Source organism: Stegodyphus dumicola, chromosome 12 (genome assembly GCF_044657685.1).
Source record: "Stegodyphus dumicola isolate Sdum_Otavi_A_Nest chromosome 12, ASM4465768v1".
NCBI lineage: Eukaryota > Metazoa > Arthropoda > Arachnida > Araneae > Eresidae > Stegodyphus > Stegodyphus dumicola.
The window spans coordinates 47,666,420-47,794,210 of NC_140779.1; the positions used below are offsets into that span (position 1 = coordinate 47,666,420).

Sequence of the window (127,791 nt, forward strand, 5' to 3'; positions counted from 1 at the left end):
ATTTAGGCCACAATTTGCTTGGCACTCTGATCATGCCTATTCAAAAACATTTACATTTTGGATACTGTTGTGATAGGAAGAGAGTAAACATCTTAATAGGAAGGAAGGTAGAAGCTAAAGTGTGCAATTAAAAAATCCAATATGGATAATTGCACACTTTAGCTTGAGAAGGTTTTGATTTAGGTTAAGAGAAACATTTCAGGATTTTAACCAAGAGAAGGTTTTGGTTTAGGTTGCTTATTAAGAGAAACATTTCAGGTCTTGAAAGTTTGAGTTCAGATTCCGAATTAGCTACATCATCAGCATTACGCAAGTCATGTGACACAGATTAATCTAAATTGATGCAGTCTAGAAAAGTTATTACTATTTTTAGAATACAGAGATAAAATACCCAAATTAAAATTGAGGAATTAAGAGGCTACTGCTAAACTAAATTGTAAAGCTGATTTACATATTTTTTATCTTACATATATGCTTACATCATAATATATATATAATGATGCAAAATAAAATAAAAAAAATATGTTTAAATTTTATCACGCATTCAGATCATAATAAGTCACACACACACCAAAAAAAAAAAAAAAAAAAAAAAAAAAAAAAAACGCATAGGCAGATTTCAAGAAAAAGGTGACAAAATATGCCCCAAACCAAAAATGAAATTTTCTTTTTGGGTTGCTTTGTCACAATAAAAGAAATAAGTAAAATGGCCCATTTCTGAACAGACGATGATGCAAATTAAAGTTTAAAATAATCTTAGGAAAAAAATCATGATCTTAGAAAAAAAATCTCTTAGCTTTATCAGTCCAAATCCTACATGCTAAAGTAAACATAAAAATTAAGCAACAAATTTAAGGTATTTAAAAAGTTTGCAAAAAAATTGATTTTGTTTTTGATGCTATAATTTTCTGTTTTACACTGTTACTTTTAAAAATCATTCATTTTTACCTCTGCAATAAAAGTTTTTCTAATTATTTTTATTGAGTTTTATGTTTTAATTCTTAGTGTATCTCAACACATTTTATGCTTTGCTGCTGTATAGGAGTTTATAAATATATTTTATCATTTCAAAACTTGTGTTGCTTTTGTATTACATATTTTAAGAACATACTCCTATATTTGTTACTTATATAGTAATTTATAATTTCTAGATAAAATCCTAGTATATGGTGTGGCCTTGCAGCGGTTTGGAAAATTGTTGGCAACACCAAAATGGCCTGTTACTGCTCATATTTTTAACCTGGCTTATGTTTTCAAAATTTGTCTTTAGTTTTGTTTTTCCAATTTTGAATGGAAAAATTTGTATATGAGTTAGTTTTTTCAAGTACTGGATTATTATTTTTGCATGTTCTGTTTTTGAACTCAACCTACTCAGTTTTTAAATTCCAAAACTTAGCATAGCTGTGAGTTTTGAATAAGACATATTTGTATGATAAAGCTTCATATCAATAAACAATTAAATATCAATTTTATTGATACATTTTTAATAATCGCTGGGATTTTGATTATGCCGATCACCCTACACGTTTGGCTGTCTACCCCCTTTTAATATTTCATAATCTTCGAGGGGATCGATACTGATCCTGTTGAAAAACCCTAATCTGGACTAATTTAAAATTTTTTTTGATAGCTTATAAATAGTGACTAACTTTCTGTGGGATTTATAGTGTAAACATCCTGAATAATATATTAAATTGTGCTAACCTCCCAAATAAATGGATTTTAGTTCTAAATACAGTACAAAGTCTTTAATCCGGACTTCAGAGATTCCGGATTAGGGGTTTTTCTGGATTATAGATCATCAATTTAAATCTGGTCCTATATTAAATTATGAATTTGAAATTGGTTAACACAATATCATTAAAGAAACACTATTCGGTTTAAAATTCAGATTCCTATCATATTCTCAAGAGTGTGTGTTTGCTGCTTTATAAAAATCCAAATGACATAAAGTTATGACGTAAAGTGCAGATTATTACAGTGATAAGATGGCTTGCAGAAATTATACAATTAAAAAAGTGAAACAGTAATATGAAATAAAGAGCAATTATGATCTAAAGGGTATCAAAATTTACAAAAAAAAAAAAAAAAAGCTTAATATTTATTTGCTTACTTTATTAAACATTTCTTTCAATGCGCGCATGCGTAAAGCATACATTACGTATAGTCGAAATTAGAAAACTGGAACGAGAAAACTATTTGATGTGTATTTGTGATATTTATAATGACGAGGAATTTGATTTAAATTATATCAAAGACGGAGTACACGATGAAATACTACATTTAGTAAGGAATTATAAGCTGAATAAAATAAAAAAAAATCTGCCTTGAAGATGAGGATAGCGCTGACAGATCAACTTCCAATTTATTGTGCGCCGTGACATGCCCCTTCCCCCCACAGAGAAGCGTGAAATTGATGAACAGATTTTGGAATGGTTAGAGAAACAAATCACCTCTCTGTCACTTTCTTCATGCCTTTATCCATTTTTTGTAGCAATTCCACTTTTTGTTTAATGGACATCGAAACATGCTTTCACTTTGTAGATCCTTTGGCAGCTCCAGAATTTGAAACTCTTTTTGACATAAAGTTCAAGCTTACTTTTTATAAAATTGCTCTAACAGTCTGCAAAAAATAATAAGCCGGATCCAATTAGAAGATTAACCCTCCGAGCGTTACAGGTTTAGCCCTGAAATTTCAAAGTTCCTCAAAATGTCATGAATAAGTGGTATTTTCTTGATTTTAATTAAAAAATGACCCTCTTATTTTGTACCTTGATTCCTTTTCTTCCAATATACATCCAAACCGAAATCAGATACATTAAAAACTAGCAGAAATTTTCATGTATAATGAATATAGAAGGCAGCCTTCTATGTGGAATTTTCTGGCCGTAACGCTGAGAGGGTTAAGGAACAACGCAATCTGCAACATTAATTGAAATAGATAATTTTATCCTAGCTTATACTGTCTGTTATACATTAAATGCAGATACGTAAACGTATTATGCGCAAGCATAAACGAGCTTTGAGGTCCGGATTATAGATCATTCCGAATTATGGACATCCAGATTAAAGACTTTATACTGTATTTAGTTGCTGTCAGGTAAACTCATTTTGCTAACTATATTCTTGCAAATGGCAGGAAGCATGTTAATAATAAAAATTTATTTATAATTACAACATGAAAAGGCCTGCAAATCTTGGTATGAAGTTTAAATGTGATGAATCAGATATTTAAAAGAAGTCCCACAAAATTTTGTTTTCAAGTGTAATTTTATTGCTTGATTTCCTCTTCCCATAACCTCTTGTACTATTGGGGGGGAAAATATTTAGCAATTTGCTAAATATTTAGTTTCTAGATTTTCAACTCTATTAGATAATAACGTTTACACCATAAAAAATCCAATAGAGTTTGTAAAAAAAAGTTAAAAGCATTTCTCCTAGAAATTTACTTATGGTTTCTTTTGATGTGAAATCATAATTCATATCAGAAGTGGAGGTTGCGTAAAGATGGAGTGCAGTTCCAGTGGAGGTAGCATTAAGATGTCTAGAAACCAAACTTCGTGAATTTCATTTCTCTTGCATCGAAATTGATGAGCTAATTTCCCTCATTCAACTCTTTTTGAAGCAAACGCATTTTGTTTTCCACAATAAGTATTACAAGCAAACTGAGGGATTATTCATGGGAAGCCCTCTCACATCAGAAGTGGAGGTTGCATAAAGATGGATGGAGTGCAGTTCCAGTGGAGGTAGCATTAAGATGTCTAGAAACCAAACTTCGTGAATTTCATTTCTCTGGCATCGAAATTGATGAGCTAATTTCACTCATTCAACTCTGTTTGAAGCAAACACATTTTGTTTTCCAAAATAAGTATTACAAGCAAACTGAGAGATTATCCATGGGAAGCCCTCTGAGTCCCATCCTGGCTGATATCTACATGCATTATAATGAATCAAAATTATATGAAACTTCAAACTTCTCGGTATGGTTCCGCTATGTAGACAATACTTTTACCCTGTTTGAAGGTAATAAAGATGATGTAAATAAAGTTCTTTCAACAATGAATTCTATTGATTCTGCTATTTAGTTCACTTTTGAACTTGAGACATGCAATTCTCCGTTCCTCAACATTCTGGTGACACATAATTTCAGTACAGTACAAAATCTTTAATTCGGACGTCCATAATCCGGACCTCAAAGCTGCAAACTTTCTGCACATGTGTAGCATTTACGCATGCACATATGTGTTTATGCATGGGCATAATACGTTTACGCATGCGCGTTTAATGTATAACAGACAGTATAAGCTAGGCTAAAATTATCTATTTCAGTTAATGTTGCAGATTGCGTTGTTCCTTAATCTTCGAATTGGATCCGGCTTATTATTTCTTGCAGACTGTTAGAGCAATTTTATAAAAGTAAGCTTGAACTTTCAATTATGTCAAAAAGAATTTCCGATTCTGGAGCTGCCAAAGGATCTACAAAGCGAAAGCATGTTTCGATGGTCATCAAACAAAAAGGGGAGTTGCTGCAAAAAATGGATAAAGGCATGAAGAAAGTGACAGAGAGGTTAGTGAAAATGAAACAATTTCGATTGACAAGTTAGTCGGTATTCTCGGCACAGCAATTACACGACTTAAACAGCGGAACTTTGTAGTAACTGAACATGAAATTATGTCCGTTTATAAAATTAAAGAGAAAGTATTAGCACATAAAACGAAGCAACTTAAACAACTTACATTGAAAGAAATGTTTAATAAAGTAAACAAATAAATATTAAGCTTTTTTTTTGTAAATTTTGATACCCTTAAGATCATAATTGCTCTTTATTTCATAAATTACGGTTTCATATTTTTAATTTTATAATTTCTGCATGCCATCTTACCAGATTTAAATTGATGATCTATAATCCGGAATCGCCGAAGTCCCAACGAGTCCGGATTAAAGACATTGTACTGTACTACGGTTTACCGTAAACCTTCATTGGTTTGCCTTCCACCGCACTTCAAATCATGTCATCCGACTAAACAAAAGTTATCTTCATTTTATTCCTATGTTTCCCGTGCAATTTAAGTTTGCTTCTCCAAACTTTCTTTGATGAGGAACTAAATTATTTAAAAGCAGTTAGCTATTGACAGGGGCTTTTCACCCAACATTATTAATCAAGCAGTTAAAAAAATTCTCATCTCAACACACCCAAAGTTTAACACTCTTGTTTTAGGAGATTATAAGAATTCTGTTGTCATTCCCTTCTTTCCATCAGTTAGCTATAAAATTGCACATATTTTATAGAAATTTAGCTTTCAGGTCGTTTATTCTCCCATCAATAAAATTCCAAGCTCCATACTCAAGGACCCCATTCCGGATATGAATTTCTGGGATATTTACAGGAATCCTTGCCAGTGTGGTTTAATTTACATTGGTCAAACTAAGAGAGCCTTAAAATTTCGCATTAAGGAACGTGAGGCATATGTTAGAAAAAAGGAAACGCAGAAGTCTTCTGTTGGCCAGCATTGTTGGTCCGAAAATCACACTTTCAATTTTTCTGCAGCCAGAATTAATTAAAAAAACATCTTCCATTGGTGAATTAGATTTTCTAGAGGCATTTCACATTCAAAAAAATCTTTTTGTTCTAGTTAATGACCCTAATTCCAATCCACCTTTGCCTTCAGCTTTTAAGAAAAGTATGTTTTAGTTCTCGTTTCACCAACAGATGGCACCAGTAGCTTAACTTCTGTCTATTTATCGTATCTCATTAATTTGCGCTTTTGAAGCTGAGCATGATAGTTCGGTAAAACCGTCGAAACTAGTCCTGTGAAAGATATAACGCTGATTTTTGTTGTTTGACTTCTAAATTAAGCAATAGTTGACTTAAGGCAAATGAATTGGAAGGACAGATCGACATGTTTTTATTTAACAGCTTTAAAAATCCATCATTCAATCACCTAGAATTATAATATCACGAATAACAAATTTAATACAACGAACAGCAGTTTCTTTTTTCAAATCATCACTAATGTGTTTTCACATTCATCATTTTAATTATTAAAATAAGTTCTCCTTTTGGACAATGATAAAATCAGTTTATAAAAAAATTAATTTATCAGAAAGACATTTTGCAATTTAAAATTTTAGTTTTATCCAGATGAATAATGTACTGAGTTTTGTTTAAGAAAATAAATGGCCCTCCTTAATTATACATTTTTATAATAACTGAAACTGAATAAATATAAAAAATAAGCATGCATAATTGTATCTTTTAATTTTTCAATATGCATTTTAGAAAACTTGTAAATATGTAAACCACAAATGCTATCAATAATCCAATTAAATTTTTACTACTTTTACTATGTCTGAACATGTAGTCTGTTATTTGAACTACATGTTCAAATAACAGACTGAAGGGCAACTTATCATTTCTTGTGATAGACATATTTCCAGAATGAAACCGTAAAAAAGTTGCAAATTAAACAGTTCAAAAGCCAAACAATAATTTATAATTTTTCTGTTTTACATTTTATTAAGAAAATTAAGCAGGAGTGAAAATTTGCATATCTGCATATTATTTTAAAACGTAATTGCTGCTAAATTTCTTCAGTTAAAAAAATATATTTCAATAATGGTTTTAGAAAATTTTTTATGATATATATAAATGGCTAATATTTTTCATTAACTGTTATTATTATTATTATTTTTTTTTTACATGAAGATTTATTGAATCTATACCTTTTATTTCTTCTTTTCCCTTTTCTAAGAAAAGGAAGCATTGGAGTACAGAATGAGAGACTTAGTGACTTACTTCACTTTTCTTCTTCTTAAATATTGGAGATATCAACTTTCAGAAAACTGTTCTACAGAATTTTGTACCTTGAAAACTAAATTATCTGATAATTATATTAAAGAATGTTTTACAGTTTATAATTAGATTTTTAAGTTGATTGTATTTCATAATGAGTGTGATACCAGTATACTGTTATGATTAATAGAGATTGGCTTAATAATGTGTTATAAAATATTTGAATTAGCAAATAAAAGATATTTTAATTCGTCAAAAGATTTTAGTTATAACTTTACTTATGTTTTTACACAGAAGCAAAAGTAATTTAAAAATTATTTCGGTAAAATTTGCTGTTGAAAGTTTTTATTACAACTAAATAAAGCTGGCAATTATTTTGACTGTTGGGCTGCATGCACTTTCGTAGAACTGGCTACCAGTATACACTAATTGGAAATATAAGCTTTTCCCTCTTACCAGCAGAAATTTAATAATTCAGCTTGCACAAGAAAATAAATCATTGCATAGAACTTTTTACTGTATAAACAGAATACACATTTATTTTTAATACATTTACATTATACCAAAAATTATAATCTCTAGGTAAAAAGGTTTGCCCTTAGCTGACTGTGTGTGTCTATAATAGAGAATTGTTTCTTGAATTAGAATTTATGATATATTTCTCATAAAGTACTTTGAAGTAATTTTTAAAAAATTTTTATTTGGCACAAGTTAAAAAAGTTGTTCCATACCATAATCTAATAATAAGATTCATAACCTTGAAGTGCTGATATAGTGGTATGTTTAAAGCAATTTTATATTATTCCAATATTGTATATTTATTTAAACACATTTAAAAATAATAAAAATATATAACTGTTAGAAACCAATATTCAGGTGACTTCTGCATCAAAGAGCAATAAGCTTTCACTACCTAAGAATTATATCACAAAGCATAACATGTTGAATGCATTTTACTTGGACTGTAAAATGTAAAAGAGTAAGAGTAGCCAGTGCAGTAATTATAAAATCTTAACTATATATTCTGTTCCTTGAATATTTATGTGCGAATTTTATTATTCAGCCAACATGTAATCATTTTGCAATTTTTTTAAAGATGCCTTTAAAAATTACATAAAATAGCTTACGTTCCACACTATTGATGCAAATATAATCTGCCTGCATACAATTTCATTACCACTTTGCAAGTAGCTGTCAAAGTGCTATTCCCAACAACAACAAAAAAGGCGTTTTCCAGGTTTTATATTATGCTTCAAAGAGGCATTTATTGCCTCTTTTGTGTTTTAACGTTTTGTGTGTTACCTTTATTTATTAAATATCATGTTCTTCACACTTAAACCATAAAATTCAATTCACTAGCAGTATCACAAAATATTTAAAAACAGCATACCTTCAGAATTTCCGATACAGTTTTGTATGCTGGACATAAAAATGCCCCCCCTACAGCATAGCCATTGCTCACTTTGAAATTGTTGAGTTTATTAATCAAAACTTCTTTAAAGTTTTACAAAATCTGAAATAAATAATAAAAAAAATTCCAAATTCAGGCTTCTAGATGCCCATATTTGAGTTGAGGACTATGTTACTCAAAATTTTTTGTCTCTATGCACCATAGTTATTCACAGTGCCAGAAACATGCACACATTTATGCAGATTTTTCATTATTTAATTTCTTTAAATATAATGCAGGGAGATAATATTTGGTGGCAACAATTTGAAAAGTGAAACAGACATTTAACATTTACGACGCAAAATGCCAAATCGAAATTAATAACCCTTCCGGGCTAACGCCCTTTGGTCTAAAAATTCAATTAATTCAGCACCTCTCAAAAATGTTGTAATGTATTCCTTATACTTTTTTTTATTTATTCACATAAACGGAGTACAACCTATGGAAAAAACTTCCTAATAATCAATTGCAAATGCGTAAAAATAGAATGAGAATTGAAGAAATAAAAAAAAAAAAAAAAAAAAAAAAAAAAAAAACAAAGATTTCAGATTTTTAATTACGTCTAAAGGGGCGTTTTTTTAACATTTTATGTGTTACCTTTACTTATTAGATATCATGTTCTTCGCATTTAAATCATAAAATTCAGTTCAAGAGCAACATCGCAAAATAATTTTAAAATGAGCATGTCTTTGGAATTTCCGATGCACAGTTTCGCATGCGTGCTGAAGATAAAAATGTTTTCTCTGTACAATGTTGCCACTGCTCACTTTGATATCCTTGAGAGTTTGTTAATCACAATTCGTTAAAATTTTACGAAGTCAATAATAAAACAAATTCCAAATTTCAAAGTTGGGCTTCCAGATGCCTATATTTGCAGAAGGATTACGTTACTCAAAATTGGATGGCTCTAGGTACCGTTGTTTTATCAAAATGCAAGAAACATACATACATTTATGCAGATTCTTCATTACTTAGTTTAAATACAATATAGGGCAATAATATTTGGTGGCAACAATTTGAAAAGTGATATGCCATTTTATAGTGGACGACACAAAATTAATAGCACTTCTGGGCAAACTGTTCCTTTGGGCTAAAAAGTTTTAACAATGGTTAGTTATTATATATAATTAAAAAATGTATATTATAAACTTCAATAAATGTAAAACTTTTTAATATAAAATGTCACAAATAAAAGTGGAAGAAACTTCATTTGATTTTTTATTAAATTTCCATTTGAATTCTTGAAATATTACTTTCTCAAAGCAAAATTTTAGTGTTAATTCACATATTTTAAAAAGTTATTCTATTACTGATCATAAGAGTAATACTGTCTAAGTTACAGAAGAATTTAAGTTAATTATAATGTGATTTGCAGTTTAAAAAATTGAAAACCTTTAATACCACCACTACAAAGTACTATTACCAGCACCACTCTAGAACAAAGCTCAAATCACATAAATTTACGAGTGTTAGAGAAAAAACTCAATCAGGATGTTAGGGTTTTAATTTTTTTAATTTAATAGTTAAAAAATGTTGCTTCTTTGTGTACCATCGGTTGAGACCCCCTGGATTAGATGATACTTTTTAAATGAAAATTAGTCTTTCAAATTTTATAGCGGATTAGGTTTTTAAAATGTAATAACAGATTCATAGCTTAGCAGTTATAATACCAAAAGTAACACATTGCAACAGTTGATCAGAAATTAAAAATTTTTCTTCCATGAATAATTGCATATGTGAAAAATTCATACAAACAAATGATTTTTGTTTAAAAAATAGTGAAGTGACTATTTTAGGAAGGAAACTGCAGAAATGAAATACGGATAAACTAATTGCAAAGCATTTAATTTAAGCAAGACGATCAGATCTTAATATTTTTGTAGTTGTAATTTTTTAAATGTACATGACAAAACAAAAATTAGCATTTTTAGTTCCATATCAAGAAGCATTCTTTTATGAACTACTAAACAATAATGAATATGGAAATTACCATATACATTTTTTCTATAAATATCTTTTATTGTTTAATGGCTAAATCACTTGCATTAGTAAAAGTAATCCAGTTTTATGAATCCTGTCTTAAATCCAAAGTTAAATATTTTTTCTATTAGGACTTATCACCATGCTTTGTTTTTCAGTGAGCTTGCCATTTTCCCAATTTTGCAGGATGAAAGTACACTGTGCGCATGTTATATTTATAACCTGTGTATTATCATATTCTCTTCCTTTGCCCAAAGCACAATTTGGTATTTCACAGATCTTTTTGGAAGCATAATAATGGTCAAAATTTTTTCCCAATTAAATCAGTATTAACTGCTTCACTGCTTTACATCATTTCACTTTATGAAAGACTTGATAGGAATATTTTTATAATATGGTGAAAACTGTATGTGAAACCATTTAGTTGCGAGACCATATTGTTAATTTAAAAAAATTCATATCGAATTATCTATTTGATACCAATCACAAATACTAGTGGGAAATTTTAATTATGGCTGGAAATAAACCAAGATCAAGAAACACTATTTTTGCGTGCCCAATCTCAGACTGTACAATAATAATAACAAATCAATCATCTCCATACATCAATTTTATTCTTTTAACCAAGCTCTTTAATATCCTTTTTTGTTATACATATAATGTATTTATCATTTCCAAAGCCAATAACTCAAAACACGAAATAGTTTGTTTTTTGATGAAAAGTGTGTAAATGAATAGATGGTTTATAAAAAGGCATTGCAGATGTATCACATGTAGAGTATATAATTTTCATTATATATGCACTGCATTTAATTTGATACACATGAATATTTCGATATTTCCATGTTACTACTGCTACCAGAATGTAACTATACAAATGACTAGATATTTTATTACAAATGTTGTTGTTTCTCTGCATCATCACTTGTCTTAAAACACTATAGCAATTTTTGACCATAAATTCAGCCATATTTTTAGAATGTTAATTTAGATTTAATAAATTTCTTGCTCCTCTATTCTAATAATTCATTACCATTTTTTGGCTGTTTTGAAAAGAAACTATTATTTGTATTCTCATCTTACATTGTTATTCAAAATGAATATTACCATGCTTGTAGTTTTAAATAAATACAGAGAAGATGAAGGCACAGAGAAACAAACTTCACAAATATTCACAAGTATTCAACTGAAATTCATATTCTAGCACTTTTCCTTTAAAAATGCAGGGAGGAGACTTTGCATTCATACAGAACACATATCTCCAAGATATCAGAAAGTGCATGGTCTAAGACACAAAATTTTCATACAGCATTGCAATGACAAAAGACAGCTTAGGAAAAGCAAATACCATTTATCTGAAAATGTAATTTGACTTATAAAATAGGCATTTACAGTGATTAATTAAATTGGTGGGTTCTTCCATAAATGTTTATGAAAAAATGAAAAAATATCCTTTGCTATAAAAGAAAATTTAATTCACATCTAAAAATAATCTATTTAAATATGAATTTAACATAACAGTAACACTTCTAAAACAAAAACACTACAGATTTACATAAATTATTTTATAATCAGGACAGTTGTTTAAATCATGCTAAATACTACCAAAAAGCAGTTCCTAACATGAGACTGTTTTGAACATTTTCTCTTAAATGAAACCATAAACTTTATTTTTCAGTTTAAGTTTGCGAACAGATGATATAACTGCAAAGCACAAAATAAATATTTTTCCATTAATGAGTAATTCCATGAGTAGAAACATATTTCAGATAATTAGGAATTACAATTTTTTAATGTTTTGTTTTTCACAGAAAAACATACAAATCTAAATATTTACAGCTTTATCTTAGAAATACTTATTCTACAAGAAATACAGGAAAATACATAAGAGACCAAAAATACACAACTTACAGTTAGGTTCAAGTTACTGCAAATGTATACATGCACACAAAAAGGATTAGATGATGAAGATTGACCTCATTTTTGTTTTTAACTTGCTCTGTTTTCAAAAATGCATGCTATTGCTTTGGAAAAATACACAAACCAGATCACACAAAAGAAATATGTCTTTTGATCCATCAAACTGTTAATTGGATGCAGTACAGTAACAGAAAAGAATATATTAAATGGAACAATCAGCAGCAACCTCCACCTTGGTTGGCACCTTGTCCACTCATAGGCATATTAGGATTAGTTGGTGAATGCTGAGGTCCAATTTTAATACCATTCGCCTTTTTAGAAAATAGAAAATTTCTTATTAATTTTCAAAATACTTTTTATGAAAGAAAAATCCAGCAAAATATTATATACAATGTTAATATGAAACAAATAACTTTTAATATTTTAATTAATTTATCACTAAAATTATTTCTGTATGTAGCACAAAAACTAAGGTTTATAAAAAATTCATTTGATGCCATTGCTTTCACAATAATTCAAGATACTTACATACGAGGGCTGTAAATTAAGTAATGGCAACATAGGTATAAATCAATTTTTAATGAACTTACAAGTATAATTGCATTACATTCCTTCTATGTAATTACCAGCAAAGCTTATAACCTTTTGCCAAACGTCAGGAAGCCATTACAGACCAGTGGCAAGGTGTTGATTGTTGATGTGAGCGACCGAGCGCCCTCCTGTGTGGAGTAGAGATGAAACATCATGAAATTGGTGACCTCGGAGGGGTTCCTTCAACTCTGGAAACAGTTCGAAGACACAAGGACTCATGTTGGGTGAGTAGGGAGGGTGTTCCAGGATTTCTCACTGCCACAGTCGCAAAAGGAGAGTGACATTGTTTGTGACATGGCAACGAGCATTGTCATGTAATACGATAAGGAGATTGTTGTGCAATAAACATGGATGTTTGCCCCGCATAGTTGGACGGAGATAGTGCTGTAGAAATCGACAACAGTGAATGCGGAGGGAAAATTTGCCAAGGGATTTGGCGACGGAACCTGGTGGCCAGAATTTCCCTCTCCGCGATGTGTACAGGAAATTGACAAACATGTGTTAAGAAGAAACGTTCTTTGACAAAAAGAAAGCTACGAAAATCCGTTTTTTAAATTATTACGAAAAATCCAAGAAGAAACATTTTATCAAAGGACGTTTCTTCTTGGATTTTTCGCAATAATTTTAAAAACGGATTTTCGTAGTTTTTTCCCCCCCCCTGAAAATAACTAATCCATGAATTAATTTACTTGTGCCAAAAAATATTTTCTTTTCCTTTAGAGTTTAACCACTTGCGCTAAGACTACACTTCGCAGTTTCGGTGCTGCGCGCTACAATATAACAAGCGGTAAAGTGTCTTATTTATGCCGCTCCGCATCTGCGAGTGCAATCCAGAGCTGTAACTCGAGAAATAAACAATCTCACTGTTAGGTGACGTGTGCACCACGTTATTTTCATTTTTGCAATAAATGCTTATCGACGTGGTGCTCACGTCGCTCACGGTTTGAGACAAAAGCATCTTGACGTGCGTGGCACGTCTTTTTTGCGCAAGTGGTTAAAGAAATTTTAAACGATATTCATTTTATGAACTCTTGATAACGTGACCTTCGAACTTCAACACCGGTTTCGAGCTTTAGCGACAGATAATCACGCATGCACAGTTGTTTCCCTCTATGATGGAACGGAGCCACGTCTGTTGCAGAGAGGTTTTCCTTCTTTACAATACATATTCTTTGATTCTAACCTCCATGGTACCATATACTAGGATTAAACCCATTTTGTTTTATACGAGAACAGGTACTTTCTTTAATTCATGCACTGCACATGTGATTCTCGAGAATACTGGAAACCAAAAGTTGCGGGAAACTTGCTTTGCCTTTCTAAAAGACAATCAAATTGGAGCTGCGAAAATTGGTTCTATGCCAGCTGCCCGAATGACACTCATGTGATACACAATTCCCCAAAAAAGTTATCTCTTCTGACGTCGGCGCAAAAGTCGCTTTTTTGGCGGGATTGTTGTATGAACTTCCCTGACTTTTCCAGATTTTGACAAAAATACTTAAATTCCCTAACTTTTCCCTGAATTTTTTGGTCAATTTTTGAATTCCCTGACTTCTTCTGGTTCTCCTGGTTTTCCAGTTATCGTGGCAACCCTGTAGGTATATTAAATGAATTAAAAAACGTTGCAATTAGATGTGAACAACAACTCAGTGAATAACATCAAGACGTTGCTGGCTCAACAGTTCGGTAAAGTGCCAATTCCATGTGCTAAACATGATAGTATATGTCTTTAAAAAGTATAAAAATATACAGCTAAATGGCAAAAAAATTTTAAAAATTACTTTGTCCTTCTGAAGAAAGGAAAGAAAATAATTACCTCATTGTTAATATCAAATACTCCTTCTTGAATCTTTTCATAAATTTCTTTTGCTGTGTTGATGAAAGCCTACAGAAATCAACAAAAGGAAAATCAGGCAAAGGAAACAATCAAAACTTTGAATAAAAATCAAATTTTCATTACAAATAACTAAGAACTTATCGGTAACAGGATTCTGAAATACATTTGCCTACAACTTGTTTGGGATTCTTCTCAGCTATATATTAAGTTGATCGAAATTCTACTTTTTATCTAAAAACTGAATTTTATAATTTAAACAATATACCTAAAAAGCATAAACTTAGTTTTAAAATGTAAAATAATTTTGATAAAATGTAAGCATCAAAATCACTTCAACTAAAAAAACAGATGTGATAATCACACTTTAGAACAATATTTCAAATTCATACTTGATAACCACATATGAAAATGTGTAATATTTTTGAAAAAGCAACAAATCTCTACATATTCATCCCTTAATTTGGAAAGTCTGGTTCATTAGATCTATTCAAATTTTTCTTTGAAATAAGCAAATACAGTCAAAAGTCGTTAACCCGGACTCGTCGGGACTTCGGCGATTCCGGGTTAAAGATCATCAGTTTAAATCTCGTAAGATGGCATGCAAAAATTCTAAAATTAAAAATATGAAACCTTAATTTATGAAATAAAGAACAATTACAATCTAAAGGGTATCAAAATTTACAAAAAAAAAAAAAAAAAAAAGAGAGAGAGAGCTTAATATTTATTTGTTTACTTTATTAAACATTTCTTTCAATGTAAGTTGTTTTAAATTGCTTCGTTTTATGTGATAATACTTTCTCTTTAATTCTATAAACAAACACAATTTCTTGTTCAGTTACGAAGTTCCGCTGTTCAAGTCCCGTTAATTGTTGTGCCGAGAATACCGACTAACTTGTCAATCGAAATTTTTTCATTTTCACTAACCTCTCTGTCACATTCTTCATGTCTTTATCCATTTTTTGCAGCAATTCCACTTTTTGTTTGATGGACATCAAAACATACTTTCGTTTTGTACGATCCTTTGGGAGCTCCAGAATCGGAAATTCTATTTGACATAATCGAAAGTTCAAGCTTACTTTTATAAAATTGCTCTAACAGTCTGCAAGAAATAATAAGCCGGATCCAATTCGAAGATTAAGGAACAACGCAATCATCAACATTAACTGAAATAGATAATTAGATAATTTTAGATTATACGGCACACGTAAACGCCTATGCGCATGTGTCAACGTGGCGCATGCGCAGAAAGTTTTTAGCTTTGAGGTCCGGATTATAGATCATTCGGGATTATGGGTGTCCAAATTAACGACTTTTGACTGTATTCAATTACAGCCCCTGTCCTTATCACAGTATTTAATTTTTAAACTATGAAGTAATATTATGAAACACTTATTAAAATAGGTGATACAGTCAAAAGTCTTTAATCCAGACGTCCATAATCCGGATCTCAAAGCTACAAACTTTCTGCGCATGCGTAAATGCATAATGCCTTTACGCATGCGGATATGTGTTTACGTATGCACATAATATGTTTACGCATGCGCATTTAACGTATAACGGATGGTATAAGCTAAGCTAAAATTATCTAATTATCTATTTCAGTTAATATTGCAGATTGCGTTGTTCCTTAATCTTCAAATTGGATCTGGCTTATTATTTTTTGCAGACTGTTAGAGCAATTTTATAAAAGTAAGCTTGAACTTTCAATTATGTCAAAAAGAATTTCCGATTCTGGAGCTGCCAAAGGATCTACAAAGAGAAAGCATGTTTCGATGTCCATCAAGCAAAAAGTGGAATTGCTCCAAAGGCAGCATATCCTTTGTTTCTCTAACCATTCTGAAATCTGTTTATCAATTTCATGCTGCTCTGGGAGGGGGGGGGACGTCACGGCGCACAATGAACTGGAAGTTGATCTGTTAGCACTATCCTCATCTTCAGGGCAGATATTTTTTATTTTATTCGGCTTATAATTCCTTACTAAATGTAGTATTTCATCTCAATGTACTCCATCTTTGATATGATTTAAATCAAATTCCTCTTTATTATAAATATCACGAATACACATCAAATAGTTTTTCGTTCCAATTTTCTAATTTCGACTATGCGTAATGTATGCTTTACGCTTGCACGCGTTGAAAGAAATGTTTAATAAAGTAAACAAATAAATATTAAGCGTTTTTTTTTTTGTAAATTTTGACACTCTTTAGATCATAATTGCTCTTTATTTCATAAATTATGGTTTCATATTTTTAATTTTATAATTTCTACATGCCATCTTACCAGATTTAAATTGATGATCGATAATCCGGAATCACCGAAGTCCCGACGAGTCCGGATTAAAGACTTTTGACTGTATATGTACATTCTTTTATTAACTTTTTGGGCCATATGAATGAAAAATAATGGAAGTCATTTAAAGGTTAACATACTAGGTAAAAAAAGAAATTAGACCACTGCGAGCAAACAACAATAATCTGATATGAAGTAAATGAACAGAAACCATGAATTTAAAACAAAGATTAATAATTAAGCATGCAAATGTTTGTCCTTCATTTACTTTCTAAAATCTGGTGAATGGAGACAAAGTAGCTCTTTAACCATGTTAATATGATATGAGTATTATGTACCTTAGCATTATCTGCATGAAACAGAATTTGTTTTTTGATAAATTGTTTTAAATACTATAAGTAAACCTGCTTTCTTTCTCCCCCCCCAAAAAAAGTGTATTTTTTACACCAATATACAAATATTAAATATATTTTAAGAAAAACCTGATATTATGATTTTGGTGTCCTTGTTTTTTTATGATTTTGGTGCAATAAATAATTCTATATATCATGCATAAAAATTATAACTTTGTTTTTTAACAACGTAAAAAAACAGTATAAATAGTAATCACAAATGTTATAAAAATTAAAATTTTATGCTAAATGCAGATAACATTATGGCAATTCTATCATTCTACATATTTTATAGGGTTGTTACATTTAATCTATAGTTTATATATTACAATTTCTCCTGCGCAGACCTCATGTACAGATGTTACTGAAATTAACTTTGTGCTATTACATTTTTAGCTGCTGCTTTTTTATTTTCAGCACAAAATTATTACTTTCTTTCTTAACACTTAACGTAGTCATACTATATATTCTTATTGTCATTTTATCCATACATTCTTTTGTCCCTAGTTCTTTTATTTCGAAGAAACAGAATTATTTCATACTTATATATTATTTTTAATATCCTCCTGATACACAATTTCTGCGATTTCACTATCGGATTCCAATAATTCTGCCTTTTTGCAAATTAAGGTTAGACATTCTAATAAATGAAGTAAGGACAAATTTTCTATCTTCACCGAAAACAAACATAATTTATGCTCTTCATCTATACTTTTCTTTTTCAGTGAATATTTATAATATTCTATCAACCATTTAACATACAGAATACTTCATTTCGAATTGCAACAGCCACCACAAAAAGTATAAGAAATTCCTAAATACCTCTTCAACATTTGCAGCGGTTTTTGCAGAAGTTTCCATAAAAATTAAACCATGTTCACGAGCAAATGCATCACCTTCTTCTTTTTTCACTTCTCTGCGGGATTCTAAATCACTAGAAAGTATACCTCACAGTAAATTTGGATCAAAGACAAATTTTTAAAGTTAGTAAAATAACTGTATTACATTTGAAGACCAATTAAAACAATTTAAACTTTTATTATAAAAAGATGTCTGTGATGACAAAGAATGATAGAAAACACTGGTAAAACATTAAAAATACAACCATTAATGTCAGTAAAATGTACATGCTAATAATAATAAATCTTCAATGCTCATTAATTTCTTGTAACACACAATTAGAGGGTGCTCCTCCATATATAAAGATTTTTGTTATTATGATGTGATGAACTAAAAATATACATATGCTATTATTGAAAGCAAACACATTATAAGCTTTAGTGTAATTGGCAAATGTAAAACTGATGGCAGTAGGTCTCATAGTTCTGGTTGTAATAAATGGTAAAGAGAACTGTAGTTATTTTATATGAGCCCAAGAATTTTATGTTATTCTTCCTATTTAATATATAAGTACACTATGTTAAAATAAAATTTTAAAGGAAATAATTGCATTTTAAATGGAAAAAAAAAATAATGAAGGCTGAATTTCATACTCAGCCAGTCATTAGGTAGTTTAGAGCACACAAGTCAAAATCATTTGAAAAAACACTAAGAAAATTGTTGTTTCAAAGGCCATTGACCCAATATATGCCTTAAAACTAAAATAATTTTTCTACAAGTTTGTTATCTTGTAGGTTGTGGTGTAATTGTGGGTGGCTACAGAATTATTAGTTATGAGGCCTTTTTTCACTGTCATTGGCATTTGCAGGCAATCCTCATCAAACTTTCTTGACAGCAATCTTCCAGTTTCTTCTTTACTGCATCCTTTTAACAGTAATCTTATACCAGTTACAGGCTGATGCTGTTCTTAAAAAGTACAAATTAATATTAAAAAAAAAATAATAAATAAATAAATAAATGGAAATAAAATGAATGATAAGGTTGGCCTTGCTTATTGAATATAAACAAGAAATGGACTTCAAACACTACAGAATTAACAAGTGCTTTATTTTTCAGGCTGAGTTGCTATGCTTAAACCTTGTAGCAAAATGGATTCAATTTCTTGTACTGCTGTGAGATCAATGTGCATTTTCATACATAGTGATTCTCCTTCTTAGCTACAATTTCAGAAAACTGGATTTTCATAGAAACTTGCTGTTGAAATTCAGGTTATTATTAAAAGACCTCACAAGGCTTTGATATCATCATTCATTTTGCTTATACCTGTGGTTTCTTTGGAAATTTTGGAAAAGAAATGGGATGATGCTCAAGCAAAGCTATCTACAAAACTTCACAGTGATTTAAAACTGTCACTGCAGGCACTTTTATAAGAAAGATGCTATCCGTATTTGGAACAGAAAATATCTGGCCTCACCAAAAGCACAATGGACAGAAAATTAAAAGTGTTTCCCCAAAGCATCCAACTCCAAAAACCTTAATACTATCTAACTTACAGCAGTAAAATTCTAATTGCTGTACTTTTGAGTTTATGCAAATTTACATACATATATATTATAGTTTTTCAAAGTATATGCACAAAAAAAAAAAAAAAAAAAGACAAACATTATATATATTCATCAGAACAAAAAGCAGAAAATTATGTAAAGCGATGAAAAATTACAGAAATTTCTGTACTTGATGAAATCCAGTTTTATACAACACCTAATATCACAAATTTTTTCCAGGTAAAAGTGATGTATGTTGCATAAGTTTTGACAATTTTTTTTAAAGTTGATTTTGCATATTATGGATCTGTTTTCTTTCCCATAAGATTTTTTTTATAAGGATATGGAGCATTCATCAATTGGAACCTTCTTCATTGATAAACAACAAAAATTAAAATTTTGTATTTTTCTAACTGAAAGGAATTGCACTAAAAGTCTTAAAACTTATTTGTCTCATTTCTGAAACCAGAATCATGGGTATATGACCAGTCATTCAAGAGCTATTTAGTTGTACAATAGATTTTTAAACTGCTTAACTCCACCTTAAAATAACACAGAAACAACAAAAAAATTTGGCTTTTCTGGATAATATATTAAATGAATCATGACAGTTAATGGACTGCAAAATATACGTGTGGGTGGCCTGGTTTAATTCACTCACAAGTAGTTGTCTAGTGGTGCTTATTCTTAATGACAAATGTAATTTTGTCAAATACAATATTCATGACCTTAGCGCTGAATAAGTGATTTTTTGGTTCAATGAACCACCCATATATTATGACAATACACAGACAGCAACCACCCCCCAAAATGCTGAACAGAAATGCAACAGCCAGATGATTATAGAATGTTTTCATCATACTATATTTATTTGAATACCCCCTCTTTCCCAGCTAATTTTACCACTTGTAAACAAGAAACAAAATATGCAGTTAATTTCTGATAAAATTGTTTAAATGATAAAAGACTTACTTATACAACATACTTTCCTATTTTTGCATACATTTTACATTGTTACCATAAACCATAAATTTCTAAATCTTATGCTGGAAAGACTGGGGGGGGAATACGCAAGGGGACGAAATATGGAAATAAATATGGTATTAGAGTAAGAAAATAATTCTTCAGTATGGACTATATTCAACACACAAACAGTAAATTAATAGCTTTAAATTAATTCACCCAATCCGTATATATTTTTTAACTAAATATATAGGGAATTTTCTTTCCCTAATATAAAAAAATTTAATGAACAGTTTCTGCTTTTTTTTTTTAACAAACAAAAATTTTATACTTTCCATGTAAATTATTAAAAAAAAATTCCTTAAAAGAAACTTAAGCTTCAAGAATGTGAAATCGGCCATTGTAACATACATACACAGTTAATAGCATATTATAATGCCTTATCGGCTATTATATATACATACAGTTAATGGCATAAATACATTTTTGTTAATAATATTGAAGTTACAACTAAGAACAGTGTTATTAGACATGTACTAGCCCAACTATTATAATTTTACTCAAATTCTGACAAAAAATTATTTATACCTTTTATTTCCAATAAGCATTATCACCATATTTGAATTGGAATGTTGTCGAGCATCTTCCAGCCATGTTGTTAGATGATTAAAAGTATCTCTTCTGCAAATAAAAATTTTTCACTTAACATCATGAACTGAAACATTTACAAATAATTATTAACTGAGAAATACCACTGAACATCGATAGCTAAAACTGAGGGAAATAAAATATATTTGCAATAATCAGAAATTTAATTTTGCAAGTAATCATAATTTGCAATAATCGAAGATTCAGTTTCATATATTACAAATCGTAAAAGTGTGCTTGAAATCAAAACCTAGAAATCTAGCAAGATATGCATTTAAATATATTTAATAAAAAAAAATACATATTATTGCATACATTACATAAAAGAGAAAAATAATTTTATATGTAAGCAGCACTGAACTACACTATTAAAATCAAGACTATCTAGATTTTAATCATATAATTAATTCTATTAACAAAAAGCTGCATACAGTGGCATGAAATTTCAGTTCTGATGCAGAATTAGATACAGATGTCCATTTGGAATCTATAATGTAAGTTAACAGAATATTTTCTTTATGATAACATTTATTTTTCTTTTAACAAAAGTGTTCACCACTGACCAACACTGCCAGTTTGATACAAGTTCAAATTCTAGTAAATAGGCAGGCTGCATAAGAGCTTTCGTTTTTTCTAAAATGTATAACATGGATGAGACAGATTCCCTTGGAAAGTCATCCTCAACAGCATCCTTCCCTTTAACCTTCTTGCATGCACGCTTGGCAATTTTACATAAGCATGCATTTTTTACGACACTTGCTATTTTACAGTTTTTGGCCCAAAAAATGACAGAAATAAGTGAATAATGATAATAGATTTGTTAAGAAATAAATTATTATTACAAAATACAAATGATGTCACATTCAAATGAAAGTAAATTATTCTTAAATGTTTATCTTAGTCAGGTGAAAAGGCAATGATGGGTTTCATTTTAGTAAATTTAAAATTTATCATTTAATAGCTATATTTTAAAATCCAAGCTAGTTTTAATATCAGGGTTGCCACTCAAACAGGAGAATGAAATTCCCTGACTTTTCCAGGTGTGTTTCAAGAAAATTCCAGTCTATCCGCGTAATGTATGTTGGCTGTGCTAAGAAGTAAATTAATTATGGTATTACTTGTATTGTGTAGCAAATTCACTTAATTATTGAATAAATCCCAGAGGACATTTATTCTTAATTATTATTGGTATACTTTGTTTGATCATTTTGTTTAGTTTTCCCCTTAAGAAACTGAATAAAATTTAAGATATATACATTGGATAACAAATGTATGTTTTATTTAATTATTACTCATGATCATCACCAGTTCAACATGAGGCTAATCTGGTCCTTATAAATCACAACGCAATGCTAAATAGTTAGGTTAGATTTTAGGTAAATTTAATTTGCATGAGGTATGTTCTTAAAAGGCACCTTAACACTTGAAAACACAAATATAATTATAATAGTTGTTTTCTCCACTGAAGATTGAGATTAGAATCTTCCCAATCTGGAATAAAATAAGGCTTTTTTTTGCAGACATTCTGCAGCTAAACGAAAGAAAGAAATCTATTTTAATAAATTGAGGTATTTTATATTTATTTCGCAGCATACATAAGGAAAAAATATGTGCATTAAATTTCGTGATGGTATGTCATCATACTGCTATAATTAATTTCAGGATTATGCCAGAGAAAATTTCCTGAAATTTGGAAATATTATTTATTAATAATAAATAAATTTAGAGGGAAGGAGCAACATTAAATTATATGAATAACATAAAAATAATTACTTAAAAATTAAATTAGAATAATCAACGATATTTTAGCGAATATAGTTATATTACATGGCTAGCCTAGATGACTGATTACTATTTTTTTATTTTACTGCAAAATGGCAAAGTATTTATTAAAAAAAAAAAAAAAAAAAAAAGGTTTAAAAAGATTTTGCGGCCACGTTATTTTCATTTTTGCGATCAATGCTTATCGACGTGGTGTTCACGTCGCTAACGGTTTGAGACAAAAGCATCTCGACGTGCGTGGCACGTCTTTTTAGCGCAAGTCGTTAAAGTAATTTTAAACGATATTCATTTTATGAACTCTTGATAACGTGACCTTCGAACTTCGACACCGGTTTCGAGTTTTGGCAACAGATATCTCAGACATGCACAGCTGTTTCCCTCTATGATGGAACGGAGCCACGTCTGTTGCAGAGAGGTTTTCCTTCTTTACAATACATATTTTTTGATTCTAACCTCCATGGTACCGTATACTAGGATTAAACCCATTTTATTTTATACGAGAACAGGTACTTTCTTTAGTTCATGCACTGCACACGCGATTCTCGAGAATACTGGAAAGCGAAAGTTGCGGGAAAGTTGCTTTGCCTTTCTAAAAGACAATCAAATTGGAGCTGCGAAAATTGGCTCTATGCCAGCTACCCGAATGACACTCACGTGATACATAATTCGCCAAAAAAGTTATCTCTTCCGACGTCGGCGCAAAAATCGCTTTTTTTGGCGGGATCGTTGTATGAACTTCCCTGACTTTTCCAGATTTTCACAAAAATACTTAAATTCCCTGACTTTCCCCTGAATATTTTGGTCAATTTTCGAATTCCCTGACTTTTCCCGGTTCTCCCGGTTTTCCAGGTAGCGTGGCAACCCTGTAATATTCATCAAAGGCACGTATAGACAAATAAAAAAGGAAACCTTGGTAGGGAAAAATGCAAGTTTAGCATTACTTACTTCTGCAAGGAAATTTGCTTCTTACTGGTTACAAAAACTAATTTTAAGCTAACTTTAATTTTAATACTTTTTATTTATTTCTAAAAAATAGAAATAACAGAAAACAAAATACAGTAATAATAGAAAAACAGAATTCTAAAGATATTTTTCAATGTTTAGAAAGGCTGCCTGTTGCACTGCTGCTTGCCAAGATTGCGACTCTGTCCTTTCTTTTTTTGTAGCCAGATGCCGATTTTTCTTCCCTGGATAAACCCCTAGATGCCAATCTTTCTTCCTGTTTTTGAAGTAGCATTTGAAAATTCAGACTGGTCCCATCACAATTATAAATTTTATTTCCAGATATACCCTCCTTTTCAATTAGTTCATGGAAATTATCCTTGAATATTGCAGCATTGTCCAAGTTAGCACATAGCTTTTCTGCACAAACATTTAACTTGAGCTAGCCAACATTAGTAGGAAGTAAATCCAGGCTCTCTTTCTTGAAATTCATAATAAGATTTTAAGGCTTTTTCTTGTAAAATTGGTCCTGAAATGGGTGTTCCTTGTTTCCTTTGCTGTCTAAACCACAAATAAAGTGCCTTGCTCACTTTTTTCGTGTTCACCACCTTTCATGCTTTTTCTTTCCTTGAAACTATCCGTACATGCTCTGTTTACACAAGACTCGATTTCAGACCTCTTCTTTTTTCATACTATCAAAGTAGTCCATCCAACACCTAAATTCATGGCAATTTTGTCTACTTTTTCCCCTTTGCCCAGTCTCTTTAAGGCATGTAGTTTCATTTCCATTGTTGGATTAGTTTGTTTTCTTTTCGAGTGACATTTTCACTTCACAGAATATCAAAAGTTCCTAACAATATGTTAACACTTATACGCTTGGATGTGAACTGATGAACGATACACGCAATGAACTTATGCGAGTTCAGTTTACAGTAAGAAGCAGAAACAAAACTTCAGTCAAGTTTCCTAATGCTTCGCAACAATAGAAAGGAATGTGAGATAGCGGCCAGCTGCTACCTGACTTTCTTTAAATCCTTGAAAGTTTGCTAATTATTACAACATATCTTCAAATTTGTTAGGCAGTTCCAAGAATTAAGGTATAATGCGAAAACGGTAGACTGCAAAAAAAAAAAAAAAAAAAAAAAAAAAAAAAAAGAGAACACTCAAATCACTGAACAGAACAGGAGAGATACAGGCATAAATAATAATTATATGTACTGTATATAATATTTGCTCTGTTTGGCCTAGATATACCTAAAAAAAATTCCTAAAACGTTGTTGTGTTATACGGAATGTCAAGATATCAGAAATTGAGTTTGCAGGATTCTACTGTATTCAGAAGACTGAAAAAGATAGCACAAGGGCATCTCCTTGTGATTCTCGAAACCAAATCGGTTGCACACAATTTATTGGTGGTTTCCGCCTTTTGTAGCATTATAATCCATGATTATTTCAGGTTTATTTGAGGTTATATCAATGCTGGCATCATCATGCATAATAGAAAGAAGAATTACAGCTTTGATTCAATGAGAAACATGAGAAACAAGGACTTGACCCGGCTGGAAACCAAATACTTGCTGTTCGCACCATTCATCTCTTAGTTTGCAAAAATTCCTGTGGCATTTCCCCCTCTTTTTTTTTTTTTTTTTTCTTCCCTAATGCTCCAACAAGGGGCAGGTTCTTTTCCAGTAAATAATCTGCAAGTGGGATGTTTGTGTAGTAATTATCTGTTGTAATATTTCTGCATGAGTTTTCAAGTGGAGAGACTAATCTTTTCACTAGGTTGCGCAACAAATTTTGAAGCCAGATGTATAAAATGTTTTTGAATTGCACAAAGCATAAATTTTTATTCCATACTTCGATAGTTTACTAGGTATGTACTGAATCCATTGACAGTGACCTCGAAAGGGATGCAGCATCTCATCAATAGTGACGAATTCACCCAAACTGCAACAATCATTACAATTTTTTAGAAATGATTCAAAGGTATGCTGGATAGCTGCCAGTTTGTCTGTTTTACATCTGTCCTGTCTTGCTCATTTTTCATCGAATCAAAGACAACTTCTCAAAAATAAAAATCTCTTGTAGCCCGTCACAGCTCTTATTATTTCAATTCCAGTGCTATCACTTGAGAATAATTCTTTTACATTTATATGGTTTTCTGTTTTTTTATTCCTATCATAGATAACGATCCAAAGCATGCCATCATTTCCACTATTGAAGTAACAGTGCAGCCTCTGTCTCTTGAGTATTTGCCTTTTAGCATACTTATATATTTATTTGTATATTCCAAAATTTCACGAAGCATATTTATATCAATTATTTTCAAAAATGATCCTATTTCAGTCTATATCCTTGGCATGGTGTTTTAGGCCAGGTTATTCATCTTTTTCGTCTTTGAGCAGTTTGCATACTTCTCTTTTCACCACTTAGAAGATTTATCCTTACCAACATACAACATATCATCATTTCTTTTTTTATATCATCATTATCATCATCAAACAAAATATATTGTTCAGATTCACTGCTATTATTTTTAGCTCTACATTTTCCTCAGTCAAATTGCTATTGCTCTCGCATCCAAAGGTTTCCTTATCTTCTTTTTCTTCATCAGATAATTCTTGAAGAATGTGAGCAAAATCAGCTGACTGCACATATTTTTTCACATGAAAAACCGATATAAAAATTTACAGTTGAATTTATGCAGATTAAAATAATAAACATCAACTAATAACAAATTATAAATTATTTAAGAAAAAAATTTTTTCCAAATTTTTAACCATGACCGTCATAACTTTTGTAAAGAAGCTGCCATGTAGAACAAAAGTCTAGTTAAAAAAAAAAAGTCATATGACTTCCTGTTGGCATATTTCATGATATGGGGAAGGGCTGAAAGGAAGAATACAAATGACCTTCAGATGTCTCAGCTGTGATACATAAAAAATGTGCATTAAAAACCAAATTTGCCATAAACTTTGAGCATGACACGCATGCTGGAAATTTAAGTTGACAGCCCTGATCTGCTATGGCATTTTCTAATAAATTAAATCCAATATTTTCAAGGAAATATTGCAATTGCATTAAAACAATATAACAAAAACGGTATTTTAAAGATGTTAACTTTTAATTCCTTTCAGAAAGTATACTAGATATTATGGAATAAAAATGTGGAATTAAAAAAGTATATATTTTAGAAGTACAATCATTACTTTTAGTGAAATAAAGCCTTTTTTTTTTAATACCACTTTTTTTATTTTGAAACGCCTGATAGAAAGAAAGATAGTCTGTAAGAAATGCCCCTCATCCCAAAACAGGGATTTGTCTGATTCTGGTCTCTTGCATGAAAAATTTTTCGATTTATCGATAAGTTCAATATTTAAAATATTTTTTCACCTATCAGTAAATTTCATTTTTCGATTCTTAAACATCCCATAATAAATATTGAAAATGTTGCTGATATGAAATTCCGGATGTGGGAAAAATCTCCGAAGAGAAATCGGAGGAAGTAGAAGGAGGGGCCATAAACCAAGCAGGGCAAAGCAAAGAGAGATATCCTGAAAAGTCATCGTAAAGTGGTGCCATCTATCAATGCTATATTTAACTAGATCAGTCATGTAAGCAGATAATAGTATTATGTACTCAGCTTTTAAAGTCGCGATGTGCAATTTTTAATATATGTTATACAGTCAAAAGTCCATAATCCGGACCTCAAAGCTACAAACTTTCTGCGCATGCGTAAACACATCGTATATAAGCTAATCAAAAATTATCTAATTATCTATTTCAGTTAATGTTGCAGACTACGTTGTTCCTTAATCTTCTAAATGGATCCAGATTATTATTTTTTGCAGACTGTTAGAGCAATTTTATAAAAGTGAGCTTAAACTTTCGATTATGTCAAAAAGAATTTCCGATTCTGGAGCTGCCAAAGGATCTACAAAGCGAAAGCATGTTTCGATGTCCATCAAACAAAAAGTGGAATTGCTGCCAAAAAATGGATAAAGGCATATCCTTTGTTTCTCTAACCATTCCGAAATCTGTTTATCAATTTCACGCTGGGGGGGGGGGCACGGCGCACAATGAACTGGAAGTTGATCTGTCAGCACTATCCTCATCTTCAGGGCAGATGATTTTTATTTTATTCAGCTTATAAATTCCTTACTAAATGTAGTATTTCATCTCGTACTCCGTCTTTGATATGATTTAAATCAAATTCCTCGTCATTATAAATATCATGAATACACATAAAATAGTTTTCTGGTTGCAATTTTCTAATTTCGACTATGCGTAATGTATGCTTCTCGCATGCGCACGTTGAAAAAAATGTTTAATAAAGTAAACAAATAAATATGAAGCTTTTTTTTTTTTTTTTTTTTGTAAATTTTGATACCATTTAGATCATAATTCCTCTTTATTTCATAAATTACGGTTTCATATTTTTAATTTTATAATTTCTGCATGCCATCTTACCAGATTTAAACTGATGATCTATAATCCAGAAAAACCGATAATCCGGAATCGCCGAAGTCCCGACAAGTCCGGATTAAAAACTTTTGACTAATATTTTTCTTATAAAATGTAACTTTTCTCAATATCTGTTAAAAATGTATAAATTTTCATTAATTTAATTTTTTTATTTTTCTTTCATTCCTTCTCTTTCTCGTTTTTGGTTTAGCTGCATGGTAATGGGAAAATTTTTGGTGCCTATTTTTCTGAATGCATTTATAAAGTTCTAGCTTAAAAATGCAATTTTCATTGAAGAGACTGGTTATAGATTAAGTGAAACAGTCACTCTATTTATGTTAAGCCCAGCGGCTGAGCGGTAAAGTCACTGAACACTGGCAGTTCAGTCCGAATTTCCAAATCCCGTGAATGGACAGGCCGCATGGGTGTTTTCAAGGTTTTCCTCATGTGTAACATGCATACAAGCTAGTTTTCCTTAGAAAGTCCTGCACGAAGGTATCCCTCCCCTTAGGCAGATAGCTCTCTGGCTTTGCCATAATTATATTAACCAAACTTACTTCCGTTAGGTGGCTGCAGGCCACGAGGTAAGAATTCGTGTGCTGGAGCCCTATCCCACATTAATAAATATGTGATGCCTAACATGTAAATAGCATTTTAGACAAAAAAGTAGTTCCAGTGTGGCGAGGAGTAGGGCAAATCACTCTACTTCCTGTCAGAGAGAGCGTATTTCATTAGTGGGAGGAGCGAAACGACTTTATATGGGAACGAATGTAATGTGATGTGTTGAGCAAAGTAGTAAATGAAATGTGAAAATATTAGAAATCTCTGCCCACTTTACTCAGTTTTTCCTCTACCACCTGTTAATAACTGTCAGGTGCCATAACAGCAAATTATCAGGAGCTGGTAACATCGCATTTATACGCGACAATTCGATGATAAATATATGGATTGGATAGAAATCTAAAAGCATTGGGAAGAGCGAGGCTCATTGTAGGCTTAATGTCCTGTTGGCTAACCGTCAGTGTCGGCAAAGTGTCCTTGTCGGCTAAGTGTCCGTGTCAGCAAAATGTCCTGCTGGAGAAGTGTCTGCGACTGGATTATATGTAGGTATGATTTTTACTTTAAATCTCGAATAAAAAAAAAACTACACTGATATATATTTTGTAATGAAATTATTCACATTAACTATTTAAACACTAAATAATGCTAAAGCTGCTATCCTTACTTCTTATAACAACACACACATAAAGAGGGAACTTACCTTGTAATGTCATAAACCAACAGAGCACCAGCTGCACCTCTGTAATATGATCTGGTGATGGATCGGAAAGCTTCTTGTCCAGCCTAAATATATGAGATTGAAAATCTTACCAGAACTGTACAAGTAAAAATAAGCGAAGATTGAAGTATAAGTATAAGATTGAAATGACACATAATAGCGGATTTTGTATACATATTATGATAAGTTATTTCATGTTAAAACATATACATATATCATAGAAGTAAGAAAAATTTGGTCAGGAAATTAATTACTATTATTTAACAAATAAGTGGCTGAAAGTGCAAATTTTCCCTTGATGGCTTAAGACATCTAGGGCCTAATATTACAGTTTTCAGAGGTTATATTACAGTTTCTTAAGACCTAATATTACAGTTTTCAGAGGAGGATTTTAAAAAACATTAACAGATTTTTATTTAAATTTTACTAATAGTTAGTTTTATATTGATTTTTTTATGCCTCATTTCGTACTCACTCAGTCCAGAGTTTTATGCAATATATATAATACAGATTAAGGGAAGGCAATCACTTCTAAAGGTGAGCAGTTAGTTATAAATAATTAAATTATGTAGTTAATCAGTAGATTACATGGTTACAATTACAGTTTTTTATTTCTAAAAAATATTCATTAAAAAATAACTAAGAATATTTTACGACAGTTATAAGTTATGATATTAATTCTAAAATAATATTAGAAAACTAATACATTAAAAGCTATAAAACATTTATGTGTTGTTGTTGCTTATGCTCACTTGTCTGACATAGACAGCCCAAGCCCATGAAATTCCTTGTGGCAAGGAGCGCTAGATTAAAAGCCTATCATTGGCAATAGCCTTGGGCACCTAACAGGTAACAGTGCGATTTGGCTCAGTTTTGTCTCCAATTTTGATGGAGATCACCTCAGGGGGACAGGTCTGAGGGTTTCCCACCCCTCTCCCCTTCCACCAAACCACACGAGAGGACTTTCGGCTTATCGTATATTTAGAGTGCCGCCATGCTGCACCGACACCATACATTTACAAACATCTATGCCTTCTCCGGGATTCGAAACTGGGCATTTAGGCACTGCAATCAGAGAAGCTAACCACTATACCAGTGGAACTGCACAAACAATTCTAAAACTACAAAGGACCATATTTTATGCATTAAAGGAAAATTGCTATTTCTGTAATCTGAGAAATAATTTTTGTGGTTTCACTGTCAAAATTCTCTGAAAAGGTTTGCATGCTTTTCTTTAACATATATTCAAACTAGACATAGAAAACGCTTTATCAATTCCCTTTGTTTTTCAATCGGTAAGCTTTAATTATAGAAGGTGCATAATATTTCAGGAAGATGAAACTTAAAATCTAAAAAGCATGATTTTATAAGAACTTTAAATAACCACAGCTTACATAATTTTGTTAAATCTTAAATCAATTAAAATTCTGACGTCTTATGAATTTGAAAAAAAAAAAAAAAAAAAAAAAAAAAAAAAGCCCAAAATTACTACCTAAACATAAATTTGTATCATTTTTAGAAAAAGCCTTAAAACTGGAGTTTTAAAAAATCGTACCAGCTGCAGAAAACAGCATGATTTCAAAAACTGAATTTCATATAAAATACAAAGCCTATAAAATTGTTCTCACTAAATTACAAATCATAAGCGTTGTGTAAATCCAGTAGTTAGAAACGGATATTTTACAAATTGTTAGAAACGGTTTGCTCTCATTTCCTACGGAACTGACAGCATTTCGTAATTCCCGCCATCAAGACCTATGTGTCTGCAACAAAGCTTCTTCTTAATTCAAGCATAGTAAAGTCTCTATTGTAAGGCTCAGATTTGGAAGAGTTGAAAGCGATGGGATTTATTTCAGAGTGCTGCTTGATAGAAAGAAATGCAGGTGAATAGTTTCTGCTGGAAGAAACGGCAGCAAATGTCTCGCCAGTAGTATTTGCAATTTCTTCTATGGAGCTAATCACTCGGCCATCTTTTTCCAAAAAGGAAAGTGTTTTCGAACTCTTTCCCAAACACGCTTACTAGGCGTAGAGGATGTTATTGACGCTACAATATGAAATCAAAGAATTCCCTTGGCTTTGCCTTCTTAGTTTTTGCTCTTTTAAATGCTATGAGGTTTCTCAGAGTAGGGTATCTACAAAAAATACCCCATGCTTTTTTCTGTTTTTTCAGTGCTTCATGACAGTCATGATTCCACCATGGTTTCGTATATTTTAGTATTTTACTTGATGTTCTAGGAATGAAAAGTATCAGCTGATTCAATAATAGTATTAGTAACAGCTTCAACAGCGTCATCGATGTGCACATCTTTTACCATTTCTTCTGCGAGTTCTGCAACAGAAAAGAGCCCAGTCTGCCCTATCGAGTATGAACCGGGGAGGGGGGGATCTCGTCATGGGATCTGCTCCTCTTCGAGCAAGAAATAAAAAAAATGATATAGTGATCACTGTTGTGAAGATCATTTCCCACACTAAAACTGCAAAATGGCAACAGAGATGGTGAACAGATGGCAAGGTCGAGAGCGTGTAATATCCTTGAAGGCTCATGGAAGTAAGTATCCTGCCCATTATTCAGGAGACAAAAGCTATGATCTTCAATCATTCGCTCAATTTGTCATCCTCGGCAATTTGTATCTTTACTACCCCAGAGCAGACTATGGCCGTTAAAATCTCCTATTATAATAAAGGGCTCAGGCAGCTGCTCTATAAGACCATTTAAATCTTGCTGATCAATGTGCTCATTTGGAGGCAAATACAGAGAAATGACTGAAACAACAACATCAAAATTTGCTTGAGTAGCGACAACTTGGAGGGATGTCATCAAAGAAAGTGCATTTGATGGATGGTCCAGTCAGGTGAGGAGACCTACACCTCCACTGGCATGCTCACCTGCAATGTCATCCTTCTTGACAAAAGAATACCTCCAAAGTTTTGCTTGTTGCTCTGGTTTCAGATTTGTTTCCTGTTGCTAAGCACACGGGATTACAAGCACTGATTATAGCTTTGATGTCGAGCAAATTTCGGTAGAAATTGTGACAGTTCCACGAAACGATGGTGGTCATTATGATTGATGTTTGTTCTTTCGGTTCTGAGTTTTAGTTTTGCGTGGAAGCTGCTTAGGTACTCCCTGTCCCTCCTCCACTTCCTTACTATCTGAATCCGCAGATTCAGAAATCATCCCATCAAAAGAGCTATTGCTAGGGCTTCTATTTTTATTTATTATTTTCATTTTTAGGTTTGCTCTGAATTACTGTTTCTTTTTTTTTTTTTCCCCCCACTATACGGGTTGGGTTTTCTTTTTTCCTGTTGCTTGTGGTTTGTTGAATTTTGTTTGGTGGCGTCTGTGTGCTTATTGATGTTTGGGTGGCAAATGTACGAGATGATTTAACAGCACTGCCGTATGATGTATTTGGCTGAAGCTGTGTGCTCTGGACTAATCTTCTGGCTTCAGCGTATGAGATGTTCCTAAAAACTTTTGCAGTCTGCACTTCTTTTTCTGATTTTCATTTTGGGCACAAGCGAGAAAATGCTGGGTGCTCACACTTGCAATTTATATACAAAGGCGCAGCGGTACAATTATCATAATCGTGGCCAATCTGTGAGCATCGGGCGCATGTTAGGCTGCCACGACATCTTAGAATGGCCAAAACGCTGGCATTGGAAGCATCGCATAGGGTTTAGAATATAAGGTCTTATAGGGCAATTTAAGTATCTGGCCTTAATATTCTTAGGTAGATGAGGCATAATGAAGGTCTACTCATGTCAGGATCACGTGTATCGTATCAATCAACTGGCCTTTCTTTCACATCTTGATCCACCTAGCACCACAGACATTTTGGTCAGCTAACTCAGAGATGAACTCTTCTTCTGATACACACAGAAGGTTGATCTCCGAGATCACACCTCTACAAGAATAAGTGTTTTGTACGCTGACACAGTTATAGATATTTGTCCAAGTTTGGTTTGTCGAGAAAGAGAAGCAGAGTGGGTGGCAGATGCAGTATCAATAAGTAGTCTCCCGATCGGAGATGCTTTACGTTCTTTGGCTCACCCATACATGAATGGATATATTTGCTTACTAGAAAAAGAGACATCTTTTGCAGCTCACCAAAAGGACTAGACACAACAAGGAAGTGCGAATTTTCAGTAGTTTCCTTGGCATTTGCATCTGTACGTATTTTTTTTATTTAGAGATTTATCAATAACTTCAATACTTTGGTCGTTTTCATTTGATTTGAGAAGAAACATAGAGGCCTAAATGATTCGTGTTCGACGACCCCGCCCACCACGGAGCCCAATAAGGGAACACAGAATCCCGCATTAGGGCTAGCCAGACCTATATGCAAACTGAAGCCCCACAGTTGGCTTTCCCGAAAGCAGATACTCCCGAGAGCTTATTCCCAAGCCACTGACACAAGGACTAGTGACCAGCCGATTGACACCCGTGAGGACGACTAAGGTGCCTCCCGTTTAGCTGAAGCAGAGGCCAAAGCAGTGTGTTGGGGACAGTACTTTGCCCCTCAACTACCAAGACCCTCCTTTCCAGCAACACGGGTCTCCACACATGGCAAACACGTGGGCAGTTTTCTCGCCACTTGAAAACTAGAGACAAGGGCTGTTCCAGTTTCTCGTGACGAGCCCCAAGCTCTGAAGAGGGAAACCACAAGGGAGAATGGAAGGGAAAAAGTTCCAGCCAAGAGGAGAAGAGATGGAAAAGAGGATAGATCACTGGGGCTCCAGGATCGTGACAGCCGTCTCACCAAAAAGATGATCCCCTGAAGGGCTAGGGTACCTCGAGATTGCCACAAGAGTGAGCCCCTGAGGGGTTGAAAAAGGAAGTAGACAGATTAGTTTTATAGTTAATACAAGTTTGTATAAACAATAAGTTCATTAAAATCTTTTTCAATCATTTTGAGGCATTCATTAATTAGTGGCTTGAAGACTGGTCTAAATTTAGTTCTAAAATTTGAATTTTTTTTTTAAAGTTAAGGTCTTTAATAATATTCAAATTTCCTATAATAATATGCCCATGATATTTATCAATACATGGAATAAATTCAGGTAGTCTCCAGAAACACATGGCATTAGGATTTAGGATCCAAATTGTGGTGGTTAATGAGCACAGTGCTTAGAATTTTGCTATACTGAAAGCAGAGAACTGCCTTATAATTGAGGGCTGGGAAAAGATGTTGATGAGATCTGAAAATATTGCTGATTTTAATTCTATTCTAAATTCGATGAAGAAAGTTAATAAGTTAATTTTGCAGAAAATTATATACGAGGGTTGGAACTTTAATAGTGGCAACTATTTATTTACAAGGAATACAAAAGTGATTCATATCACCATGTTTTACAGTCCTTCAATATAGTCGCCAGCATTGTGTACAACTCGTTTCCAACGATGTGGAAGTCACAGAATACCTGTAGCAGTGCCAGTTTTGTTGATAGTTTGAATGGACCGGTCTACTGCCGCAAGAATCTCAGGAACAGTTTGGAAGCGAGTGCCACAAAGTGGTTCCTTCATCTTAGGAATTAAGTCATAGTCACAAGAGCTTAGATCTGGGGAGTATAGTGATGAGTCGGTACTACCGAACTGGGTATTTTGTAATGGGTACTTAGTTGTAATGGGTACTGAAAATCGGTACATCCAAGTACCCGTTACTTCAGTACCGAAATCGGTACTTTTCGGTATTCGTTACTTCTGTACCGAAACGGGTACTTCTCGGCATTCGTTACTTCTGCACCGAAACGGGTACTTTTCGGTATTCGTTACTTCTGTACCGAAACGGGTGCTTTTCGGTATTCACTACTTTGTAACGAAAATATGCGTCTCTTCTCGGTATTTCGGTATTCGTTACTGGAGGATCGATGAGGGTTCAGCTCACTTCGGTTTTGGTGCGAGGACAGTAGTATATGGTTGTATTTGCGAAATAGTGATATGCGCTTCTTGTATCCATGAATGGCCTGCTCCTCAGACACTTCTGTAGTTGACATGTTTTCTGATATTCAAAATCTACTCCGTACAGATAAAATCAAACATGTGGTGACGTGGCAGAGTTCCTTCAGTGCGCAAAATCGTTAGCTGCGTATTTCGGTACTCCAAATCGTTACTAGGGTACGTTGGTACTCCAAATCGTTACTAGGGTACTCCGGTACAGCAAACCTCCGGTATTTCGTTACTTCGGTACTTTTCAAAGTAACGGTTATTTGAGTAACGAGTATTTTGTACCGGGTACTTGTCTGTACCCATTACTCTCGTACCAGGTACAAGAAAGTACCGAAGTTGCCCATCACTAGGGGAGTATGGTGGATGGTAAAGCATTTTCCAGCCCCATCGCTTGAACAAATCAGTCACAGCTTGCGCTGCATGCGGCTGAGCATTGTCATGCAAAATGAGAGGAGCGTTCTGCAGAAAGTGTCGCGGTTTTTTTCTCAAAGCTGGTCGGAGATTGTGCTCCAAAAATGAGCAGTAATACTGCGCAGTGACGGTCTGCTGTGGGGGAACGGTATGCGTTAGGATGACACCATGACAGTCGTACACGAGAATCACCATAACTTTCACATTGCTGGGGTTCTGACGAAATTTCGAACATCGTGGTGACCTGTGATGACGCCATTCGTTTGATTGGCGTTTCAGTTCTGGCTGGTACGATCAGGCCCAAGTCTCATCCAGTGCAATGATAGGGCGTAAAAAAGCATCTCCTTCACGCTCATATCGCTCCAGGTGGGTTCGGGCAGCATCGTATCATAGCCATTTCTGCATTTCCGTCAATCGATGTGGAACCCATTGTAAAGCAATTTTTCTCATGGACAGGCATTCCTTCAGAATGTGCAGCACAGTTGTATGCGCTAATCCTGTTTGTCCGGCCAGCCGTCGAATCGTTTGGCGGCGATCACTGTCCATTAATGCGGCAACAGCTTGCACGTCTGCATCGCTGACACTCGGACAACCTGGCCGCAGCATGTCTGCCACATTTTGGCGTCTTTCATTGAATGCTTTCACCCATCTTGCTATGGTTCTGTACGGCAAAGCAGATTCCCCGCAAACCTCTTGAAGCCCTTGATGACACTGTCGTGCCGTACGACCTCTGGCACATTCAATTTTTATACAACATCGTTGTTCTTGTTTTGAAAACATCCTGACAACACTTACTTTAGACCGCGAGCTAATACAAGGATCCGTTCTTCGCGTCACTCCGCATGCTCGTGATGTAGGCAGGATGAGTCTTTTTGCTGAGAGGTAAGGTAGGTATGTAGTTCACGTGTGGTACACGCGATATTCTTTGGTTTTGTTGCGTAGCGTTTTTTCAGCTGTGTAGCCACTATTAAAGTTCCAACCCTCGTACAAAGCACTATAAAAATAGTTTTAACATTATTTTTTTTAATTCTAGTTTCATTTATCAATTAAATTTAACTATAATTACACATGTTGCATATGCTAATAATCTTTCTTACATAGCATTCATTATTATCTGCAATAAGTTTATAAATACATTACTTATGGATAAGAAGCATATACACGTATATTATACATACATATACATATATTTCAAAAGAAGAAAGTGATACTTACAGTGTCCCATATTTGAAGCTTTATTTGTTTGCCATCAATTGTGATCATTCTGGCTCCAAATTCCACACCTTTAAAGGAAAATATGAAAAACAAACCTGATGATTAGTGTTTATTAAACAAATACAAATGCTGGGAAAGGAACAATACTTAGCAACAATCTGATAATAATCTTAGGCTGATAAGATTTGTTTAAATAGTTAAAGTTTAGATTAACCAACTTAAATATTAAGACATTACCAGAAGTACTGGTTTGCTGGCAAGCTAGATGCTAGTTTTCTAGCAGCTTCAAAAACAAACCATGGACGTTTATTTTGCATAAGCTGATTATTATGGCAAGTACGCACTCATTTACATTTCTTATCTTCTGCCGATGACCAAGATTTCAGTTCCTGTTTCTAGAAAACAGCGTGCTTAGAAGTGAAGAACTTATTCCTATAGTCAGGTTTCAAGGATGTCACTCTCCGAAAACTCCCATCCCAGCTCCAATAACTTTTATAGGATCCTTCCATTCACATTCTGTTTAAACTGTCTGGCAAGAATGGAACAGTATCCATGCAGCATAATTGTTTTCAGATAAGTTTTTCAATGACATGCTGTAGTTACTGATAGTACAGTATGGTAATTAAGCTAATGACAAGCAAATGGAGACAGTTTTTTTTTTTTTTTTTTTTTTGTTTTGTTTTGGTTGAAGCCTAAGCAATTTTCTTTTTAAAATTCAAGTTTGGATGTACTTTAATTAACATAAGGGCATCAACCTTCCCTCTGTATGATGGTGAAACTGAGAAAGGTATTAATATGGGAGGAAGAATTATAGAGGTTATTCTTTCTCATTATTATACAGAATTATAGAGGTTATACTTTTTTTCTTTTGACAAAATCTGCTCCTCAAATACAAGCAGATAGCCAACAATAATAGTGTTCTGTGCAACTAAGGTTACTGCAGGCTCATGCAGATATATATAAATCTGCAACCAAACTGCAATCAATATCAATACTGTCATAAAAGCAGAGTGCCAATAATTCGCACTGAATTCTTTCCTCACAATTTCATTAAACTTAGAATAAACATGATTCATTTTAAAAGTAATCAGCTGAATTTGAAACACTGTATGTAAATGGTTTACTCAAAGGTGCATCAGAGCTATTGCTTAAGAATTAAGAATTGCTGAATGTAAATGGATTTTTTTTTTTTTTTTTTTTTTTTTTTTTTTGGAGGAGGAGATATCTGATTCCTTTCCTTATTAATCTCTACAACAGACTTTTTTTTTGATCAATTCTCAAATGGCTAGAATTTTTTAGCAAATTAATAGACAGTGGAACCTTGGGATTCAGCATAGAAATAAAGAATGTAGGAATTAATATATATAGACATTCAGGAGCATATCCTGAGTTTTCATAGACGGCATGCTGCTGAAGACAAAATTTTAAAAATAAGTATTTATGAATGTAATTTAGTATTACATGTATTCAAAAGTTGCCTATAATATTTGCATATTACAAGGGGTGATCAAATGAAAAGGTACGAAACGACACGGTGGGTACAAATGTAGACTTTATTCAAAATATACACCATAGGCCTGTTATGTATTAATCGTTATATATATATATTTTTTAAGCTTAAGTTGTTTTGCTTATTTCAGTTTTGATTTGTAATTGAAGTTCTAATTTTTTTTTTTGTTGTTGTTTAAAGTGGGTTGTAAGTTTAAATTGTAACTTTTGTAAACTTTAAGTTTTTGGTTAGGTTGCTTTTAAAAGTTCTGAGTTGAAGTTGTTTAATTTTAATTTGAGTTTAGGGACTTAAGATTTTTGTTTTTGTTCTAGTTGTTTTGACCCTTAAGGTTGTTTAACTTTTAACTTTAATTTTTATTTTAAAACTTTGCTGTTGCACTTTTGTGTGTTAATTTTTTTCCCCCTTAACTTTGAGTAATTTAATTGGTATCCCTCTTTCTTTTAACGTTAAACGAATACATACTTTCTGACTGGCGGTAGGAGAAAAATGATTTGATTCTATTTGTATTTCTTTTGGATAAATTGTGTCTAGTCTCAATTGGTGGCTGAGGAAACAATTATTACAGTGCTGACATTTTTATTATGTATTATAATGTTGTGTAATTAGTAGCTTCATTTTTTTTTAATTTACCAAAGTCATTTTGTATTAACTTAGTTCAGAGATTTTCACCCCTTGCCCTCTTTCCTTCAGCGGAAATTCTTATCAGCAATTGTACTGCACCCCAAAATTCCTTTCTGCTAAGCGTTCCACCATGTGTGGGGGGCGAAGTGCTTGATAGTTTTACCATGTGGTTTAACGAAAAGAGGACCTTGTTTTGCTGGACCAGGCTAGCAGGGTGATGTTCTACAGCATACTTATGGTGGGGGAAAATATATGTTGAGACAGAAGATCTGCATTATTGACTGGGACCCTGGAGCGAGGCTAGTTTCCTTCCCCCCTGTTTCCGCCTGCAATTGTGATGACACATTGGTGTGGCCTTGGAAGTTGAACGATGGAATGGCAAAAAGCGGCTCCTTTTGGTAGTCGGGAAACCCCTTTCCCATGAAGATCCAGAGTGTGGGTTGCCTTTTTGGCTTCCTGCTAGTCACCATCTACGGCAAGTTTTCAAAAAACGTGCCAGCTACTAAAACGGCTGCGCAGTGTTTTTCGAGAGGCTTCGGGAGACGGAGATGACAGGAGAGAGACATAAAAAAGAAATTTCACGAGAACTTATAAGATGTCAACTTGGACGAGCAGCTCAGAGGTGAGCCTCATCTTAGACGTAGCAACGTAAATTAACCAACACCGAAGAGAGGCTGCAACACCTATATTTCTAAAATCCTAAAATTTACGCTGTCATGATGGCCTGTGGAGGGAAGACCTGTGTCCTGCTGGTTGGAAGCAGTAATAGGAGGGAAGCCTGGCCTCCGAACCAATAGCTTGGTTGAGTCTCGTCAATCTAACCCCTTTTGTTTTCTAATTTCAGATACTATCCCAAGTTTTTCTTGAGAAGTAAGGTTCGCTAACAAAACTCAAATATATGAAGGATCCCTAATATGTTAAAGAAGGGTATGTCATTCTTTTCTGTTGTTTTCACATTAGTTCTTTAATTGATCCAGCCACCACGTTTAATTGTAATGTTTAGTGAGGTCATGACTCTCTTTTTATGCTTTGTAATCATAATATTTTCCTACATTAAATAAACGTAAGTTGATTTTATTCTCCTGTCTGTATTTATTGTAATTATCTTTTACACTGGACCTTAACATAGAACGGGTTACAATATTTTCACAACGCAATTATGGAGTTGTTTATGTATTTTGTTTTTATGTTTCACTATGACTGCTCACAATACTTAGTATGTTGCTGTTACAATATTGATTGATATGTTCAGTTAAGTGACTTATACTCACAGTTACCTACTGCATAACCCAGAATGAACTTTTGCTCTAGTTGTTTCACAGATATGGTGTTCATTTGTAATTATTTATTAAGTATGAATTTATGTTGTTTATATAACAGGCCTGAGTACAAGCACTTCCCTTTCAGGTGTTTCTTCAGTGGACCAAACACATGGAAATCGCAGGGCGACATGACCGACAACATTCGCAATGTGACACGCTGATCACTTCTAAGTCGTTCACCTTGTCGATGAGATCGCTCGTGATGACAGTGTTTGCCTGGCCTGGTCTCGGGTCCACCCACACTCTCACTGCCTGCACGAAAACTGGCACTCCATTTTCTGACAGACCTGTCAAAGGCACATTTCTCCCCATAAAATGTCACCATCCAGCGATGAATAGCTGCCGGTTTCTCACCTTCTGCTGTCAGTAATCGGATAACACCTCGCTGCTCCTCAGTCATCGAATTTTGCAACGAGAACGCCATCCTGTCTTCATACGGACTGCCACATCATTTGGACGCCGCTTTTGATGCGAGCCTCTGCTCTTTCCTGCACATGCAGGCGCCCGCACATGCTCCGATCCCAGTCAGAGACTCTAATCGCATCCCGAGATGTCTCGCTTATGTTCTCCTATGGCGGAATATGCAAATATTTAACTGTTACGTTTTTACGTCGTTTCATACCTTTTCATTTGATCACCCCTTGTAATATACAGTTAAATTTGCACTGCATGTAAAATAACAAAATGCACATAACAAAAATTAAAAACTCCCCAGGTCTGAAATGCTGATATGAAAATTTTTTTCAAATAAATCTTACAAACAGTTTATATCCTAAAGTGAACCACAGACACAGAAAATGATGCACCCTTCTCTAATTCAGAACTAAAAAGCCTACTAAATACAACGAAATGGGGCAGGGCTCTATGTCTAGATAACCTAACAATAAATGCCATAGAAGAGTTCAGACTAGTAAATAGTGGTAACACAGTGACACGTTTCAACACACGCTCAGAACTAGAGTATTTTCCTGAAACATGGAAGGATGCACAGCTGGCTCTCTTCCACAAAGAAGGAAAGAACAAAAAACAGCCAATCATGTAGGCCTATTTGCCTAGATGATTGGCTGGCTCCTCTCAGCTAGGGAAAAGATCTTACATAAAGCCATAACCCAGACACTCATCCACTTTCTAGAGAGTAAAATACTTCTCAGCATTGCCTAATATGGGTTCACCAAAGGAAAGGGTACTGTAGATGCATTAGGCAAAGTCCAAAAAAACATAATTGATAACAGAAGCAAAGGCTTACATATGCACATAATATCTCTTAATGTAGCATCGGCTTTCAACCAACTATGAAGGCCTGCTCTCAAAGCAAGACTGAAAGACTCTAAACTGTCCGAGGAATCTTTTCAACGTCATAGCTACATGCACGAAAGGAAAATAACCTATAAAAGAGATGCACTCCACATAATAAAAGATTACAGTAAAGGTGCCCCACAAAGTTTAATACACGGCCAGTACTCTGGAATGTCATTACTGACGTTGCCCTTAAGACAGATTTCGAGGATGAAGCCGAAATCCAGTCTTATGCCAATGACTTATTAATAATAAATGGTGGTAGCCACACTATTTTAGAACGGAAGGCAGCCAAAGCTGGTAAAACTAATGACATACAGTGACAAATACAAATTAAAAAGTTTACTATAGAAAAAACACAACTTATTATGTTTCCCAAACAGTACAACATCGTAGTGAACCCTCCCTGCAACAAATAGCTGGGAGTCCCTCTCAAGAGACAAACTATGATAATGTACCTCGGCTTCATCTTGGACAAAAAGCTAATGTTAGTTCCCCACTTAGCCAGCATCCAGGAAAGAAACAACAGCATGGTCAATAAGTTAAATAGAATAGTTGACAGTAAATGGCGGCTGAAAAGTAAGTTGTTAAAAGAGCCTGCAAGCTACTGAGCACATGATACTTTATGATTGTCTGGTCTATCCAAAGCATTGCTCTACTCAACAATTTCTATGCCTGCGTTACACATAATTGCAGGTGATCTTCCTCTTAACAGCAAATACCAAACACAGAAAACATAATATCGCATCTTCCACTATGCAAAAGATGCCATGCACAATGGTTACATTCTGATTACACATCTAAGAATCCAAAGACAACACCACAAGGTACTCATACAGAAATTTATTTGGATGGGTCCAAAGCAGACAACTAAGTAGGAGCAGCTTTTGAGATCTATGAAGATAAGAAGGAAATCCACCATGAAACTTACCGCCTCAGCAATCATGCTAATAGTATTTCAGGCCAAGTTGCATGATCTCAAAATGGCAGCCCTATGGGTAGGCACTCACGATACAAATCATACAGCATTTCATAGTGATAGACAGTACAAGTGTTTTGCAAAGATTGAACAATCGAGGCCAACTTGCCCCACACATCAAAGCCCTACATGATGTCCTGGCTACTCTTCTAACAAGCCAGAAAATACAGCTAAATTGGGTAAGCAGTCACACGGGTCTGGAAGGAAATGAGAGAACCAATACCTTAGTAAAAAATGCCGTCACAAAATCAGAAATTAACAAAGAAATCACAGTTTCAGAAAAGGTCTCCAACAGACTAATCAAAGAGGTCTTTATGGCAGATGGCAGGAAAGATGGAGAAGGAGACACCTGGAGATACACGTTTAGTATCTTTCCAGACATCTCCCTCTCACTAATAAAGTACAACCACCTCTTTGCCCAAGCATGCACCAATTACGGTCACTTCCCATCTTACTAAACACATGTCTTGGATCACAACGTCAAATGCGCCTGCAGTGCCACAGGTTCCGATGCAGATGTCATGCATTGAGATCTTGTCCAGAGACAAAGAAGCTTCCGTACTAAACTCTTCCCAGCTAACATCTTGGATGTCACAACCAAACATCTTTTCAGTGACTACTACTGTGCTAAGGGTATCCTGGCTATCATGACACAAGTTAACACAGGACACTTCATCAAAGAAGTGGAAGATTCATTATAACAGGTGAAAGCCTGACCTAGGTCATGTGAGTCAAGTGCTCACATTATGTTCTTATTGTAAATACTGAAACCAAATACTAACAAAAACTTCTACTAACACCTATCTTGATGTATGTTGAAACCATAATTGGTATCTTGTAAATTCTATCAAATAAAGGACTAAAGTCCAAAAAAGAGCAAAAATGATTTAGAATGGCGGTCTAACTGCCAAAATAATTACTAGTACAATGACTGGGATGATATCCCAACCCATCGAGCCTTCCTTAAGAATAGTGGAATGGAATGAGTAATGACTATATATATAAGTTATAACTCAGACTTCTTTTCTAAAATTGAAAATGTAAGGAGGCATAGATAAAACATGCCCCAAAAGTGATGGTACACCGAAATATGTTCATAAAATTTCATAAATAAAAAAATTATCATCTACCACTTTGTTTCACTTTCGCATTTTGATTTGACGTTTAAAAAATTGTTTGGTGTTATTTTGTACTTGCCAGCTTCATCATAAATGTTTAAAAATGGCTCGTAGTCATAAGGAAACAACAAACAGCACTTGAAAACTGATAATTTTTTATCATATGGATGGAAATTCGATTCAAGATATCACTAAATTAGTAAATTTATTGCATTCTACTGCATAGTATGGGATAAAATGCTTTAAAGAAAAAATCAGATCCAAAATAAAGTAAGAAGATGCTGTCTGGCAAAGAGGAATCGATGTGACTCAAAGTGATCAGAGATTTATATTTAGAAAATCTATGAAAGTCCACGTTTGAGTGTTGTAAAGAAAAATCCAAGGGACTTGGATTAATTTGAATGACAATGATTTGCAACTCTTTAAAGTACCTTACACAGTTTCTTAACATTTACAAAATACTAGTGCATTTAAGCACATTGTGCAACCAATAAATATACTTATTAATACATGGCTTATTTAAAAATATGGTTAAAAATATAAAACTTTTATATTTCACCATTAGTGCATAATGGGCAAAACAATTTTTCAAAGATTTATTGAGTGCTTTCTTTGATTTAAAAGTGCGTCAGTAAAATGCACAAGGTATTCGAAATTATGATTTCTCAAACATATCTATTCCCTTAAAAAAATAAAAAATAATTTAAGGCAAAACATATATTTCATAAAACAGAAGATTTTAATAAATTTTACCAATAGTGAGATCATGCACAGGTTGGAACCTTTTATCAGTAAACTGCAACAACAAGCATGATTTTCCAACTCCTAAAAATAACAAACATATAACACATCACACTGAAGTTTAAAACAAAATATGTAAAATGTATAATACTGATTTTTCTTTTAATGCATCAATTAATATAGCTACATTATTTAATTTGACGAATTCAGATGTAAGAAACTATATTATATAAGCTTCTTGCTATTATGCAAAGAATATTAAGTAAATAATACAGTCAAAGGTCATTAATCCGGACTCGTCAGGACTTTGGCGATTCCGGATTATAGATCATCAGTTTAAATCTAGTAAGATGGCATGCAGAAATTATAAAATTAAAAATATGAAACCGTAATTTATGAAATAAAGAACAGTTATGATCTAAAGGGTATCAAAATTTAAAAAAAAAAAAAAAAAAAAAAAAAAGAGCTTAATATTATTTGTTTACTTTATTAAACATTTCTTTCAAAGTAAGTTGTTTAAGTTGCTTCGTTTTATGTGATAATACTTTCTCTTTAATTCTATAAACAGACATAGTTTGTTCAGTTACAAAGTTCCACTGTTCAAGTCTTATAATTGTTGTGTCGAGAATACCGACTAATTTGTCAATCGAAATTTTTTCGCTTTCAATAACCTCTGTGTCACTTTCTTCACTATCGAAAGCGAATTATAATGACGAGGAATTTGATTTCAATCATATCAAAGACTGAGTACACCGAGATGAAATACTACACTTAGTAAGGAATTATAAGCCAAATAAAATAAAAACATCTGCCCTGAAGATAAGGATAGTGCTGACAGATCAAATTCATTGTGCGCCACGGCGTTCCCCCCGCTGCAAAGCATTTAATTCATCATTTTTTTAAATCGATCTATGCAAAGCTAATATTAAGTATTAATCAACAATAATTTTGCTTTTGAAATTACAAATTTGACTTTAAACATAAATTTGAATTGATGAACACTGATAACACAAAAATCTTGAAAATTATATAGACACTGAATTTTAATTTTCATTTAGTAAAATATATGATATTGTGCTGCATTAACACATTTCAATTCGATATGGTTTAACACCCAACCACATGTATATTCCAAAATTAAAATTAAAAAAATCCACACTATTCCAAAAGATTCAGATATTTACATAGGTATTTACGAATGCATATGCATTTGAAAACAAGTTGCAGATACACATAATTCACAAGATTATGCAAGTCACATTCATCTTATTATAAATGTAGCAGTTTAACATCATCAGTTCAAATGAGAGTTTTCTCTCTTACATATTCTTTATCTCACAGTCATACCTTAATCTCTATATTAATAATACATCATATACTAAAATCTGAAAGATAATCCCACATTTTACACTGCTGATGACAAATCCTAAGTAGATTAAAAAGTGCTACTTTTAATCATCATACCAAAAAAAAAAAAAAAAAAAAAAAAACCAGGGGAAAAAGTGTAAAATTAATTTTATAGAGAAAACTGATGCATATTCTGAGACAATTGCATGGGAAAAATGCTTACAATGAAAAAAATTAAAAAGAAGACTTTTAATTACATAGCTAATTTTGCTTATGCTTAGAGCTGTTTCGTAAATTATGCTTTATAGCATTATACCTTGTTTATTTTTCAGATTCAAAATACTGTATAATAAGTTGCCTTAATGAAACTTTATAATACGACAGCAAAAAATAAAAATGCTTTATTTTAATGTTATTTTTTAAATATAATTCCAATATATTACCATTATTTTAATGAAATTTATACTGTATAATAAGTTTCCTTAATGAAACTTTATAATATGATAGCAAAAAAGATTTCAGAATTAAAAATTTTCAATAGAAACTGATCTAAAAATTGCAAAATGTTGACAAGTCGCCAAATTTAGAACCGTTCAATAAAAGAATTCACATCTCCAAAAGCAAAAATTGTTTAAGAGCTCTTTATTACAAAAAATGAATTTCGAAATGCTTATGTTTCGCTTCTTGCTTAGTAACTCAAGTATCCCATGATTTATATTAGAAATAGAAACAAATTATAACCCACATATAAAGAGGATTTATCCGAGATTCTATCTATTATGAATTCAATTGATCCAGCCATCCAATTCACTCTTGAAATTGAATCCAACAATTCCCTCCCCTTCCTCGATATTCTTATAATCTGCAATGAAACCGATTTTAGCACCACTGTGTACCATAAACCCTTTGTAGTTTGTTTACCACCCCATGCCACCCTGTTAAGCAAAAAATGGCTTCTTTTTACTATTATGTTTTCCGCGCGCTAAAAGTTTGTTCCTCTGAATCTTTGCTTACCAATGAACTTAATTATTTGAGAGCAGTTGCGATTGACCGTGGATTTTCTCCCGTGATTATTGATAAAGCCGTCAAAAATTTTCAGATTCCCATCAAAGAAGACATTCCACTGTTAGAAATAATATTAATGACCTTGTCGTGCTTCCATTTTATCCTTCTGTTAGCTATAAAATTGCACGGATTCTCCAGAAATTCAATTTTCAAGTCGGTTTCTCCCCTATTAATAAAATTCACCCTTCGATTCTAAAAGATTGCGTTTCTGTCTTGAATTCTTGGGGAATTTATAGTATATCATGTCAGTGTTGTTTAAGATATATTGGCCAAACAAAAAGAGCGTTGAAGTTTCGTATCAAGGAACATGAATCTTATGTCAAAAAAGGCGAAATTAACAAGTCTTCAATAGCGTATCATAGCTGGACTTTTAATCATAATTTTGATTTTGGGTCTGCAAAAATCATCCAAAAGGCTTCTTCCATAGGCGAATTGGATTTTCTTGAGGCTTTTCACATTCACAAAGATTTAGAAAGTTTAGTTAATGATTTGAAGTCCAATCCAGTCCTTCCTAATGCCTTTAAAATTCTACTATCTTAATTCAATTATTTTTGCCGATAGATGGCGTTACCTCCTCGCGCTTGGTACTACCAGAGGGTATAAAAATCCGTTCAGTGGTTGCTTTCCATTATTTGAAGTTCAGATTTTGAGCGTAAGGTGCATTTGACCCTCGCTCCCTATTTTAACTTCGCTAATATTTCTTTATGCTTGATCAGACAGCCTGGCTCAGTAAAAGTAGGCGGCCAGTGCAACTCTGATTAAAAATCTAGTTATAACCACGTGCAGGGCTGATAAGCACTACGTGTTTCTGTGACTCCTTCTCCTATTTTCTTCTTTCTATGTATTTCTTTCTCCTGATCAGGAGGGACCTTTAGCTGCCCTCGAAATCGATTGAGTGTTTCATTATACCTACGCTAAATATAAGATTGTTTTTTACGATTTTGAACCCACATATATGTCAGTGAATCGCCAAAAATATTCCTCCAAAATGCTAATTCACACTCAAAATGGCAGTCATAAAAACAGACAGAAATTTCAGATGATTAAATTTAAGGACTTTTAAGGACCAAAAATCGATTTCAAAAAATTTAAGGACTCTTAAGGACCGTACGAACCCTGATATTACTATCTAAATTGTTTGTCTACATTTTGAACTTTAAGCCTAAAATGTCTCCAAAAACCACTTTTGAACACACAATTTAAGCTAAAAATCCAAAACAAAAAATTTACATAGCAAAAATGTAAAGTTTCTAACCAAAAATATTTGACAAGAATCCATGTACACAGCGATATGTTTTCAAATAGGAAAAAAAAAAAAAAAACTCTACGAATTGCATAATCTAGACTAGTGCTCCGCAACCTTTTCTCACCTGCGACGCACAAAAAATCTTTCAGAACACATATCGCCATATTTGGAATTTCGTGGCACACCAAAGAGTTCCGAGTTATCAAGGAAGTGCCGAAAAAATTCAAATGCTGACACACTTACAATCACACACACAACCACACAACAGTGAAATATATAAAAACATTTAAAATAGACATTATTAAGGAAAAAAAAATTGTCATTGTGTATTAAATACATGATAAAAAATTGCAAAAAGTCAAATACATGTATTTGATTGTGGCACACCTATATCCTACTCATGGCACACCAGTGTGCCGCAGCACACCGGTTGCGGAGCACTGATCTAGACAATGAATGAATCTACGAACTACGCACACCTTGCTTTAATAAATTAACAAAACAACAATAAATTTCAAAGAATACCATGTACACAGCATCCTGTTTAAACTTTAAAAAAATCTATGAATTGCGCAATCTAGGCATTGCACGCAAATCAACAAAATAGCTAAAAACAGTAAAATAAAATGCACTTATCATAACACATTCATTACTAAAATTTCACCAGTCACACAATGTGTATGAACAAAAGTGCCACAATTTTGCTATATCACATGCCTTTCTGTGATTTAAAATTTTGAAAGTAACGATAAAAACTTCTTCCAAAAGTTAACACAAAAACCACGATCCAAATCTTAAACTCTGCTAACAGCCACATACTTTACCAGCAAGCATTTAACTGGAAATCCACACAAGAACTATCAGAAACGCCCTTCTTCGTCCGATTTCTTATAGCAGCTCCACATTTCGGACTCCGTTTTAAAAGTCTCACAGAAATTCCAAAAATACATTTCGATCCTCTTAAACATACCCGTGAACAAAAGACTCGTTAACAACTCCAACATCATACCTTTTAATACTAAATTTACTTTCCACACAATCTAAAATACGCGATTGAAATCTTGTCACCATGTCTATCATTGCAACATAGGCCATTTCAAAACATACACGACATGAACCAACGAGCAATTAAACCATTCCAGCAAAAGTTTTCAATGTCAAAAGGGTTACCATAAAACACCCAATTGTGCCAAAAGCTAGCACAGAACACATATCGCCATATTTGGTGATTATAGGGCACATATAAGAGTAGAGTCCTAAATTTTAATTACCTTTGTTTTCTTTATTATTTTACTCTCTTTAATACAATTTTAACAATAAGTTAATACAATTTCACCAATTTTCCATTCTTGTACACAGTGAATCGAATCTTTATCATTACCTCCTTCTTATTTATTTATTTAATTTAAACGACAATTAGATTTATAATAAAGAATGTTTTAAGTCATCATTTTGCAGTAGATTACTTACTTGTGCATTTCCTACAAAATTCCTTTCCAATGATTTGCATTACCCTACTAAAATTGTTGGTAAATTATTATATAAAATATGCAGTTAATTTACTTTGATGTTTTTTATGGCAAAATATTTAATATAGGAGTAAACCCACTTTTAGATGATTTGATCAAATTCTGTCAGATATTACAGCAAATAAAATTAAAATTATTAATTAAAATAAAAACAAATAGTATTAAATTATAAAAATATTAAATTGTTTAAATTTCTTTATTTCAAAAAACATTGGACCATTTCACTTAAAGAAATTCCTAACAATGCATTATGCAGAATAAATAATTCAGGGGTGTTTGTGGGACACCAAAAAATCCCCTGAAACTTTTACGGACTTACTACCGACATTTTGGAGTTTCGAGAAGGGAAGGGAGAGAAATGAAAAATTACAATTATGAAGTATTGAATGAGCTAATTATAAAAGTTCAATGGATTACTTTTTTTACAAAATTAATAACCATAAATTTTCAAACATATAAACTACTACATTTTATGTAAATATTTTAAATTACCTGAATTAATTCTTTAAAAAAATTATCTAATTTCTGCTGCTTTTTTTTATTTGCTAATGTTTGTGGGCTTGTCTTTCTTTTGTGGTGAGCTTCATAATTGCAGGAAGGTTGACTTTTATTTTCCTCATTTACAATTGAAGAAATTTCCTCGAAAACTGCACATGCAGAGGTAGAAGCAGTTTGCTTTTCTGCTAATGTAGAAAGTTTTTCAGAGACTTTTATAGGTGATTCATCTGAAATACATGTTTTTAAGTCCTCTTGATATGTTTTCCAACTTCTGTTCATATTCAGTACGAGATCTTTGTGAATTGGATCAGTCATTGGATTTTTTTAGCCATATTTTTCACATGAGGTTTCTTTAGAAGCCATTAAATCATATTTAATAGTCTGCACTGCATCTAGGGAATCAATCTTAAGAGAGGTTCTACAGTCAGTGACAAGTGTATCCATTAAGTTGAATGCACTTTCCATTAATGGGCCATGGAAGCAGCTAAGGCAGGCTTTGACCAATTTAGCCAATGTAGGATTCTTATAATCATTTGTGAAATCATCTTTTAAATTGAAAACTTTATACCAATATTTATCAATTGTACACTTGACTTGATTTCCACTTTCATCAGATGTGTAGAGCATTTCTTTGGTGATATCAATACCACTCTGGTATAACCTTATTTCAGCTTCTACTTTTGACTTTTCATTATCACTAAAAATATAGGACATAAAAGATGATAATTTTTCAAAAGCTAATATTGTACTGGTTTTACCTCTTAGCTCTGGATCTAATGCTGTAAAACTAATTAGATATGAATTTTTAAGGGGTAATTTCTGTTTCATATGCTGTGCTGTATTAGTATAAGCTTTCATCAGAGAAATTTGGAATTATTTTGCTATTGGATGATTTTTTGATAATTTCTTCAGGAGAGTAAAAGCTTCTGCATCAGTAAATATTACTTTGCTAGGTAGATGGAATTCTGGATTTGTGACATCAACCTTTAATAAATCATTATAAGATGTGCACTCTATATTTTCTGGCTTCATAAAAAAAGAGAAAAATTTTGCCATCAATTTATAAATACTGGAATGTATTAAATGAAGCATTGGTTTTTTGTTTCAAATAATTTAATAAATGTGTTGAAATCTGTAATACTGCTGAATATAATGCCATATGCACTATAGTTTTGTTTTGCATAACAAATAACCCATTTAGTATTCTTTTTTTCCGAGCTAAAGCATCCTTTGTGAGTTGTTGGGAATGCAAGCAAGAATACACCCCTTCAACAATTTTTTTCTGAGCTGCAGAAATATTTCTTTTATTGTATACAGTTTCAACATAAGAAAAATAATCCCCTTTATCAGTTTTATCCAAGTAGTGAAAATAAAATGCAATAAGAGCATCCCACAGATCTTTGATTCTTTCTAAAACACATAAAATGTACACCCACCTATGGTCTGGTCTCTTCAAGGGCTTAAGTTTTTTAATGGCAAGGGATTCACAGATTTTGAAAAAATTTTCTCTTTTACTGCAGCTTTTCATATCAAAATAGATGTCATCAAACAAATCTTCTAAGTATCTATCAAAACATGAAGCAAATTTTTTTGCACAGTTATTAGCTGTGTGACATGTGTCACCATCAATATCTAATAAGTGGGGTGCTTTGTTTGATCGTAGTCTGGTTTCAACACCCTTTTTTTTCCACGCATGGTGTTACATGAGTCCATTAATACACTAATTAAGTTTGCCCATGGAATATTATTATCTTCAATAGTATTAACAACTGCTTTAAAAACAGCTTCTGAATTGCAAGATTCCATCTTTAGAGATGCAAAATGAACTTCATTTTGATTGTTGTCATAAAACTGCACCAATACTGCCAGTATACTTTCTTGAGCATTGCTAGTACTTTCATCGAAATTTAGAGAAAATGGAGTCTCCTTTAAAGTTTCAATGATATTTTCCTTAATAGTTTTTGCGAGCCCATATTTCATCTTATAAGATGCAGTAGTCCTGGACATTTCCAACGAGTTTAGTGCCGTCTGATCGCGGCTCAACTGTTTGCAGAGTTCAACTAAATTGGGAGCTACATTGAAAGAAAGAGAATTCTCGGTGATAAACGAAGTTATTAATACCTCTTGGCGTGCTTTTCTTGTCACTATATCCAATGGTCGAGCATCAGTCTCCAGTAAGTCATCAGTATTTTTTGAATTAGCATAATTACTTAAAGTCATTGAATGTCTAATGCACTTTGAATATTTTATGTGCGTCACAGTTTTAGAATGATTTGTGAAAGCCTTGAATCCTTCCCCACCATACTTCAGCAGTGAGTTACAAAAAACACAATATGCTTGTCCAGCAACATTTATTTTCTTGCACCATGTGCCGATCGTATCCCCATTACCATCTCTCCGTTCAATCCAATTCCACCTAAATGCATTCCGGACACCTTCTTCTAATTGTATAATATCACTATTTATATCGAGAAATTTCACAGAGAAATTCTCTTGCGTACATAAATAAAAAAATATTTCAATAAACGAAACGAAAAATTTACACGTGCATCAATAAATGAATTGAAAATTTTACACAGTGGAGAAAAAAAGTTGAGAAGCGATCAATGACAAATAGCTAATACGGCAAAAAATCCCCCTTTCTCTACTTATTGGCGCCACGCCAGGAGAGATAAGACCTTTGAACCCAGAGTCACGTGATCGCACATCTGGTCGAAGGAAGTCTCTCCCTTTTTTTTTCTGCCGCGCCTACTTGCCGAAAAGAATCCAGAAGAGAATGTCTGAGAACCGGGGGAATGAGTCATAACTCGCAATAAGGAAAGAACAAAAAAGAAGTTTTTTCCCCCCTTTCACGCATTATCACTGCCTTTGGAGAAAGAAAGGAAAAGTTTTCACCACACACACTGACCTTGCATTTTCTGCTTTCAAAGCAAACAAAATTACCCAGATCAAAATAAATAATTCATTATTATTCCTACTTCCTTTTGAACGACGATCCCCACAATTTCCGGAATTCCGGGGTTTCCCCGGAGCACAAACACCCCTGATAATTAGTGGTTTTCTTTAAACTATGTACCATCAAAATAATTAAAAGTAAACAATTCACTTTATTAAAAATAAAGTCTAATATCCAACACACTACTTAAATTATATTACAAAGATGATTTATAGAAAATATCTGATTTAACAGTTTAAACTTTTATAATACATGAATATATAGAACAGGATTAGAATTTTTATTTTATTGATAAATTTAAAGTAATCGGTCTTTACTTTAAAATTATGCTTTTCATCAAAAAACATAACATTTGATAACTGAATCATAAACAAGGCAAAAGCAGCAAATATTCTCAGTTTCAATGAATTTTTATGTGCGAAAATACTTTTTGTTCAATGTTCTTATGTACATTAGAACCTATTCATAAAAAAAATTATGGCATTAATGAATTTACCCTATGGCATTTATAAATTTATGCATTAAAAATTTTAATACCCTATGAATTTTATAATAGTAATACTAAATTTAGTTTCTATGTTATATATGTAGTCAAAAGTCATTAATCCGGACTCGTCGGAACTTCGGCTATTCTGGATTATCAATTTTTCCGGATTATAGATCATCAGTTTAAATCTGGTAAGATGGCATGCAGAAATTACAAAATTAAAAATATGAAAACGTAATTTATGAAATAAAGCACAATTATGATCTAAAGAGTATCAAAATTTACAAAAAGAAAAAGCTTAATATTTATTTGTTTACTTTATTTAACATTTCTTTCAATGTAAGTTGCTTCGTTTCATGTGATAATACTTTCTCTTTACTTCTATTAAACAGATATAATTTCTTGTTTAGTTACAAAGTTTCACTGTTCAAGTCCTATAATTGCTGTGTTGAGAATACCGACTAATTTGTCAATCGAAATGTTTTCGTTTTCAATAACCTCTGGGTCACTTTCTTCACTATCAGAAGCGAATTATAGTGACGAGGAACTTGATTTAAATCATATCAAAGTCGGAGTACATCGAGGTGAAATACTACACTTAGTAAGGAATTATAAGCCAAATAAAATAAAAACACCTGCCCTGAAGATAAGGATAGTGCTGACAGATCAACTTCCAGCCCCCCCGTGAAATTAATAAACAGATTTCGGATTTCGAAACATACTTTCGCTTTGTAGATACAAATTACATATTAGTAAATAGATATTGGAAATTCTATTTGACATAATCGAAAGTTCAAGCTTACTTTTATGAAATTGCTCTAACAGTCTGCAAAAAATAATAAGCCGGATCTAATTCGAAGATTAAGGAACAACGCAATCTGCAACATTATACCGCCCGTTACATATCAAACGCGCATGCGCACAAACATATTCGTAGCCGTAAAGGTCTTACGTGCACTCATAAACGCAGAAAGTTTGTAGCTTTGTTGAAGTCCGGATTATAGATCATTCCGGATTATGGGTGTCTGAATTAACAACTTTTGACTGTATATGATCTGTATTATATATATAAGATACATATTCAATAACATGCCATTTTGTAGAATCTAAAAAATAGTTTTTTCCCCCCTTCCGTCTCTCCTCATCCAATTTCATATACCAAAAGCAAAGAAACTGTTTTAACTTCCTTCATAAAGAGAAGCATGTCTGCAAACAGTACTGCTTCCAAGCATAGGCAACATAGCAAGCACAATAAATAATTAAATAAAAGAATATTTTGCAAAATCAGTAAGTAAATAAAAGAATATTTCACTTTGAAATATTAATATGTTTATTTATACAGGGCACCAACTATACTGACTGCCCAAGGTACCAAAACTCGTTGAGTCAGGCCTGTTTGTATACTGCTACAATAAATCCAGACCTCTATTTTGGTTTTTATTTAGCTTACTCATGATGTTTTTTGCTATTGTTCAAAAGTTGGTCATTGATTTCTAAACTAAATCCTGATAAGCTATTGAGTATATATTTTGTATACATATTGTTAGTGGATGATAATATAATGTGGTAAAGTGCTTAATATGAAATTTTTAACATATATTCTGATTTTCTGGCAAATTTTCAAGAACTGCTCAATTTTGTTTTACAATTATTTGGCACTTATGACTTTAAAATTTCAACATCTAAAAATGTATCAGTTAAAAGTTCTCAAATTTTTACAGATGATAAAACAAATTCTTTGACATCTTTTAAATAAAGAATGATGAAAAGATATTTAGACAATTTTCTACAATTTAATTTCCCTTATGTATGCTACAATATGACACAGAAGAGGAAATATCACTTTTTTCTTGGCCATTGCTTACAAACTTTCCAGTTACGTTTACATTATATCATGTTATTTTCCCTGCTTCTGTATAGATTTCTCTGAAATCAACTTTATTAATTTTTTGATTAATCTTACTCCCCTAGTTATGAAGAACTGCAAGCAATTAAATGAAGCTTATTATAGATGTCATTTGCTATTATATAAATGCTATATCTGCCCCCCTTTTTTTAACAATTAAAATTTTGCATTTACATTTTCTTTCATTTTATTAATTTTAAAACAACAGGCTTGATTAGCGTCTAAAATTATTTGCAGTGATATCTACTGAAACATTTTAAAATTTTCCCATTTCTTAATAAATAAATATAAACATTTACATTTTTGATACTATTGCGATAAGAAGAAAGCACAGCGAAATATTGTCTTTACAGGAAGAGGAGAAGAAACTAAAGTGTGTAATTATCCATTATAGAAGCTTATCCTGAGAAGGTTTTGGTTAGAAAGGTTTCAGTTCTCAAAATTTTGACTTAAAGTTTCAAATTAGTTATGTCATCAGCGTTATGCAAGGCATGCAACATGCAGTAATCTAGAAACAGCACAGTACAGAAAAGTTATTAGTACTGTTTGAAAACAGAGAGAAAATACTCAAATTAAAAATAAGGAATTAAGAGGTTATTACTAAATTAAATTATAAAGCTGATTAATCAGTACAGTCAAAAGTCGTTAATCCAGACTCGTCGGGACTTCGACGATTCCGGATTATCGATTTTTCCGGATTATAGATCAGATCATCAGTTTAAATCTGGTAAGATGGCATGCAGAAATTACAAAATTAAAAACATGAAACTGCAATTTATGAAATAAAGAACAATTATGATCTAAAAGGGTATCAAAATTTACACAAAGAAAAAGGCTTAATATTTATTTGTTTACTTTATTAAACATTTCTTTCAATGTAAGTTGTTTAAGTTGCTTCGTTTCATGTGATAATACTTTCTTTTTAATTCTATTAAACAGACATAATTTCTTGTTTAGTTACAAAAGTCCGCTGTTCAAGTCCTATAATTGCCGTGTTGAGAATACCGACTAATTTGTCAATCCAAATTTTTTCGTTTTCAATAACCTTTGGGTCACTTTCTTCACTATCCGAAGCGAATTATAATGACGAGGAACTTGATTTAAATCATATCAAAGACGGAGTACATCGAGATGAAATACTACATTTAGTAAGGAATTATAAGCCGAATAAAATAAAAACATCTGCCTTGAAGATAAGGATAATGCTGACAGATCAACTTCCAATTCATTGCGCGCCACGGTGTGAAATTGATAAACAGATTTCGGATTTCGAAACATACTTTCGCTTTGAAGATCCTTTACATATTAGTAAATATATATCGGAAATTCTATTTCACATAATTGAAAGTTTAAGCTTACTTTTATAAAATTGCTCTAACAGTCTGCAAAAAATAATAAGCCGGATCCAATTCGAAGATTAAGGAACAACGCAATCTGCAACATTAACTGAATTAGATAATTTTAGCTTAGCTTATACCGTCCGTTTTTACTCTTATTTTTCCATCCGTTACACATTAAATGCGCATGTGCACACGCATATTCGCAGCCATAAAGGTCTTACGCGCACTCGTAAACACCTATGCGCATGCGCAGAAAGTTTGTAGCTTTGAGGTCCGGATTATGGGTGTCCGAATTAACGACTTTTGACTGTATATGTTCAAATAGTATAACAAATTTATGTAAATCAGCTTTAATCTAAAACCTAAAATATTTTATAAAATTTAATTGTGGTTGTTAAGTTCACTTTAAATAAATCAAATTTTTTAAAACTGCATAGGATCACCTTAACTTTTGCTTCACTTTTTTAAAAAATTTAATGGGTTTCTTTTAATAAAATTTTAGAATAGAATTTTACTATGACAATTCAATCTACTAAATTATTAATTTAAATCTAGAATGAATACAGACTGTAAATTTAATACATACAATTGTCTTATACTAAATCTTCAATATTCTATCAAATATCCAATTTTTCATACGTTCCATTTAATAGTTTAAATATCTTACCTGATTTTCTTTTAGGTATAAGTTGCATGTCAATTTCAAATATAAAAAAATATTTTTACTGTTAATGAAACACTTCATATCCTCCCAAAATTTAATATCTTCTTCTTTATAGTGTTTTGTAAGTTTTTTAATATGTTAACCTACAAGCTTTCTAAAAAAAATAAAGCTGCTTTTTTTTAAGTTCTCTTAGAAATGGCTGCTCTCTATGAAAGAAAAAGAAGGAATCTAGGTTAGAGTAGAGAGATGGGTACTCCTTGTATTATCGCGAAGTTGTTTGATTTATCATTAAGTTGTTGTTTCATTTATAGTAGCCTGAGTAGTTGAAAGTTATGGAAACCCTATTATGACGTAATTGGGTGCATGATTGCAGTAAATTCGTAAGGGCTTGTGGTGTGTGTTGGTTGGGAAGTATATTGCTTGTTTATGGTTTAGATGGTAAAATGGCTGAATATGGTAAGACTACTTTGAAATTTCTGTATGATTTGCAAAGAAAGGGGAAAAGAGCATTACTTGACTTGTGTGTAAATGAAGGTTTACTTAGTAGCCATTATTACGTGTCCTGCTTGTACGTAGGAAGGAAATGCATATGGTCGAACGTCAGAAGATAACGGCACGAAGCAAAGTATTTTTAACTATTAAATTCAAAAATTAAAACCCCAACATCCGGATTGAGTTTTTTTCCCTAACACACGTAAATTTATGCGATCTGAGCTTTGTTTAATAGTGGTGTTGATAGTAATACTTTGTAGTGGTGGTACTGAAGGTTTTCAATTTTTGTTTAGAATGGTATGCATTAGTCAAAAGGTTGAGAACCACTGCAGGAGAGTAATCCTTTGTTTATTTATTATTTTTTATTCATAATTAACTGCATTTAAAAAATTATGTGCATTTTGTTTACTTGTTAACTGTTTATTTTACAGTAATTATAGCTGTCAATCTAAGAAACATCATTAGGAGAAATGCATAATGAACCTAGACACATTTTAAGAACAAATTTATGGTATGACCGGTGTTGGAAACATAACTATGGTATGACCGGTCTTGGAAACATAACTTGTTCATAATGTGGGAAGCATCTGCATATATTTTTCTCAGCACTTCTTTTTAAATGTTGATTTTATTGTGGTACATAGTAATATTCTTTTATTGGACTTTAAAATGTTTAATACTCAAAAATGTATCTGTTATAAAGATTTGAAAATTTTAAAGCTTAGGAAAAAACCCAATACTTCTTTTAAAACAAGAATAATTTTAAAAATATTTAATAGGTAACTTCCTGGACTTATCTTAGGAAATTAAATTTGTTTTTATAAGCTTTTATTTAACTCACTCATGGTATTCATCATTATAGTTGAAAGTTTACCATGTATTTTTAAACTAGTCCCTGATATTTTTAATGCATAATTATGTAAAAAATAACCAAACTGTTATGCTGATGATGCCAAAAAACATTGCGGTAACTTTAAATAATAATAGTGAATAACTACCTAAGAATATTATTTTTATTTTAATGAAAGGTTAATTTCCTACATTACATTTGTTTTAAGCCTCCACATGAATTCGAACAAGTAAGTATGAATTGAAGTGCTATTGAGTAGTGCCCCGAAGGTTTTTATTATGTCATTTAGCACTTTCCCACAACTGATGTATTGTTTGTGTATAATAACCACATTCAGGATCCACGAAATTATATTTGTGGTTGACAGTAAAATGTTCAAAGCCATCGTCTCGCAATGCAACCAGCTTATATGCTTTTCCACAATCACTCCAGTATAAATTAATGCTTCCTTCTACAATATTTTCATTTATTACATTCAATAAAAGTAAAGCTTTTGCTGATCGATTTGGAACAGCTATTAAAAAATATTCGTTTAATTCTCTACACAATTTTTTATGAAAACTCATTGCGGTGGAAGAAATGTCCAACATAGTTTTTTGAGTGAAAATGGTTCCAGTCTATTTCAGTAATTTTATCGCATCCATCATTTTCAAAGTAGGTCAAGCAATTAAATCTATGGCACACACCTTAAGCATGAAAATTGTTTCAGTGTGCAAGTATATTGTGGTTCATCTTCAGCTGGAGCTCATAAAATTCAACAGAGGACATCTCCTGACATGCACACACACACGCAAACTACTGAACATCCTACATCTGTAAGGAAGGGTATTTTCGATCCTTTGAACCAATGTTTTGTGTTTTTTTTAACCCTTTCTCCCCATTACAGGATTCTTTTGTGCAGTGTGATTTCACTGTGATCAATAAAACACAATTTCATCTTGTAGTTGTTTTCTATCATGAATGATGCCTTTCTTTTGAAAAAATTTTATTGCAGTCTTTTTGTCTCTGGTCTATTCCAAATTGTTAGATTTGTGGTGTTACCAAAGTTTTTTTAAACCAGTATTTTATTGATAGTTTAAAAAATTTGGAACTATCTAAATTTATGCACAATCAAAATATATGTGTATTTATAGAAACCTTTATTGATGTGCAATTTAAGGTTAAATGGGAATTTTCACTAGATCTGGCATTTCTGTGCATATATTTTCATTGTAGTTTCATATGGTCCCGATAATGGAACTATACCAATTTTAATGTAATTTCTGATTTTTTGTGGGGAGGGGGGCAAAATCGACATATTTTTAAACTATTTGACACAACAATTGAATAGTTTGACGACTGTCATTAAGACTAAAAAGATAAGAGTTAAAGCATTCAATAAATTATTGTCTTTTTATAAAATATGCTTTTATTTAAAATTCTTAAAAAAAGTAATGAACGAAAAGGTTAAAAATAATTTATCGTATATTTTAATAGGAACAAGAGATTAAATAATTCTTTTCACAAAATTAATCTAAAATTTTATATCACAAATAATAAAAAGCATGCATGCCTAAAAAACAAAACTGAGTAATTGAACTACACTGTCAAAAGCATAAGCCATAAACTTTATAAATTTAACAAAAAATGCCCCACATGTTCGTTATTTGCAACATAAAACTGTAAATGAATTTTGTAAAAAGAATTAGGCACTTTGTAGTTATCCACCCAATTTTGAAAAGAATCACTAGGGAACGAACGTGATAAACAACTCGTAATGCCACGAAAATGCATTTATGGGGCATCCATGTATGTATATGCATACATTTCCATGATCAAGTTTTGCCTTTTGAAATTCAATACAGTCAAAAGTCTTTAATCCGGACTCATCGGGACTTCGGCGATTCAGGATTAATTACAGATCATCAGTTTAAATCTGGTAAGATGGCATGCAGAAATTATAAAATTAAAAATATGAAACCGTAATTTATGAAATAAAGAACAATTATGATCTAAAGGGTATCAAAATTTACAAAAAAAAAGCTTAATATTTATTTGTTTACTTTATTAAACATTTAATGTAAGTTGTTTAAGTTGCTTCATTTTATGTGATAATACTTTCTCTTTAATTCTATAAACAGACATAATTTCTTGTTCAGTTACAAAGTTCCGCTGTTCAAGGTCCTATAATTGCTGCGTTGAGAATACCGACTAAGTAGTCAATCAAAATTTTTTCGTTTTCAATAAACTCTGTGTCACTTTCTTCACTATCGGAAGCGAATTATAATGACGAGGAATTTGATTTAAATCATATCAAAGACGGAGTACATTGAGATGAAATACTACATTTAGTAAGGAATTATACGCCAAATAAAATAAAAACATCTGCCCTGAAGATAAGGATAGTGCTGAAAGATCAACTTCCAATTCATTGCGCGCCACGGCGTCCCCCCCCCCTCCGCAGAGCAGCGTGAAATTGATAAATAGTTTTTGGAATGATTAGAGAAACAAAGGATATGCCTTTATCCATTTTTTGCAGCAATTCCACTTTTTTTTTGATGGATATTGAAACATACTTTCGCTTTGTATATAAGTCAAAAGTCGTTAATTCGGACACCCATAATCCAGACTTCAAAGCTACAAACTTTCTGCGCATGCGTCGCGTTCACAATATTATACATACACTCAACTATATAAAATTTCTATTTTGAATATTCCACAGTATGGCAGCATCTTGAATTACATGAGAAAATCATTTTAAATTTTACAATACTTATTAAAATTACTAAATATTTCATAGACGTAACTGATTATTGATTAGTATTTAATGACACAACTACAATTATTACTTAGACATATAAAATTTACATAATAATATAATCAATAACTATAATCTAGGAACTCAACCTGCATTTTTATCACTTAAAAAATTAAAACAATTATGATAAACATTAACTTCTGATTAAAAATTATGGAAAGTAGAGTAAAAAATAAAATACTATTTAACAAAGACATAAATCATAAGAATTTCGTTACGAGAAAGTGTTCATGATATGCAACCAAAATAATTTTCTTAGTAAGGTGATTAATGAAAATATTTATTATATGAGATAAGTTAAAGAAAAACATCTACACTGTAACGTTAAAAAAAAAAAAAAAAGTAAAGGTTTCACAATGTAGTAAAAATAAAGATAATTGTACTGATACCCAATATTTAAAAAAAACCACACATAAGCATTAAACATTGATCGATGCACGAAAAATATCTTAATTTTCCATTAAATCAAACAATTTAAAAATACATTTAAATTTTTCATTCAATTTTCTCTTTTATTTTCAAAAACTGACTCCATAAAAATTAATGTTTCAATAAACGGGTGTGTCGAGAACAAATCATTCTATTATTAATGAACACGCAGATTTAATCAAAATGAAACTTGCAGCTCACAAACAGAACTTGAAGACTTTTCAAAAAAATTTTCTAAGATAAACAGCGATCGATTAGAAAAATAGGGAAGAGGAAGAAAAAGGATGACACGCACTACGCACAGAATATTAGTCATCTAATAAACAGCACACATATGTCAGATCGATCTGAAATGAATTCCGTTTTAATTACGAAACGTATTAACAAAAACAAAAAATCCTTACCTGTGTCACCAATAATTATATACTTGAACAGATACGCGTAAGACATAACTGAATTTTAATAATAAAACTTCTTCGCTCCAATTTATATACTTTTCCTACTACTTCACTCTTTCTTCCAACCAATAACCACAACCAAACTAATACATCGTTGCCATTTTTACTATTGTAAACCATAAAACTAAAAAATAAGTGGCTTCGTTTAAGCTACTCAATTTAAACCTTATGTGCGGACATACTTGAAATTAAATTTTTATAAATATACTTAAAATTGTAATCATAACTATTATCCTTAAACATGTTCGAGTAGAAATTATCATATCATGAAACACTTGCATGTTATGCCATCGTAGTGTTCATAGTATGGCACATGGGGGCAGTGTCAGAGCGCTAGGCTTTTCTCTGCCCAATTCCTAGAATCTGCCACCCATTAACTCGCTAAATTTGAAAACTTTTGTCACTCCTAAAGTCTGTCCCCGACCTGATAGAGGTTACATTGCATTTACAATCCGAATAAAGGTTTCGGTATCTGTTTTTCGTTTTGGGTGTTACAGCAAAAGTAGAATGTAAAGCAAAATGTAATGTAAAAAAATACTGAAGTCCATTATATTACTCATATTTGTACAAAAAAGACTTGCGGATGATCATTCAATACCTGAACTTTCCAGAATATCGCATATACTAGGCAATACTTATTTTTAATAGAAAATATACGTTTGATGAATTAGATCAGAACAGGCAATGTAAGATTAAATATATGCCCAGAGAGCAAGAAAAGAACCGCAAAATTATTGTTGACAAACCGTTCGTCTTGCGATATATTAAGTGGTAACTTGTTTACTTTGGCGTTACAAATTATGTGGAAGTACGATTTTCGCGCCAGCGCTACTTTTTTAAAATGTGCGATGTGTACGGAATATGTTTGTGCATGATCATTTCTGATGTATATCGTCAACAAATTCATAGAGCATTTTTTGCTTCCATTTTGTTTAGTTATAATCTGTGTCATTTTTTATAATGGAGAGTACTTGAAATCAACATCTAATGAATGCCCTTCGTATCCGAAATATGAGAATTTAAATGAAGTAGATATTAGCACTTTTTCTTCTTCGGTATTTTGTCGCGGAAGCAATCATACCGACAGATTGTGTCATTTCCGAAACCTATGTTATGAACCAAAATCTGAAACATTTTTAGTATTTCACCAAAGAAATTCTATTATTAGTGGTGTACCACATGACAGATTTGATCCAGCTTTAGCTGATTTTTCATCTGTAGCAGATCATAATACACAGTATTTCAACTATGTTGATATGCCTGCTTCTGCAGCTCAGAATTTTAATATTTCCTATATAAAAGGTCATTCATTGATGTTCAAAAGGTTTAATCCTGAAAATTTAATGCATGTATTTCATGATGACTTATTACCTGCGTTTTTAACTCTTAAAGAATTATGTCAGTTTGGTGTTGGTATGTCTTGCAAAGATGTATTTTTTACATTTGCTGATGGAAGAGCTTCTGGTCCTTATGCAGATTTATATAATAAATTCTTAAGTAATGGACCATTATACCTTAAGTCTTTATCTTCTAAAAATTTACACTGCATTCAAAATGTTTATATTGGTTTAAACAAGCTTACAGTATGGTATCACTATGGATTTAAAGAACCACAAGGTCCTTTAAAGAAACCTTTCACTGGTATATATTCAGTTATATTAGAATTTCGTAATTATTTTATTGAGCAGTTTAATTTAAACCCAAAAGATGAAAAGCCGCTTGCTGTTCTTTTAACAAGAAAGCACAACCGAAAGATTCTTAATGAGAATGAAGTAATGAAAACTCTTCAAATGTATTCAAATCTCGAAACGTGCATAATGAATCTAGAAAACCATTCAGTGTTAGAAGTGATCAAAATAGTGTTACAAAGCAAAATTATAGTGGGAATGCATGGTTCGTTATTAGTAGTTTCATTATTTTTAGAACCAAATTCAGTAATTATTGAACTTTTCCCATTTGGTGTGAACCCAGATATTAGCACTCCGTATAAAACTTTCGCCAATATACCTGGTTTGAAATTAATATATTGGTCTTGGGAAAACAAAATAAGAAATAATTCTGTTCCTCACCCAGAATATTCTGTTGAATATGGAGGAATTCAGCATTTGCCTGAAGAAGAACAGGCTAGTATTGAAAACTCGGTAGTAGTACCTTTCTTATGCTGTTATGATCCTGTCTGGTTGTATCGAATATATCAGGATACTATAGTGGATATCAATTCTTTTACCATTATTCTCAGTAATGCTATAAAAGAACTCAAAATGCAGATTTCTTCTAATGATGAACTTGTAACTGAAACAAAACTTTATCCTAGTGAAGTTCAAAATGTGTCATGCACTACGATTTCTAAAAATAGTACATTAAATATTTCATGGGATGTACCATGGAATTTACAGTTTATGAATTTTAGTTCAATTGAATATGAGATCTGGCTTCAGGCTGTTGAAAGTAATGAGATACAAGCTTTTCTAATGCATAAACAAATCTTCAGATTTTCAATGAATTCATCTAGTAATTTATATTATGTCTGGATAAGATGTCATGTAGATGGTAGAATTGGACCTTTTAATTCAAATCCATTTATTTGCCATCAGTAAATATCTTGGTACTTTTTGTTAATGGGATTCCAATAGTAATTTTGCACCAAATGTTGTAACCTATTTATTTCATCTCGTGAGTAGCTCTGCAATAACATATTGTGAATAAGCAGTAAAAATTAATATCAATTCAGTAATTTTCCTTGTGAGGTCTTAAAGAGCTTTTTTGTTGAAGACCTGATTTTTTTGCTCCTTTTCTTTGAAAGAAAAAATATATACTATGTGATTTAGCAGTTGTCAAATGATAAAAGTCTTCTAAAGCCCACTGAAAAACTGTTTCAAAACCAGATCATATTTTACTACCGCCGAAGCACCAAAATGGTGTTGCAATGAAAGGTTATGCCTTGAGAAGAAAAGTATACAGAGTTGCAAATTCAAAGGTTCACACATAATTTTCATGGCAGCCATTAGGTCTGTATATTTCTTGTGTTGAGAATTCAGGTTTGTAGAATTCTATCACCTGTAACTATGAATGAATCACTGTATAATTGCAGCTGGGATAGCTATACGCATTCTTATTTTTGATTGTCTGTGTTTTTTTAAATAGATTTATACGTATATATTTTTTTCATGAAGCTGCATATATCATTAGGGTTGACATTCCCATTTCTACTTTGGTTTCACATTAATGTGTAATGTTTGCCACCAAGTGGCATCCCATTAAGTGAAAGGTACCAACATCTTTTATTAAACTTGAGCTTTGTTTCCTTATTGATTACTGTTAAAGTTAAAATTTACAATTGAGTGCCCCTTGATTTTTTTTTGCGATTCTGTTTTGACACCAAAATCAGAAGATGGCCGCTACAAAAAACCCAAATAAGAAGTCAAAGAATTGCTCAAACTCGGTGTCCATGTACACATTGATCAATTTTCACTTAAAAAAAAAATCAAAGAATTGCACAAACTAGGCTTTGCACACTGCCTTAACTTTGTCCATGTACATATTGATGTATTTTCACTTAAAAAAGCCCACCAGCGACCGAGCGGTAAAGTCACTAAACACTGGTAGTTCGGTCCGAGGTTCGAATCCTGCGAATGGGCTGGCTGCATGGGTGTTTTCGTGGTTTTCCCCATGTGTAACGTGTATACGAGCCAGTTTCCCTCAGAAAGTTCTCCACAAAGGCATCCCTCCTCTTAGGCAGATAGCCCTCGAGGCTTCACTTCACTTAAAAAAATTAGGAAGCTAAAACAAAGTTAAAACTATCATGATAACCAGAAATGGGGTTTCATCACCAAAGTTGAACAAAATTTGTCGCTAATCAAAGGGGCACCCAATTCTACACTAGAGCACTATTAAAAATTAACTTTCATATTCCTTCCTAATTTTTCTAAGCTGATGTTCTATAAGGAGCTTAATATGGTGATTCTGCATTTAGTGAAATTTAGCTCCATCAGTGGAGTAAAGTATACAAAAAATTTTAATAATAAAACTGTATTACAAAAACAGTTTTAATTATTTACATGCAGTATACAAAATATGTGATATATTATAGGAAGAATCTTTAATTTACACAGATTTTTAGATAGAATTATTGATTTCATAGATGATTGATATAGTCCATATTCTTCAGGACCAAGAAATAAATATATCTTTCTATGTAAGATATTAATGCAGATTTTTATGTATGTTTTCTGCATATTTTATTGAATATATCTTTATCATAATTATCTTTATGCTGTTGCATAAATTAATCATTTCTCCCCTACCCCAATCGTTTTATATTTAATTTTATGAAGTAGCAAAATGTAATTATTTTTCGAGAGAATGTTTAGTTTATTGTTTGAAATAAATATAGTATCAATTTATTCTAGTAGAAGTTTAAATGGAAACTTTTAATGGCTAGAATTATATGTCAGTAAATGATGTTGAAAATCTGTTCTTTTAAGAGATAAACTGTTAAATATTTATTCATCCTGGCCTCAATACAACAGGTTAGATTCTTATCTTTTATAATCTCTATGCTATACAAATACATGTATAGTATTTCGAAGGCTTGAAAGTTATTACAGTCAAAAGTCGTTAATCCGGACTCGTCGGGACTTTGGCTATTCTGGATTATAGATCATCAGTTTAAATCTGGTAAGATGGCATGCAGAAATTACAAAATTAAAAATATGAAACCGTAATTTATGAAATAAAGAACAGTTATGATATAAAGGGTATCAAAATTTACAAAAAGAAAAAGCTTAATATTTATTTGTTTACTTTATTAAACATTTCTTTCAATGTAAAGTTGCTTCATTTCATGTGATAATACTTTCTCTTTAATTCTATTAAACAGATATAATTTCTTGTTTAGTTACAAAATTCCGCTGTTCAAGTCCTATAATTGCTGTGTTGAGAATACCGACTAATTTGTCAATCGAAATGTTTTCGTTTTCAGTAACCTCTGGGTCACTTTCTTCACTATCGGAAGCGAATTATAGTGACGAGGAACTTGATTTAAATCATATCAAAGACGGAGTACATCGAGGTGAAATACTACACTTAGTAAGGAATTATAAGCCAAATAAAATAAAAACATCTGCCCTGAAGATAAGGATAGTGCTGACAGATCAACTTCCAATCCGCAGTGAGAAATTGATAAACAGATTTCGGATTTCAAAACATACTTTCGCTTTGTAGATACAAATTACATATTAGTAAATATATATCGGAAATTCTATTTGACATAATCGAAAGTTCAAGCTTACTTTTATGAAATTGCTCTAACAGTATGCAAAAAATAATAAGCCGGATCCAATTCGAAGATTAAGGAACAACGCAATCTGCAACATTATACCGTCCGTTACACATCAAACGTGCATTCGCACAAACATATTCGTAGCCGAAAAGGTCTTACGCGCACTCGTAAACACCTGTGCGGCGCAGAAAGTTTGTAGCTTTGAAGTCTGGATTATAGCTCATTCCGGATTATGGGTGTCCGAATTAACGACTTTTGACTGTATTATTATTATTTTAATGCAAGGCCTACAAGTGGCTGAATGAATAAACTATTGAACACTAGTTATAGCTTGATTCCCCAAAACTGAAATGAAAGGCTGTGTTTGAATGATTTTCTCTCATATGGCAAGAATGGTACTTGTGTGTATTTGAGTACTTGTGCATTTGCAAACTTCATATTAAATTGTATTTAAATAGCAATTGCTTCGTTAATCAGTGTTTCCTTTAAGTATATTTTTTTCCTGATATTTTTCTTATAAAATATAGCTTTTAATATTTATATACAGAACAGTACTTGTGAGTCATTAAGATAGACAAACAATTTTTTTTTTTGTCCTAAATTTGTCAATAAATTAGTGGTGACTATTCTTGGGAACAGAGATAATCAGAAAGTACCACAACAGTGAAACTGCATGAAAACTTTTAATGAAACTGCATGAAACTCCTTTTAATGCAAGCAATCTGTATGTACTCTTCAGTAACAAATAATCTAATTTAACCTAATTTACTGCAGTATGACACACTAGTTATTTAAAAAATGAAATTGGTCTCATATACACTCTTTTTCAAAAAAATCGAAGCACCAAAGAAGGACATTTGCGATCGTAACGAAATTTGGTATGCAAAAACATCTTGATCGAACATGCAATTGATCAAAGTTTCGAGGCAAATGAACAAGACTTGCGATCATAGTGCGCAAAGTGTAAAACCAGTAACAGAAGCGGAAAATTTATCTTTTTTTGTTGCTGTCATTGTAATTCCGTAAAGAAGCAACTAAAGATGCCATTACAACGATATTGAAGACCTTACAGACAACTAAACGACTTCAAACACGGTCGCATTGTAGGGTTGCATGAAGCTGGGTGGTCATACCGAGCAACAGGCCGCCACTTGCAGCATACAGACACTGCTGTGCAAAGATGTTGGCAGTAATGGCTGCTACAAGAAATTTGCCGATGAAATGTAGGTTCTGGAAGGCCAAGAAGTACAAATGGGAGGCAAGATAGGATGATTGTTCACCAGGCCCGAACCGCCCCAACGTTACCATTGTCGACTATTCAACGCACTACAGCCACGTCTATACCTCTCGTGATACTGTCCACCATCTTATGTCTCTTGCCTGAGGTGGGGTTATGCTCACAGATGCCTTTAAGACGCTTGCCTTTGACTCCACAACATCGGCGGAGTCGTCTGGAGTGGTGTCGCAACCGATCACCATGGCTGTCGTCAGACTGGCATCATTAGTGTTCAGTGATGAATCCCACTTCACTCTTGAAGCAGATGACCACCGTTTTCGTGTCTGGAAAGGACGGGGCGAGCGGTCAAAATCAGCCTTTGTTTTACAAAGGCATACAGCCAATAATCCCTGATGTGATGGTGTGGGGCGTTGTTTCTTATAACGGCAGGTCATCTTTAGTCATCCTCCATACACCTTTAACAGCTCAACGATATGTTGATACCATCCTGTGGCCGGTTGCACTACCCTTCATGGCACGTCATCCTGGAGCCATTTTCCAACAAGATAATGCCAGGTCACATACCGCTCGCATATCTCTGGACTGTCTCCATGCGATTGATATTCTTCCTTGGCCAGCAAGGTTACCAGAACCTTTCGCCAATCGAACATGTCTGGGACATGGTAGGCTGCCAGATTCGTGCACCTCAAAATATCGCAGATCTGGAGCGACAACTGATGAATGCCTGGCAGAATGTGTCGCAGGATGACATCAGGAACCTCTAGCAGCACTCCTTACCTCGATGAATTCAAGCATGCATTACCGCCAGGGGCGATTCGACCAACTACTAATTTGAACACTCAATGGGTGATTGTGAGTCGTAAACAGGTACTATGACCTTGATTTTTTTAATCATTTTATTATCTGTGTATGAGCTATACACATATTCAATTTCATAAAAAACAACCACTTCCTTCATGGTACTTCAATTTTTTTGCAAAAGAGTGTATTTAAAGTTGGTATCTTTTTTTTTTTTTTTTCATAAGTCTATTTCATTGAAGTTTCATTTTGATATAAATGAGATATGCTGTGTGATATAAATTACAAATAAGTAATAAAAAAAGCTTTTCAGAAAAGAATGATCGATTATTTTATAATAAATACAAATAATCTCCATTTTATCTCCATTTAGTTCAGTATGAAATGATTCAGATCTGCACCAGTATTAGGTTACACTAAAATGTGATATAGTATTTGAAAAATTAAAAATATAAAAATTCAGATTTCTTCATAGAGAGCATACGGTATTTTCTGAATATCCATACCCCCACTGAAAAGTCATGAACTTGGTGACTTTGAAGAGAGGTCAAAAACTTATTGGTGTCTAATTTTTTCCTAAGTTAATGCACAAAAAGCAACAGTCATTTTCAAAATGTTGTCATGCTAAAAATTTCATATAAAAACAGAAAACACCCATAATGAAACACTTATCTTTTTCAAGGAATCCTTCTTTTTTCCAGAATTATTCTCCCCACATACACAGCCATATATGTGAAACGTTGCATCTTTGCTATTCAACATTACACACTGGCTAAACCAGATACATGCTATGTGCATACCTGAGTTACAACACAACTATTTTGGCAATATACTGCTTTGCCTCGTGAATACTTTTTTGTGACATTATGGTGGAGATGCTGATAATCAGAAAATGCCAAATCTTTTTTTGTAGAATTCCAAAATGTTGGTGGGACATCAGTGGATAAGAATACTGAATACTGGCAATTTGATCCAGATTTACATCATAGCTACCAGGTTGGCTACATGGTGTTTTCTCATAGTGTTTTCCATGTGCAAGGTAATACAAACCAGTGCTTAAATTGCGCCGGAGCCTGGCTCCAGTGCTTCTCAATTTTTAAGATAAATTACAATTTTAGCCGGAGTGCACCGGAGCCCTAAATAAGATGAACTCTGGTACTTCTTTTTATAAAACTGAACCACAATTTAAAAGGAAAAAATTTAGAATTCCTAATGTTTTAGTTTAACACTAAGCAGACCTTGCAATACTCTATTTTCCCTAGAAATACAAACTCATAAGAACATGAGACGTTCAAGTAAAGTCCTCTCACTCACATGCGGAAACCAAGTGGAAGAAAATGCATGCTGAAGAAAAGCAATAAATTTGGGATAGTTTGTTTAGGAACGCCTAAATTTCTCGCCATACCATTGTATCTAGTGTATTGTTACCGATGCTTACAGTCAGTTATCCTCGCAGGAAGGAAAATTTGTGTTCTTAAATGTGCATTAAATACTGAGATAAAGTGCTCAAGCACGTCCTATATACCGTCTTCCCACAGTATCCACTAATTGGGGGGGAAGCGTAACCAGCAACTTTACATTTAGGAGTCCGATTCAGTTACCCCTGACACCCATCTGCATGATGGCTATAATTATATCAACAGAGAGCCGCGGTCAAAGAGAATGTTCTCTCTAACCAAGATTCCCCTCATTTTTTGTTTTCACCCACTCGTGATGATCATGGAGGTAGGAAGTCCTTTCTTACCTCCATGGTGATGATAAATGAACCCTCCCCCCCTACGATCAGAACTTAAATTGGGCCGGAACCCACCGGATTTCAACTCCAGTGCTTCTTAGTTTTTGTAATAAATCATAATTCTAGCCGGAAAGCACCGGAGCCCTGAATAAGAAGGCTGCGGCACTTCTTTTATGTGATTGAATAATAATTTCAGTAGAAATTTTATCTCGAAAATTTTACTTTAACAATAAAATTATATTAAAAATCATGTATTAAATTTCAATTTATCTCTTAATATTTTATTTAATTTTAATTAGTTAAATACTTCAATCTTTAATTATTTCAATAAATAATAATTAATTATCTGATAATTATCAATAAATTATAATTTAATTATATAATAATTATTGATTAAATAACAATTTATAAACATTAATTAAATATCTATTAATTAATTTGATAATAATTAACTATTTAATTTTAAATTTATTAATGAGTTTAATAGTCATTTTATTTATTTATTTATTATTGTTCCTCTCTGCTGATGGTCTTCCATAGGGCTCCGGCACTTCTAATCTTAGAAATTAAGCCCTGATACAAACTAAAGTATTATGGTGGGGATTATTTACTTTTAATGTAATAAAGCTACAATTTTTTATATTAAGAATATGCTACCAGAGTTAGACTAATAATTCTGCTTGGTGAATATATTTCAGGATATTTAAAATTTCACAAATATTTGCCTACAACTCAGGAACATGCTATATATTGAAAAGTTAAATAAACTGTTACATAAATATTAAGCAGAAAGACCTGAATTATATCACTCAGTCAGGAAATGTGTTTAGTCAAGTACACATGTTATTTCTACTATGCTGTAGGCAAGTTTTGTAAAGGGAAAAAATACTGTCTAGAACTATTCTGGACATTTTTTGCATGTTGATGAAGTATTTACAAACTTAATATTTTGATTTACCTCCTACATCTCTTCTGCAGTCAGTGGAATAAATAGAATGTTAAAGCTAATTATAGCTAATTTTAAATTTAGTGTTTGTTACAGTACTTTGGGAAAATAATGAATGTTTTAGACAGAAATCTTGTATTGATTGTTCTGAAGTGAGAATGCCAGATATTACTATAATAAAAATCAAATAAAAATGTGCAAAAGAATTTTATTAAAGAACATTCACCAGTGCTACATCATCTCAAAATTGCTCATTTTCATCAACTGTTGCTAAGTCTAAGAAATTTAATTAATCTTTTATAAGCAAATAACATCAATGTTGCCAAATATTGTAAAACTAAATTAGTCTTACATGAGCAAATACCATTGATTTTAACCTAATTTATATTAAAAGATTTGATTTTTAAAATCCATATTTTAAAAATTCACCTTTCAGTTTTACAGCGTGTAGAAACTTAATGTTTGTTAAATAGTCAGAATGTCTGCTTCTTGATTTAGAGAACACACAAACTGATAGATGATCTGCTTCAGTTCATATTTATCTTTTACAAAGAAGTATTTATTGCAGTCGGTAACGAAAATTCAAAAACCAAAATCAGAACTACGTCGAGACTACCCGTCACATTGTTCTGCACAGGTTCTTAATATAAGTATATAAACCTTAATAATAATTAGACACAGTGAGTCTACTATTAGAGTATCTGTTTATACTGTCAATATTTATAGAAAAAGAAATAAATTTTATCTACTTGGATTTTGCACATGATTCTTTACGAATAACAATTTTATTAACACTTGACATCAGAACTGCACAGTTTCCTTGAATTAAAGCAGGAATTCTCTACTAGGATATTATTCAATAAACATAAAAATACAATACAATATATAATTCAATTAATACATTAAATTCATAGAATGCTTATACAGTAGAAGTCCAGAAATCTGCAGAGCTTGGGACCAGAGGTTGCATGGATTTTAGGATTTCAGGACAGAAAAGATAAATCATAATTTTCACACTAAAAGTGCAAAATAAATAAGGCATATTAGATACATTTAATTAAATTATTATATACATTATTGCAATAACTTATTATATGCATTAAATTATTATTATATACATAAATTGATTATATTATTCATTGTATTATATATACACAGCATCCAGGTTTGCCAATTTCGCCTCATGTAAAGATTTCCGGTTTCGGATTGCAGTGTTAAAATTGTTGTTGTAAAATTTCAACAGTTCCCCCCCCCAGTATATCATACACAATCGTGTCGCAATTCCATACGATTCTGCTATAAACTGAGGAGTAGCACCTGCCTCCATCTTTTGCAGAATTTGCACTTTTTGCATTACCGTCAATGCAACAAACGTATTTAGGTTTTTCAACGTTCCAAGAAGTAAAATCATGAGTGCGTTTTTTTATCTGTAATTGTAATAAAAAGGGCTGAAATTTAAAATATTCTTAATTTATCCACAAAATATCTGGATTAAAAAAAAAGGCAGCACTAAATAATCTCATGAAATAACAAAGCTCAGAATACACAACAACGTGAATCGTCTGCTTTTTTACCTCCATGCAGATTACATGGAGGTAGGAAGTAAGATGGAGTCGCCCTAAACAAGTTTCTCCCGTACCCTGCTCTGAAGCACCGGCGATCCCTACGTGGTGACCAAAACATTGGGTCATTTACCATTGAGTTCAATAGGATTTGACACGTTCGGATGTAAATATTTTGTAATTACGTCGTAAATATACATATAAATGTATATATTTTCTTTTTCTACAACACTTCAGAGTGTTAAGTATATGAAAACAACATATTTTTAAACAACATTTCTTTCTGAACAGAATTAAATGCTATACTTTTCACAGGATAGTTTTCTCAGAATGGTTTAATTTGAACGAAATATTTTCACAAGTTTTCGTTAATTACAATAGGAAAAAAAAAAAAAAAAAAAAAAAAATTAAGGTAATTCGATTTTATTCGGTTAAGGTACAAAAATTAAGATCAAAGTTTATTGTATTATTAATATTAAAATTATGCATTATTTCTTTTCTATTTATAGAGCTTCTTCCTAAAATACTTTCTTAAATATGATATGATTTTTTGGCTTCTGAGGCATCTTTTAAATCGAAAAATGTATATATGTATATAAGTCAATTTATAATTAATGCTCTATTTGGTTCATTTTAAATTAGAGAATTATTAGAAATTAGCGAAATACTTTAAATAGTACTTAACTTTCTCTGAACATTTCTGAAAGGGAATAAAATAAGGATTTTTTTAAAGTATTATTTAAAACTTGTAACTGACTTATTAAAAAATGTAAGGGGAATAATTCTTTTAATTATACTTAGCAGATTTTTTTTACCATTAATTTCAACAATACATATTCCAAAACTATTACTTTCTCAAGTGCGCTTCTCATAGCATTTGCTTTACAATGCCTTTTAACAGATTGCTTTCCAGTACGAACAATTCTTGCTTAAATAGTTTTATAACGTATTTGTCAACAGGATTTCAATTTATGTTTACAATTCAATATTAAGGTTATTATATATTTAGGTAACATTTATAATCATTATAAATTAGATACATTTAATAATTAGATTTCTTCACAGTACTTTCACAGTTGTTTATAAGTGAATAAATTCTTCATTTCAAATACATTTATAAATAATTTAAGTATTTTGTCGAAGGCAGATACATGCTTTTTGCAAGCACATGCATAAATACCTATACATATTTCCTATTTTTCATTTCCGGCATGTGCAAATCTTTAATTTCTGTGCATTCACTATATTTTTCGTGTAAAGTAATTTACACTAATTTATTAGCTTTTAAATTGTGCAAGATACAAGATACGTGCCGCATTAATGGTTTCACCTCTGGGAAGAAATTCAGTAAGCAAAACGCCTTTCCTATCCCAGAAGACAGTGTACATGATTTTTTGTGATGACATTGTCACTTTGAACTTTTGTTTTTTTGGAGAATGAGTGTGTCTCCACTCCATCGATTGTTGTTTCGATTCTGGTGTGAAATGACACACCCAAGATTCATCACCTGTCACAATTTGGTTTAAAACGTTTTCTTCCTCATCACTGTACCGCATGAGAAATGTCAGGGCACTACCAAGTCGCTTTGTTTTGTGAACATCAGTGAGCATTTTTTGGAATCATCGGGAACACAGTTTGCGATAATTCAAGCGGTCAGACACAATTTCGAACAAAACAGTACGTGAAATTTGTGGAAATGCCTCTGAAAGAGTTGTCATTGTGAAGCGTCTGTTCTCATGAATTGCTTCATCAACTTTCCTTGCCAAATCATCGGTGACAACAGAAGGCCACTCCGATCCTCGGCGTGGACATTTGTTCGACCTGCATTAAACATTCTTACCCACTTTCTCACCATTCCATCACTTATCGCGTATTCACCGTAAACTTCTGTCACTTGACGATAAATTTCGGCTGGTTTAACATTCCTCGCGTTCAAAAATTTAATCACGGCACGAATCTCACAGTCAGCGGGAGAACTAATTGTCTTAAACATTTTGAATGTGCACAGGAAACTGAAAACACAACATAGAGCAACCAAAATGGCGACAATTGAGACAATAAAAACACAACATAAAAAATGAAAATTGAACATAGAGCAACCAAAATGAAACAATGAAAACACAACATAGAGCAACCAAAATGGCGACAATTTCAGTGAACAAGAAAGACTAATGCGCATGCGCGAGACGCCTACCACAGCGTTGCGACGGCGCTAGAATGAAACGATACTTAGTTTCCGAATACGCTACGTATCATTAAACCCATCTTGTTGTATAAGCAGCTTATCCGGTCATATTAATAAAGCAAACTGATTAAAAATCTGTCACTGACTGCAACGGAAATATATCCTTGAACTTAACATAATATCATAGAAAGAATAATACTCCATTCATATCTTGCATCTTAAACATTTCCAATCTGCATTTTCATTAGAATATTTTTAAAAAAGATGGGATTATTCGAAACATATTTTGCCTTAACTTTACCTAAATTCTTTTACTTAATGAAGTTTTATCTATTGGTCTAACCATTTTTCACTTCATTCAAATATTTAGAACTCTGTATAAATTTAAATTCGTTAAAAGTTTACACTCAGATAAATTTACAGATGCCCAGCCAAAATTATAGACTTACTATCAGTTATTTCTAGGTCTTCTGATTAATTTTCTCAGAACAGCTCTTGTGATACGATTTCATATTAAAAATTTTTGCAATTCTCAATCTCTCTGTTATTCTCCTTCTAGGAATTTCTCTTTCATGAAAACAAATGATTGTCCTCTATACACAAACACAGAAGTATATCTCCTGTGTTTATCACCACACGAAGTTCTTTAATGTATTTATAAAATCGAAAATAATGATATTTACCGCCTCTCAAAACGTGGTATATGACGGGACAAGGGCGTATCTGGAAGGGAGGTAGACGGGTATACGCATTTCCCAAAACTTTTTCTTTTATTAAAAATTTTAAGGCGAATTCAAATAATAATGATAACATTATTTTGCTAATTTTCTTACTGAAAGAGGTCTTTTTGGATCGCCTTATCCTCAGTTACTCTCTTATCGAACAAGATCAAATATGCCTGTTTATAATAATCCTGTTCCTTATAATGTTTATCCCTATTATTTGCTAAACAGTGGATGAACATATATTTCAACTCTCTTCGGAGTATAAGTGGTATTAGCTTCAGAGGACTTGAGGTACAACCTCCATCAAAACTGATTGATTATTACAAAATATTTTATGGTCCGAATGATTGTTGATGATAAGGAGTTACTGGAAAATTAAATGAAATATAAGGACATTGTCCCGCGCATAAAGTTTAATAGATGGTAATGAGCTGATAACATGAGGTTACTGCTAAAAGTTCTTTAAGTACAAATCAAAGCACATAGTTGCATGAGCTAGTGGAACAGTTTTAAGTAACATTCACAGTACTTTAATACAGAAAGAATTAAGAAATTGGAAAAAAAAAATATATGGTGCAGGAAACAAAATATAGAAATGTAATGAATTATTTAAAAATTATTACTTAAGATGCCCATTGGCGGCTTCACAAAATTACGAGAATTGCAATAATGATTATAGAAAGGAATGATGTTATTCTTCGATTTCCTAATATTTAAATGAAAATTGTCTGCCAGGTGATGGAAGTAAGTGTGCAGTATTGCAGCTGTTAAGCAAGTGAATGTTGTAAAATAGTTGAATGTGGCTAAAGAAGTTAATATTCACATTTGTTAAAAGCGTATTCCAGGAAATGAGGGGCTATGTCAACCAAATGATCCAAATGTAAATTATGAGGATCATGGAGAACCAGTTAAGCTTTGAATGGAACCCGACATGAGGTCTCATTTGCCTCTCTTTCCTCAAATCTTGAATTTTAACGTATCAGTTTCTTACTTTATGCTATGCTAATTTATTAAAAATGTTATCGTTCATTAAATAATGAACGTCGTAAATTTAGCGCAGTTGATATCGTAGAGGTCGAATTGAATTTACTTTACAGCTGAGTAATCTGATGGCTGCTTCAATGTTAAATTAGTTATTAAAATTGCTCAACTTAGTCAAGAAACAAAGAATGAATATTTGGTTTATAAAGTTAACTACAATAAGTATGCTTGACTTCGTAGAAACTTAGTTGAACTATGTAGCGACTTATCGCTGAGTCAAAGTGTGTAAACGACAAAGTCCAGAGAAGGTTAAACTCACCCTTTATTATCTTGAACTAAACATACAGTTGGCCCCTTTCTTGGGCTTACAGAAAGCCTCCACTTGGGCAAGATAAGAAAAGAAAATATATCAAGATAAGAAAATACGAAACTAATCTAATGCTAAACTAAACTAAACTTATCCCAAACTGTACAAAATTATCTAACGTAGTGGTCCCTTAATTTAATTAACGGGCAAATATCAGCAGACACGTTCAATACAGCTGAGTGTAGTGAGTAGTTTAAACAATGAAGCAGCCTAACAGCAAATACACGCCACTAAAAGGACTCCTAAGCTTTTCTCCTGAAGTAAGCGAAACTTCCTTTATATTCTCTTTCTATCTCATTTGCATGTAACGCTATACTAAAAATTTATTCTGGTAGAGTTCTAAAAGAGAAACAAGAATATAAAGGAAAGGGTTTCAAAATGAAAAATAACTATTAGAAAATTAAAATAATCCTTAAAAATATAAATTAAAAAGTTCTTAAGCTGGAAACAACAAAGAAAAACGAAATGACAGATTTGCGAAATTCAAGAAAGGAATAAAACCCAGCACAGGTAAAATTACACAGCATAGATGAGATTAGAGATTTTTTTAATGAATGAGGATAATATTAATTGATTTAAGAGTGGTTTTAGTGTGTAGTTTCAGATGTTAGAAGCTGATTAATTCATGAGAGTATAAGTCTCAGGTTTCAGTTCTTGCTATTTCATTGATTCTAGCAGTTTTGTTCATAATGATTTAACACTATCAAGTTTAGGAGTATTTGGATCATAATAAATTTCATAGAAGGCCATTTTTTAAATTTTAGCTTGAGATTAGAACGGAATTTTTCACTGACTATGTTAATTAATAATTAAAGTTAACTTCAGTAGTATGAACAATATTGCAATCTGGATGGCTTTTCACCCCAACAGTTCGACTTTTGGAATAGTCTGCCATCGAGTAGTATGATAGAATGACTGCCCAGTTTTTGAAAGATTTCGATCGGAACTTTAATCACTTAGCTTCATAAACACAAAACTGCCGTATTGAAAAGTACCAGAAACAGATTCATATATTATTGTTTCTGAAATCTGAGACAAAATTTGATGCTGCAGAGAAGAAACTTTTCAAAAGCAGCCGTTGGAATAGTATAATAGAATGATTAATAGATATAGATTTGGGATAAAAATTCCTGGCATTTTAAAGCTCAAAATTATATCCATAGGAAAATTTAAATTTTCTGATGCTAGTAGAGCCCTATGTTCTCGGCACTGTCATAATGGAATTTAGCAGATGCAGTCGAAAACAAAGCAATAAATTGAGGTTTACAAAATTACAGGAAACTATTTAAAGATCCCGTTTTACGTGTAAAGAATAATATAAAGACACAACGTTTAATTTATAATATTTATTTCTAAATCTTACAAACTTTAAAACTTCATTTATGTTCGGTTACAAGGTTTACTAAAGCATTTTATTCGTTTATTTCGTCGAATGCGTATTTAAATTAGCGAATGCTTTTATAGCAATATTTCTACCTAAATCTTTATACTCGTTTCCTGTATAACCTTGAAGAAGTGTGCATAAAGTATTTATCATCATTTATTATGGTTAACAAAGGACAAAGTAAAGATAATAATAAACAGCGTTCGATCATTTAAAATTTTTTGCATGCATTTAATTACGTAACTTATACTAACACAGAAATTCGTTTTGTATTCTTTTAGAAGCCGAAAAAGAATTGGTTGTATAATAATATATTACGGGAGAATTTATCTATTGACTTTGGTAGGAAAAGTATCCGCCCTGATTTTATTTGTCCTCGAGTTTCAATCTTTTACAAATGCACAATAGCTTCATTTTTCAAATTCACGCTATTAGCTCCACAACTAATACAGACTAAATAAAATAATCAGTTCGAATATAATTTAATCAATATATAATTTTGTTCTCCATGTCAGAATTGTCAGCTGATCGGATCGGCTTTTTGCAACGGAATATATTAAGTCAGGTTCCACTTCGGTGCATATCTACGGCCTTCAGATGAAAATTTTTTTGTCTAATTATGTAATATCTCAGCGATCTTTGATTGCTGTATATTTCAAGCATTGATACAAGGCTGGATCATGAATCGGTAGTCGAAGTTATAATAATTAAAAATAATTATGTGTGTATGCAGGACTTTAGTTGATTTTAAAACTCGTGAACTATCACACAACAGTTTCTGATTTCAAAGAGCTAATAAGTTAATCAGACAGAACTGTTGAAATAGATAAGTATATAGTCTTGTCTTGCTTGTATTTTTCAAAAGGCGATTTGAATGTAGCAAAGTCCACGCGAATCATTTGTCTAAGAGGATAGAGACTTTCGTGAAAGACGTTGTAATACCCTAGCTAAAAAAGAGTTCATTGTAAACTAGAATCATGAAGAACTATGTAATGACTATTCGCTGAGTTTTTGTAGCGTAAGTAACAGGTCCAAAGAAGGTTTAAATTACCCTTTTATTCCAACTCAAAATGAACGTACAGATGGCCTCTCTCGGGCTTACAAAAAAGCATTCACTCATTCTGTAACTAAAAATAGAAAATATAAACTAATCTAATAAATCAAATTAATCAGCCGAAGCTGCACAGAATCAACTCGCGAAGTTGGCTCTTATTTAAAAAATCACCGGCATATACTGTAGTGCAGGGGTGATCGCTATCAACCGGTGGACCACCAAGACAATTTGGGGTGACCGCCTTTACTAAGACCTAAAACTCGCATACTTTTGGAATTTAATGGACGAAGTAAAGTATCCTAACTTTAAAAAAAGTTTCATTTCATTTAACATCGTTCTTTGGCTCTACCTATCTGTGTGAATCTGCATTTTCAGCGATGAATATAATTTGGACAATATATTGTTCTCGCCTCACAGACGACCACTTAGAATCCAGTGCAAATGTAGCAGTTAGTATATATAAGGTATATACTCACGAGATATTCAAGATTCTGATTCATTCGAGGGGTGGAAGCCGAGGGAGTAGGTTCGTCGTCGAGATTGTGCCTGCCTCCGATCCTGTTGCTGCGTGTACGCCCTGTCTGATTCGGCGTGTGTTGCAGAGTGCGACCACGTGCAAACACAATCCTCTAGCATCAGCATTTTTAAATGCTAATCGAAGGTTGGTATTGTTTTATAAAAGCCTGGATGCTTTTATTATTTAATTATTTTAAGAATTTACGAATTATTTTTCGCTTTTTCTTGCGAATTATGCTTAATTGCTGGCACGTGTGATACCTAGCCATTTTGATACTGCGTGTTGCGGCGCTTTAGTGCTTTAATTAATTAAGTATTTTAACTTAAATTCTGATTTAATTTAATTTAATTGCGAGCGCGTAATTTAACTAGCTTTTGGTCGTTGTGTCTGCTTACTTAACCCCAAGCTCACGCTGTCAGGTGTGAGTCAGGGGCCTAGTAGACTTTCGCCCGCTCATCCGTCTGCTGGAACACCGTCGAGTGGGTCCGGTTCCGGGGCGCGGGACTCTGGATTGCTGATTTGGGTGCAGGATTTCTTGATTCTGGACTGCGAATAGGGATACGATTCTGGATGCCGTGAGGGTTCAAATCAATGAACTCGAAACTATTCGCCAACAAAATGGCACATTTACTGACACTAAAGGTAAGATGCACAACTTCTTACTCAGTATGCTTGATATGCTAGTTGTGGTTAACACACAGTTAACGCAACAGGATTTAAATAAAACTTCGGATAAATTGTTACATAGTAGTAACGCAGAAAATGATAGGGACAGAAGGCCAATTAAATTACATAATAACCCATTAAATGAAATATCTTTGGATCAACCTACAAGTTCTGATGATGACCTGCCAAAGACAAAAGGTTATCAGACAGTTAGAAAACGTACTCAAAGACCAAATCTTAAGAAAATTAAGCTTAGTAGTCCTTCGGAAAATACACCGCAAAGGCAACACAGTCAGGATAACACTTCAAACACACAAGCTACCTCTGTAGCAGTCAGTGATAACACACATACTCAGAATAATGAAAACATGGACACTACTTCGCCGAATAATGAAAACTCTACTGCCACAAATTCAAATAATCAGAAACAAAAACAATAGAAATTCCAGAATTCCCCCGATTACACTTAAGGAAAATAAACTGAGATGAAGCGAAATTAGCGCTATATTCCTTCAAAGGAAAATCAAATTTCACGGGGAACATATACCCACGGGGAGTATTAAAGTTATTACGGAATCACCAGATGACTACCGGACTGCTGTTCAAATATTAAAGGAAAAACAGGTTGAACATCATTCTTATATCCTCCCTGAGGATCGTTATTTAAAAGTTGTCCTTAGAGGACTCACTGAAAACACACCGATTGAGGATATTAAATCTGAATTAGAACAACTTAATTACCAAATTAAAGATATCAAACAGATGACCAGACGCCGCAGCGGAGAAGTCACCAAACTCCCACTGTTCTTAATATCTCTTCCTAAGAATGAAAAATCGAAGGAAATCTATAACGAGAGATTCTTATGTCACATGAAAATTAAATTCAAAGAGTACTTAGGCAGACAAGGACCCCTGCAATGTTTTCGCTGTCAGGGGTTTAATCACACTCAAGCGGGTTGCAATTATGCACCCAAATGTGTCAGATGTGGTAAAGAACACTTTGTTAAGGACTGCCCAGATAAGAATAACAGCGAAAAGCCCTTATTCTGTGTAAATTGCGGGGGTTCCCACACTTCCAGTTTCAGGGGGTGTGAGAAATTTCCCAAAAGAAAATCTGACAAACCTAACAATTTCCCCAGTAGGGTAATTGAAAATAAATCATATTCACAAGCACTATCCTCAGGCCTATACTCTGATATTTTAAGTGAAGCAAAGCAAGTCTTCACAGACCTCGCGGAACTCGTTTCCGTCATAAAAAAATGCTGGATTTCAAACATCGCAACAAGTCAGCGAGATTAAGGAAACTAATCAAGAGCTAAAAACCTCCTCTACTGTTGATAATGGGTCAAGTTAGATCTACAAATGCTCCCATCTCTATTATGACTTGGAATGCAAGAGGCATTCACTACAAGATCACGGAACTTTCAAACTTTCTTACGAGTCATGACATAGACGTGGCTCTGATTACTGAAACCTTTGCTACGCCAAGTATTTAGATGAGGATTCCTAATTATATATGTTACAGATGCGACCGTCTAAGTCACCGAGGTGGGGGGAGTCGCAACTTATGTCCGAAACTCTCTGCAATCCTGTATGATCAATGATGAGCGCTATAATGGGCATGAGCTAGTCACTGTGTCTGTCCTCCTTCCACACTATGGAAATGTTTATTTCAATTCTATGTACAATACTCCCAAAAATATCCTTGATATCAACTACCTGGCCAAAATTCTGGACACCAATAAGCAGGTCATACTTGCGGGAGACTTAAATGCTAAAAGTCAGGAATGGAATTGTAGAAAAACGAACAAAAATGGAATTAAATTATCTGAATTCATTAAAAATTACCCAGTCTATTTTCATGTTTCTAGTGAATACACCTATCTGCCGCAAAATCCAAATACTGGCGATATTCTAGATATTTTCCTCTCCACCATCTCCTTCTCGTTCGATCTTGAAGTACTTCAAGAACTGGATTCGGATCACTGCACGGTCATTGCGACCCTAGGTACAAATAAGGATGTCATGGACGAGCATATAAAGACGACGAATTGGAAGGTCTTTAATGAAATTCTCTCTGAATGTCACAATAATAATCTTAGATTACGCACTCCTGATGACATAGAACTTGCTGCCAATCAGCTTACGATAGATATACAAAGTGCCTATAAAGCAGCTACTAGGAAAATCCCCAGAAGGCAAGTCACTGATAAATTACCTAAGAAGATCAAAAATCTCATCAAAGACAGAAATAAACTTAGGAAAAGGTTTCATCTTACCTGTGATCCACATACGAAGAAAGAGATGAATAGACTTAGCAGAGAAATTAAAAAGCAGATCATTATTCATCGCAAAGAACTCTGGGATGAGAAGAGCGAGAGCTTTAATGAGCCAAGTAGCTCCTTCTGGTCCTTTGTAACATTATTAAGAAGCTCAGGAATAGAAAGGCCCAAGGGCAGGATAATGTGAACAATGTGGCGCTGAAATGGCTGCCTATTAATATGGTCAACCGTCTCACAGGTATTTTAAACGCTTGCCTGTACAATAGTTATTTTCCACGAATATGGAAGTCTGCGAAGATGATTGTGCTCCCAAAGCCGGGAAAAAATATTGCGAAACCGGAAGGGTACAGGCCCATTAGCCTGCTTCCCAGTATGAGTAAGATACTTGAAAGAATTGTCCTTAGCCGTATACAGCCACATCTTGATAAATTACCACTCGAACAGTTTGGTTTTTGGAAAGCCCTTTCCACGAGAAAGCAGTTAGTACGACTGAATGAGTTCATAGGCAGTGCACTACACAACAAAAGATACGTTGCCTTACTCATGCTGGACGTCGCGAAGGCATTCGACCGCGTCTGGCATGAGGGGCTAATTTACAAATTAATCAACTTAAAATTCAGCAGTGAGTTGATAAAAATTATACACTCTTTTCTGTCTAACAGGACTTTCTTTATTCAAATCGGTGAAAGCATTTCAAATAAGAATATATGAAGGCCGGGGTCCCGCAGGGGTCTATTTTAGGGGCTGTGCTCTACTTATTCTACGTGGCAGACCTACCTGCATTATATCTGGATCAAAACTTCTTCATGGGTTGCTATGCAGACGACATGGCTTTTGCTGTCAAGTCTGAGTCGCCAAATTTTGCCGTAAAGAAGCTACAAAGATTTATGCCCAAGCTTGAACAATGGTGCGCCATGTGAAAAATTGCAATAAATGCTGACAAATCCAAACTTATGATTTTTAAGAAAAATAAGATGAACCAACCTTTGACTGTCCAGCTGGTGCTCTTTGATACTTTCGTTCCTGTTGTCAAAAGTGCTAGTTATTTAGAACTAAAATATAATTCAAATTTCCTCTGGAAAGATCATATAAATTGCGTCAGAGGCAAGACCATTGGGGTCATTCAAAGTCTTATTCCGCTTCTGTCTGCGATCTCCAGATTAGATATAAAGAGGAAAAGGCATATCTACAATTTCATAATTCGTCCTATTTTTGCGTACGCATCTCCCGCCTGGGCAGCAGTTCAGAAAAAGGAGTTAAGCAAGCTTCAAATTATTCAAAACAAAGTTCTAAGAATGATAACCAACGCTCATTATTATGTCTCCAATCAGACCCTGCATCGAGACCTTAAAATGGAGTCCATTGAAATGTATCTGCATAATGCCAATGTTAAATTCTTTAAGAAGGCTCAAGAATGTAACCACATGTCTGACCTTAATGTATTGAATTATGTAATTCTTGAGGAAGATGCATCGCTACGACCACTCGCGGCCCACCTCGCTCGGGACTTAAATTTCCCCACGTAATATATCATGATAATTATGCACAGTTCTTGTACATAGTATATATAGTGCATATATATTTATTTAAGTTCTCAATTGTATTTGCATCAATATTTTGTATCCTTTCAATTTCAGGTTATTTGTAGTTATTATTGACAATATTGCACGATTATGTTTATTTTATTTATGTTATGTATTACTTCACATGTCATGAAAGAAATTGGCGGATATTGTCTGTGTCTTTTTTAATGTAACAACACAAACATGTCACACAGATTCCTCACGGCTCCTGTTTCGTGAATTTCTCGCTGCGCTCGCTTCTCAATGGCTTTGCGACTCATGGTCGCCCCCTGTAAACCACCTTTGACCTCTCCAAATTATCAAGAATGATCAACGTCATGCGCCCTTCGGGCTTTTTTCAAGAGCCGGATAAGTTGCGCAGTAGCGCGACATTTCGGCAATAGCCGTACAGACTAGACTAGACTAGATATTCATATGTTGGCGGAGAGTATGTGGACTAAGTCTTTTACTAAGTACGAGAACTAACTTTCTATGAAAGTAATTTATTTTTTAAATTTATTTTGAATTGTTTAATAAGAAACGCATCATTTGAAATTATTATATTTGTAGCTATTATTATTATGTTGGTATCTTATCTTGCATTTTGCTTTAAACGCGGTTTTAAAAGAGTAAGTTTTTTTATGCAGGGTTAGGTAGGTAAGTACATATTCCGTGTTTATTATTAAGTTATAATAAATATTGTAGACCTTTTTTTCAGCTCACCACACCTATGCCACTGAGTAGACCGCAACAACTTGAAAACATTAGAAGTAGCCCTTACCCTGGAAAAGTCTGCCCACCCCTGCTGTGGAGTCTTCTAGTTTGTTTTGGAATCATACACTGTAGACCCTAGCTGACAAGACCGAGTAGCGAATTCTCGCTAGGTCTTGGAAGAACAGATGACTACAGAAGAAGGTTTCAATAATCTTTTTTATTTGAAATTAACAAAAAATACACTCGCTCGAGGCTCATAATCTACCACCACTTGTGGCTAAGTAACTTAACAAATAAATAAATAAATAAGATGTAAAAACAGAATAAAGAAAGATGGGCTACCACACTGGTTTCTTATTTATCTAAACCACTAAATCGGCAGCACATAGCAAAGTCGAATCTAGAACATCAATATAATCTAAAGAGCGTGGCTAAGCACCAACTATTCAAGTACAAGGCTACTTCAAATACACTGCATTTAAGTTCGGAATAACTTGCCTACTCTAAACTCTTAAAACCGCTGCTTAAATCTTGATTCCGAACTCACTTATATTTGCATACTACGTCATTAAAATTTACATTCTGGTAGGAAACGGAAATCAGAAGGGAAAGGAAAGTTTTTGAAATTAAAAAGTAATTGGTTAAAATAAAATAAGGTCTTTACAATACTACTAGGTACGTAGAAGTACGACCGTAGAATAGCAAGTTTAAACCAATAGCAACAACGTGGCCAAAAGGCAGAACACGTTCTTCTAGTGAAATGACCCATACTTCAGCTTAAATACTCATTTCTATCTCATTTGCATAAATCGTAATCCTGAAATTCATTCTCGCAGGGAAACATAGATGGGAATTTAGAATGTATAGGAAAGGCTTGTTCCAAAATAAAAGTAAAGTAAAACCCTAAAACATGATGAGAATACCTGGCTAGCATTTACGTTTACATACGATGCAAATCATAAAAAACCCAAGTAGCCCTTTCGTTGAGATTCAAACATGGGCCGAACTACCATTATTCAGCATTCTTAACCGCTGAACCTCTGGTAGGCTGCATTTCTGAAAGATTTCACCACAGTCAGCATCAGTTAATAACACAGGTGAAAAAAATGTCTTAATTTAAATACATTAGATTGAGGTGAAACTTTAATATTTAAATTTTAACATTTTTAAGGCTTAACAATTGAATTCAACAGTTTTCTGGGAAAATCTAGAAACTGGATAACGTATTATCTAGAACTCTAAGTCTAATTTCCTTAAATCTGTTCACATCGAGTACTCGAAATTAATTCATAAGACATTCACTTTGTACTGCCTGACTTCATGTCTCAGTTATAGACATCCATTTTTATTTTGTTTCTGGTGGATGTTTATTAAACGTATACATTTGTCTTAAGATTACGAAATATTAACTTGAATGTTATATAATAATTACAATACCATGAACTTCAACATTCTGAATAATTTTTAGCTCGAGGGGGCGTTAACCCAGAAGAGCTATTAGTCTTATTAGTCTCGAAACGACATTTTGCGTCGATTCACTATAAACATCCGTATCACTTTTCAAATTGTTACCACGAAATATTATTGCCTTGTAATATATTTAAAGAAACTAAATAATGAAGAATATGCATGAATGTATGCATGTTTCTCGCATTGTAAAGAAACGATGGTACGTAGAGTCCTTCACCCGAATTTGGGCATCTGGAAGCCCGAATTTGGAATTTGTTTTATTGTCTATTTCATATTTTTGTAAACCTTAATATATTAATATGTTAATAATTTAAATATTAATGAATTTTTGATTAACGTACTCAAAGATTTCAAAACGAGCATGGCAACACTATACGGAAAGAAACATTTTTATCTTCAGCGCACAAGAAAATCGGAAATTCTAAAGATATGCTGTTATTTAATATTTTTTAGCTCAAATGAACATTAGGTCAAGTACTCTCGAAAGGTGTATGTATATGTAAATGAATAAAACGCCCCTTTGGGTGTAATATAAAATCCGAAAGCTTTCAGACTTTTTTTTAATATAGTTTTCTCATCGCTTCTTTTTAATTACCAGCTGATGAAGATGCATTTGAATTATAAGGCCAAGCAGACAGTTTTCAACGTTGAGGAGTAAGCAAACGAATTTTAGTACTACGTTGAACGTCATTCAATTGGGAAACGTTCTTTTGCAAACAAGTAGTATTTCGTAGCAGCACATTTTCACACCTGCCAGTAACCGAACAGTAATTTCTGGCAGCAAAACAAGCGTGAATTCTTCCCACCATTTCTCTAGATTTGTTCCCATCCGCTCGTTGAGCCATACCAAAAACAGACCGCTGCTACAAGTTTTTATTTTGGTATCTAATTGTGATACTGCTTGTATTAACGCGATCGAGCAATATGCGTCAGTTTAAAATAGATGCAGTCTCATTATTTAATCAACGCTCTGCATACCTATGCAAAATCAAAGTCAGCCATGCGGTGAACCGTGCTTTTTGGAATCAAACTTCCTACTGAAACTACCAGGGTTTAGTAATTTTATTAATTGGCTACTGTGGACTTTAAGAATCGAGTAGCACAAACTTTCCTTTATGACTGCCATGATTCTCTAATTTTAAGAATTTTTATTCATGAAAACATTTTAATGAATTTTTTTTCAGTTTTTGGTGATATCTGGATTTGAATGTATTGCCCTAATGCAACTTTTAAGTCAGTATTAATAACGAACTTATGAATTTTTTTTTTAAATTTCGGAAATTTCCTCTAATTTACACCTTATTTCGGCAGAAGTTATGACTTTAAGTGGGAAAAATTTCAATGTCTGTTACGACTTGATTATATTTATTAAAGCATTTTCATTTTCAAATGGAATAATTTCGGATATATCAGCAGTGGTACGTATATTTACGGATATGGAAGTTTTGAAATTAGCTCAGCAGCTGAACCTTCAATCCGAAACATGAAATAATGCATAAAATAATTTAAGAAAAGAAATAAGAAAATTAATCATAGCTGTATACAGGGTGATTCTAAATTGTTTTTACAAATTAAGAAGGGTGATAGTACTCATCCAAATGAGCAATAATTACTATAGAGCATAAGGTCGCATTTCACCCTGAGAGGCAGAAAAGAAGAGTATTAGAATTCCAACCTAAACTTGCTAGAGTGTTGGGAAAGCGAATGAACGAGACCAAAAGTTGCGCAATCAGTTTAGTGAAAAACTCACAGAGAGTGCACAAAACGGATAAAACCGAAATCTTGGCGTTCGAGTGTTATTTCGAGCTCAGACTGTGATGGCAAACAAATGCATGTCTTTGGCTCACAAGGTCTCAACCTCCCAAACGATTGCAACAAGTTAATTATCTAATCAAGGGCTGAATATTATCAACTAACTCTAACTTCTGCTGTATGCAGACATTAGCATGAAAAGTTCCTGTTGTGTTCCGGGTGTCAGAACTTCATGTCCCATAGAAGGGCGCTTCAAGTAGAATGGGCGCAGCACAGTAAGTCCAGGAGGACAGTATAGAACAGGGGTGGCCAAGCTCTTTGATAGTCTGAGCCATTTTTCAAAATTTGAAATTTTTCGCGAGCTGCAATTAAATATACGTATTTAAAAGGTATGCAGAAAAGGTATTAAAAAATTTTTTTTACAGAAATTATATTTGTTCAAAACATATAAATAAAAGTATAAAATATGTGTATTGAATTTAAATATTAAAAATTAATCATATTTATTTTACTTTTGGTGATAATTCTTTAGAATTTGGTGAATAATTAGTGACAGCACTTCTCTGTAATTCTTTGAGATGCTGGTTAGTTAATACTGATCGGTGTTTGGATTTTACGAATTTTAAAGTGGAATAAAATAATTCACGTAAGTACGTTGTTCCGAATGTTGAAATAATTCGACAAGCAGCCTTTTTTAATTCAGGATACTTCGATTCTAGTACAAATTTCCAAAATTCAGTAATCGGCGTCGATTTACATTTTAATTGTAGAGCTTGATCTTCTTGCATCTCTATTAATTCTAATTCTCCAGATGCTTTTTAGGTAATAATTATACTGGAAATGGAAAACTCACCTTGAATTATGTTAATTTCAAATAGATTCAGGAAAAAATCAAGAGACGATGGACGGAAATGAAATTTGTTACAACGTTGCACTTAGTCTTTCATATTTGTTGTATGTAATTTAAAAGACATTTTGAAACACATACGGAACCATAATAATTTTTAAAAATATAATAACACAAAAATGAAAAGGCAACTGAGGCACATTTATCGAGAGCCACAAATAATCCTCCAAAGAGCCGCATGTGGCTCGCGAGCCGCAGGTTGGCCACCCCTGGTATAGAAGATGGCGAAGGGGTAAAAACTGCTACTTTGAATACTTGTTATCAAGGCAGCAGTTTTTTCCCCTAATAAATAATTTCCCCCTAATAATTAACTTGTTGCAATCGTTTGCGAGGTTTAGACCTTACCAACCAAAGATGTGCATTAGAGTGTTTGCATCAAAATCTGAGCTCGAATTAACACTCGAACGCCAAGTTTTCGGTTTTATCCGCTTTGTGCACTCTCTGCGAGTTTTTCACTAAACTGATTGCTCAACTTTTGGTTTCGTTTATTGGGATTCTAATATTCTTCTTTTCTGCCTCTCAGAGTGGAATGTGACCGTATGTTCTATGGTAATTATTGCTCATCTGGATGAGTACTATCACCCCTCTCAATTTGTAAAAACAATTTAGAATCCCCCTGTATAGTATAGTAATTTTTTTTGTTTGATTACGGCAAAGCACACGACCGCTATCTGCCAAAAAGGAGGGATGCCTTCATGGAGGACTTTCTAAGGGAAACTGGCTTGTATACACGTTACACACGGGGAAGACCTAAAAAATTCCCATACATTTGCCGGGATTCGAACCCCGAGCTATCAGTGTTTTTAGAGACTTCACCGCTCGGCCGCTGATGGCCCAACTGTATATGTTAAACACGACTGTATATATCAGGGGGGCAGAATTCATGGCATTCAATCCGCTTTTTAGACTTCAGTCAATTATAAGAGTTCGCAACTGAATTATTCAAGAACCCTAATTACGTACGTATGTCCCTTAAATAATAATAAAACAGAGTTTTATTAAGAGAAGCATATTTATAAGAATTTTGAATTTTTTGTGCATAACTAATATATACTATACAAGTAGTGTGGAAATTAATTGGGACAAAGCGAGTTTTTGATAATTTATGTACACTGCTCAAAAAAAAAAAAAAAAAAAAAAAAAAAAAAAAAAAAAAAAATGGGACAGTCCTATATCTCCCGATCTACTGGGCCGATTGACAAAATTCAAATTGCGTTCTTCATGTCTCGAAAGCGCGACTTAGGATATATATTAGATTTATATATAGCACTATTCTAACATAGGTATTTTGACACAAAATCGGACTTTTTCTGAAATAACATACCAATTTTTTTACATATTTCGATTCTACGACTCAAATTACGCCTAAATATGAAATTTTGTAAAATTTGGAGCGAAATTTACGGAGAAATTCACAAATTTATGTTGGCACTTTTTTGTCAGTTTGCGCCAAGAATACTTCACTTGGCTAACTTCTTAATATATGGCAACCCAGTTTCCTTAGGGAAAAAAGTCACCATCGTTCCTTTTTTCCAAATAATATTCTTTATATTATATTTTTAATTATAACTTATTTTTTTAAGTAATTTTTTTCTTTTTCGAATTTCATATTAATTGTTTAAGTTGCACTTTTTTTTTTTTTTTCTTTCGAATAACTGTTTTAAAAATTTCTATTTACCTATTCGAACTGCGTAAATAAAGGTGCAGCGTTTATTTATTTATTTTTTTTTTTCAAATAGTTTTCTTTATATATATTTTTCGTCATAGCTATTATTTTAGGTCATTTTTAAATTTTTATACTTTTATTTTAATTGTTTGTGTTGCATTGTCTCTTCAGATAATTGTTTTAAAATTTTCTATTTATTCCTTCGAACTGAGCATTTTAAATATATTTATTAATATCAATTTTCCAGAATTTGATTTTATTTATTTGAACTACGTTTTTTTCGGAAGAATACTTTATAACCCAGACTACGATGCGTTTGAAAACTGCATACTATATTAAAAGAGAAAATACAGTAAAGCACAGTTTTACACGCCTTTCAATGTTCCGTTCAGAAAAAATATATATAAATAAGAGAGATGTATAACCGATATTTTAACTTGGGATGACTTGCATACAGTGCTTTAAACAGTTTTATCATTGTGCCCATTGCTTTACACAATTTTATCCTACATTTGGTTTCTTAAAATGTTATTCATATTTTAGTCAAATATTTTATTTTTGAAATCGCAAGAATCAAATATCATAAGATTGAAAAGTTTTAAATTAAAAAAAATACGAATACTAAATTTTACGAAAATATTTATTTTTCTTCTCTGTTTCTTTAAGCATTCTGAAAGTATATTGAAAAGTATCCAACTTTTCGAAACATTTTGGTATTTCTGACAATCATTTTAAATAAAGTTATCGCCTTCCATTTCATAAACGCCCACAAACGGCCGAGCGGTAAAGTTGCTGAACACTGGTAGTTCACTCCGGGGTTCGAACCCCGGTAAACGGGCTGGTTGCATGGGCGTTTTCGTGGATTTTCTCATGTGTAACGCGTATGACAGCTGGTTTCCCTTAGAAAGTTCTTCACGAAGTATTTCGTCAGAGCCTTTATCAGTCTTTAGAGGCTAAACATTTTGAAGCTATGAGATGAAAGAAAAGACTGGTTTCATCAAAAGGTTTTGGTTTATTTTATTATGAAAAAGCACATTACGGCTATCTGCCTAAGGGGAGGGATGCCTTCCTGGAGGACTTTCTAAGGGAAACTGGCTCGCATACACGTTACACATGGGGAAAACCACGAAAACGCCCATGCAGCCAGCCCGTTCGCGGGATTTGAACCTCGGACCGAACTACCAGCGTTCAGCGACTTTACCGCTCGGCCGCTGTTTCATCAGGAAGGGAAAAAAAACATCTTTAGGTGACATCCACATACATCACTGGATAAACTCCTGAATCTTCAAATAATTCGACTGAGTAAATCATGGGATTCACCATTTATGATACGATATGATGTTCTATAATGTAATTTACACAACCATATAGTTTAAAACCAGTCGCTCTTCACTTTAATCTGCAATAATATCGTTTTGTCTTTTCTGTTAACACAAGCTCAATTGATGGTATTTGCTGGTGTACTCGTCCAAGTGTTTTCTCTTTGAACACTTAAATTCTTTGAAGTATCCTGAAAGTATATTCGAAAGCGTCCAACTTTTTGAACATCTTGGTACGTCTGACAGCCAAATTTCCCTGCAAATTTTTGCTTACTTTTCTCCCTAATTTTCTTCTTTCCTTCTACAGTTATTTTCAGTGCTCACACAAGAAAATTAAGATTTTTCGACTGCTAGACTTCCATACATTTTGCATTCTTGTCAATTTTTTAAAATATCAATTATATGAATTGCGTTTCAGCTAAAGACAGCTTTTCATTTTCTAGTCATTTTAGATATAAATAAAGTTTAAAGCGAAGTCCAAAGGATAAATGTTTTAATTAAAAGATTTTTGCTAAATGACAAAGAAATAAAACAGTCCAGCAGGGTTTATTCTGTACCACAGAGTGACCCGATTCTTATATCAGCTGAAACAATCTAAATCATATTAAAGATCATGTTTTTTTATACAATCTATAACGCGAGAGAAAAATTAGCTTCTTAAAACATGCTTTCTAAGAGAATTAATATAAAAATTTATATTTTTATATATATTTTTTAAAGTTGGGACTTGAACCAAACTGTCAGACTTTTAAAGCTTATTTTACATGGTGGTTATTATTAAAGTTCCACTTTGAAATGGTCATAAAAGGAAAACTACCGGACCAAATGTAATCAAACTTGGGAATCGTGTAAAGGAGGTTATGAGAATTTATTTTCCGCGGAAAAAAAAAGAGTTCAAAAACTCACCACCAGGGGGAAAATGGCGCTGTATACAATATTGTTAAATGAAATAAGACACGAAAACATCTGTTTAAAATGCGTATAATATCTTCCGAAACGTGTTACAAAGCATGTTCAATGTAGCGTCCAGCATTTTCCGAAAGCAAGTTAAATCATGTTACTGCATTCTCAACAGCAGCTCTTAGCATATCAGGTTTGGTTTTGGTTTGGTTTATTAGATTACGGCAAAGCACTCGAGGGCTATCTGCCTCAAGGAAGGGATGCCTTCGTGGAGGACTTTTTAAGGGAAACTGGCTCGTATACACGTTACACATAGCATATCAGGAGGAATGTTACAGTGTATCACATTTTTCATTTCTGCCAAACTGTTTAGATTATCACCATAAACAATGCTTTTGAGACAAAAGTCACAGAGGTTGATGTCTGGTGGGAAGAGGGGAAGTGTTGGCCTGTAAGACGTTCATTCGTGAAATGTTGCCTAAGTAACTATGCGACGCTCTTCAGGTGGTGCCCAGCCCTGCATAAAAATCGTAGTATCTAAAATGCCACATTACTGCAGTTCATGTATCACGAAACATTTTAATATTGGCTCAAAGTGAGCTGCAATCGCAGTGGTCCAGCTGTCGACTGCTCTTCAGAAAAAATGGTTCAGTTATAAAACTAGCTGTCATTCAACAGTAAACGGTGTGAAATGACTGTTATGCAATCGAATGCAGTAGGAGAATGCAATGGAACTAGATAGATAACATGAGAGATTTTTTTGGCCCAAATCGATTAAAAGCGTTTTGAATCAGTATCTTCATGTTTTAGCACCGAATTCAGGCTTAAAAAATTACAAATTGGCGATCTGTAAGAAAACGATTTCCAGATTGTACGCACTTGTGAGAGTGATTTGCGATCTCACATTTTCTAATCGCTAATTCGTGGTTTTCACGGACGAAATTCTCACTTACAGGGATGGCGCACTCGACATTTATCGAATTTAACGTCTTTAAATGGTAATTTGCCTACTTCAAAGTTTCTTAAGGGTATACAACATATTAAACCCGTTTAACAAAAGGTTAAGTTAGATTCCGACCCATATTTCGTTTAACAATATTGCATACAGCGCCATTTCCCTCCTGGTGGTGAGGTTTCGAACTTCCTTTTTTTCGCGGAAAATAAATTCCCATGACCTCCTTTACACGATTTCCAAGTTTGATAACATTTGATCCAGTAGTTTTCCTTTTATGACCGTTTCAATGTGGAACTTTAATTATAACCACTCTGTATATTATTAAATTTTAATTTGAAGCTATGCCTTATATGTATACCATGCGTAAAATTTTCGCTTTTATGGAAAAATAAAAAATCGAAGCAAATATACTTAGTATAATGGACCAAAACTGAAAACATTTCCCCTCCCTCCGAAAATAAAATATTGAAATTTCGAACTTGAATTTACTGGGTTATCGAAATATTCAATTTGACTTATCTTCTAAGTCCTAGTTCCGACAACAATTCCGTCAAAAATTCCGAATTACTTAAGCTAAAGTAAAAGATTTAGTATATATTCACTGTATGTTAATAAAGTAATCAGAGTGTAATAAAAATAGATTATAGAATTTACACTGATGTAACTTTTTGTCTGACTGCACAGCATGTAATGGAAGAGAGGGTTTGTAGAGATCTGTTTTTGACATGCCTCTAAAAGTAGATGTCATATTAATTTTGTCTCTTCAATGTCAAAAAAACTTTCCTTTGAGAGGCAACTTTAGTTTTTGAGAAAGAAAAAAAAAATCACAAGAAGACAAATTTGAAGAACATGCAGGACGATTGAATATACATACTTATTTTCCGAACACAAGCGGTTCTCCGACTGGTTATTGAATAATGAAAAGATGCATTGTCATGCAATACAAAACATTTGGAATACATTTTCTGGCTGAATATTGTAAGATTAAAAGTCATCTGCTTAATTCACATCCATTTACAAGTCAACTACTCGGGCAATTGCAGAATCGTTTTGATCCTGAGCTTGTAAGACAAACCTAATATCACTGTATTTAAACACTTCTTTAATCTTCCGAGAATGTTCCTTCTTTAGCTCATATTCCAAGAATATTAAGTGAATACAATTATTGCCAAAGAAATTGAATATTCATTTGCACTACGGCTTGGTAGTTTACTAACGAGTTAACAAAACTTAAATTCTGCTTTTTGTGTCAAAGAATACAACAATATTTTAAATATTTACAAATAAAATATTAAATTGGAGATTTAATTGGAGCCTCATCCGTCGCCTAGCATTTGAAAAAGAAAAGATTGTTAAATACTAATTGTTTGCTGCTCAGTCTAACCCAGGCTGCATGGTTGGTTTTCGTAGTTTTTTAGGTTCTCTTTACAAAGATTCTCTATGAAAGCATCTTAATCAAATAGCTCCCATGTTCTTTCTATGTTCAAATAACCAACTAACCTAGTTTAAGCTCGATTTCCAGGTGAAGTTACTAGTAAAATCCGAATATTCATTAAAAATCATGTAGCTAGCCAATCGGGAGTAACATGAAAGATACGGAACCAATAATTGAAATGTTGTTACGTTATGCAGTTTCTTAACTTAGATGGTCATTCCTTAATTAAATAGCCCACCAACGGCCGAGCGGTAAAGACGCTGAACACTGGTAGTTCAGTTCGAGTTTCGAATCCCGCGAACGGGCTGGCCGCATGGGCGGTTTCGTGGTTTTCCCCATGTGTAACGTGTATACGGGCCAGTTTCTCTTAGAAAGTCCTCCACGAAGGCATCCCTCCCTTTAGGCAGATAGCCCTCGTGTGCTTTGCCATAATTAAATAATCCAATCCTTAATTAAATATAATTGATTTGTAAATTCTACTAAAACTGACGGTAAGAATTGAAGTGGAAATAAGTAATATGGTGTGCAATCTTGATTAATATAAAATTAAAAATATTTGCATAGAAAAATGTTTGCATTCAGACAGAAAGTTTTTTGAAATATTTGCAATTACTTTATAAGAAGGATTTATTAATAACCGCAATAATTACTTATTATATTACTGATGATTAGGATTCAGTTCTTGACAATTACATTCTAAATTAGAATTTTAAGGATATAATGAAAATACGCTACGCACAAAAATACATTTTAGGAAAAAAAATGAGTTGCTTTTTTAGGTTTTAAAACTTCTTAAATTCATTTAGTAAACATCGTATCCTCGTTGTTTATTGAATCCAGAATGTTGGTGTCGTTTATATAATTATTCTTACTTGTCCACAGAATCTGCTGACTTATCCAGCCATTAAGTAGCTGCAGATCATTTCTACATAACCATTGAACTTCCATTAATTCAGTCTCTAGAGGGTTGTATGTTTATATCATAATTTGACTTTTATAAAAAATGATTATTCTAAATATTATGTTTCTATAAAAATATATTGTGCTTTAAAAATATGGATAATAGTATCAGCCGCTCTTTCAGCCACTTCAAAAGCAACAGTTTGTTTAGAAATAAATTATGCAGTTAATGTCATAAAATTCAAATAAATATCAAACGAAAATTCTCAGTTTTAGACAATTCGATTTAAACGAAGTAAAGTAGCAGACGATAAAACGCCGAAGGTAAAAATTTACTCTTTCAAAAACTTACTCTTAAATTTTTTTAAAAAAGAGAAGATACGAGAGAAATTAAAAAAAAACATAGTTAAAAATTTGAATAATATCATCTATAATTTAAAAAAAATAGCCTTTCATATAGTATTAATAAATATTTATTAAGCATCATTGAGGGAAAAAATGTCATATAATTAATTCTCCGTAAAATTTTACTTGAAGTTTAAGGTTAAAAATAGCTGTGGCAATTCAGTGTAACAAAAATCCATAGACCACATTTGGCGTTATTATCGCTCAAAAAAAAGGTGCCAAATTTCAAAACGCGAAATTATGTAAATTCGTGTATATCTTAGAAAATTTTGAATAAAAAAGTTTAATTTTTTGCAGATATGCTTAAAAATACACCTACTTTAAGATGATGGCAAAAATTTTATAGGTTATAATTCAAAATTTTTTTCGAAAAATTTATAAAAATTATTTAAAAATAGTAATTTAAAAAATAAAACGCAAAAAATGGGTAAATTTTATTTGGAATGAACCAAAATTTCGAAATGTGAGAGAAAAAATCAAAAATGTTTAGTAAAAAAAGAGATATTAATAAATATTTGCCAAATTCAGTTAACATTGAAGAGCTAAAATTTTGAGAGCTAATATTTTAAAAACTATTCGTACGATGTTTACAAAACTTGGTATTCTGGCATAATTTGAGTCGTAGAATCGAAATATGTAAAAAATTGGTATGTTATTTCAGAAAAAGTCCGATTTTGTGTCAAAATACCTATGTTAGAATAGTACTATATATAAATCTAATATATATCCTAAGTCGCGCCTTCGAGACATGAAAAACGTAGTTTGAATTTTGTCAATCGGCCCAGTAGAACGGGAGATATAGCACTGTCCCATTTTTTTTTTTGAGCAGTGTACATACCTTCAGTGATAATAATACAATTAATAGGAGATAGGTCCTCATTTAGCAGAAATGACTTCTAGAATGAGCCCCTTAGGTATTGACTGTATTAGTTCTTGTGCATGTATTTTTTACTTCTTTATCATGGAACAACTCTTTTACAGCGTTCTTAATCATGTGGTATTTTGTCGTACAGTCCATATTGCTAAGATATTCCTTGAGAATATGCCACAAGTTTTTGAGATTTAAGTCTGGTGAATTTCCTGACCAATCTAGAGCAATAATTTTATTTTCCAACATGAACCTTCTGACAGCTTTTGAATTATGGTATGGATCCAAGTCATTCTAAAAGTTCATTTTCATCTTTCGATTAAATATAGGCAGTCGCATTTAAAAAGAAAGCATTCTAAAATTAGTTTTTAATTAAAAGCAGATTTCAGACTTTATTTATTTAAAAATTTCTTTATTTAAAAATTTTAAGTTTTCTTTCTTTTTCTTCTTCGTCTTATTTTAGGAATTCTGAATATCTGATATTCGAAAATGTTTCTGAATTCGGATTCAAATTCGAAGGGATCCGAACTGTCTTTAAAGTTTTACTTCAATGAAAGTTAAAAACTCAAGAAGATTTGGGATATATCATCTGTGCAACGGAATACCGATGTATGTTGTTTCATTAAAAAAATGGTGGCCAAAGAAGTAACATTGTTGTGATGCAGTGGGAAGGATATTCATCCTCCAATTTCGACTTCGCGAGGAAACTTCTGATTTAAGACAATGAAAAAGAAGTTCCACAAGTTTAGCGTAACTGAAGGCTGCTAAAATAGATCGCATTATCAGCCACGAGAAAGATGGCTGATAATCCAAGAAGATGGCATAAAAGATTCGCATAAATATTCCTGCCGACATTTCTAACAGAAGATGTATATCAGAGAGATGTCTAAACCAAGCTTTTACTAATGATAGACATTTTCTGATATAATATGAAATATTCAGAGTAAAATATTATACATGTCCGTGTTATATAGATCAGATCTTGATACTATAAATATTATTCTGGGATCCATTCTCCTTCAAAGTGTATAATTAAACTCTTAAAAGAATCCTAAAAAATTATTTAAGTGTGTGCAAGAAGGATATCTAGTATAATTAAATATTTCAAATTGTTAATATTATTTGGAGAATGAAGAATTCAGCTCCTTTTACATAATGTTCATAATCTTTTTCTGTATTTCCATTTTTTCTGTTATGAAGTTTTCGTAAGTCATGCCTCTCAATATAAAGCCTGCGAAAATATTAAAATTAGCCAAAGAAAGTCCTTATGAAAGTGAATGCGGTCGCAGTAATTGAGTAGATAGAACACTAGAGAAAAAAAAAGATGCTTTTTGATATTTCAAAGTTAAATTGAGTCTTAAGATACACGTATATTTGTTCGCTTGCATTATTCATAAATACAACCAATCGAAGTTCATCATCAGTATACTATTACTGAAGAAAGAAAACTGCATTGTCAATAATGAGATCAGATACTGGAATTGTGTTTTACGAGCAGCTGTTTTTTCTCAGCAAGATATGTGTTCTCCCACCTTTGCCCACTCCAAAGACATTGTAACTTAATTATACAGACGTCATTCCTGTAAAGCTTTAATTCTTTCCTCTTTTATTTTTAGTTCACTATAAATTTACTAGATATTTAAATTAATTTGAAACATATATTGTTCAAATGTGAATGTTAAGTATGAGCTAGTAAAAAAAAAAAAAAAAAAAAAAAAAAAATGTTCGTTTTAAATACCATCTTTTCCTAATTTTATACTTTCAAATTATTTAAGAAAAAATACTGATGTAGGGAAAAGTCAGTGAAATTCCTGAAATAAAATTACAGAAAAGAGTTTTCCAAGTTTGATTAGTTTTGCAAGTTAATAAAATTAGATATATTTGTAGAAAATCTAGAAAAGCATCCTTCTTGAAATAGACAGCTCTTACATGTTTTGCCGTAATCAATCAAAACTGTTTGCATAAAAATAAGTTGCCAAAAGGGAAATTAATTATAATCTTCAAATATTGATCAGTTTTTAATATAGAAATCAAGAAGATGAACAGATCTTTCTCGAATCGAAATCGTAAAGTTTCTCGAATTCTTCATGATAGGAAAAAATTAAAAGAGAAGAGAGAAAAAAAAGACTTTTACGCAACGGTTAAAAACTTTTAATTAAAGCAGAATGCAAATTCAGCTATGGATTTTTTTAAAAATATACTTGTATTTATGAAGAAAATGAAGTATATAACGAAAATTCTTGAATATTCAGTTGTAGGGATCATTTTAATTTTCTAATAGATATTTTAATTTTGAAAAACCTTTTCTTTAATTTTTTTTTCTACCTACAACTCCCTCACAGAATGAGTTTCTAGTATCGCGTTTTATGTAAATGGAGCAGAACCAGTATTTAATGAGAAGCCCAGTCCCTTCCGTAGACTCCGGCATGGGCGGCAACAGCAAGATCAAATAGACAGTTATTACAGAGACTTACAAAACAAGATACTAAGAATTATTACAAACTCCCCGTGGTTTGTAAGAAACACATTTATTCATCATAGTTTGAAAATTTTGCCGCTAGATAGTGAAATTCTAAAATTATCACACAATTTCATTAAACAATGGGACAAACATGATAATGAAACTTTGAAGAACATCGGAAATTGTGACTACTTGGTGAACCAGCGTTTTAAGAGACCACGAACGATATACCAAAATGAAAAATGATGATCAGTGTAAATAATGTATATATTTTATTTGCTATTTTAATTCAATTTTCTACTTATTTCATGTACTTCTGGCAAAACAGGATAGAGACTTTGCACCCGTCAAAGCGGGTATAGACTTTGATTTTATAATTATGTATGTGCACTCAGAAACGCTATTCTCCGATTGTTCGAAAGAACGAACAGTCGCTTGTCACTTCAAAGCACCGCATACTTCTTTTACTGCATGCTTAACGTTACGATATCCAGATTCAACTGCTTGCTCCTGAGCGTGAAGGTGCTCGTCCCCTCGCTCTGCGTCTGTTCTGCAGTATTAACCTCTCGTTTTTCTGAGTTTGACTATTGTGGCTGAGAAACTGCTGTGCTTTCTCGATTGTGCATTCAGGTCAGCATGCAAACCACTATGTTTAGTATGCTGTAAAGCGACCTGCTTTTACCCTGTTCTTTTTAATCATAGACTTTCTGCATTTCACTACTTCATCAACCGGCATCATGGAATGTTTCCTGGACTTCCCTGCAGCTGAGATTACTCAGCTTGAACTCCGTCAAGAAGACAAAGGTTTCCTTACCCCTGAAGAAACAAGAGACCTGAATTTGTTCAAAAATTCCGAGCTCTTGCTGACCAGAAATTTGTGAACTCCAGAACACAGGACGACCGTGCTGAGACCAAAACTGATGACAACCCTGACTTCCCGCCTCTCCCAAAGATCAACGCTCGACGTGCTGAGAGTCCCGCCAGGTCGGATGAGGACTTTACAAAATACAAGGCTTTAGATGTCAGCTCTGACTCCGATGGAGAACCCAAAGGAGACAGAACCAGACGCACCAGAAAACCTGCGAAAGAAGCTGTTGCACCTCAGGCTGCTGCAACTGCTCCTGAAATTCCAAAGACTCACCCTGTTGTTGATCTCACTCCGCAACAGAATATGGACACAGACCCCGCCCCAGTGCAGACACCTCCAACCAATCAGAACGCTCCGTTCAACAGTGCTAGAAAACTGCCGCCGATTATAATCAAAGACAGCAGATTCACATGGAATGACTTAAAAACGCTGTTTAATAATAAGAATTTTTCTCTGCACGATTTCTATGGAGAAAACATGAAGGACGGAATCAAGATTAAAGTGAAACTGCCCACCATTTATCGGGAAATGGTAAAAGTGCTAGAAGAAGAAGGCATCAGGTATCACTGCTATGCGCTTCCCGAAACTAAACATCTAAAAGCTGTGATACGTAACCTCCCGTCTTACATGGACCCTGAGGAAATTATGATGGATCTAAAAGAACATGGACTCGACGTCGTGCGGGTCAACCAACTCACTATCAGACGTAACGGAGAAGTTATTAAGCTTCCCCTGTTTCTCGTTACTCTCACCCGCAAGGAGAAAAACAAGAAGATACACCAGTTAAAATTTGTGCTGGGAATGAAGATTAGTGTTGAGAGATACCGTGGCCGTAAGGGACCCTTGCAGTGTTATCGCTGTCAAGTGTTCCATCACGCCCAATCGCACTGCAATCACGAACCACGTTGTGTTCGTTGCGGTGAACCTCATGAATCATTTAACTGTGACAAGGATAAGGCAACTCCGCCTAAATGTGCCAACTGTCATGAGATAGGTCATACAGCTAACTACAGATTATGTGTGCGTTTTTCAAAACCAAAAACCACTCCGGCTGTGAAAACGTTCTCTGATCGGGTAGTGCATAATAAAACTTATGCATAAGCTTTAAACACCGGCCTCGCTCCTGAATTTCTAACTGAAGCAAAACAAGTTGCAGCTGAGCTACGTATGCTTGTCTCTGCTCTAAAAGAAACTGGATTTACTCTGATGGCAAAATCAAACGTATCTCAAGATCATACTCCTGCAGCCCCTGTTAATGGCTAATTACATGAAAAAGTGTACTCCCGTACAAATAATGATATGGAATGCCTGCGGGCTACCCACCAAAATTATTGAACTGCACCATTTTTTAAGTGAGCATGATATTGACATTGCAATCATATCAGAGACTCATGCTAAACCATGCCAACGCCTGAGAATTGCAAATTATAATTCATACCGTTGTGATAGACTTTCACACAGAGGTGGTGGTGTTGCAATATATGTGAAACGTAATTATGCATCTTGTCTTATATCTGATTCAAGAAATTTTAATTGTGAGCAAACTACTGTGTGCGTCACTCTTCCTGTGTTTAATAACATCAATTTTTGTGCTGTGTATAACCCTCCAACGAATAGATTATGTGATAATTTTCTAAATAGCATTCTACCGGAGGACATACCTACCCTTGCTGCTGGGGACTTTAATGCTAAGCATATAGACTGGAACTGTCGTCGGACAAACCTAAATGGTAAAATTCTCCATGAATATATTTTACAGCATTCGGTGGCGCTACATGCCCCACCAGAATACACGCGGCTTCATAATAGAATAGAATTTTCTGATATACTAGACATTGCAGTCACTACAACGACTATCTCCGTTGCAATGGAAGTATTTCATGAATTGTCCTCTGACCACCTCCCCGTAATCGCAACATTAGGAGTGACAAAAACTTCTAAGTTCTCTACTATGCGGATTACGAATTGGAATCTCTTCAGCAATATCATGAAAAATTCCCCTCCTCGACTGCAAAATCTCAATACCAAACAAGGCATAAACACCGTAATTAATGCCTTAAGTGAAAGCATTCAAGGTGCAATTAAAGAAGCCAGTACTGAAATTACTAATCGTGATAAGGCTTTTAGACTGCCCCTTAAAATACGACAGCTTATGAGAGAGCGAAATAGACTCAGGAAATGTTATCATTTAACGTGGGAACCGGCACTTAAACGTGAAATAAATCACAAAAAATAAGCAAATTTAGAAGGCTATTAAAACCTTCAAAGAAGAACTATGGGATGATAAAATGTTAAATCTGGATTCTAGAGAAGGTACGTTCTGGTCTTTAATCAAAAATTTTAAAACTACTTTCACAAGTAATCGACCCCTCTATGACAGAGGTAACATTGCCATCTAGAATCAGGAAAAGGCAGAAATCTTCGCGGCACACCTCCAAGAACAGTTCTCGCCAAATGATTGGCCAAATGACTCTGATTTCGAATTAAAGACCCTCCTACGAGTGAGGGATTGGCTCAACGCCCCATCAGTCAGACTTCCGATTAAATATGCCACTCCTACTGAAACGACTAATATTATCAAATACCTGAGACAAAAAAAATCTCCAGGAATTGATGAAATCAGCAATACAGCAATTAAAAATTTGCCGCCTAACATCATCTGCAGCCTGACAAGTATTTTTAATGCTTGTCTTGCTCTTTCTTACTTTCCAACAACTTGGAAAATTGCTAAAATTATTTTACTACCTAAACCGGCCAAAGATCACACCCGACCAGACGGATATCGACCTACCTATTAGTCTACTGCCGGGCTTAGGCAAAATTTTTGAGAAAATTATCCTGAATAGACTGAAACCCTATTTTCAGCATCTTCCGCCGGAATAATTTGGGTTCCGTGCTCACCTCTCAACAACGAAGCAATTGTCCGAATAACCGAATTCGGCGGTGAAGCTCTGCACTGCAAACTTAATGTTGCTATACTCATGCTAGACGTGGCGAAAGCATTCGACCGCGTCTGGCATGAGGGTTTAATAGCTAAATTAATTGACCTTCAACTGGACAGAGAACTCATTCTGCTAATCCATTCTTTTATCAGGGATCGGACATTCAGAGTCTCGGTAAAAAATGAATTATCCAGCACTAAAATAATGACTAGCGGTGTTCCACAGGGTTCTGTGACTGGCCCTATACTCTATCTATCCTACGTTTCAGACTTTACGAGATTACATTTAAATCATAGTTCTATATTAGCCTGTTATGCAGACGACACTGCCTTGGCAGTGAAGTCTGCTAACATCAATGATGCTATTCGGAAACTCCAAGACACTATTCCCTCCATAGAACAATGGTGTGGATATTGGAAGATACGAATAAACGCTCAAAAATCGCAGCTCATAAGGAAAAGGAAGAAAAATGTTCCGATCAGGCAAAGTGTTTATCTTTTCAACGAGGCTGTGTCTATCGTGAAACAAGCCAAATATCTGGACATCACCATCAACGACAAGCTCACAGGGCAGCATCACATCCAACAAATCAGGGATAAAGCGATTAAAGTCATGAAATGTTTATATCCCATGATAGGGAAATATTCAAAACTTTCGTTGGACAAGAAACGACTTATTTATCTAGCCACAATCCGACCCATCATGACGTACGCTTCGTCAGCATGGACTACCGCTACGAAGGGTGAAATTCAAAAATTACATGTTGTGAAAAACCGATTTTTAAGAATTATCACAAATGCACACCCGTATGTGAAGAACAAACGTCTCCATGAAGATTTAAAAATGGATACAATAGTGGAATATTTAAGAAGAACTAACACGGCATTTTATGACGCCGCTAAGGAGTGCCAACATATGGACATTTTCAACCTATTTCACTATGAAATTTTACACGAGGACAGGCACCTCCGTACATATGCCGCTTTTCTACCCAGTGGAAACCAGGATTTTCCAGCATAATTTGTGTTTTTAAGTATGTAGTACTCTGAAAACTTATTTGACATGTAAATAATGATGTTTAGAAATCTTAGCCAGATGATCATGTGACACACACAGCTACGCCCACAAGATATTACTTATATTTTTCCTGTATATACTATTGTACGTTTTGGAATCGTATTTTATTTTCTGCATTTAAGACTGTAACACACACCTTTTATGAACTGATTTAGTACTATTTTATGTATAACTATTGTAAACCTTCAGATTTACAGCGCTACGATGCCTGGATACCTCATCGCCAACCAGATGTCTTATCGCTCATCACGTGACATTGGTCACATCCCCTGCATCTGCTATCCTGTCTCCACGAGAACTACGTTCGGCATTTCCTTACCTGCAGCGCTCCTAGAAGCACCAAAGTTCGATAGCCGGAACACAACCTGCAATTTCGCAAGTTAATCGCGGCAAATAAAGCAAGTTGGAGTTGGACGATATCCAGACCTCGCCGGGACTTATCGACAGATAAACGCTACTGCAGTAGCGCTTCAAGGTTTGTCAATATATTGCGTATAATTGCTATACTGCTACATAATTTGATCCAACCCAACATGGGAGATGCAACACGTTTGTGTACAGGTATTCCAAATTTTCTGAATTTCGATTTTTTCATTTAGGATTCCAAAAGGACAAAATAGAGTGGTAAAGACCTCCGGGTCGTACACCACTTATATGAATATGACCTAATACCTGAAACTTCCCTAGAAGAGTTCAGAAGTTTTCAGTAAAGCGTGTTCTGCCTTCGGGCTACGTCGTTGCTATTTTTACTACGCTCGGTCGTAGTCTTACGTGTCTGTTAGCATTCGCCTGTGAGGTTTAATTACGAGGCAAGCTGATTAGTTAATTTTGTACAGCTTCGCCTAAAGTTTAGCTAGTTAGAATTAGTTTAGTTCATTATTTTCTATCTCAAGCTAAAGCACAAGCGGAGGCTTTCCTGTAAGTCCTAGAAGAGGCCGTCTGTATTAATTCTTTGAAAGATTAAAACGGTATTTTTACTCTTCCTTGGATGTATATTTTATAGTAGCCAGAAGACCGGCGAATAGTCACTAGACCCTTCACTAAAGTTCTAATAGCCAAGGCCAAGTAAATTAACTAGAAATTTATAGTTTTATTTTCTGAATATAATTTTCAAAAAAAAAAAAAAAAAAAAGTCTTATATTTCCGCATAATTTTTAAAAACATTTTGAGAATTATATAAAGAGTTAACATGGCAAGCACTACAATCTAAGTTCTTTCCAGAAAATTAAGGGAAATCGAAAAGTTATTTATTTGAGAATTTCACAAAGATACTAAGCATTGGAAAATTTTAGAATATGAAGTGAAATTTATGATTGAAGTATCTGTGCAATGCAACAATCCCATTATTTTCTTGGGTAATGCTTCTACGAAACATCCATAAAACTGATCTTTCTTAAGTTTCGGTTTAAAATGTTTAACGACTTTTTTAAGTTAGCACTAAAAAATTCGTATATGAAAATTTTTTAAATTTGAATAAAGAAGCCTGCATTGTAACTTTCCTTGGTTTTAGCCAACATAAAAAAACATTGGACCACAAAGTAGTGATTGCAATGATTTAACTTCATTTCAAGAAACACAATTTTTAAATATACTTTTGTTCGGGATAGCCCAATGGTCCACAAACAACGGCTGTCGAGCTGCATGCGGCTCTTTAGCTATTTGAGTGCGGGATAAGTCCGAAGAGTTATTGCAGAATTTTAAGAACAAGGCAGAAATTCCAAAACAAATTGAAGAGTTACCACTGTTTGCTAAAACAGTAAAAGGCAGAATAGTCAGAATGTCTTCAAATATTACAGAGCAGCAAATCGAGGATCTTAAATTGGTTCTTTATCAATAGTTGTTGACAACTCTTGTGACATTAATGAATGACACAGCGTAAGTTTCACTTTTTATTGGATTTATTTCGTCTATGGGTCCTAAAGAAGAATTTTTAGGATTATTGCCACTGATAAGTCAAACAGGTGGTTAGGATATTGTAAATGCTGTCATTGAATGCATGGAGGAACATTATATTTCATTCAATAAAATTGTTTCAATTTCAGCAGATGGGACAACAAATATGATGGGAGTGAGTAAAGATAGTAAAGATCTTGTTTCTATTTTGAAGTAAGACGTTAATCATGAAGTATACTTGATATATGAGATGTACTTGATCAGTGGCGTAGCGAGGGGGGGGCAAGGGGGTGCATGATGCCCCGGGCGCCGCTCGTAGAGGGGCGCCAAATGGTCTCCAAACTAGATTTTCCGTAAAATTTCAGTTTTTATTTTGATCGATTTCTAGAAAATATATTTAAAATTAATAATTATTGTAATATAATTAATTATTTATTTTCTTGATTTGTCTGATAAAATGTGTAATAAAATGTTTGCAGTACATCAACCAAAACGTTCTTTCTGACCATTTTATTTCTCCAAAGTAGAGATATATTTTTATTTTTTTAAACGAAATGCACGTATACCTCCAGCTTTTTATTTTAAAACGATAACACGACCTTGTCCCGAATTTCTCAAACATATCCATTTTCCAAAATCCGATTCCATAATCTGAAAATGACATTTTGGAAAAATCCTAACGCTTCCGCTACAATGGATTGCGTTTGACTCTCCTGTAAACGACTGATGGCCTCCCAGGCTACCGATTCAACTAAGTCATCTTGCTGAGACATCGGACTGACTGCTACAAACAGTCAACTCTTGTCAATTGTTTTTAATCTCCTACTACAAAAGGAATGCTGCAGGTCGCTTTTCACTCCTTATCTTAAACGCAGTTTTCGACGTCACAGGCTAAATTTGCATATTCCCAACTTTGTAAACGTTATAATTTCCCTTTATAATCTCTTCTATTTCCTTTTGTTCAAAAAGGTTATCGATTATATGGTTATTTCATACCGAACCCACAATATCCCCTAATTGTTTTGAGCACTGAATGTGACTGCATGACGTTACTCCGCAGTAGAAGAGAAACGGAACCTAAAACTCTACTACAAATCTATAGAGAAAATGTTTTTCCAAACCTAAAAGTCGCACTTCAAATACTACTTACTATTTCATTATCAAATGAACGTTTGTTCAGCAAATTAAAATAAATTTTCACATATTTATAATCAACGATGGGCCAAGATCCCCTAAGTCAGCTAGCATTTTTAAGTGTGGAAAGAGAAACATTTGAAAGGATCGACTTTGATGAAGTAAATGATAAATGTGCTTCATCCAAGGTAAGAAAAATGTATACACAGTAATTAATTGTATTCATGTATTATATTATTATTAATAAATATAAGTGCCCGACCAAGTCGAGGTGCACGTGACTGAAGCGAGATGAGGGCAAATTAAAATTTTTAAGTTGGCTGGTGGTGTGTCTGACAATTTTAGATCTTTGGCACTCCAAGCACAAACGTGTCCGGTTGGCTATGTCCTTTTGCATGCTAGGCCATACGATACGTTGCTGTATCAGTTTCCTCGAAGCATTGATGCCAGGATGTGACAGACGATATAACTGACTAAAAATGGCATGGCGAAACCCGGAGGGAACATAAAGTCGAAATCTTGAATCCTGAACATCACAATAAAGTGATTTTCCAGGTGACAGCTGCATAGGCTGCAAGTTGAGATTGGTGGAAGATTTGCTTTTCAAGGGGGTTTGTAGTTCTGAATCCCGGTGTTGTTCTTCCGCAAGGGCAGCAAAGTTTATTGGCGAAGGAACGGCTAGTTGTTCAATGCGAGACAAGATGTCTGCAGCAATATTCTGCGAACCCTCAATATAACGGATATCCGTTGAAAATTGCCCTATTAAGTCTAAGTGTCTCATTTGACGAGGAGAAGCTTTATCCGAACGCTGTTGAAAAGCATAGGTTAAGGGTTTGTGATCTGTGAAGATCATGAAAACACGTTCCTCTAGCATATGTCGAAAACATTTGACAACTTCATAAATTCCTAATAATTCGCGATCGTGAGTGCTGTATCTAGTTTGTGCTGGTGAGAGTTTTTTAGAGAAATATGAAAGTGGTCTCCATAATTCTTGATATTTCTGTTGTAAAACTGCTCCTATACCTGTTGTTGATGCGTCAACGTGTAGAGACATCAGGTTATTTTTTGGAAGCAGAAGATATGAAAAATATGCAACGCCCTCGCCGGGAATCGAACCGCGGACCTCTGGAGTACCGGCCCAGGGTGCAGAACCACTACACCACGAAGGCATGCTAGGAAAGCGAGAGAAATAACTTATAAACGTAGAGTGATAATGGTTTAGATGCGAAAGGATACCGAAAATTTGTTGCCGAAATTAAATCATTTTTGCATTTTTGGACCGCTCCGCGAGATTCTGTGGTCCAGGTTATAACACGTTTATCGTTTTTTTGCTTCCAACCAAAAAAGAATTTAGAGGGTCGCTGCATGAGGTAAGAAACGTCGATAAAAATTGAGCATAGCAAGATTCAAGTCCTTCACTGAAGATGGTTCAGGTATATCGCGGATAGCCATGACTCTATCTGGAAGGGGTCGAACGCCATCAGCGAAAATTTCATGACCTAGAAAGTACTCTTGGTTGGCCAAAAAAGCATTTGGAAGGATTAAGACTGACAACGTACCTTTGAAAACCGTTCAAAAACTGTTCTCAAATGTGATAGGTGTTCTTGCTCTGAAGAGGAGGAGATTAAGACGTCATCAAAATAAGGTACATAAAAGTCGAGTCAGATTAACACCTGATTCATGAAGAGTTGGAACGTTTGAGCAGCATTGCATAAGCCGAAAGTCATGACCGGAAACTCAAATGGTCCAAAAGGCGTAATAACCGCAGTTTTTGGAATATCAGCTGGGTTAACGGGCACTTGGTGATACGCCCGCTCAAGATCAAGTGTTGTAAAAATAGCTTTTCCCTCTGAAACTTGCATACAGCTTTGAATGTGGGGGACTGGGTAACGATCAGGAATTGTAGCTGCATTTAACCGACGATAATGGCCACACGGGCGCCAGTTACCATTTCGTTTCCGAACTAGATGGAGCGGACTGGCCCATGAACTTTTTGAAGGACGGCAAAATCCCTGTTCCATCATGTATTGAAATTCCTCTTTGGCGGCTTTAAGCTTGTCCGGAGGTAAGCGTCTTGGTTTAGCTGCAATTGGAGGTGCGGTAGTTTCAATATAGTGTAGTACATCGTGCTTGGGTTCGGAAATACCCATAACTGGGCGCGTGTTTGTAGGGAATTCTCTGAGAAAATGATGCCATGGGGAGTTACCCGAAATCAGTTTAATGCTCATATCTTGACTATTGCGAATTACTCCCGGATAAGTTAAGTTGGTTGTGGAATCTATCAAACGGCGATTCTTAAGATCGACAAGCAAAGAAAATTTTTGAAAAAAGTCAGCGCCACTAATAGGACTTGAAACAGTAGCAATAATGAATGGCCATTGGATGCTGCGGCGCAATTCTAAATCAACAGATATCAGGCGTTCACCAAAAGTTTGAATAGGAGTTCCATTTTATACATAAAGTTGTAACTTGGTAAGGCGCTTTTGTTCGTGAAAATGTGGTGGAACGACAGAAACATCAGCCCCGGTGTCTACAAGAAAGATTGAGCCCGAATTCTTTTCGATGACGAAAAGGCGTGCAAAATTCCGGCCGCTGTCGTTCACAACTTCGAGCAACGACCCTTCTAGTTTCCCTGGTCGTTATAACGACACGGTGGGCGGCATTTGTTTGCCTTGTTTCCAAATTTGTGGTGGTAAAAACAAATAGCCGGGTTATGAATACCTGGCTTTCATAACGTTTCCTCAGTGGGCTACGACGTCTATTTCGACCACGTGATGTGAAGCGGTTGCGCTGAAAAGGTTCAGCTTGGATGGCTACTAACTGAGCAACCTGTTTGGACAAATCATCAATTTGAGCCTGTAACGCCACAATAGCAGGAGCCTGCCCTGCGTGTATTTGCGCTAGAATGGCCAGCTCGTGAATTTTATCAGCGATTTCGGGAAGATTTTTAAGTGTCTTCCTACTGGCCGCTAAAATAGTTTGCATGTTAGATGGGAGTCTATTCATTCATATTTTGTTTTAAGAATGTTATCCGTTAGGTTACCGGCGGCTAAGTCTGACATTTTAGACAGCTATTGAGAAGGCCTCATATCATCCAACCGTAAATCGTGCAACAACTGCTTGATTCTGTCTCGGATTCTTCATAAACAGAAATTAATTTTTTTAAAAGATTTGTATTTGTCCGTCACCGGTGAATTCAAAATTATTTCACGAGCTGATTGCAGTACCTCTTATTCTAACGCGGCGATCGCTGTATAAAATTGAGTTTCGTCGGCAGTAATGTGACTCAAATGCGCATCCAATTGAATGAACTATAACGATGGGTCTCGGCGACAAAAAGGTGGTGGCTTAACTGCCACTCACGCCAATTGTGAAGCAGCATCGTTGTCAACCGCTTTAGATCAATCAAATATGCACAATAATAATATGTATAGAAAAATAATCAATATGTATATAGTGACACAGTTTCTTGGTACTTGAAATCAGAGAAATTGGCGGCTCAAATGCTCAACATATATCCACTGAAATTATGACAGAAATATGTTGACTCGCCGGAATGCGGCACAACGCTGGAAATGACAGGAGAAATGTTTTACTTGCATCTCATCACACTGGGTAACTTACTGCTGCTATTTTGACATATAAACTCCATATTCGTGCAACATTGAAGGTTGCTATTCGTAATAAATACGTGTCACCAATTATGGTATTACAATTTTTTGAGACAGATCATTAAATAATTATAACAACTGAATAGAATAAATATTATTTTGTTTTTGGTTGCTATTTGTTACCAGACTGGCAGAGTTGAGTTGTAGTAGGCAAGTTGCCGCATATCTATTTATCTATAATGTATATTAAACTTTTAATTGTTTAAAAACTGTACTTTTTAAAAACACTTGTATAAATATGTAAAATAAATAACACCATTTTAACTAATTCTAGATCATCGTATGTCTGATTTTTCCGCCCACACAGATGCATTTCCGAATCCAAGGCTAGTGTAGTTAGGTAGTGACTATTCTTAATATATTTTTGAGATGGCAGATTCGGCATTTTATTATTATTTGCATTGTTTTCTTATTACGAATATATTCTATACTTTATATTACTGAAAGTTTTTATTGTGGGGGGGGCGCCAAAAATGTATTTTGCCCCGGGCGCCAGTTATGCTTGTTACGCCACTGTACTTGATATACTCTTACATAATTCATCAAGAAGCTCTTTGTGCTCAGACGTCTCCAGAGGCATTTGATTTGTTAACACAAATGTAGCTAAAGCTCTTTATTATCGCCAATTTAAAGCATTTTTAGAGTAAATGGATAGTGAATACGCAGACCTCCTGTTGCATAATAAGGTATATTGGCTTTCAAGAGGAAACGTTTCAAAACGTTCCGTTTCTTTATTATTAAGGTATTTCTCCTTAAGAACGGTGTAGACTATGCTGAACTAACGAACGATCAGTGGATCCAAAAATTTTATTTCATGGTAAACGTTACTTTTCGCATAAATAATCTTAATTAACTACATGGGAAAGAAAACACAAATTTTTCCAAAGCTGGAAGAATTCATTTCATTAGGAAACAAACTATCCCTTTTTGCTCAAGATTTTGGAAGATAAATATTAATTCATTTTCAAACTTGTGGAAACATTGCCAAGAAAATAATTATATAATTGGCATATGCTATTTCAAAGCAACAATTTTATGATCGAAACTTTTCTACGGAGGTTTCAGGAAATCAAATACAAGAAGACGTTAGCCTTTGTTAAGAAACTTGTCAATGTAGACGTAAACAGAATTGGATTTTTCTATCTCTAATATTGACAATGGTGCTTCTGAAATGTAATTATTGGAATAAAAAACAAAGAATTATGGAGCTCTAAACTTGAACGCTTGAGATCTTAGTTCATAGCATAAGTGGTCTGCTTTGAAAGGCCAGGAAGAGAAAAACGTGATAATTTTCAATACCTGGAAGAAGTGGGAGGTGCTTTTGCTGTTCTTCCACTCTTTGGCTCTATATATTCTTCCAACAATCTTTTTTCAAGCATAAAACTTATCAACGTAAATTGAGGACTTTTCGTATTGATGAGAACCTAGAATCCTTCTTGAAATTAAAAACAACGACATACAAACCTGACTTATCTAAACTTTCCGAGGAAGTGAAAGGTCACTTCATATTAAATACGTTATTTTTTATTTTAATGTAAAATAGTTTTTAGTTAATAAATAAGATTATTATTATGATATCTGGTTTTATTTAACGTTAGTAGCTATTTTAAACCGACGTCTGAAAACATGGTTCTTGAAAAAAATTTGGCTCTCAAAAGAAATCTCCATTGCTGTGCTGCTTATCTTTGGCCTTTTTTAACTAATGAGTTTGCGATTACTAGGATAACCATATAAAAAGGCAGCTGTGCAATATGGAGGTTTGGGTGTAGAGATACTGACATCAACGGTATTTTTTATCACAATACTGCCAACAACGTTATAAAAATGATGTGATTTTACATTAACATAAAAGGATTTTTGCACAACTTGTTCAATTTTGAAGCAAAAATAAATTGTGAAGTTTTTAATGTAAATTGCAGCGCTTTTTATGATTTTTTGTTATGTTTGTTTTATTAATCTGAGATAGTCCTGCAGCAGACTAGATCACTACGGAAGATAACATTACATTAAAGTAGAACTGACACTTATATATTGGAATTTTTTTTTTATGAAAACTAAGTATTTTCGAAAAGAAATATTTGGAAAATTTTTAATTCCAATCTTTCATGATATAAGCATTTTATAGCATGAGTAAATAGTATTAATTTTATTATTATTTAACCAAACAGTTTTTTATAGAAATTCAGATTTATATAAATTCTCTTTGAGACCTTTTTGCGATGAAAATGCGGAATACTACAAGGTTTAAATCCAAAGCTTGCATTTATATATTAAAACAGCGATCTATATTTAAAGTTTTGTAAACTGAATATATTAATCATTTCATTTCTTCGAGAGATCCATCACATCATGATATAATTAAAAGCACAAAATACAGTAGCCAAGGTTAATTTAAGTTTCAGCAAAGGCTCCGTTTATTCAAAATGGCCTTGAGTAGTCTATTATATGTGTTCATTGTTAATTTTCGTGATGGAAATGTATAATTAATTTAAATAAAAAAAATCATAGAAATCCTTATCATTGAAGTTCCAACAGGTAATTATTTCAGTACCACATTTCTTTATATGCTATCGTATACGATGATTAGTTTTATTCTTTTAAACAATCTTTTACTTTGCTGATCGATGGTAATATGGGTAAAATGAATGAACATGTGAATTTTTTCAGAATGAGTCAACAGTAATTAATATCTTTGTTGTTTTTTACGCATAACATAAATGCAGTATGAAATTTATTTTAAGCGTGAAGCTCTTCACAAAATCATTAAATGTTTCGGTTGAGGCTGGTAAGCTACCAACTCCAAATTAACATTAGAAACCCATTTCTGATTTTAATTAAAAAAGTGGGATAAATAAATCCTAAGATATACTGTATATATTCCAGTAATTAATTTAACATATATTACGTATGCAACTAACTGTTTGGCATTAAATCAAATTCATGGAGCTACTATAATATTTCTGTAAACATTACCAAGATTGAAGTAGTTGTAAAAATTTGATTGCTTATTGGCTGAAGACGATTAATTTGTATTAGTTTCCACGTAAGTAAAAAGGGGAAAAATACAATTTTTACTTTCACCTTCAATGTCTTTTAAAATGATTAATTGCTTCTGAAAATCCCAATGTTATAAAGGCAAAAGTACTAACTATTTTCTGTTCTGAAATTCTTAGGCCCCCTTCTCTACCTATTTTAAGTAACCGATTTTCCAGAGATAACATGGATCATAACTCTATGTTAGCTTGCTATGCCAACAATACGGCGGTAGCCGTGAACTCTATCCAGCGCAGTAATGCCATCCTCAAGCTACAGAATTTTATTTTAGATATTGAGGACTGGCTCAGAAAATGGCGAATCAGTATAAATGGCTCAAGCTACTAGAGGTAAGGAGGTGCAAGATTCGGAACATAGCGTTGAACAACCTCTACTTATTCGCGGAAATTGTGAAACGTGTAAATAATCTAGGGGTTATTTTTATCCAAAAGCTCGCATGGATTTGTCATATTAAGCACGACAAAGGAAAAGTCCGTGGTGTAGCCAACCAGATTTCTGTACTCCTTGGAAATTACTCTGGACTGTCTCTTAACAGAAAGGGAAGGATATAGTTATGCATTATAAGGCCAGTTCTATGGTACTATCTGGGGCTTTGAAGTCAGCCTTAAAGGCACACTTCCACAAACTCCAGGCAGTACAGAATAAGATTCTGAGAAGAACTGTAAATGCTCATTATCTGATTAGAAATTAAACTGATCCATGACATCTTGAAAATCGAGCCTATACTGAACTCAGCTGTGATACTGCAAAATTTTCAGAAGTTCTTAGTTGCCAAATCATTCCAGAAGATGATTTGATCTGACCATTTGCTACTCACAGTAAAGATCTTAAAGATCACAATTTCATAACCTAGCTTTGACTGTCAACGTTCACTTTTTTTCTTGCACTGAGTGACTTCTGTGTCACGTTCCTTTCCATTAGATTGGCACACATGCTGTACATACTTTCAATGCGTCTCTCCTCTTTTACCTCACTTTCTTGGCCGTTCTTGAAGTTTCACCTGCTAGCTCATCAAAGTCATGCGCCCTCAGTGGCTTAATTTTCTAGTTTATCAAGGCCCTTTCTGAGGCCACATAAGAGACTTCATAATCCGTATCCGTATCCGAAATTCTTAGGTCTGCCAGTCCCAGAGCGGTTAAGATCAATGAACACTAATAGTTCGATATGGCTTGGAATCACAACGATGGATATGTCTATAGTTTAAGGCCATGTTTAACTACATATCAAGTCAATTTCTGTCAGGAAATCCTCTAAAAACACATAACTACCTTTTGACAATCAGCCCTTGCATGCTTAGCCATAACTGATTAAATAAAACAATTGGCATTCTTATATTTTAAAATTTGAGAATTCGCCGCATGAGAAATCTCTTGTTGCGCATATTAAGAAGTCAGTAAATTAGAAAGACAGAGAGCTCTAGAGATAAAAATGGTGCTTGTTATTGTGCAATTATTATTCATTAGTTTTTAGTTAGGATTTTCATCAGGTTTCGGGAGATTCCTTTCATATAGCTTTGCAAAGCATTTGGAAATGATTACTTACTAATACACCATTCTGTGTTGTTTGTATTAGTAACTAATATCATATTATACTTTTTAAGATGTATAACAAAATAGTAAAACATTTAAAATTTTACATATCAAGCTTTAAAAAAAAACATTTATTAATAAAAAGATTTATTCCTACTGAAGATTTTTATTAGCTTGTGTTATCCCTGTAAACCTGTACATTATTATTTAATTCAGTACCTTGAACTAGAATTTAAAAATAAATCTTGCTTAAAAGAAAATTTACTTTCTTATTTTTGTATGAAATATTCCTTTATATTTAGCTTTTAAATTTACATTTTAAGCATAAGATACAGCATTATTACTGATATATTAATCGTAACTGAAAAAATGGTTTCTAAATATATAAATATATTTAAGCATTTGCTTTTTTATCTTAAACCGTTCAAATAGGATACAGGAACGCTTTATATTTAGGGTGAAGAAATTTAGATACGACAATTCAAAAGCTTAATCACTTATTTAACCCACAAAACGTAGTATATAGACGATTAAGACCTCGTAATAAAATTTTCTGATGTCTTTTTTTATAAATAAAATTATTTCTACTGGTATTTAATTCTCTATCTATAAGTAGCATAACATAATTTCAATTGATGTTACCCCTTAATATTTTTTAATTCGGCGATTCCTTCTTTAGATACTGTTAAAATAGTGCATGTTTGTTGTTTAACTATCTGCTACACACCATTTCTCAGATTAATTGCTCTCATCAGTTAAAATATTTTTAACAACTATTTGTCTGCTCAAAATTATAACGTAATTAATTTAAACGTGAATATATTAAATGTTCAAATAAAATAATAGAGAAATTATATGAAATCAAGCAGCCTGATTTAAATAACATGTAGACACATTAGGTATTTTTGAAGCAGGAGAGATGGAAAATGAGCAATGCCCTCGCCGGCACTTGAACCATGGACCTCTCGAATACGCGTCAAGCGTGCTGACCACAACACCACGAAGGCATGCTAAGAAGGTGGGAGAAATACCTTATATACTTCTTCTTTTAAAGGGCGACTGGGGATTAGAACACCCAATCTCAGATCCTGGTGGTGGAAAATCATCATCCACCACCATTTTTAGTTCGGATGCCACTGTAGAGTCATTAGGTATTTTTGAAGCAGGGAAGATGAAAATTGAGCAATGCCCTCGCCGGGACTCGAACCACGGACCTCTCGAATACGCGTCAAGCATGCTGACCACTACACCACGAAGGCATGCTAAGAAGGCGGGAGAATTACCTTATAAACAGAGTTATCATATGCTATCGAAATTCCACTCTTTCTGCTCATTAGTGAGATAATAAATACAGTTACACTAGTGATCAAAACTAAGAAAGTAAGCGTATTTTTGCCTCGAATTTCTCAAATAATGCAAAATTAAAACTATGTGGTTAGTAAGTGTTAGATCATAATGCAATAGCTGGGATGTCGAATATGTAGGCGTAACTATATTCATATATAAGTGACGAAAAGGTAGGTATAAGAAAGCAGTTTCTTGTTCCGCACTTACTTTATTATAAGCATATTAGAGATATAAAGTTTTATTAAATTTCATAGGCACTGATATAGAATGAAAAATCGCCAATGCATAGTAGATAGAAAAAATCCCAGTTTCAGGTGCAAGACAAGTGCAAGAGTGTGGTACGACAATCAGTTCTGAAGTACTTTGAGAAAACTGAAAAGAGCCATCCAGAACAAACATTGTGGCCTGCTGACATCTGGGGTTGTGTTCTTGCAGGATACAGGAACGCTTGCTTTCAAAGCGCTCAACGAACACAAGATCTTTTGCCCCAGTTCAATTCGGACGTTTTTCAATGGAAGGGATTAGTAAGTTGGTAAAACGCTTGGACAAGTGTTTAAATGTACATGGTGACTACGCTGAAAAATAGAGGACAGCTGTACCTTTCAGATGTAAATAAAAAATGTCTTGAATATACGGGGTTGTGGTGTAATGTGAATGCATCAACGGTGTTGTGTTGAACTCCAATAAAAACTCTAATGATGGAACACCGCATGAATATTTTATTGAACGTCCAAAATAAAAGGCTACATACAATCAACAAGAGAAAAACCTACATATTCCCTTTTTTTTCCAACAAATTCAAATATCTCTACAATTTTCGTGCGAGAGCCATACGTGGCTCTCGAGCCTGCGTTTGAAACAATGCCAACATATTAATATTATTTTTTAAACAATTAATTCAACTTAACAACTATTGAAAAACGTATTCGGAAGTTAAATAATAATAATATTCATCTTATGCCCTCGAGACATCCTTGTCCATATTAATCAATGTACTGTGTTACTCAGTTGCTTATTGTCCTAAAAACAAGGCTATCGCTAGACCTTTTTGCTGCCCCCTGCAGTTACTGCTGTTTCTAAATTCTACCGTCCAGTGCCTCCTTAAATTTCAAAATATTTGCTATCCATTGCAATCGCTGAGTTTGCACTGGCGCTAGCGCAGACTTTCATCTATAAGCAAAGAAAGTGATGTTATATTGTAAATTCTTGTTGTAGTCCCTAAAACACAGCAATAATGTTTAAATCTCTACAACTTTGCCAGCCGCACTTACTAATTGAATCATATATAATAACAGAGACATAATTTCACATATTTCCTTCATTTCTACGGAATACGCCACTAGTACGTTGTGTAGCAATGCTGTTTTGAGGCTTAGATTAAATGAATGTACCCCTCCCCTTAAATAATCTGTGTTCTGATGGAATGTGTTAATAACCTAACTTTTCCAAAAGGATTTTTTAAATGGAAAACTTCGCTATATTTTGCGTACATTTACACAAGAGTCGGATTATTTATGATTTACTTGAAAGTACATTCCACTACAAATTAAGCAAAGTTCGATGATTGTTATTGGAGACGAGGAAACTATGTTAACGCATTTTATATTTGTCAGCAATGTGATAAGGGTTTTAATGATTTAATAATGGAGCATTTTCATGTTCATATGCCTCAACAACAATAAAAATTGATTTAAAGTTGCTTATTTAGTTATCTATGTGGAAAAAACTTTTGCAATTAGTGCATAGTTTAAAGGCATTAAACTAAGTAGGATTCAGTTGAATACGCCAAAGCACGCCAGGCCTAAAGAGTAGGAAGCCTTCGTGCAGGATTTTGTAAGGGAAACTGGCTTGTATCCGCGATACACATGGGGAAAACTACCAAAACATTCATGCAGGCAGCCCATCCACCAGGTTTTCAAACCGGGCCGATCTGTTTAATGACTTTGCCGCTGGTCAGCTGAAGTGATTAGGAACTGTTTGATCTCAACCTTAATGACTGGCCCTGAGATGTGTCTAAAGGCGGTATCATAGCCCCATGTACTAAGCAACAGTGCTTTGAAAGAAACATTTTTTTAAATTTTCATTTTCAGAACATCTGATTGGTTAACTTACGCGTAAAGCAGTTCTTTAGTGAAATCTTAAAGCCTTCAAGTGAAACATTTCTGATTCAGTGTAAAATGTTGCCCGTAGCTAGCTGGGACATCGGTTCCAGCGAAACATGTTTTAGCTACGAACCTTCCAGTAGTAAGTGAAGAAGTTTGTTTCTCGAAAAAGTTTTTCCCAGCCTCTGGCATCGATAGATGTGATAATCCTATAATAGTTGAATAGTTATCGCCTATGTTTCTGTTTAACTATTAAGATAAGATTCAGAGTTAAAACTAAAACAAAACTTTATTAAATACGAGTAGTGGTTAATATAGCTAAAAATTAAAAAGAGTTTCTCATGGACTTGCAGTTACAGCGGCTTGCTGGTACGCCACAGTTAAGACTTTACAACAACAGAACCTACGCACGAGTCAGAACTGGAACTAGCTATCTTTCTAACATTTATTGAACTCATTCAAACTTATTGTAGTTCTAAATGTTTTCTATGTGTGCTGCTTCTGCAGCTGGACGCCAATACACCGGGACGCGTAATGGCAAACTTAAACGGATTTCGCATTCTGTGCCTGCCCAGAGGGGAATTTGGCGCTATTTTAAAAGAGGATAAATACGGTATATTGTTGATTTACTCTTTATCTGGGCGCAAACAGTTCGGGTTTTTAAAACTTGTTAGTTTGTAAGCTGTTTCATTACTTAAGTAATACCCATTGTAAATTATCAAATTTTCGTTTAAGAAGGATTACAAAACAGGAAACATTGCAAAATATATTAGCTGAATATTTATTGATTATACTTCTAAAGAATAAAAGCGGTCAAGTATTTGCGATACGTTTTATTCGTATATATTTTAACAAATTAAGGAATAAATCCAGTTTAAATCACTGAATTAAAGTCAAAGACATTATTATAAATAATGATATTAAATGTAATGTTTATGCACAAAATAACCAAAGAAGCAAATGCAATAAACAGAAACGAATTTCCATAGTATTGTAAACAATCGATAAGATCTACATGGCGAACAGACTTGTGCATGGTTGCTTAATCTAATCTAATGATACTTGCTTGAGCAGCCTTTAGTCGGTCTCCGACTTTTAATGCCTATCTTGGATATTTGCCCATAGAGTTTGGCAAACAAAAATACAGGGTTGCTTAGTCGCTAGTATTTATTTCCTCTCACGCCAAAGGTACGCCACTGAGCACGCGCACTAAGCGAAATTCGTTAACATTCGTTAAACTCAATGTGCGTTTGCCATTACGCCATCGGGACGAATTCCGCTGAGTAATGTCTAAGATTAAATCCAAATTTTAAGCTATGCCATCTGCATAAAATTTGCAGAGACCTCCCGTCTGAGGGATTAAAGTGTCAGGACAAGGCACACAGGTAAACAATTAAAATAAAACTAACCGTTAATAAAACTTAAATTATATATTTAAGAAGTGCATTATGACTTATTGTTAAAGTAACAAGGAATAAAGAATTCTGTTTTCTTAATTAGAAAATTACTAAATTAAAATTAAATACATTTTCTCGTTTGCATATATTCCTTCGGGGCAGATTTGTTCTTTGCAATAAAAAATGTGTATTTATGTAGGAAATCTTTTCCGTGTATGTTAAATTATACATAAAGATATTCCTTCTTATAAAAGAAATGCATTACTGGCTAAGCAAGTAAATGCATAATAGCTTTTAAAAAAGTACAGATTTATGCTAACGCATTGCAGCAGAAAGTTAGATCAGGTTTTAACATTGAATCCATCCCTATATCGTTATTCTTTCAACTTTCGTATGCAATTTTGTGTCACGCTAATCCACTCAATTTGAAAGGTTTGTATTCTTTAAAGCGTTGCAAAAGTAACAGGCAGGGAATAAGGCCGACTCTGTTTTTCCGTAGAAGCTGAGCATTAGAGTATGTAGTATGCATGAAAAACATATTTTCAGAGCATGGAAACAAAATTCCCAACAATAAGGTAATTAGAGAAAGATCAATATGGATTTATTACTAATCAAACCTTTTTCTTTTATTTCTTTGCTAAAGGAAGTTTGTTTTCTTAAAAGTTTATTTTACATAAAATTTGGAAAGCTCCATTTTAAAATTCTGCACCCTTCTATTTTTGTTTTCTTAAAAGTTTATTTTACATAAAATTTGGAAAGCTCCATTTTAAAATTCTGCACCCTTCTATTTTTGTTTTCTTAAAAGTTTATTTTACATAAAATTTGGAAAGCTCCATTTTAAAATTCTGCACCCTTCTATTTTTGTTTCCTTGTATGTATTGTAGTTGCGAAAAATTTCCGGTATCGTAATTCAATGAAAAAAAATCAGGCTGATCTTTGGAATATGGTAACAGGTAGTTTGGCGACATTTTGGAGGCGATAAAGGTTACTACCTAGGACTTTGGTAATAATGTGAGAAGCACTCAGTTCCGATTACGCATTATTTTGTGTGAGGGAAATGAGAGATCATGAGATATGTCATGTGACATTAATGGACGAATTACAGTTCTTTAATCGGAAAAGGGGGTAAATTTGGAAAAATTATTTTGTATTAAGCTTCATTGTGTGTTGTGTGAAATAGTGTTGATTAATTTTCGGATTGCATGGCGCTATGTAAAGTGAATTCTAAATTTTTAATACGTAATAATTAATAATAAGTTGACTACTGGATTTCGGATTTAGAAATTAGCAGTAGTACTGCAGCCGATTGGAACTCTTTCTGTAGTGTGCGTGCCACGTAATGAAGATTCTGAAGATTAGGTAAGTTAGTATTTTTAATCATTTGAGGATATTATTTTTATGCATTGTTCTAAATGTAAGGAGTAAATAAATTAAAATGGTATTATTGGAAAATTGTTATTAGCAATGATTTAGTTGAAAGTAATTAGGATTGTAATCTAATTTTTATTAATTTAATGTATGTGCTTATTTATATTTTAAGTAGTGTTTTTTAATTTAATTATATTTTAATTTAATGATCGTGATTTTGTGAGTTATATGTTTGTAGTATTTTGGAATACGTTTAAGTAGTATACGTTGAGTATTTTCATGCATTTTCGTGAAATTTTTCTAATTTATGAGAAAAAAGCAGTGTACATGGATATAGTGAAGAGTGTGCGCAATGCCATTTTTGTGCAATTCTGGGATGTTTTTTTAAGTAAAAATAAGTCGACGTGTACATGGTTTAGTGATATTTTAATTAAATGATAGTTATTTTGTGAATTTTATGTTTGTAGGAATTTGGTATACGTTTCAGTTGAAGTAAACGTGTATGGAAATAATTTAAATATTCGTAACTATTTTTAATGTTTGCGTATAAATTCGTTGGTGACGTTTATAATATAATAGATAATTTAGAGGTAAAAGCTTTTGGATATATTTTTTTTAATTTTATAAGTGGAAATGTTCATCCTTAGAAAGGGTATATACTTTTTCGCGATCAGGTAATTTCATATATGTGCTTTTTACCGAGTTTAAAAATTAAGAAAATTTTCCTGCATTTTCGTGCAAATTTTTGTAATTTATGAGAAAATAGCAGTGTAGATGGATAAAGTTAAGAGTGTGTGCAATGCAATTTTTGTGCAATTCTGGGATGTTTTTTTAAGTAAAAATAAGTCGACGTGTAAATGGTTTATGTGTATGTGCTATTCTGAAAAACGCGCAAGGAGTTTGCGATTGTGCACTTTTTCCCAATTTTGCAGTTAATATTTGTCATTATTAAGCAGTTTTATTAATAAAATTTCTAGCATAAGTGTAATTCGGCTAGTAGATTGTTGGAAAAAGTGTTCAGTAAATAAAAAGTAAAGAAATATGTCTTTACTTCGTGAAGACAAAATGGCGGCGGAAAAAAAAAGTAGAGGTTTACTGTAGCAGAGTTGGTCGCCAAATTTTCGCCAAAAAATCGCAAGTTACCATAATCCAAAGATCAACCAAAAATCCATTTTGACCGCTCTGGAATCCATTTAGATGATTTTTTTTAGTGACATCCGTACAGAAGAGATTAAAGGGCTACTTATTCCAAAACGGATTGTAAAATAGACTTACAATTGATTTTTTCATTTAACGTCTATACGTACGTACGTATGTATCTCCCATAACTCAGCAACGATTAGCCGTAGAATATGAAAATTTTTTGTATGGGGCTGCTATAACATCCAGTTTTGCACCTCCCCTCTTTGTTGCTATCGGCAGCACCAAATGGATATATACATGTATATATATATATATATATTGGTATGTGTGTACCCAGCTTATTAGTAAGCTCGGTGAGCTCTTCTTTTATTCTTATGTGTTTAACATGCCACCTTTTTTTTCTAAAAGTATAGAAATATGATACTATAAGTGATTGAATATGTTGTTCTTATGTCCGGATTAAGGTTTTTCTGCCTTTACTTAATCTGAATGCAATAGCTGAAGAATTATCAACAATTAAAATGTTTCAGTGGCGCTAGGCCTAACGAGGCCGCCATTTGTTTACATATGAAGTAGAGTAGTGAAGTAGTTGGTGCACCAATTTCAATGTCTTTTTATCCGGTGAGATCAAAGGTTAATTTTCAGTTTTGTTCACGGAAAGTGTGGTTATCATACGAGCTGGTCGAATTGCCTGTTTTTGAATAGAAACTCTAATTTTAATTCTAAAAATTGTTTTTAAACTATTTTTAACTGTGTTTGGTGTTTAACTGTGTTAGGTTTTCCTATATTTGACAGTTTTTAATGAAATTGAGTTTTTATGTATCTTTGCCTTTCCTTGAAATGAGAACTGAATTGAATGAATGAGAAATATATCTCTGATGAAATTCGAAGAAATAAGTTTAAATGAAATGCAGCAAAAATGTGTATACTTTGATAGTTTGTACAAGGAAGTCATGCGGTGTCTATATCAGATTTTTTACTTATAAAACTAGCGGTTAACTAAGATGAATATCTACTAAATATACTCAGGAACCATAGCATGCACATTGCATGCAAGGTTTAAATTCAGCACCCACCCACTTCCGGTACGTCTCAGCGTTTCAAGTGAAATCTTAATTCCATTCCAAATGGGACAAATTCATTTGCCTTATCATGTAACTGAATCATAATATTAACAGAAAATTTTGATACTAAAAAAGCGTTTGTTTAACAGTTAGTAAAATTATATTTATAATAGGTACTGAATAAACGTTTCATTTTCTTCGGAAAATGCATAACAAGCTGGAAAACTCGAGCAACAGGGAAAGAAACCCTCCGTTTCGAAAGGCGATCTCTTCAAGAAAAATTAATTCTTATTGATGTATCCAACCTTATCAAGAAAACTTCAAATTTATAGAAGATAAAAAAAAGAACCAATTTTATTTGACTGGAGACTGTTCACTATATTCACTTTTCTTTTATTCTTGATACGGTAGCTTGCTATCATTTGTAATTTTGGGGATGTCGTAAATATTTTCAAGTTAATCCATTATTTATCTGTTTATCATTTAATTTATGAATATTTCATTTTTCATCTTTCATTGTTGTCGCTTTTAATATTTGTGATGCATTATTTTCAAGTGAATCCAGTATTTATCATTCTATTATTAATTTATGAGTATTTAATTTGTCTTTTAAAATTATTTACTTACTCCTTTTTTGTTTTATTTATTTAATTATTGTATTACAAATTCAGTTTTTTGGTTTTATAATACTTATTACATTATTGTTAACTGTTGTTGTTTATCACGAAGCCTCATTTCTTCAGCACTTCTTTTTTAGAAGTTAAACTTGACTATTTACTGGCATATTTATTTACCAATGTAGTGAGTGATACATATATTTTCTTCTTACACTCTTTGTGTTATTCTAAAATGAATAGAAATCTGAATGCAGTAGCCTAAGTGGGCATATAATTACTGTTCTTTGTACACAATTATTTAAGTTTAAAATACTGAATATAATTTCAAGCTATTTTTTGCCCTACATGTTATTCTGAAACTTAATTGAAATTTTAATTAACTTTCGTTCATCTAATTCTGCGAACAGTAAACCAGAATAGGCACTGCTGTTGTTGTTTACTGATGTGATAGTGCTATTCTAAGTTGCTTGAAACCCTTTTTAATTTATAAAAGACTTATAAAAGAGTGTTGCAGAATACACAGATCAGTTTATTTTTAAATTAAGATGACTATTCAGGGTTTGCGTTTTTTTTTTTTAACCGGCCTTTGTGCTTTTGTATTCTCATTATCGTGAA

General features: G+C 33.3%; 2 protein-coding genes across 2 annotated transcripts; one reads left to right on the top strand and one right to left on the bottom strand.

The window, feature by feature from the left end:
• Positions 1-10,816: 10,816 nt before the first annotated feature.
• On the bottom strand, positions 10,817-63,038 carry Rab2 (RAS oncogene family member Rab2). The gene is made up of 8 exons (XM_035358398.1): positions 62,883-63,038; positions 44,885-44,956; positions 37,286-37,353; positions 29,698-29,780; positions 21,189-21,281; positions 18,076-18,187; positions 14,552-14,620; positions 10,817-12,455 (listed from the first exon to the last, which is right to left on the bottom strand). Exons 1-8 carry the CDS (start codon positions 62,926-62,928, stop codon positions 12,360-12,362), a joined length of 639 nt encoding a protein of 212 aa, XP_035214289.1. The 5' UTR covers positions 62,929-63,038; the 3' UTR covers positions 10,817-12,359.
• A 220-nt stretch (positions 63,039-63,258) lies between these two features.
• Positions 63,259-65,533, top strand: LOC118188052 (protein O-linked-mannose beta-1,4-N-acetylglucosaminyltransferase 2-like). Its single transcript, XM_035358397.2, has one exon. The coding sequence runs from the start codon at positions 63,821-63,823 to the stop codon at positions 65,531-65,533; it is 1,713 nt and encodes a 570-aa protein (XP_035214288.1). The 5' UTR covers positions 63,259-63,820.
• Positions 65,534-127,791: the final 62,258 nt, after the last annotated feature.

Coding starts and splice junctions, on each gene's coding strand:
- Rab2 (XM_035358398.1), bottom strand. CDS start 62,928: ATGTCTTACGCGTATCTGTTCAAGTATATAATTATTGGTGACACAG. Junction 44,957..62,882: donor TATAATTATTGGTGACACAG/GTAAGGATTTTT, acceptor TGTTATTTTTAG/GAGTTGGAAAATCATGCTTG. Junction 12,456..14,551: donor TATTTGATATTAACAATGAG/GTAATTATTTTC, acceptor TTTTCTAAAAAG/GCGAATGGTATTAAAATTGG.
- LOC118188052 (XM_035358397.2), top strand. CDS start 63,821: ATGTATATCGTCAACAAATTCATAGAGCATTTTTTGCTTCCATTTTGT.